The sequence below is a fragment of the Pleurodeles waltl genome, chromosome 3_1, assembly GCF_031143425.1.
Source record: "Pleurodeles waltl isolate 20211129_DDA chromosome 3_1, aPleWal1.hap1.20221129, whole genome shotgun sequence".
Classification (NCBI taxonomy): domain Eukaryota; kingdom Metazoa; phylum Chordata; class Amphibia; order Caudata; family Salamandridae; genus Pleurodeles; species Pleurodeles waltl.
In genome coordinates this window covers 604733090-604877268 of record NC_090440.1, presented here as the reverse complement: position 1 = coordinate 604877268, position 144179 = coordinate 604733090, and positions in this window count along the sequence as shown.

Sequence of the window (144179 nt, the reverse complement as noted above, 5' to 3'; positions counted from 1 at the left end):
AAGTGGCTGTCTATGTTGGCGGTTTCCGCCACGGTCGTAATTGCAAATTTTTCACCGCCGGCCTGTTGCCGGTCTTACCGCCGCTTTAACACCGTCCGCCAGGGTTGTAATGACCACCATAATCTGCACTCTTTGACCAAGGCTGTTACATGCAGTACATGATTACATAAACTACACACTGATCTAAAGAGAGTAGAGGACATTACAGTCATGATCATCCTGAGACGCATACCACACTACAGGCAACTTTGCTGGTGCAGATCTTTCAGCCTCCCAAGATGATTGTCAACCACACGACCAGCAAACCCTTGCTATTCTATCCAGGCATTGGGCTGGGGCTAATCCCTTAGGTTGGACAAGGCAGAGGGTTACAAACCCTAGACTCTTAGAGGCAGACATAGGGTAGGTAGGAACCTCTAGAACATCTAGAACCACACACAACATAGTGGGGTTGTTCATCTCCTTCACCTTAATCATAATGTTGGTTACTGTGCTTTGTTTCATCTGCCTAATTATCGCAACATATGCTTATTATATCAGACTGCGATTATTTCAATAAATGTATTGAAAACTTATTTCACATCTTGTGTCCTGCTTTGGCATCGGTGAGTAACTGAGCGAAAGGGGCACAATCTGTTTCCATGACTTCCTGGGAAGTTGTAGTTCCATGTTCAGATTGCCTTAATCACATTTTCCCTGACAGGTTTGGGGGTAAGGCACTGTGAGCTAGCCAGAAGTTAGGCCAACAGCTACTAACAGTGTGGGTTGCACTCCCACGCTGGGCGGTGCTGCTGCCCTAAACACGCAGTCCTACTACCAAAGTAGGAACTGTATAACACAGCCAATACCTCAAAGAGGATATAGTTGACACTACCAACTGCAAAGGCCACTGTAGACCCTGGACATACAACATATAAGGCAGCTTGGGTGGAGGTAGCAGCCTGAGTGAGTTGGGTAGGAATGTGTTGTTCGAATGCTGCTCAGTGGACAGGTCTATGGTGTTGAGGTATGTGGCTCTAGGCTATTAGGCTACCAGTCTCTTTAGGGCTGATGCCAGGAAGATCAGGATACCATTGAATGACTGTCCCAGCACCACTAGTTGCCCTGAAGCACTTAAGGCCTGAGTCGGAATTTTACAGGTTACTCTGTCACAAACATGATGGCCATTATGTCTAACTTATTACAAGTGCATTATCTCCTATGAGACTTGTAATAAGGCGGATGGGATATCTGTCAAATGTGTAAAGGAGTACCTGTCTGTCAAAGTCTAAATCAGGCCCTTAGTCTCTGGCGTCAGATACCAACAAGAGAAGGAAGTATTAATACAACAATCACAAGACCAACAGGCAATGGGCAGGGCCTCATCCCTATGGCACCAATGCAAGGGAGAAAGGTAAACGTTTGATTACCAATTGCAAATCACCAAGGATACCATGACAGTCTGGTCCTGCTAAGACTGATGCCAGAGAGATCAGGGAATATTTAAGTTACATTCCTACACACTTAAAGACATAATTCGTTGCAAACTGGGATTATGATTGAATTGCTGACTGCTGGGTCACTGTTCTATTCTGAGCACCTTGCCCTCCGAACTGATGCATGGCTTCAGTATTGTTTTAATGCTTGGCTTTTCAAGCCCTGCTGCAGTAGCCACAGAGATACAAGAGCCAATAGTCAGAAGGAGATTAGGGTGAAGTGAAGGGTTTTAAGAGAGTGGCTAGGAATTCACCGGTGGTAGGAGTAAAAGCTTGGAAAGCATGTAGTTGAAAAGTTAGTGCTGCCCCTCATGTCACAAGAGTCAACAATATGTGACAATATATGCATTATGTTAACCAAACTGCTAATAGTTTGAATGTAGAAGATACCATGAGAAATCATTTTAACAGTGCATTTGTTTAAACTAGCGTCTGAAACCCTGGTGGTATCGCTTATAAATCATATGTTTGCAAGATGTAATTGACATGATGTTATAATTTAGGCCTTGGACCAACAGAATGTATTGAAACAATATTGAATTTCTAACGATTAATGATTTCAATATGTGTGCAAAAAAGAGAAATACAGTTCCCTGTTATAACAATTGAAATGCATTAGCAGTCTGTCGTTTAAAAAGAATGTAAAATGCACATTATTGAAGCATTATTAAGGTTGAATTCATAATTTGCATATTAAACATGTGTTTATTAAAAAACACTTTAATTAAATGTATTGCTTGAATTCACCTGTGTGAGCCTAAGTGAGGCCTGTTTTGTATTTCGTGATTGTGCAGGAAATAATGATTAATTTTTTCATAATGTGAGCTTTCTTTCAGACTTGGTTCCCATGAGAAGACTGGCTTGGGTAATAGGCACTATTGTTTAGACATAAAGAGAAAGTGTAACTGTGCCCTTGAGATCGGAACATCCTGAATACATAGACTAAAAAATTATACAAATGTTTCGATCCCGTGTAGAGCTTTATGGATGGATGAGATTCCCACGACAGACCTGTGAATGGGAGTCGATGTTTTAACCTGGAGTCGTGTGATCAATTGTTTTTTGATGATGCACCTTCAACGTAATATGGACTGCTTTTCAGAGGAAATCAAATTGCTTTAGGAATTTTAATATACTGTTGACCAGTTGGACTTTGGTCAGATGTCATATCTCCTGTGTTCGTGAACCTTTGCTGATGAAGAATTCCTGAATGCTGAGACCCTTCGAGAGGTCTCTTCCTCACCGCTATGCCCCTTTGAGATGCCCACTGAGACTTTGAGAAACTTTCCTAACCCCTTTAGAAGACTCTTGATCAAGCTTCTGACATGCTGATGCTTTCCCTGTTTACCTACCTTTTGTCCATTATAGTCAGTACCCTGTTGCCTGAGATTTCCTTTTTCCAAATTATATTTGCCCTTTTTGTGTTCTGCCCCATACATGTTAATCCTTAATTCAGACATGGGAGGGTTTTCCCTTGCTCAATTGAAAACTATAACTATAATGATTTGAATCTGACTGATGCTTGCTAAGCCTGAGCAACGTTTACTTACTATGGGCCTTATTCCGACCCTGGTGGTCTTGGACCGCCAGGGCCGCGGGCAACGGAAGCACCAGCAACAGGCTGGCGGTGCTTCGTTGCCCATTCTGACCGCAGCGGTAAAGCCGCGGTCAGAAAAGAGGATCCGGCGGTTTCCCGCCGGATTTCCCCAGGCTGGACTGAACCTCCATGGCGGCGCTGCAAGCAGCACCGCCATGGGGATTCCGACCCTCTTCCCGCCAGCCTGTTTCTGGCGGTTTTTACCGCCAGGAACAGGATGGCGGGAACGGGTGTTGTGGGGTCCCTGGGGGCCCCTGCAATGCCCATGCCACTGGCATGGGCATTGCAGGGGCCCCCTAACAGGGCCCCAGCATGATTTTCACTGTCTGCATAGCAGACAGTGAAAATCGCGACGGGTGCTACTGCACCCGTCGCACACCTGCAACACCGCCGGCTCCATTCGGAGCCGGCTTCTGTGTTGCAGGCCCTTTTCCGCTGGGCCGGCGGGCGCTCCCTTGGCGGGTGCCCGCCGCCCGCCCGGGTCAGAATGACCCTCTATATCTCAGTTGATTCTGTTACTGTTTTGTGTATTCCTTATTTCATGTTTAGTCTTATTAATGTTAGTTCGTCTGAATCTATTTCGTCGCCTTCGGCAACCCATGGTGATACTGTATCTTTCAAACTTTGTCTTGAGAGTAATTTACATGACTTTGAGTTTGTGTTTATAATAAATCCCTTAACTTCATCCCTGATGGAGTTTTCCTTGCATGGCCAAATGAGTCATACTGTTTAATTTAATTAGCCTGTATTGAAGTGAAGTCGTATGGTTCTACCACACCCTATTGCAGGGTCCAAAGTTTTGTCGGCCTCGATGAGCATTTAGGCCCTCATTACAACCCTGGCAGTCAAAGATCGCCAGGGATGTTTTGGAGTTTGTACCGCCAAAATGCTGGTGGTACAAACTCGGGCATTACGACCGCGGCGGAAGCGCCACGGTTGCACTGCTGGGACCGGCGGTTTCTCGCCACATTGGTCCCGCCAGATTTAATCCTCAAGGGCAGCACTGCCCAGGGGATTACGAGTTCCCCTCCCGCCAGCCTTTTCATGGTGGTATGAACCGCCATGAAAAGGCTGGCGGAAAAGGGAGTTGCAGGGCCCCCTGCCACGGCCCCATGGATCTTTTCACTGGGTGTAACTGCACCCGTTGCACCGCCGCAACACCGCCGGCTCCATTTGGAGCCGGCTCCCGTGTTGCGGCCGAGATCCGGGATCTCCAAGTAGACCCTGCGGGAGTATGGCCGCATTGGCGGGCGCCTGGCGGTTTCAACTTGGCGGGCGGCGGTTTCTGCCCGCCAAAGTTAAAATGAGGGCCTTAGTCATAAGAAGGATGGAAATGCTCCAGCAGATCCAGTGGTGAAGAGCGTGGGGGGTGAGAATAGGCAGCTGCTTGGTTTGCATAATTTTTTTTAATTTCATTGGGAAAGCATCTAAGAAGTTGATTTTAGACGTTTGCAAGCAAGATAGTGAGTGAATTGGACTATGTTAATGTGAGAGCAAAAGGGAAAGGGGCAGCAATAGAAGGAACGGCAGTTGAAAGAATGGAAAGGAAACAAAAGTCAGACTAGTAAAGGTAGTACACCAATGCAGGGCAGAAGAAAAAGTGGGAAAGTAGTTGAGGTGGCAAGAAGGTAGCAATGAAGGGAAAAGAAGTGGTCAGAGAGTTGGAAGATAGGGAGAAGATAGAGTAGTGAGGTAAAGTAATGGTGAGGGAATACAGAGCAGCACAGAGGGGTGGGAGAAAAGACGGGCATTAGTGGACAGATGTAAAGCAGTTGGAAAAATAACAAAAAACACAGAAGTAGCAAGTATACGTGTACGAGAAGAGAGGACCACAGAGGAGGAGCTTTGTGGAAGCCTTGCAAAGTCTTAAATTACCTCTCAAGACGGATCTATTTTGTTTGTAAGTCTGTGAAAGCAAACATTAGCTTTTCTGCAAAGTTTGTATCAGGTTGCATGAACTCTTTCGATTTCTTTCTTTCAGAAGTTTGGCGCCAGAGGCTTGTATGACCTCTTTCTCACATTACTCTTTGGAATTTGGGGCTCCAGTATTTAATGGATTGGCTGACACCTGTGCTTTACCTTATGACATGTCAAGTTCAGGGGTGGACAGTTCTGGACTCTACTTCCAAAGAGTCACTCTGTCCAACGGACATGACAAAGGTTTTACTTTAGGTCTCAGAAATGGCACAGGGCTGGCAAATCACAAGAATGAATACCATCTGACTATTTGACAGTTCACTGGATTATGAAAGTGCACTGTGAATCCCCATTTTTTAGAATCTTTGCAGCATCGGCGGTAACCACAGTGGGAATTCTGGAAAAGGAATTATTGAAATAGGAAGGCAAAAAAGTCCCTGTGATCACATATAACCTTGACGAATGAGAGGAGTGGAGAGGGTGCTGAGGTCAGCAATGAGAAGTTTCAGGCTGCCTAGGGATGGAAAACAATGAACTCTGATAGTGACACTACTTGCCTGCCTACGACTGGCATATCAGTCCTGGCTCCTGGCTCCTGATGAGGAGACCCACTGGAAGCTCCCACTGTCAGTGAACTCCTATGCGGACAAGTAAAGGTAACAACCTGCCCACTGTAAGAAGTACGGAAAATCACTCAAAGGTAGAGAGAGAGAGAGAAACACTGGATCGGAGTTCACCCTCGGAATGGATTTGCCACCGGCTGGGAGAGGTTTGAGGTAGCCTAATTGACAGAGGAATTGTAAGTCACTGAATAGACTGTGCAGTAGTAGGGAAACTACAGAAGAATGTACTGTACAGACCGGTTAGAGAGAAGCATAGAACCTTAGAGACTCAGGCTTACCCGTTTCCTGAGTTGAGGTTGATATGTCGAGCCAGGGGGCGACCAGGATACGAGACATGAACACCAGGATGCACCAGTAAACAGACAGAGCAGGACCTGAGGGGACAAGAGATATAGGATACCTGAAGGTATCTAGCACAATAAGAAGCACAGCAATAGACAACAGTAGAGGAAATGCTGAATGTGATTGTTGGACTTTTGCTTATGCAGGGTCATCCCCAGTCTTTTTGCCTCCTGCCTCCTATTTTTTTCTGACCTGTTGCTGTTGGCTTTTCAACTCTGAGCACTTTACCACTGCTAACCAGTGCTAAAGTGCATATGCTCTCCGTGTAAATTGTATGTAATTGGTTTATCCATGATTGGCATATTTGTTTTACTGTTAAGTCCCTAGTAAAGTGCACTAGAGGTGCCCAGGGCCTGTAAATCAAATGCTACTAGTGGGCCTGCAGCACTGGTTGTGCCACCCACATAAGTAGCTCTGTAATCATGTCTCAGACCTGCCACTGCAGTGTCTGTGTGTGTATTTTTACACTGTAAATTCGACTTGGCAAGTGTACCCACTTGCCAGGCCTAAACCTTCCCTTTTCTTACATGTAAGGCACCCCTAAGGTAGGCCCTAGGTAGCCCCAAGGGCAGGGTGCAGTGTATGGATAAGGTAGGACATATAGTAATGTGGTTTATATGTCCTGACAGTGAAATACTGCCAATTTTGTTTTTCACTGTTGCAAAGCCTGTCTCTCTCATAGGATAATATGGGGGCTACCTTTAAATATGATTAAAGTGTAGATTCCCCTAGAGAGTAGATGGACATGTGGAGTTTGGGGTCCCTGAACTCACAATTTAAAAATACATCTTTTAGTAAAGTTGATTTTAAGATTGTGCGTTTGAAAATGCCACTTTTAGAAAGTGAGCATTTTCTTGCTTAAACCATTCTGTGACTCTGCCTTGTTTGTGGATTCCCTGTCTGGGTCAGTTTGACAGTTGGTTGTTTTTCACCTCACACCAGACAGTGACACAAAGGGAGCTGGGGTGTAACCTGCATTTCCTGATTAGCCATCTCTGCTAGGAGGGAGGGGTGGAGTGGTCACTCTCATCTGAAAGGACTGTGCCTGCCTCTGACAATGCCGGCTCCAACCCCCTGCTGTGTGTCTGATGACTTGCCTGGGCAAGGCAGGATTTCACAAGTAGGTGTGAGTCCCCTTTGAAGAAAGGTGACTTCAAAGACTAAAATGGGTATAAGAAGGGCACCCAAATCTACAGACTTGAGAAACACTTCTGGAACCAAGAGGAACCTCTGCCTGGAGAAGAGCTGATAGCTGAGGAAGACGTGCTGCCCTGCCTGTGACTGTGCTTTGTGGAGCTTTCCTGCAGTGCTGCTTCAGCCAGAGTAAGAGGGCAAAGACTGGACTTTGTGTGCCTTCCATCTTGTGAAGAAATCTCCAAGGGCTTGATTTAGAGCTTGCCTCCTGTTGTTTGAAGTCTCAGGGACAGCAAAGACTTCTCTCTGCCAGCACCTGGAGTCTCTGGAGAGACTCCTGCTCTGACAAGTGGTGCCCTGTCCAGTCCCTGGGCCCTTGAAAGGAAAGCTGGTGGAAATCCAAGGAAATCGACTTCGGACGACTCCGGACCGACGCCGCTGCTGAATCCGGTAACGCCGCCTGCATCTGACGCCGTGACCTTCGCTGGAACGCGACACTCTTCGCAGGCCCGTCGCCGCAGCCGCCCCGCGGAAGTCCGCAACTCCGTGGAAGTCGCCGCACCACGTCGTGACCGACGCCGCTTGAAGTGCACGGATTCAACGTTTCACACAACGCCGCGATTCCTGACTTCGTGCCTCGGCTTGTTTTCACTCTTCACCAAAGGTACTGTACTTGGGGGTCTACACGACTCTGTGTCCGGCGCCGCTGGTGTCGGCTTGTTGGGAACGACTCCGTCACGACGCTGTGTTAACATCTCATTGAAGCATTTTTGTTTCTAAGTGCTATTTTTGAGTTTAATCTTTAAAAATTCATAACTTGACTTGTGTATGTCGGATTCTTGTCGTTTTGGTCTTGTTTTGTTTAAATAAATATTTCCTATTTTTCTAAACCGGTGTTGTGTCGTTTTGTAGTGTTTTCATTGAGTTACTGTGTGTGTTGGTACAAATACTTTACACCTAGCGCTCTGAAGTTAAGCCTACTGCTCTGCCAAGCTACCAAGGGGGTAAGCAGGGGTTAGCTGAGGGTGATTCTCTTTTACCCTGACTAGAGTGAGGGTCTTTGCTTGAACAGGGGGTAACCTGACTGTCAACCAAAGACCCCATTTCTAACATTGGTGATCAGCGGAGGGGATTTGGACTTGTATTTGTACTTGACATACAGTAATTAAGTGTACACTACTGTTTGAGTTCAGACCACTACGTGACCACATACTACTTGTTAGGTGATCTTTTGCTTTTTCTCTTAAGGACTCCTTTTTGTTTTACTTCCATGATTTTGCTGATCCCTTGACTGATTCTTTTTACTTCATTGGGAACTTATTTTCTGCCTTTGGAACTTTGCACTTGTGACCATCATGTCTCAATCTGGAGATGCAACAGCTGGAGCTGTGTTTGAAATGGAGAAACTGAAGGAGTACTCAGTTGCTCAATTGAAACAGTTCCTTAAAGATCTTGACTGTCCCACTGAGAGCTCCACCAGGGAGGGGGAGCTGCAACAGGCACAGAGGGCCTGGGTGACAATCAAGAAGGCTGGAGGGCACACAGAGGAGGAGAATGTGGGTGGGGAAGTGCAGAGGATACACAGTGGTGTAGTGGAGGTACCTGTTACGCCTGGGGGGAGGGTCCCCATGAGGGGTAGCAGGGTGTCATCCAAGGGTCTGACTCTTGAAGAGTTACAGGACAGACAGGCAGAGAGGGCTCGCCGGTTCAAGGAGTTGAGGATGCAAAGGGAGAAGGATTTGGAAGAAAGGAGGAGGGACTTAGAGATCAAAAAGAGGATTTGGGCTTATGAGCTCAAAATGAAGGAGCTGGAAGTCATGAGGGCTGAATCCAGCTGGAATGGTGGCAGCAACAATTTTTTATCTAGTGCTGCTGAAGAAGTGCACATGCCCAGAGATGTGGTGCCCTACTTGAAGGAGGGAGTTAAGACACACCAGGAGGTTCAGGGGTATGAGGTAGCTCCAGTGATGCACAGGGTCCCTGAGGTGGATTGGGGAACTGGCATGTGGAGCCATAGTCCTACTGGTGAGAGGGACACTCTACTGACTCTAGGTGAGAGTGACAGGGAGAGGGGTTCCCCCCAGGTAGAAGTCCTGGTTATGGAGTGTGAAGACATCCCAGAAGAGTGTGGGTTGAGTGTCAGGGACAGTCAGGTACTGTCTCACCAGTCTCAGGAGGGTGATGTGGGGTGCTTTTTCAAAGCAGAGTCACTGGATGGTTGGGTGAAGGGTACTTTGGTTAATTTATGTAAGGGGCTGAGTGATATAATTGCTGGAGAGCATATGTCTAGTCCTTATTTTCCAGAGCTATGCCAACACCAAGTGGAGTGTGAGTTCTCTGACCCCAGGGAGCTTGCAATGGAGGCAGACTTCTGGGTGAGTACCAGAGAGTCTGAAGAGGCATTTGGGGGTGCTCCTGAGAGGAGTGGTCTAGGTAGTTCCCAACCAGGTGAGGTAGGGAAGGATTGTAGTGTCCCAGGTAGGTCCCAGTGTAGTGGGATGGGTGAGGGACCCCATGTCCAGTCTCAGAGGAGAGGGAATGGGGATGGGTTGAGGCCCAAGGTGCCCGAGATCCGGTCCCAGGTCCTGGAGGGTTCCATGAGGGAACACCAGGAGGGGAGCCTAGCCTGTACCATAGGGCCATCTGTTGAGGGAGACCCCACAGTGTCAGGAGAACTTGGGGGGGCGGCTGTAGCCAGCGTCCCACCAGTTCTGGTGTCTGGCAGTACCACTCCTAGTGAGGGGGTGCACAAGTCCAGACAGAGGGTTGAGAGGGGGTTGCGGACCCCAGTGGAGAACCTGGAGGGTCAGGGGTCAGCTCTGAGAGCAGAGCCCCCCAGGAATGACCTTGGTGAGACCATTTCTGGGTTGGGGGGAATCCAGACTCTGTCAGATGGGCAGAGGTCAGGAGACCTGCGCCAGCCAGACTCTTGTGTGGCCCTTGGGGACAGTGTGTCCCTTGAGGGGGGTAAGTGTGCCCCCCTGGAAGTCCTGGTGTGCCAGGGAGTGGTTCAACTGCAGGGTGGTGACTCTGGGTTGAATGATCAGGTTCAGGGGGTAAACTCTGACCTGATGGGGGGTAAGTGTGCTCCCAAGGAAGTCCTGGTGCGCCAGGCAGTGGTTCAACCGCAGGGTGGTGACCCTGGGTTGGATGACCAGGTTCAGAGGGTAAACTCTGACCTGGTGGGGGGTAGGTATGCCCCCCAGGAAGTCCTGGGTTGCCAGGCAGTGGTCCAGTCTGTGGGTACAGACCCTGGACTGGAGGATCAGGTGCAGGGGGTAAACCCTGATCTGAAGGGGTGGGCGGTTTGCCCAATCACCCCCCCCTGGTGTGATTTCAAGGGGTACTCTCCCTGAGGGGGGGGGTGCAGAACCCTGAGAGTAGGGACAGGGGAGAAAGAGCCTCACCCCTGGCCCCAGTGCAATCTAAGGGTACAGACCCTGGATTGGAAGGCCAGGTTCAGGGTGTCCCCCCTGACCTGGAGGAAGGGGCTACTGCTAACAGTGCCCATCCCATGTTGTCTTCTGAGGGGGCCACTCCTAGTTGGGGGGTGCAGGACCCCAGAAGGGAGGGCAGGGGGAGGGAAGCCTCACCCCTGGCCCTGGTCCAACCTGAAGGTACAGACCCCAGGTTGGCGGACCAGTTGCAGGTTAACAGTCCTGCACTGGTGGAAGAATTGTGCAGGACTGCTTCTACAAGCACCCTGACAGTTTTTGACTCTGGGGGTGCCGCTTCTGCAGGTAGGATACAGAGCCCCAGAGGGGAGGACCAGGGTCAGGTTGTCATCCCTGACCTGGTGGAGGAGAGAGTGGTCAAAGGGTGCCAGGCACCTGGGGCTACCGCCCCCCACTCTCCGCAGTCACAGTGGTTGGAGAGGCCTGAGGTCGGGCTCTCATCCCTGACAGTTGTCCGGGGCCACCGTGGCTTGCTGTCCTGGTGGACAGAGTTGCCCCTGGGGGGGGACGAGAGTCACACCCCGGGGGTGGAGTGGGCAACACCACTGTGTTGGCCCTGGTGGTACTATCTTCCCATTGCAATACATCCGTGAGCAAAGTAAAGTTAGATGCTGCACAGATGGTGTCTGTAGATGTGGAGAAGGGTTCCCCATGGGTTAGCTTAGTGGGCCCTGAGAGTATGGACAGAGGGATCCAACTGGAGTCAGGAAGGCGTAGAACTGGAACATGCCCCTGCTGTTGTGGGCCTGGGTCCTTGTTCTATCGCCCCAATCAGGGAAGTACATCAAGGTATTGATTGTTCTCCCCTGGCTTTAGGCTGGTAGGGGGTCGTGTTGGACTTTTGCTTATGCAGGGTCATCCCCAGTCTTTTTGCCTCCTGCCTCCTATTTTTTTCTGACCTGTTGCTGTTGGCTTTTCAACTCTGAGCACTTTACCACTGCTAACCAGTGCTAAAGTGCATATGCTCTCCGTGTAAATTGTATGTAATTGGTTTATCCATGATTGGCATATTTGTTTTACTGTTAAGTCCCTAGTAAAGTGCACTAGAGGTGCCCAGGGCCTGTAAATCAAATGCTACTAGTGGGCCTGCAGCACTGGTTGTGCCACCCACATAAGTAGCTCTGTAATCATGTCTCAGACCTGCCACTGCAGTGTCTGTGTGTGTATTTTTACACTGTAAATTCGACTTGGCAAGTGTACCCACTTGCCAGGCCTAAACCTTCCCTTTTCTTACATGTAAGGCACCCCTAAGGTAGGCCCTAGGTAGCCCCAAGGGCAGGGTGCAGTGTATGGATAAGGTAGGACATATAGTAATGTGGTTTATATGTCCTGACAGTGAAATACTGCCAATTTTGTTTTTCACTGTTGCAAAGCCTGTCTCTCTCATAGGATAATATGGGGGCTACCTTTAAATATGATTAAAGTGTAGATTCCCCTAGAGAGTAGATGGACATGTGGAGTTTGGGGTCCCTGAACTCACAATTTAAAAATACATCTTTTAGTAAAGTTGATTTTAAGATTGTGCGTTTGAAAATGCCACTTTTAGAAAGTGAGCATTTTCTTGCTTAAACCATTCTGTGACTCTGCCTTGTTTGTGGATTCCCTGTCTGGGTCAGTTTGACAGTTGGTTGTTTTTCACCTCATACCAGACAGTGACACAAAGGGAGCTGGGGTGTAACCTGCATTTCCTGATTAGCCATCTCTGCTAGGAGGGAGGGGTGGAGTGGTCACTCTCATCTGAAAGGACTGTGCCTGCCTCTGACAATGCCGGCTCCAACCCCCTGCTGTGTGTCTGATGACTTGCCTGGGCAAGGCAGGATTTCACAAGTAGGTGTGAGTCCCCTTTGAAGAAAGGTGACTTCAAAGACTAAAATGGGTATAAGAAGGGCACCCAAATCTACAGACTTGAGAAACACTTCTGGAACCAAGAGGAACCTCTGCCTGGAGAAGAGCTGATAGCTGAGGAAGACATGCTGCCCTGCCTGTGACTGTGCTTTGTGGAGCTTTCCTGCAGTGCTGCTTCTGCCAGAGTAAGAGGGCAAAGACTGGACTTTGTGTGCCTTCCATCTTGTGAAGAAATCTCCAAGGGCTTGATTTAGAGCTTGCCTCCTGTTGTTTGAAGTCTCAGGGACAGCAAAGACTTCTCTCTGCCAGCACCTGGAGTCTCTGGAGAGACTCCTGCTCTGACAAGTGGTGCCCTGTCCAGTCCCTGGGCCCTTGAAAGGAAAGCTGGTGGAAATCCAAGGAAATCGACTTCGGACGACTCCGGACCGACGCCGCTGCTGAATCCGGTAACGCCGCCTGCATCTGACACCGTGACCTTCGCTGGAACGCGACACTCTTCGCAGGCCCGTCGCCGCAGCCGCCCCACGGAAGTCCGCGACTCCGTGGAAGTCGCCGCACCATGTCGTGACCGACGCCGCTTGAAGTGCACGGATTCAACGTTTCGCACAACGCCGCGATTCCTGACTTCGCGCCTCGGCTTGTTTTCACTCTTCACCAAAGGAACTGTACTTGGGGGTCTACACGACTCTGTGTCCGGCGCCGCTGGTGTCGGCTTGTTGGGAACGACTCCGTCACGACGCTGTGTTAACATCTCATTGAAGCATTTTTGTTTCTAAGCGCTATTTTTGAGTTTAATCTTTAAAAATTCATAACTTGACTTGTGTATGTCGGATTCTTGTCGTTTTGGTCTTGTTTTGTTTAGATAAATATTTCCTATTTTTCTAAACCGGTGTTGTGTCATTTTGTAGTGTTTTCATTGAGTTACTGTGTGTGTTGGTACAAATACTTTACACCTAGCGCTCTGAAGTTAAGCCTACTGCTCTGCCAAGCTACCAAGGGGGTAAGCAGGGGTTAGCTGACGGTGATTCTCTTTTACCCTGACTAGAGTGAGGGTCTTTGCTTGAACAGGGGGTAACCTGACTGTCAACCAAAGACCCCATTTCTAACAGTGATGCAATCAAAAAGGAACACAACAACAACACCGTGGAGCCATAAACAGGGGCGAAGTAGTAAAGAGCAGAAAGCCACAACAACTAATGATAGCTGCCAAGCGTGATTCGAGTGTCTGATTTTAAGTACAGGCTCAAGTCGTTATGCTTTGGAGGTGTACAAAGGACTAAGACGTGAGTGTGCACAGTAAATCAAGTCTGTTGAGCAGCCTAGTGGGTGAGACGTGTCAGTTTCCAATGTCCTGTGCCCCAAAGTTTTCAGCTCAGATACCGTGCCTGTGTCGACTCTCAATCCAGAATGCAAAAAATGACATGCAATTCTGAGGGGTAACATACAAAGCATACCTACGGTGGACAAGAAAGATAGTATGAAGTGTAAGAGCAATTGGGTTGTCATTGCTGGGCAAGTAACAGTAACTGTACTCTCCCTGTAAAGCTGAATGTTAGGAGGCAGGAACTTGGGCCCATATTTATGGAAAGTTAGCATCACCTTAGTGTCATTTTTTTTTACACTAAAGCGCCGCTAACAACTCCATATTTATATTTTGACGCTAGACCCATCTTGCGTCAAAATATTGGAGTTAGCACCATTTTTAGGAAGCGCCAACCCACCTTGCATCTGATTGCGACAATGAAATGCAAGGTAGGTGTTCCCATCCAAAAAATGATGCTAGCCCTCTAGCGCCATATTTACTTCCAGATGCAAAAACGACGCATACCAAGGAAGCGGACTGCAAAAATGACGCTAAGTCGGTTTAGTGTCAAAATATAATGCCTGTTCAGACCAGGCGTTAAAAAAAGGCCCACACACTGCCACTTAAGGAAAACACACAGATAGAGCATTTGCAACCTCCAGGACACCATGGAAGTGGTACTGTTCCAGCTTGGCACACACTGCAGATGTCAGCGAAGACAGCAGGTCCCTCCTCCACCAGTGCAGCAACCCCAAATACCACCACAGCAGCCACAAAAGCAGCGCAGAAGGCCAGAGAGGATCTTTAGGCAGTGGACAACCATCCTTGGTCTCAGGGAACAAGAAGTCATCCGGATGTACTGACTGAACATTGTACGCCTGTTACACCACATTGCGCCACACATCACAGCAAGGGTGGAAATTCCTCACTGTCCTTCCTATGCTGGCTTTTGGATCTTTTCAGATAAAGGGCGTACAAGTGGCTGGTATTGTAGTGTGGTCAGTTTTACGTATATTTTGCGCATTAGCTTCAGGCCTTAGGCCTCTGTGCACTTTGCCCTAAATATATTTTATTCATTTGCTAACAGCTTAGAGCCTCTGTGCACTTTACTCTAAATGCTTTCTATTAGGCTTCGTACTGTTATTTTACAGAATAGCCAGTTCTACGGTGTTGTTTTTTATTCATATCACACTGTTTTGCCTACTTCAGCACTGGAGTTCTTCATAACATATTCACTCTGTGCTTTAGTCAAGGATACAGTCTGGTACATTGCCGATAGACGTGGTAGGAGTCTAGACTTGCCATTCCTGCGCAGGAACATTTTGTGATCACGATGACATGTTAGTTATAAAATCACTTCCTTGTCCCAATACATCAAGAGGGAGATTCCGACCAGGGAACCACAACTAGACGCTGACTGCCTCGTTGCAGATGCTGAACCAGATCACAGGCCTTTGCTCAGGTATGAGTGTGTCCGTCTCCCTAGTGATACAGAAAGGCAAGCTGAAAGCTTAACATGCTGTGCTCTAAATAGAACAAGCAGAGGGAGAGTAGAAACGGTTAGGAATTATGATAGCTTTATTTCTATGTTCCAGCCGTCCTTCTCGGTCTTCCTACGGTCCTGGACACAATCAAATGCCTCAAACCCCACCACATATGCTTTCCAAAGACCAAGCAACTGCAGCAGGACACCAAGCAAGGTTTCTACCAAATTGCAGGGTCCCGGCATGTGCTGGGTGCAATAGACTGCACCCATGTCCAACTGGTGCCAACTGCAGCAACCGAACATCTATATAGGAACCGCAAGCACACCCATTCAATCAATGTGCAGGCCATTGTGGAACACCCTGGGCTCTTCACTAACATCCTAGCAAAATATCCATGCAGCATCCATGATGCCTACATATTCCATCATTCCACTATCAACAAGCAGTTCCAGAATGGGCAATATGGCAATGGCCTACCTGTAGGTAAGCCACCATACCAATCATTACACACACAACACACTAGCCATGTAGGACAAACAAGACATACACCACACTAAATACACATGGGCAAGGTAACACAGATATAAAGGCAACAACACATATGCAACATGCCACACTACACCTCAATCATTGAACATCACAAACACATACACCCACATGTACATAACACAGCCACAACCTAACTGGCACACCACGTGTGGACAGGTGGAGCTATGTCCCCTTTGCATACAGAAGCTGCCCACAAACCACTACAAGTACCCACTGGTTGATAACTAAATACAGATCCCACACACATTACACCAAACAAAGAATAGCTCAGCTATGTCAATAGCATAAGCCATGGCCATGTAAAGAAAGTCACACACAGGCACAGCCCCACGTAAATCATGGTGTGCAAGCCTCTGGCAGCATCTATATCAAATGCCACACAAGTTGTGCCATTACCAACTACATATCATCTACACATGCCTAACATATCTGTAGTGTGCACATACATCTATCTGCTGCATTGTGACGCACACATAGGAATACAAATTAACATGCCATGAAAACCCTGGGGCAGAATCATGAGAAATGGTGCAGCGCCTACTACAGTGCCACCTCACATGATCACCTTAGCGCTCCCTAACACCACCATGTCTAGTCCGTATACTAGAAACGGTCCAGCATGGTGCAGAGTTTGTGCAAAACTGTAAAGATCATGGATGCCATAGTAGGACTCTGTAGGAGTATAGAGGACATACCTGACCATTCATGCACCATACAAAGGGACCCATGTGACAAATAGGTGTGCCCCCTCACAAAGCCTGCACTGTGCATGTGTTGAAAGTGTCTGTGATAAATCATGTATTGGATGCTAGGAAATACTACTGCACCAATTTAGATCATCCTACAAATGTGTGATTCACGCCTTGGATTCACGCCTTGATGGGTGTCACAACCAACATCTGCCCCAAAGGGTCACTAAGTGTCGCACTGCATGTGTAGTGCCACATGGTAACATGGAGGGCACAGTTTGGCTTTGTGGGGCTACCATGGTGTCTCTGCATCTGACACCACTGTGGTGCTAGAAGGTGGTAGGTTCCATCCAACAATAGGACACTGCCTCAAATATGGACTACATAACACATCTTTACAATGGTTTAACCATCAGTTTGATATCAATATTACACATCCCAGGTCCCTGAGCCACTACCCAAGATTGTCATGTCCAACAACACAGACATATGAAACCATTTCATAAAAACAGGAACCTATACTATACCACAAGCAAGTTTGAATCACCACTCCACCTACAACTAACAATTGCCATGATATATTCCAAACCACTATCAAGCTTTACCAACACATCTTCTCTCATTCCTTTGCAGCCGATTAAGGTTACGGCGTACAGCCATGGGTAGTGACTCCATTTGCCAATCTGACAACGGTGGAAGACCGTGCATATAATGAAGAGCACAGAAGAACACGCAATGTGGTTGAGAAGACATTTAGGATTCTGAAGTCAAGGCTCAGGTGAATTGGCCCTGACAGGAGGAAACCTCTTGTATGCTCCACCACTGGTATTTAAAAGTATACTGACATGGGCAATCCTCTATAACATATGTATAAGAACAAATGTTGCCTGGGATGAACAGGTTGATGTCCCCAGCGAGGAGGAGGATGATAATGGTGCATCTCATTTGGAGGGGGAACAACAGAACACTGCTGCAGGAGTTCTCAGGAGACTCCACATAGTACAGAACTTTTATACATAGTGACTGGACTATCATCGTCACATTGTAAATAGCACCAATAAAATACTTTGCACCTTAATCTCAGTCTACTCATTCTCCACTACATATACCATTAGAATGTAACTGAACCTCAGGGAGCAGATAAGAAACACAATAGTTACAAGTATGGTAGCAACATAGTTTGTGATGTAAGAGGTTCTACTGCCTCCATTTCACATATCAGTGACACGCAATTCACAGGCAAGTGAGTCCTGAAGGCCTAGATCCATGCACCACAACATATATTGTGCAGTCAAGTGGGCAAGGTGCTAATTCCTAGCCCTTTCCCCACACCATCACCACGCCTACTAGGATGAATGCATGCGGGGCACATTCAAGGTAGGGGCTGTGATCAAATGGTGTTTAAGTAATGCAGGAACGGAACACTGTCACATCTCAGGGTGATTGCTGCTTTGCTTGCACAATGCATGTGTGACAAGGAGGGGACATCATTGGTAACTATAGACCTTCAGCAATTGTACAGGGATTGTAACCAATGTTCGATGCAGAGCCTGCACTTTGTTTCCATGGGATTATAGCGGTCATTATGAACATGGCGGTAAACCCCGTTCCCCGCCATGCGACGCTGAACAGAATCCCGCCATTGGCGGTGAACAGAAACCCGCCATATGAAGATGCAAAAATCTGAATCCGTAAAAATGACCCAGCCACCAGTCACCGCCAGGACCTTTGACAGCGAAAATGGAGGACATCCTACCCTGCCACCGCCAAGCACACAAACTCTCCGCCCTCCAAATGATGATGCACGAATCACCGCGGCGGTCAGTGGCAGTCTAGCGACCATTGGCGGTACAGCCAGCAATGGGACCCAACAGTAAGAATTGCACACATTGGCAAGTTTGAAACCCACACACCTGACACACATCCACAACACTATAAAACGCTCACAGACACACCCCACAATCCTTTGCAGTGCCATTTGGACAACTGAGATTGAGAACTCCACAAGCAGACACTGAACGCCCCAACAGACGAATCACACACCCAACCACACAACAGCACCCTCACCTTGATCCACACAACATACCACTCACAACACACACCATGGCACCCCCCAAACACCCACGCTTCACAGAAAGGGAGCTAAGGACCCGAGATACTGAAGGTCGAGCCACAATTATTCGGGGCACAGGTCCAGCACACACCCGTTGCCAGGAAGATGGAGTTATGGAAGACCATTGTCAACAAGGTCAATGCACGAGGGACGACATCCGCAAGAGATGGAACGAACTGCGCGGGAAGATGAGGCCCATGGCATCCCAGCACAACGTTGCAGTCCAGAAGACTGGGAGAGGACCTCCACCAACACCACCCAACTACACTGACTGGGAGGAAAAGGTACTGGCCATCCTACACCATGAGGGCCTCACTGGACTCACTGGAGGAATGGACTCCAGTAAGTCATCTACAATTACCCCTTATCCACTACACCTGTAATGCATGCGCCACACCACCCCTCCAACATCCACCAGGACCACTACCCCACCCAGGCCGCAATCACTACATCCAGTCACCCTGCATGCCCACAAACCCACTAACAGGCCCATATCCCTCACCCTGTGCACAGCCACCCACCCCTGCAAGGAATCACAAAGGTACTACACCACCAACAATGCGCCTCCACATCCTAAGCAAAATGCAATGGCAACCTCACAAAGGCACCCCCTGCATGCCCCAACAGTGGAAAACCTGCACAAAACAGCCCAGCCCTGTGACCCCATCCGATTAAGCAACTGTAACAGACATGTCCATTCCCCCCAACAGGCACCACCACCCATGCCATCCTGACGGACAGGACAAGGAGTGGCAGTGCCTCACATGGAGACAGGCACCACCCAGGACACAGGAGAGGGAACCCTGGACAGTGAGCAATACCCTGGCCCCTGACACAGTCCTGGACTGTCACCATCCAGCAGCCCCACCCAGGACACCACTGACACCCCACCACCCAGCCACCAACATCAGGCCAGGGCAACCGGACCCACACCTGTGTATCCAGGCCACAGAGTGGTGGAACACAAGAACAGAGGCCACAGTCACCACCTACCAACAGGCAGGAAGATGATGACCCCAGTACAAGTGGTACTGCCAGACCTGTGCAGGGGACACAGGGACAGGGGGCTATGCCCAATGTGAGGGCATCTGTGGCCGAGGGGGGAGGCCAGAGGATAGATGCTGCAGCCCAGGACGTGATCTCTGCAGTCCTGGGAGCATACCACCATACCCAGGACAGATTGGCCCAGATTGTGGCTGCCCTGGAGCAGAGTCAGAGGCTGCAGAGAGCCCAACACCAAGAGACCATGGAGCAGTGGAAACTACACAATGACACCAAGGCCACCATAGCAGGTATGCTGCTGCACCTTGTCCTAACCCAGCCTGAGAACCCCACAGACCAGGAAGCCCCTACTACAGGCCAAAATACAGACTGGCCAACAACAGTAGCAGCAGCAACTGGACTTGTGCCACCATATGAGGACACATAGGAGACCTGAACCTGAACCCGTACAGGTCAACACCAGGCACCCAAACGGTACCTCAGGCCCAGATATGGCACTGGGACACCTGCCAAGACCAAGGCCCCCTCTAAGAAGTGACTCTGACAAGAACTGTCCTCCAAGTGTGCTGCTGAACCACCATCAACACGGTGCAATAACAACCCCAAAAATTGGAAATAACGGACATATCACCACTGCCAACCAATGCTGAGACCATGTAGCCAATATGGACATCCACCGGTAGCCGACTCCCATCACTGTAAAGTGCACAATAGCATTCCTGACACCACATAAAACACCTGTTCACCAATGTCAATGTCCCCTGTCATTATGCTGAATCAAATGGAAGTAAGAATGCAATTGTCTTTGAAATCATTTATTCATGTCTTAATTGCAGGAATGGCACCCCACGCATAACATGAGGTTGTGCCAACAGAATTATCAAACAAGTTGTCCATAATGTCACATGTCCCATGCAAACATGGTCACAGTGACAATGTATATAGACCCAACACCCCCATAGTGGATAAGGCATACTGACAGTATGCTGCACAGACAGCAACATCAACTAATAGTCCCACTTAGTTAATGGACGTACAGTTGGATCCGTTGGTTCCTGGAGTGTACATCTTCCCCCTCCTCATCATCACCATCACTCTCATCCCCTCTCTGAGGAAGCTGGTCTGGATATAGCCCCCTCCTCCTCTAAGAGGGAAATAGATTTCCTCACAGCCACATTGTGCAGCATGCAGCAGGCCACCACTATTCTACACACCTTTTCAGGCTCATAGGTCAGGGATCCCCCAGAGATATGGAGTCAATGGAATCTAGCCTTCAGGAGACCTATTGTGCACTCTATCACCCTCCTAGTACATCCATGGGCCTAATTGTAATTCCTCTCTGCATCTGTCCTAGGATTCCTTACTGGTGTCAGGAGCCAACGCATGTTGGGGTAGCCAGAATCACCTGCAAAAGGGGGCAAAACAGGACTTTCACTGGCAACCCTCAGTTGCAGACAGCCTGGCTGTCTTCTATGTGCCAAAAAGTGTCAGACACACTTACCTATGATCCATCCTCTGTCCCCTTGTAGTTGTACCATCATGTGTGGGACACTGCTGTTCCTCAGCACAAAGGAATCATGGACTGATCCAGGGAACATAGCATTCACATGGGAGATGTACTGATCTTCAGTACACACCAATTGAATGTTCATTGAGTGAAAGTTCTTCCTGTTTCTGTACACCTGTTCACTTACTCTTGGGGGGATGAGAGCTATGTGGGTTCCATCGATGGCACCTAACACATGGGGAATGTTGGCAAAGGCATGGAAGTTTGACTTGATGGCAGGGAGGTCAGCACTTTGTGGAAACCTCACATAGGACTGCAGGTGTCGTACAAATACATCCAGGAATCTGGACAGTATAATGCTAAACATTGGCTGTGAAAAACCTGCACCCATGCCCACTGTCACTTGAAATGAGCCTGTGGCCAGGAAATGGAGTGCAGAGAGCACCTGCACTTCATTAGGGATGGCATGCTGATTCCGATTAGCCGGTCTCAGAGCTGGATCCAGTAATGCTCAAAGTTCATGAATTGGAGCACGGTTGAGTCTGTAATTGATAATGATGTGACGCTCCACCATGGTCCCCAAATCAACAAGTGGTCTGTACACCGATGGGGCCCTCCCTCGCCACATGGGTCTGTACCTAGGAGGAGTTGAGAACACATGTGAGGAACACACATACATCTGCCCACAATGTTAAATATTCAGCACTGCTGGCATACAAGTTGATGACACATATGCATAGTAGGATGTTAAACTGGAGTGACGTCCTCAATGATACATCAGGACTGTTGTGGTGAGTAAATGTATATTTGTTCATGCCTATGGGGGTAGGGGACAATATGGCCTGCATGGGGCAAGTGAGAAATTAATGATTGCGTAGTAATGGCCAAAATGTCTGCCCCCTGTAATCTAGAAATGTAGTGGAAGTGACCTCATACTGCTAGCGGCTGTCGAAATAGCGTAAGGCGGTGTTCACCACTGTGCGACCATTCATTGGTTAACATATGGTTGTCAATGGGGATTATTAGCGTATCATGATCGCCGCCGGCGGTGACGGTGCACACCGCCGCGGACCGTACTCCATCTCATCACCCCAACTTCACTTGACTCCTGGATTATGTGCATCCAAATACTCCACTGAGTGTGCTGCTGTGTCCTGCCCCTGGTCCTGGAAATGGCACGAGTGGCAGCGGAAAGGGCCCCGGTCTTCACCACCGAGGAAGTGGACAAGCTTGTGGACGGGGTCCTGCCCCTGTATGCCAAGCTCAAAGGTCGACCAGAGGTACAGGTGAGTAGGTGGAATGGGGGGCATGGATGTGTGTAATGGTGGTAGATGACTGTAAACATGTGTGCACGTTTGACACTGTACAGTCGTGGGATTCATGACATGCTGCATGTGTGAGGTCCTGTTATGCTGTTGTGAGTATCCGTCCCATAGGGGACGTATAGCCAGCTGTATGTAATGGGCATAGTCTGACCTCTGTGTTCCTTTTTCTGTGTGTTCCATATAGGTCAGTGCCCATCAGAAGAGGGAACTCTGGCATGCCATCGCCAGGGAGGTGCAGACCCGGGGGGTCTACAACTGTCGGAGCACCTAGTGCAGGAAGCGTTTGGAGGACCTGAGGCGCTGGCGAGGAAGACCTGCGAGGCCCAGCTAGGTAAGTCCTCCCAACGAGGAAGGGGTGCCCGTCGGGCACTGACCCCCATAATGCGCCGCACCTGGCGGTGCCGTATCCGGACCTGGATGGGCACTTGAAGGCTGCACAGCAGACACAAGGGGGTGAGTACAGAAACCATTGTATGCCTCCTTGATGGATGTGTGAGTGTGCTGTGGTATGTATGCTGTCTAGTGGCAAGAACTCTGACAGATATCCTTTTACATAATGGCCCCTGTGGGGAGTTGGGTTGTAAGGGTCAGGTCTGCAATACTTCAGGTCCTTCTGTAATGTAGGAAATGGCAGGATTGTGGCCAATAGTCAGGGGCATAGCCATGTGTATAGCGGTAGGTGCTGCATGCTGGAATATTTGCCGGGTGTGTGTATGTGTGAACCAGTTATGTGTCTCCATTCAGCTATTTACAAGTGTCTCTCCTGTTTTGTCTTCCCATCCCTGCTCTCTTGTGTTGTCTGTGTACATCAGCATCATCTGGTGAGGGAGCTGAGGCACCGCCGAGTGGGAATGCAGCGGCCCACGGTTCTACGGAGGCAGAGTCGAGTGACGCCAAAGGGACCAGTGGGTTGGAGGGCGAGGGGAGAACCACGGGGAGGCAACTACCACTGGAGGTAGTGACTGTGATACCTCCTCCGATGGGAGCTCTCTGGCGGTGGCGGACCCTAGTGGGACCACCCATTCTGTGTCATCTTCCGCCACCCCCTAAAAAACGTTTCCTATCCCGTGTTGACCTATTCGAACCCACTGGCCCACCCCGTCGCATCCCTAAACGTACCCACCTCCTTGCCCTGTCCACTCTTCCCACATCACAGTCCACCCCTGTCCGCCCTTCCCTCCCCTGTCAGCAAGAGACTCCGTGCTGGACCAGGAACATCTGCTGCACCCTGGTCCAAGGCCGCTCCACCAGCTTCTAAGACCAGACCCAAGCCCCCTCCCAAACGTAAAGCCAAGCCCCCCCTCCCAGTTGTGAGTCCCCACCCCCACCATCCCCTGCCCCTGTTTCCTGAGGTGCCTGGATGCCCCATTGTTGCCCCTTTGAGGTGGAGTACTTTGCACTTGTGGGAGTCAAGTTGGGGCCATTTGGGCCCATCGGACTTTGGAATATGGACTGGCCATTGGCCTTCTGTTGGACTTCTGATGCTCATGGAGCTTCTTTAAAGTTTGCGTGGCCAGTGTTGGTTTTGGCACACTCTGGATCCGTGGTTCATTGTTTCTTTGTGTGGGGGTGTTGTGCACATGTGTGTACTCTGGGCAGGTTTAATTTGCCTTGTGTCGGGTAAGCACCTCTTGCTGTAGGGTGTATGGCTTGTGCTGTTGTGAGGGGTTGTGGATGCGTTGCGGGTGGGTGGAGTGGGTGGGTATGTAACTGTGCCCTTTCTTTTCTTGTTTAGTAGGTTACAGTACTTACCGTCGTCTTCGTCGGCGGTCTCGGTCGTGGAGGTATTTGTCAAGGAGCAGGGCTGGCATGATTTGCAACTCTCTATCCATGTCTGCTTCAGCGTGTTGTGTGAGCCTACAGTGAGTGTTTCATTTTATTTGGTTCGTTTCCACCTGGTTTTGCGTGGCGTTAGTTCCCACCCCCGAACTGACAGCGGTCTAGTGCTTCATTATTTGATGCTAGGGTAAGGCCTTTCCGTCGGCCTGTGGGCGGCCTCTGCCATTGTTGTCGGCACTCCTCTGCTGGCAGTGAGTAGTTTTCAGGCTGCCTGTTTTCCAGATGGTTCATTATTTGGCGGGCCAGACCGCCTGACTATTGCCAGTAGTTACCGCCACCGCTGGTGGAGCGGTGTTTACCGCCATATTCATAATGAGGGCCTATGTCCTGGGACGGCCATTGGGCATAACCCTGACACATGATGGGCTGTACCTCACTTATGGCACACACACGTTGGCTGTGGAGTGCTCTATGGGTTGGCAGACAAATGAAGCAGCTATGGGTGCTAAATCATTATCCAAAGATATGACCCATTGTCAGGATCAAATAATTAAATGGGACAATGCACCACCAAATAATTGTCTCGGTGGGATGTAGGCAGAGCATGTTACACTCCCTATGTACACAAGATGCACACTTTTCACACAAATCTGCTGTCTTGACACATGCCTATGCAATCTAGATAAACATGTGAAAACTGATGTACAGGTGTATGTCCTAGGTAGCAAAGAGTTTGCTAGTACCAACAATGCTTGACATGTGTCAGCATGGTTACATAGTATGCTGTGTATAACAACATCACACAGTACATAGCAATACACACAACTCATTGTCACTCACATGCCAGAACAAGTGCAAGGTAGCAACAGTTACAAATTATCCCATACCTGTTCTTGGCTCCAACATGGAAATCAATTGTGGGATGTGTAACTATGTCCAGCAATCCCTAAAAATGTCAGAGACCCATAAAAAAATGAATGGGAGTAGATGTAGCCATATACGTTGCATTTGGCTAATGAAAAAAGCAGCACCGAGATGATTTCACACCTCAACATCATTCAGTCATGTTAAGAGTTACCTAGGTTGTGGCATGCTGGAATAAATGCATACCCATATTCAATGGAGGATGTGGATGGACAGCTCAGAGATACCCAAGCATACGTGCAAATACAACATGGGAGGTCACCTGGAGACAACACAAGTGCCCTGGCATGTGTGATGTCATGTGTGTGTGGCACTCATTACATCTCACAAATACTGTCAATGGGACAGTAACTGTCATGTAGCTAGTAGTGTGACCAGACAATGTTGCTGTAAAAGATGTGTACAAAGTGCAAGCAGCCTAAAGAATGAGAGCAATGTAGGAGAAAATATATCTTACAAGTGATGCAATAAAACACAGAGAAGGAACACACATAAACCAATATTGACTGTGCAACAAATCAATGTCTATATGTGCACATCCAACATATGTAGAGAGAGGATGGCCAGGTCAGAACATAACCCAGTCATGTTTGTCACTACTATAACCTGGTAGTTGCCCATCGCATGCCAACATGACAGGAGGCAGTGACAGATAACACCATCTATCCCCTGGCACGTTCCCAAAATAGAAGTCACAACAGAGATACAACCCCTAACCAAGCTGCCCGTGGAAATTACCAATGACATCAAATGATGAGACATGTACAACAAGTGCAAGTTTCCAGTCCTCTGTACATGAGAGGGGAAGGCTGACATCAAGTACTGCAGAGGAAAATGTGGTATCCCGGTCCGTTTGATCACAATTGTGCATGTGTCTGTCTGCAGGAGAGTCTGCATTGCTGTGCTGACTAGCAATCATGAAGAGGCTAGATCCCTGCTCAAAACACCCTAACACCACTGCTCTGGTTACATAAAACTTATGACATTGTCAGGGGCCTGAAGCATGTTCACAATGGCCTAAGTAATCTGAAGCTCCATAAATCTGCCCCTTCACATATAACCATGGGTTTGTGTTGCCATACAAGCTCCCACAGTCGCGATGAAGAGTAGGCTGTCATCTGTGCCAGACTGCAAATCTTTTACACAGTGGTATGCCATTGTATGTGACAGTCATAACAAACATGATGTGGACAAATGTGAGTGCCTAGTTGGTGGCATGCACACATATACCACATATCTCAGCACACATGTATCACTGAAATGGGTCAGGCATGGTAATGTGTATATGATTCTGAACAAAAGGCAACCTACCACATATGTAAGGGCATATGTATCACAAGATCACTGACTGAAAAAAATGACCTTCACATTTATTCCGACATGCAGAAACATAGGTGGTGCTGATATGACTACACAGGCATTTGTCAAAGTCCAACATGTGTCCATGCAGGAAGATAGTTATGTGAGGTTTCACAACCCCATGAACACACCACTGTAGTCATATGTTACTGAAATGACACTACACATATCTTTACACACACACGGCATACAGCGACCTTCGTGACACGTGTGTACATACCATCTCCTGCAAGATGCATGGGGAACTGTATGTCACATGTGTAGCAGAGCATCATGAAGGCAAAACCAACAATACACCACAGAGTGGACATACATGCACACGCAAATTGCCAAGGGTACCATGATGTCAACCCAGTCCTAGTCTACTGCAACCTCTGAGTACAAATTGTCATGGCTGTCACATGTCTTACCGTGTTTTGGACATAGGCCATCATATATTTTGTGTTGTTGGTATGTGTACATTTGTATATCAGATATAACAATGTAGTACTTCCACAAATAAGTGTTCTAACACATATGTACACTAATAGTACACATGTGCTAACATGTATGTGGACACAGTGTAGCTACACAGCCACACATGCACAAGGTATGAGTAATCGCATGCTGCAGACACATAAACAAACCTAAAGGTTCAACATACCAATGTCACCGTAAAGATATGACTCGATAGTTAAACACATGTAGCCATACCATAATTACAGCATTGTTGCATAGCCCAGGTGACATGGTAAGTGAATCTGGGTGCACTCAAGGCCTACATTACAAAATTCCGCGCATTTCCATCATACGGCAAAAATTCATGACGCAAATGGCTCAGATCTACACACTGCAATGCCAGAAAAATCACGCCTGGCCCCTGAGCGTCTATCACACATCCACAGGCCTTTTCAAGCACAATGGGGAAAATTTGACGCATGACGATCATGCTTCAAAAATATAGATGCACATGCCTAAACCTCATACTTTTCTCCACAAATAAAAGACGTCTGGACCCTGAGCGTCTATCGCACGTCCACAAGCCTTTTCATGTACAATGGGGGAAAATTTGACACAAGACCGTCTTACGTCAAAAATGTATATGCATACGCACATACCATACTTTTCTCCTGAGCAAAAAGACGCCTAGCCCCTGAGCGTCTATCGTACACCCACAGGCCTTTTCACCCACAATGGGAAACAATCGACACTTGGCCTCCATGAGCCAAAAAAACAACGCATGACTGGAAACGTGACGCACAGGCACAGAAAGTGATGAAACAAGACATCCTGTCTGCATACATGGTACAGTGAGTCCACATTCACTTTCACTTCACTACACTTCTTAATGTCTGTGACTGTGTGAGGGTGTGTTGAGCTGGTGGTGTTGGTGTTTTGGAGTATTTGGATTTTTTGTGGGCTATGTCCTGTAGCTGAGTATTTTTTGTCTTTTAATCTGTCTTCTGAATTGTAATTGTTCTGTATCTGTCACTGTATTGTGGGGTGTTTGTCTGGGGTAGGATAGTTTGTTGGGTATTTGGGGCATTTTTTTTCTTTCAACTTCATTTCCAGTGCATGATGTCAAGGAAAGGGCGGATGGCCAGGATGTTGGCCTATGAGCTCGGGGAGCTTCATTTGGCTGGTACAACATTACTGCCCCCTGATGCTGGTACTAGGTGGCTGTGTTCTACAGGGCTACCCCACAGAGGCCAGGAAGCTGTGGTGGGGCAAGGTGCTTCACCACCTGACTAGAGTTTTTGCCACCGGAAGAAATGACCACCAATTGAAACACCGTTGGACTGACCTCATCGCATTGAGCAAGATCTGCTGGATCACCTGGGCATCAAGATTGGTGGAGCAGTCCCATTTCCATACCATGTGCATGACCGGTGCTGATATGGTTGAGTGCAACATGTCATGTTTAAGTTTAAGGATCTTTACATCTCAGATGCTGCCTGAATGAAGAGTCCCTGCACCACTTTAGGGCTGCCCTTCTAATGTACAATAATCAAGCCGAAGCAGGGCAGATGTGCAATCTTCCCTGCACAACCATTACAAAGTGTTGTCATGCATGCATAGGGCAACTCGGTTTTGAGCAGCACAACATGAGGCCTGTGCCAAACATCATGTTTGGGAGGTGGTCCCAACACCTATTTGTCATGCAATTTGAACAGCTGCTGAGAGCAGGTGTCAATCGGGGGCATATAAATGTATCTGATGGGCCCCTATGTACTCAGCAGAAGTCGTGATGATCTGTTTTGTTGCAATTCCTGCTGAGTACATCATTTTCCTCTATAACAATAGATGCAGTTGGACCCTACCTGCATCATGCTGTGCCTTAACTCTCATTAGGCGCACACATGGTGGAGGTAAGGGGTGCACTGAGGGCCACAAGGACTGTAGTGATACACTTGGTGCTGCACCACTGTTGTTCAATCTGCCCCTTTGTGTCATTGACCAAAGCCATGTAAGTGAGCTTGACTATGCACCGGGTTCAGACTACTAGCACTTTCCTCTTCCTGTACATTGTGTATCACATACACCCTAAACTATGTCTATTACCACACACATGTGCTGAATTAGTACCACAGGCCTGCCACATCTTACTGACAGTATGGGGCTGCCCTCCATCTGCTCTATCACTGGCACATTACTGAGAAACCTGCACCAATATACAACTATATAAACATAAGTAAACTCCCAGGGCATTATTGCTCGTGTGTGTGCCTTGTGATGGCACACACATATTAGTAACTACAAAAAAGGATGTATCACAGCATTCCTCAACACTTTGGAATACCCACACTACTCCTGGGCAGTTGTTTGTCAGTTTGCGGTGACAATGAGGTAGATGTCTTCCCCATCTGGGCAGGCTCAAATGCTATGGGTGTCACAATGGGATGGCCACTGCAACAATCATTGCATGCCCCTCAGATGCAGTATACAGTATCATGAAGTCCCACAGGGTCACAGAGGAGGAAAGCCATCAAACACCTGCATGACAATGCAATGTACATATGGTGCAGTGAAAAGAACCACAGGAGTGTCTGGGTAGGTGATGGTTTGTAGGTGCCTGGGTTTCCATTATCTCAGACTATGGCCCTCAGTATGACTTTGGCGGTCTTTTTAAAAAAACGCCGAAGCTGCTGCAGCCAGCATACTGCCAGTGCTGGCAGTATGCTGGCCGCCCTATTAGTTTTCCGCTTGGCCAGCAGGGTGAAAACAGCGTTTCTGCTCGCTGGCCCAGCGGAAAACTCACCACAACATTGACACTGGCTTATAATCGAGTCGGCGGCAATGTTGTGGTGCATCTGGTGCAACAACACCCATCGCGCATTTCACTGCCCATAATGGGGCCAAGTGCATGGGTAGTGCAGGTGCCCCCATGGGCCCCCGATATCCCCTTTCCACCAGCCTTTGCAAGGTGGTGAGACCGCCATGCAAAGGCTGGTGGAAAGGGGACTCGTAATCCGTAGGGCAGCGCTGCTTGCCCTCCTGGCTGGTACTTGGGTGATTGGGGTCTCTCTGGGGTCTCTCCTGGGCTGAAAACTCCATCTTCTCTTCAAATTGCAATTTTTCCTACTTGTGTGTTTTGTTTCGACGCTAATGTGGTAGAAAATGGTGCTAACCCGTTTTACAACATACTTACAAGCTGTAACAAAATGGTCTAACGACACTTTTGCAGCATTAGTGGCATATTTCCTTACGGCATCTCACAATGGTTAATGTCATTTTTTTTAATGCTAACCATTCCTTAGCACCATAAATATGGTGCACAGATGGCACTAAGGAATGACTTTAGCTCGTGTTAAAAAAAATGACGCACAACTCATTTCTTAAATATGGGCCTTGGTTCATGCATCTGTGCTCCCGAGGAGAATACCTCTCCCCATACCAGTGGCTGGTAGAAGGCCCTACAGAAATTTCGCCTCTATCCATTTCAACAACAAGGGTTTAGGGAAAGAGGCTGCTCTTTCCTACTAACTTGGCTGATCCACAACTGATAGTTACAGAGTGTACGCATAACTGTATGCAGAATGGTAATCTTTGATTATTCATGTACTGAGGCAGTTTGCAAAGAACATTAAATGAGAGATCCCCATATAAGGAGACATTTTATATGAGTGTGTCGAGAGGGAAAATGACAAAGGGCTTTATTTGGAGGTTAGAAGACAGGATACTCTGTCAGAACAATATTGCAATATTTAAAGCACATTGACTACAATGCACTTATAATAAGTCTCAGAGTATTGAGTGGGTAAGGATCTGCAGCCCTGGGAGAGTCCAGCTTTGATAGGGATGGCTGTCCGAACATTCTTGGTGCTCTATCACCTGTGTCACAGGATTGAACCAGTCTTCAGCCAGCAGAATCACTGACAATCAGTGGAATGGCATGTTTCACTTGCTCCTTATAGTTGGTTAAGTCCTGCTCATGTATTGTTGTGTGGCATATTGATTGATATTTGTAAAAGTCAGCACTGTAACAGGTGTGGTTACACACAGTAGTTAGAGAGGAATGAACATAAACTAGGACTAGGGTTTGAACTAAAGTGGTTCCCTGCCTGCACTGAGAACTTTATTGCCTCCCACTTGTCAGAGGTGGGACTTCATCTCCCATACTTCAGCAAGGTGGACGAGGCCAGGTGAGGGTAACACGCACAAAAGCAACATTCGTTGCCCGCAGTGTGGGTTTGAACTAAAGCGGTTCCAAGCCCGCAGTGAGACCTTTGCTGCCTCCCACTTGTCAGGGGTGGGGCTTCATCTCCCAGACTTCAGTGAGGTGGGCAGGGGGGCCGGGGAGGGTGCGACATGCACAAAAGTGCCATTGGTGTCCTGCAGCCCAGGTTTGAACTAAAGCGGTTTCCTGCCTGCAGTGAGAACTTTAATGCCTTCTACTTGTCTGGGGTGGGACTTCATCCCGCAGACTTCAGCGAGGTGGGCAGGGCCAGGAGAATGTGATGCGCACAAAAGCCCCATTGGTGTCCCGCAGCACCTGTCATCACCCGGAAGAGGCTGGGCTGAGCCACCCCATTTGTCTCCTGCTGCTCCCACCTTTATGGTGTTCAGAGAAACTGATTAAGGTACTGTGTTCACTTATACTATGTTTGATCTGGGCCCAAGTGTGGTTCTGAGTCCACCGTTAGAAGATGGGGAAACAGAAGGCTTTATTAGTGATCCCACCAGGGCCTCCTCAAGCAGAAACGCACACACCCATTGATAGTTGTTTGGTACAAGTGGTTGACATTATTGCCAAGGAGATCCAATTGGCGTAAAGAAGATTTTCCCTCACAGCTGAAAATGTGGCCTCTCAGCTCCTGCCTTCTTTATCCCCTACTAGATCATCACCGCCTTCCACAGCAGGGTGTTCAACTAATAGCCTAATGGTTGTTCATCCCCTCATTCCCCAGCTTTTCATCTCCAGCTCACCACCTTTAGGATGTGACATGTACAGGGATTAGGCCTAGCAGCCACAGTTTTCACTCTTGTGCTGCTTTGGCCATTTCCTCTCCTGATTCTGGCCCAGTTGTTAAACAAAGGAAGGGAGCATCTAAATCAGCCCACCTAAACAGCACCGGTAAAGTACCAAAAACATACGAGGCTCGATGTTTTCAGCCTGGAGTCAGGACAACTTTATCTGTTCATTTTCCACGCAGCGCGATTGCGTTGCATTTCACATAGCGCGATCATTTTTATTTTTGCTTTACAACGCTAATAGCTCTAACTTGAAAAATGCGAGACCCGTTGCATTGAAAATGCTTGTTGGTGAGTTGTGATAATCCAAGCAATAAAGAAAGATGCCTTTAAATTCTGCTTTTATCTTGTTACATGTGCTGAGCTTCACAAAGACAGAGGTCCAATGTCAAGCTAGATCATCTGACAAATGCTGCTTATTTTTTAACATGGTGATTGGTGTTTACAAATTCCTCTCACTTAGCAGTAAGAGAAAGAAAAGTGACTTGTGCAACAATGTCGCTGGCTTACAATGTGAATTGTAGATACCATTTACTTTTCTAATCTAGTGTAGTATGCTAGTCATTGTTGTGAGCAGTGTACGTTACAGGGAGGGGCCAGTCTTACAGGGCTTCACAGCACTATAATAAATACATCAATAAATGCAGTACTTGCATGTACTTCCATCCTATTGAATGTGCATGACAAATTAACAGAAATGCAAACAACAAAAGCAACTGTCACAATCAATGCATTACTAGGTCGGCAATCTATAAAGATGGGATTGCCCTCAGTAGGGCATACAAGTAATATTCCAGTGCTTGAATAATCATTACAATCTCATTTTAGCATGTCTTTTTGGGGTAATTTATATTTGAATAACAAAGAGAGCTGACGCCTTTGGAAAATCGTAGAAGGCACAGTCAAAACTAGTCTAAAAACTAGTTACACTGATACACTGTTGCAGTTAAGATACGCTAAGACATAAAACACACAGCAGGTATATTGTACTAAAACCCCATATACCAGGGATCTACAAACCGGGGGGCCTGGCCTCCCTAAGGGGCCACAAGTGATCCAAGGGAAGGTGCCAGGGTCTGGCCAAAAGAAGCATTATGCAGATAACAGGGCTTTGTTTTAAGCAGAAAAACATGTTTAAGAAGGTAACAGAACTTAACTGCAATGTTTACCTAAGTCTAGACACATTTAAACATTGCCAATTTAAAAGAATAATTGTGAAGAATTTGGAGGGCGCCCGAATATGTGTGATCCCCTGGGAGGGGGCAGGCGAGGGTTAGGGGGTAGGTAGTATTGGGGCACAACATCAAAAAGTTTGAAAACCACTGCTATACATCATGACGAAAATCATGGCAGTAACTCAAGAACAGCAAGGCATGTACATTTCAAGAAGCCATGTAAGCTGTGTGCCTCATATGTAGGCTGTTTAAGTTGACTGCATGTGGCTGACAACCAGATAACATTTCACTTAAAACTGAATTGGCTCCAGCTTTGAAGATACCTTTAGTCTCTCAATCAATGCAAGTACCGCGGTCTTTTTCGACACAGCAACCCTATAAAGAAAGAAGACAAGAGTCGCCTCAAGTAACGTGACATCAGTTTTGAAGAAATATACTTCGCTTTAGGAGGCAAGGCTTCTGCCTGAATCTCTTCCTTCTGCTCAATAAATAAAGGAAATGGGAAGCAGCTTTAGTCTATCTTTTATGGTGGTTTACAAATCACTGCCCTTTGTATTGATTTTAATTCCTAGCAGAACGCTGTTTCTCTATGCAGGCTCAATAAGCAATGAAACAAACATCTTCCATTTTGTCTGCCTCATTTATAGTTCTACAGGTAGATGGAAAAATTCAAGTAGTGCTCCTTCCTTATGTGTGCGCGAGTGCACTTCAATCATTGCTCCTTCATCCAACTTGGATAAATGCATTTTATAAAGTTTTTTAATGAAAATTCATTTGCGCTTCCCCTTGACCTTGCAACCATAGCAGGATTTTCAGACAGAAAGAATGAAAAAGACCTTATAGCAATATATTTGGCTATTTATCACTGTAGACCTAAATAATTGCATGGAGCTGTTCCTTAGAGTGAATCCACAATAATGCTTTAAAATCTTCTCTGATGTCACCAGCTGCTAGCGATTACAACTTGTAAAATTTGCAGCAGAATATTCTATATTTGGCCTATTAGTACTTACAGTCCTCTGAAGAGAATTATAAGAAATATGCAGACTCAGAATAAGGCTAGTGCCTGCATATCCATTTGGGGTTAGGATGTGGCTCAGTAATACAAAGGCTTACAGTTGATTTACACAAATTATCAAAGAATCATTTTAGGGTACATTTTCTATCATAATGCCTTGTTCAGATAAGGGGAAATCGTTCATGTGTGAACATTTTTACTTCTACAAACCACCTTAAATTAGTGTAGCATGTGTGTGGTTTTTACCCTAATAGCCTTAGCACTGTGCGTTCCCCTTCCCACCTGGGTTGTAGTATTACAACATATTTGCAGAGTACCACAGAGGAATATGCAGTACACTGTCTCATCAAAAACAGATGAGAAGATAGTTTTTCACAGAAAATGGTGTCCCTCTCATTTCTTTATCCATACTACACATAAGTTTTAATGTATGCAAAATGTTTTGTAGTCTTGAAAAAGCCCCAGGCCTGCGCACCATCAGTGGACAAAACATATGTTTGCTCTTGATCGCTGAACAACATAACAACGAATAAAAGTACAATGAACAACCCTGCTGCACCAATATTTAATTTGTTCATTACAGTAAATCTACTGGTCCTTCAGTTTCTCTTTATCAAGTCCAGTTCTGCTGAATGGCACTCCTGAGTGAAAATGTCAACATGTAATTGATACATAGGTTACCTGAGTACAATTATTTGTGTAATTGTTGAAAGGGCATTGACCTGAGTATCATGTAGAAAAGGAATCATAGGAGTCACAGAAAATGTAAAGGAAAATAAATGTGGGCAGATGATGAATTGTAGAGGACAGTGAGCCTCTCCAAATTAACATTTTGAACAATTATTGCTAAATGATGCATTTTTAAACTAAATTTGGGAATTTGATTGGCAGAAATCACATGAAGAACACATTAAAGGCCATTTGTACGAAGGAATTTTGCATTTCTTAACGGTGCAAATTGCTATATCGGGCTGCTAGGAAATGCAAATTGCCATTTTGGTATGTACAAAAGGCATTTGCGGTGGTGCAAAATAAGATTTCTAACTAACAGAAATCGCAACCTAGGAAATTCAAAATTGGGATTTCCTAATTCCTAACCGTGTATACATAGGATTTCCTAATTGCAACTAGCCGCAAAAAAGCCATTTAGAGAATACAATGGCCATTGATTCAGATCTGGTGGTAACCAAGTCCAAATTAGCGATTTCCTAATTGCAATTGCGAATTTGTAGAAATCGATATTAGTGGAATCCACTGTTACATTCATCTTATTTTGGAATTCCCTAATAGAGACTTCTATTAATTTGTTCTTTGGCAAATCGCTAAACCTTGGTTTGATACATATGGTCCTAAATGTTTTTAAAGTTTTAAAAAATGTATATATTTTTATCCTTTGATGGCTGGAGAAGAGAGCAGAGACAGAAGAAAAGATTTTCTGATGTTTAACTGCACAGCAAAGAACGTCATGATGTGGATGGTACTCCCAGAACTCCTAAAATTCAGTACAAGCTGAGATCTTACATGAGAAGGTCAAGTCAAAAGACATGTACATTTTACTTCAGGCTCTTGAAAGTAGCCAAACCGATTACTCGGCATGTACATAGTCAATTCAACCAAATAAAAAAAAATTAAAAAAAGGACAAATAAAGACTGACTCTGACTGTGAACTTGTCGAGTGTTCGGCTTGGTCAATTTCAACCATGCGGCTCAAGTAAACTTTTCTTTAGTTTCGTGGCTTGACTTGCTCATATAAGATTTCATTTTATACTACATGTTGAATGTACCACCCCCTTCATGACGTTTTTCATCACATATTTAAAAATTAGAGAGTCTTTTCCTCACTACGTGACAAAGATCCACATTGTTTGGGTAGCTTTCATGACAAATTGACCAAACTGTGTAACATTGCTCTATACTGTGGAGGTGATTTTGATGTTTTCTTTAAACCTATTGGACAGTAAATGTAATTCTTTTGCAAACAACAATGTAAAAGTGTTGTCCTTTCCAAATAAAGTTAGAGATTAGGGAATGTATACTCTTCTTAAAGATGGGTGACATTCCAAGGGCAAATTTAACTTGGGGGGACACCCTCATTTTAACAGTTTCTATACGTCCCCACCAAGTAATATATTTTTGTGACAGGGTGTCTAAAATATATTTTATTTCTGCAAAAAGAGTAGATTCAAAATGGGCTCTCATCTCTTAAGTGTCAGTTTTAAGTTTAATACCCAGAACTTTTAAACAATTCTAGATTGGATACTTGGGCCATATGAGGTAGTCATAATATATTCAGTGGGGCATGTCTGTTTTCTTTCTATTCAGGAAGTGTCCAGAGAAAGCTACACTTCAACAAGAGTATAGATTTTCTTATCTCTAACTTTATTTGGAAAGACAAATAATGTTAATAAATTCAAAGTTGGCCTGCGGACACCGAACTTTGTTTACTATCGCACAGCTTTCCTTGCCAGACAAGCTACTTATTGGTTAAACACAACGCTACCTTCCTATTTTCCAGGGGTTGACTTTGAAGCAGACCTGGTAAACCTCTCTTCCTTGTAAGCATATTCACTCTTAAACATGTGAAAGTATCTCAAGCTTACCTGATCTTAAAATACACCATCCTAGTCATAAAAACACTTGACAAATGCTTTCAAAACAAATTGAAGAGACCAGATGTTTCCTCTATCTGGTTCAATCCACAAATCAAAATAAACTCTAAAGCGGTTTTCTGGAAAGACTGGGCGAACCCTGGTATTCTGCTTGTTAAATGCCCAGGTTCGTGTAAGTGCACTTTCTCCTGCGCTATGATTGTTGAGAAAGCGGGAACCACCAATTGGCCGCTCCGCGGTCAGAAGACCGCGGGGCCATTCTGACTTTCCCGCTGGGCCGGCGGGCGCCCACCAAGGGAGCGCCCGCCGGCTCAGCGGGAAAGGGCCTGCAACACTGAAGCCGGCTCCGAATGGAGCCGGCGGTGCTGCAGGTGTGCGACGGGTGCAGTTGCACCCGTCGCGCTTTTCACTGTCTGCTAAGCAGACAGTGAAAAGCATACTGGGGCCCTGTTAGGGGGCCCCTGCACTGCCCATGCCAGTGGCATGGGCAGTGCAGGGGCCCCCAGGGGCCCCAGGACACCCGTTCCCGCCATCCTGTTTCTGGCGGGAAGGGGGTCGGAATCCCCTTGCAGCTTGCAGCGCCGCCATGGAGGATTCGCCCAGCCGGGGCTAATCCGGCGGGAAACCGCCGGACCTGGTTTTCATGGGCAATGAAGCACCGCCAGCCTGTTGGCAGTGCTTCAGTCGTTCATGGCCCTGGCGGTCAGAATGACCCCCACAGTGTTTTGGGTTTCTATAACGTTCTGAAAATTAAAGTTGCACTTAGTAAGGTAGGAGCCACACAATCCACTTACTGCATGACATTTCTCAAGTCCATATCAAACAAAGGGCATATTGCCTCTATAATGTTAAACTTTTAGAGAAGCACACTTGCTTGAACAGCTCCATATTGAGGAAAAATGGACAGAGACTTGCATAACCAATAATACTCCCCCTCGCTCACCATTGACATGGGAAACAAATCTGGGATTCTATGCCACGTTATGCCAATATTGGACCATATAACAAGCGTTCTCAACCCCTATGAAATTAAGCAAGCTGGGCTTATCTAACTCGGCCCTTTGTCGACATTGCAGCGCACCCTTGGGTGATCTAGAACACTTTGGCCCATATTTATACCTTTTTAGCGCCGCATTTGCGCCGCTTTTTGACGCAAAAACGGAGCAAACTTACAAAATACAATTGTAGTTTGCAAGTTTGCGCCGTTTTTGTCTCAAAAAATGACGCAAATGCGGCGCTAAAAAAGTATAAATATGGGCCTTTATTTTTTCCTGTTAAACAGATACACTCTTATTGGGAACAAATCGAACGTACCATAAATTAAATATCGAATACCATGCTTAGTCTCAATTATATAAGTCCATATTTATACTTTTTTAGTGCCGCATTAGCGCCGCTTTATGAACACAAAAACGGCGCAAACTTACAAAATACAATTGTATTTTGTAAGTTTGCGCCGTTTTTGTGTCAAAAAGTGGCGCAAATGCGGCGCTAAAAAAGTATAAATATGGGCCTTAGCGCTTCTGTAATTACACCAAAACCGACACTTAACATTCAGGACTTACATTTACTGGATCATTTACTCAATATTGGCCTTTATGGGTGGAAAAATTCTAATGATGTGTTGTATCACACGTGGTGGGCCTGGGTCTGCTATGTTAGGAGTGCTGACAATATTGTACATAATATCAAATTTAATACTGCCTCCTCTAGATCACTATGGAATAGTCTAGATTTATACTTGGAAAAAATCAGACCCCTGTAGATATTGATACTCTATGATGATGTCCCTTCTCAAGGGCTTTACCTTATTTTTGCTATGCTTCATCCCAACTGAGTGCTACCTTTTTTATCTCCCTTTCTTTCTGTTTCCTATACCTTACTATTCTTCCAATTAGCAGAGAAATTCATGCTGTCACTTGCACCATTTCTTTGAAGAAAGTTTTTTATCTTTAATGATGTATTCTCATACGATTGCCCTCATTACAACCTTGGCAGTCAGTGAGAAAGCAGAGGTAATACCGCCAATAGGATGGTGGTAAATAGTGCCAAATTATGACCATGGTGGAAACAGCTCAGACAGACAGCCACTTTAACGCACCGACCACCGGGACGGAATCGACAGGCACCACGGCGGTAGTCGCCTACAGTCAGGTTTAAGTCAATGTTCCACCCACCGTATTATGAAACATCAATCTGCCACCTTTTCCGGGGCTGTACCAACGACATCAAAAGCCTGGCAGAAACAATGCACAGAAGGGAAACGACTCACCTGTGGAGGCTCTGGGAAGAATCACACTGCCATGGAGCCCGAGCTGCATATCTTCCCAATGATCTTCTACGTCCTGCTCCATTACAAACATCAACGCGGTGAAGAAGACCACAGTGAGTACTGCCGCCTAGCACAAAGGTGAGGGGGGGAGGAAAAAGAGAATGACACACACGCAACACACAACACTCCCACCCCCAAAACCACACACACAAGCAGATGCAGTAACATAACATATTTACCCTGTACCCCTCAGGAATAATGCAAGGACCTCAGCAATGGATCTAAGTGAGTGTAAAAAGACAAATATAGTAGTAATACGTGCATTCAAATTCAAAACTATATACATATTTAATAATAAAGGGACACTGCCCAGGCCTCAATGTTCATGGGCCACAGGGCCACAATATAAAGTCCAAGGCCCCACTTGTCACCTGAAAAATCACAGAGAGGACACTGCAGGGGCATCAGTTCAAAAATAGGAAGGCACCTCAGGGGGCCGGGGAACGGGGCACCTCAGCCGGAAGATGGAACAACACCACTGGTACTGGAGGGGGCAACATGCCCTGTGTTTGGTCCTGGGGAGTGCAAGGCCACAGTCTCTAGAGTGGGTGTCTTTCCCACATGCTCTGGAGGGGGCAACATGTCCTGTGCTTGGTCCTGGGGAGTGCAAGGCCACAGTCTCTCGAGTGGGTGACTTGCCTACATGCTCTGGAGGGGGCAACCTGCCCTGTGCTTAGTCCTGGGGAGTGCAAGGCCACAGTCTCTCAAGTAGGTGACTTGCCCACATGTTCTTGAGGGGGCATCGTGCCCTGCGATATTCATCCTGGGGAGGATGGGGTGAGTGGATGGCATCTCCACTGGTTCTGGATGGGACATCGTGCCCTGTGATCTTCATCCTGGGTAGGATGGGGTAATTGGATGATATCTCCACTGGTTCTGGAGGGGGCATTGTGCCCTGTGATGACGGTCTTGGGGAGTGCCATGTCACGGTTTCTCAGCTGGGTGTCATACCCACAGGATTTGCAGGGGCAGGCTGCACAACAGCCCATGAATACAGGACTACACACTGTCCGCCGGCGGTGACGGCTGCTCAATGGTGGCAGTGGTGGTGGTGCTGCTGCTGCTGGTAGTGGAGCGGGGAGGCTCCAGCCCATCCCCTGCAGTCTCGGATGGCTGCCCACTGGTGCTGCTGCTGCTGGTGGTGGTGCTGGTGGCGGTGCTGCTGCTGGTGGTGGTGGGGCGAGGCGCCAGCCCATCCCCTGCAGCCTCAGACAGCTGCCCACTGGTGCTGCTGCTGCTGCTGGTGGTGGTGCTGGTGGCGGTGCTGCTGGTGGAACTGGTTTTGGGGGAGGCTCCAGCCCATCCCCTGCAGCCTCGGACATCTGCCCACTGGTGCTGCTGTTGCTGGTGGTAGTGCTGCTGGTGGAGCTGGTGGTGGGGGGAGGCTCCATCCCATCCCCTGCAGCCTTGGATGGCTGCACCACCATGGTTGGTGGTGTGGGCTCAGACTGAGTCCCAGCACCAGGCCCCTTGCCCTTTCTGCCTGCTGGTGCAGGCCCCTTGCCCTTCCTTTCAACAGCTGGAGGTGACATCTTTCCCTTCCTTTCAGCAGCTGGGGGTGGCATCTTTCCCTTCGTTTCAGCAGCTGGGGGTGGCACCTTGCCCTTCTTGGCAGCACTTGGGGCAGGCACCCTTTCTGTTTGGCTACCTAGTGCCCGGGACTCTTTCCCATCAGGAGCTGCTGTGGACACTACTGGGCCTGTGGACTGGGTGGCTGATCTGCTTGCCTGGGTTTTACACACCCTGGCCAGACATGAAGGACGGGGGAGAAGGGGTAGGGAAGAGGTCAATGGTGGAGAGGAAAAGCTTCTTAGAGATATTGGGGCTGGAAGAGGGAGAATGTTTGGGAGTGGAGGAAGAGGGAGTGGTTGTAGGAGGTCTCTGTCTGCTGTGTTTGGGTGCATGTGCATGGGCTGAATGCTGTTTTGAGGTGGATGGCTGTTGGGTGTCTGAGTGCTTGCGTTTGTGTTCCTTGGGGGGGCACTGACACAGTAGGAGAGGACACAGGGGACATGTGCATGGCTGTTGGGGTGGTGTCTGCAGGTGAGGTGTGTGTTCTGCTAGATGTGGTGGTGCTACTGGTAGTGGATGATGGAGTAGTGCATGCAGGTGTGAGTGTAGACACAACTGGGAGGGAGGTGGAGGAGGAGGGGGACACAGTGGAGGCAGTGGATGTTGGTATGTCTGCATCTGGATGGTTGTTTGTGTGTGTGCCTGTGGGATGATGTGTGGTGCTTGTGTTTGCCTGTTTCTTGTGTGTTGTCCTGTGTGCATGCACGTCTGCCTGTGTGCTTGGGATAGGTTGGGGTTGAGAGGAATGGGACTGAGTGGAAGAAGTTGGAGGGGGGAGGGTAGAAACAGAGACAATGGCTGCCATCAGAGAGGAGGCCAGACCCTGGACTGATCTCTGTTGGGCTGCCAAGCCAGTGTGAATTCCCCCAAGAAATGCATTGGTCTGTTGCATTTGGGCTGCCCGCTCCTGGATAGCATTCACAATGGTTGACTGCCCAACAAGGATAGATCGCAGGCGGTCAATAGACTCCTCACTCAGGGCAGCAGGGCTCACTGTGGCAGGGCCTGAGGTTCCTAGGGCGAAGGAGAGGACCACCCTCCTGGGTGAGCGGGCACGGGCATCTCGCTGAAAGGCTGCTGGGAGGGCGGTGCAGGTACGGGGTTTGCAGCTGTACCTGTAGCTGGGGTGGGCACATAGGTGTCTTCCACCACCAGGGAGCTTCCATCGGAGGAGGTATCTGTGTCAGAACTGTACCCTCCTGTCTCCGCCGTAGTGCTCCCCTCACCCTCTGTCCCACTGGTACCCACACCGTCGGTGGACTCTGCCTCCTGGGTCCTGTGGGATGCAGCTCCCTCTGTCGCAGGTGCCACTGCTCCTCCGCCAGATGATGCTAATGCACATAAGGACAGGGTGACAAAACAAACACAGGGGGATAGACAAAGGATACATTTGGTCAATTGCTGCACCAACACCACCGCTGGTGTACACAACACACTCACACATAGGGAACAGCCCTACACACTAGGCAATGCACTACCAGTAACAATGCTAGTCCCCAGGGCATGGGAGGGACACATACCGCCAAATGCAGCATACCTGGGACCCACATAGCCCTGCCCAGAAGTGGATGCATACTAGCTAGGTTGAAGGAAATTCACATCAGAACCCTGCCCAACATGAAACCTACACTGCAATGCCAGGACTGGCCTAGGAGCACCCATAGACACACATCCCCCACCCGGATACTACCCCACCAGGCGTAAGTAGTGAGGATGGGCACTGTACTCAACCCCCTGTGGCTGCTGTGATGCCCCCAAGTGCCCATCCAGCTCCAGATAGGTCACCGCTAGTATGCGGGCCATCAAGGGGGTCAGGGTTTGAGGGGCACCCCTTCCTCGTTGGGAGGCCATCCCCAGCTGAGCCTCCACTGTCTTCCATGCCCAGCGTCTCAGGTCCTCCCACCGTTTCCAACAGTGGGTGCTTCGCCTGCCATAGACCACCAGGGTTTGCACGTCCTTGGCAATGGCACGCCATATACTCTTCTTTTGATGGCCACTGACCTGCAGAGGAAATATGCACAGGGAAAGGTATTAGTTAGTCCTGCCTGTTACACTTATGGCCCACCATACTCCTTTCCATTCCCCTTACGCATAGACATGGCCCAGCATAAATGCTGCATGCTGCCCAGGGCCCATCCACCAACACCCCTAACATGATGCCTTCACACTCCCCACTCCATGCATTCATGCCACATGCATCGTGCCCACAGTGTACTCACCTGTTGGTCTGGAGGGCCATACAGCAGTCCGTGCTGGGGTAGGACCCCATCCATCAGTCTCTGCAACTCTGCTGAGGTGAAGACAGGGACCCTTTCCCCAGTTACACGAGCAATGGTAGGTTCCAGACACAGGTCACAGCAGCACATGCAGTGTAGGTCCTCTCCTGTTGAAGTTCAGGTAGCAAGTGAGTGTACAGATAGAAAATGGCAGTGACGTCCGTGGCGGTGTATACCGTCACCGCCGGCGTACATCATCATTGGCCACTGTACCCCATAGGGCCCAATGATAACCAATAAGGAATTGCACGGCGGTCCCCGACCGCCTCCCGCAACGGCGCACAGCGTTAGCAGAATTACCTCACTTCCACCTGTGCCTCCGTACATGACAGGCGGACACCATTTCGGGGGGGGGGCAGGCCATGGATCCTAAGTGCGTCACAGTTCACAATTGTACATTCAGGACATATGCCACTAATGAATTATTAAAATCACATCATGCATTGAACTGTGGTGGTTACAATGTACAGAAAATGACCAGCTCCTCACTCGTCTGCTCCATAGATTGCAACCCCTGTGGATGAATGGGAGATGGAGACATCCTCCCGTGTACAGACCCCTGGTGGACTTGGCAACAATGGAGGACAGGCACATAATACTCACCTATAGACTTGACAGGGGCACAATCACAGAGCTGTGTGCCCAATTGGAGCCTGACCTGATATCTGCTATCCGTCACCTAACTTGGATCCCCCCTCTTGTACAAGTCCTATCTGTGCTCCATTCCTCAGCAACTGGTTCTTTCCAAGTGACAGTGGGCTTGGCGGCAGGAATGTCACAGCCAATGTTTTCAATTGTGCTGACCAGAGTGTTGGCTGCCCAGATTAAACACATGTGCAGCTACATTGTTTTCTCCCAGGTGGAGGATTTGGCCACAGTGAAGGCTGACATTTAGGCAATGGGACATATCCCCAACATTATTGGGGCTATTGATGGAACACATATTGCATTTGTCCCCCCTGCCGAAATGAACAGGTCTTCATAAATTGAAAAGGTTTTCACTCGATGAATGTGCGGATGGTGTGTTTGGCGGACCAGTACATCTCCCATGTCAATGCTAAGTATCCTCGGTCGGTGCATGATGCCTTCATCCTGAGGAATAGCTGCATCCCAAATGTGATGGGCCAACTCCAGTGGCACAGGGTGTGGCTAAAAGGTGAGCTCTGGTTCCCACCCAGTGGATGTTGGTGTATGGGTATGGCGTGGGCCATAAGGGTTAGTGTGTGGCTAATAGTTGTTCCTAGATATTTGCAGATGACTCTAGTTACTCCAACTTCTCATGGCTACTGACCCCTGTGAGGAATGCCAGGACAAGGGCAAAGGAACGTTACAATGAGGCACATGGGCGAACAAGAAGGATAATTGAATGTACATTTGGCCTCCTAAAGGTGAGGTTTAAGTGCTTCCATCTAACCGGTGGATCCCTGTGCTACTCACCCAAGAAGGTCTGCCAGATCTTAGTGGCATGCTGTATGTTGCACAGCCTTACCTTGAGACTCCATGTGCCTTTTCTGCAGGAGGAGGAAGCTGGAGATGGCCATGTGGCAGCAGTGGACCCTGAGGACAGTGAAGATGAGGAGGCAGAGGATAAGGATGAGGACAACAGAACTGCAGTGATACGTCCATACTTCCAATGACACCCTGGTAAGACAGTCTAGCTTCACATTTCATTGACCGTTTAATGTTTGACATTGTCCCTGGCAGGCTGTGACTTCCTACTTCAATGGCCACTCATTGTATCCTTTGGCATCTCTATTTGCAGATATTGGTGCCCCACTATCTCTCCTGGTGTGTTCACTGCAGCCAACTACAGGTCTTTCCTATGTATACCTTACTTTACAGTTGAATTGCAGTGTTGAAACCTTGTTAAACGAATACATGCTTAAATCATTTGACATACTCCATACTTGTATTTTTTCAAAGGGGGTTTATTTAAGTGCTATGAAGTAGAGGGGCAGGTGCAATGGGCTGGGTTGATGATGGAGGAAAGTCTAGGGTAGAGTCCAGTCTATTTGTAACACATGTTCATTGTCCAAGGGACATAGGAAGGGAAGCAATGGCAGTTCAAGGTGGACAGGGTGACAGAGTGGGACACAAGGGTGGCATTCAGGAGAGTCTTAATTCCTGGCGGGGTCTTGGCAATAGTCTCTGGCTTCTGCCTGGATGGCAGGGAATGTTTGTGGGGTGGTTCTCCTTCTCCAAGGGGAAAGGTGCTGTTGGCCTGTTGGTCCTGTGGTGGGGCATCCTGTCCACCAGCGGCAGTGGAGGTGGAGGGCTGTTCAGTAGTCTGTCTAGTGGCAGGGGCCTGCTGGTGTGACACTGCCTCTCTCATAATGTTGGCCATGTCTGCCAGCACCCCTGCAATGGAGACCAGGGTGGTGTTAATGGACTTCAAGTCCTCCCTTATCCCCAGGTACTGTCCCTCCTGCAGCCGCATGTTCTCCTGCAACTTGTCCATGATATGGCCCAGCGTATCCTGGGAATGTTGGCATGCTCCCAGGATCACAGTGAGTGCCTCCTGGAGAGTCGGTTCCCTGTGCCTGTCCTCCCCCTGGTGCACAGCAGTCCTCCCAGCTTCCCTGTTGTACTGTGCCTCTGTCCCCTGAACCGTGTGCCCTCTGCTACTGACCCCAGGTCCCTGATTGTCCTGGGTTTGTGGGTTGCCCTGGGCTCCCTGTAGAGGTGGACACACTGCTGATTTACTTGTCCTGGGCACAGAGGTATGGGCCCACTGGGTGGGTGCTGTGGTGGTGTTTGCTGGCACCTCTTCTCCGGTGACCTTGGCAGGGATACCTGTGGGGATGTAAAAGCAGTGTTACTGTTTCTGTGTGTGACATATTGTGCATGGGTGGGTTGCCCTCTATGGTTATTATTGCCCTGGAAGCTTTGCCTTGTGTGAGTTGTTATTTGGTGGGCTAGCTGTTTCCCTCTGGTGTGCATGCGTTAGTGATAGGTGTCCATACAGGTTTGTGAGTGGTGTCCATGCATTGGTGGTGCATGCAGGGCTTGGGATGGGTGAGATGTGATGGTGGGGTGTGTGGGAGGTGGTGGAGTGATGGGAGTGAGGTTGGAGGTATATGATGGTATGCAGGTAGGGGGTGATAGAAATAGTATAAAGTTGACTTACCAGAGTCCAGTCCTCCTCCTACTTCGGCCAGGCCCTCAGGATGCATGATTGCCAAGACTTGCTCCTCCCATGTTGTTCGTTGTGGGGAGGCGCCAGTCCTCTGTACAGCTATTTAGTGTCTTGCTGCCACGGGACGTACCTTCCCTCGTGGGTTGTTCCACCTCTTCCTGATGTCATCCCTTGTTCTGGGGTACTGTCCCATGGCATTGACCCTGTCCAAGATTCTCCGCCATAGCTCCATCTTCCTCACCATGGATATCTGCTGCACCTGTGATCCAAATAGCTGAGACTCTACACCATGACCCTCAGCTACTCCTCAGAGAATCTTGGGTGTTGTTGTGTTGGCATGGGTGTTGTGTGAGTGGTGTGAGTGAGGGTGTGTAGGGTGATGTGTTGGGGTGTATGTTGTGAAGTGCGTGGGTGGTGTATTGGTGATGGTGGTATGTGGCTCTTGATGTGTGGGTGCTCTTGCTGTCTCTCTCTGTTGGCAATTAATTGTAGTCGTAAAGGGTTGTGGGTACTGTGGATGTGTGATTTATAGTGGTGTGGGGGTGGTGTATGTATGTGTGTCAGGTGTGTATAGTTTGAATTGTCCAATGTGGTGTTGTTTTGTTTGAGTGTGGGTATTTTGAGCGCGGCAGTATATAAGGCCAATGGTTTACTGCCGTTGAATGTCTGCTGTGGTGATTTGTGGATCATAATGTGATTGGCGTAGTTCTGTTGGCATAACGGTGTGGGTTTTGCTACTGCTAGTTTATCACTGACCTTTGGTGTGGCGGAGTTGTGTCTGTGGCTGTATAGTGACAGATTGGAATGTGTGTGTCAGAATATGGTAAGTGGATATCCGACGTGGCGGCTGTATGTAGGCGGCAGTCAGCATGGCGGTAAGTGGGATTTACCGCCAATATCATAATGAGGGCTTATATGTTTATTGCGCATCAAAAAGTATGTACTGCTTTCTTGAATAATAATAATAATAATAATAATAATAATAATAATGATAATAACTTTAATTAATGCGTGCTGAAATTAAATTAATCACACTAACATTTACAAATTTAAAAGTCTGCATTTTATTGTTCTTACTTCTTTATTTCTTGTCCAATGTTTGTTGTGCTTAATGTTTATTTATTCCATTCAAAACTCTTTCATTAGTGCTGTATCCCACTCTATTCCCATTCTGTACTCTTACTATGTCCAGTCTCCCAATCTTCGATGAAGCCCACCCTTTACTACACCATCCCATGCCTTCCCATCCTGTCTTTTCACGTTGTAAGTAATATGACCTTTCATCGCGTGATTTCTCATCATGTACTCTCTCTTAGTCTGTGCTCTCTAATCATGTTTTCCCTGTCACATTCACTCCTCAGATCATGGTTTCATCTTCTTATATTTTTCTACTCAGTCTTTTCACATTATGGGGGTCATTCCGACCGCCGCCCGCCAAGCGGGAACCGCCAATTGGCCGCTCCGTGGTCAGAAGACCGCGGGGGCCATTCTGACTTTCCCGCTGGGCCGGCGGGCGCCCGCCAAGGGAGCCCTCGACGGCCCAGCGGGAAAGGGCCTGCAACACTGAAGCCGGCTCCAAATGGAGCCGGCGGTGTTGCAGGTGTGCGACGGGTGCAGTTGCACCCGTCGCTCTTTTCACTGTCTGCTAGGCAGACAGTGAAAAGCATACTGGGGCCCTGTTAGGGGGCCCCTGCACTGCCCATGCCAGTGGCATGGGCAGTGCAGGGGCCCCCAGGGGCCCCAGGACACCCGTTCCCGCCATCCTGTTTCTGGCGGTGAAAACCGCCAGAAACAGGCTGGCGGGAAGGGGGTCGGAATCCCCATGGCGGCGCTGCTTGCAGGGGCTAATCCGGCGGGAAACCGCCGGACCCGGTTTTCCGACCGCGGCCGCCAGCATGTTGGCGGTGCTTCAGTCGTTCGTGGCCCTGGCGGTCGGAGACCGCCAGGATCAGAATGACCCCCTATGTGCTCTCTCACCTTCTCCAATTTACGTTCTGACTTCTCATGTCTATGTTTTAATGAAATCCTCTGTGTAATGGTCTTCTCCATCCTCATGTGGATGGCATCTAACAATACACTTTCTTCCTGTTTTCTCTATCCTGCTTGCTCCTACCCTGTATTCACCCACTCTGTGCTTTCTCACATCCTGTGTTCTTCTGCGCTCTCTTTGCTCTCATGTTTTGTTCTCTTCCCTCAAATGTGCGCCTATCCCGAGCTCTTGTATACATTAAGTTGCTTCATTCAATGCTCTCTCCCACCCTGTGTTTTCCCCACCCCAGGCTCTCTTCCAGTCAACTTTGCTACATCAACAGCTCTTCCATTTTGTGTATTACAGTCCATACAATCCAATGTGCTCTTTTCTGTTATCCTGTTCTTCTTTACAGAGCTCTCATATTTCCTATGTACATGCGTAAGTAGCTCCCACATTACACAGTAAAAAATAAACAACAACCTACTCACACATGGCCCTGGGAAAATTGAGAGCTCTGTTTTTAATTATTACTTATTTGAGTGCAGCCTCTGGTGATTTAATCAGTAACACCCCAAATGTGGCTGAGTTGCTGAATGAAGTATTGAACCCTTTTTTATCTGTAATCTTTATTTCACTCAGGATAGTCCTCATCATTATAGTTCAAACACTATGAGGCTGACCCGTCTCCCACAGAATGCTTGCAAAGCTTTCTACTATTTCTATTAATCAAAGTGCAACATGTGACTAAGAGCTTTCCTTTCTACACTGTCTCTGTTCCTTTCAAAGCTATTGTGTCCAGGAAGAGAGCAAGAGAGGGAACTAACTATAATGAGGAGGACTACAGTAAAGTGTTCATTGCTCCATGCCTGTCCCACTTGTTAAAGTTCTAACACTATGAGGACATACCAAAGCAAGAAATTGTTATACACAATTACATGATGCATGAAACCAAAGTTTTACAAAAAATATCTCGTTGTTTTTTTATGGAAAAACCAAGATTGTCTGTAGCATTTGCAAACATGTCCAATTTCTAATTAAACCTAAAAGTGTGAGAGTTTGCCTGTGTAGCAGCTCTACAATTTTCTTGAAGTGAAAAACCAGCAGCTTCTGCCCAGAAAGCTGTCACTGCTCTGGCTGACCTGACCCCAACCTTGCCCGATAAGTCCATAACCATTTAATAGCAGGCTTGCGAAAGAGCCTGTCAAAACCCACCTGCTTATATTAGAGGTTGAGTCTTTTTTTTCTTTACTGCCAATACCATATGCTACAAAGACTTGGATGATCCAAATTCTTCAGTTGTCTTAAAACAGACTAACAGTGCCCTACTCACATTGGTTGATGGATCGTTATCTGTACTCTGAAAAATTGGAAGAATAATCTCTTGGGTGGAATGGAAAATAGATTTTATTTTTGTCTTGGATTTAGGGTCGTAATCCTATGTGGGAAGAATTTAAGATACGGATCTGAAATGAGCAAGTAACTGCCACACGGAAAGCAGCTTTGGCTGATACCTAGTATATACATGTCTACTCTAAAGCCTTAAATTGTTCTCTGTAGCCAGTCCAACATGGACTAGGATGGGATTCTCTCTGTCTTTTCAGTCTAAAGCTCTGTAAAACTTTCCTAAGGAAAGAATACGTTAGGCCTGACAGCCTTAGGGTGGTATTCCTCCCAACGTTTTGCATGCCTCCCTCGTTTTTGCTGGCTTTATGATTCTGTGCACTTTACCCCGCTAACCAGTGCTAGAGTGCTTGTGTTCTCTCCCCTCAAACATTGTAACATTGGCTCATACCCAACTGGCATACTTAATTTACTTATAAGTCCCTGGTAAATTGCACTACATCTGCCCAGGGCCTGTAAATTAGATGCTAATACCGGGCATGCAGCACTGATTGTGCCACTCATTTAAGTAGCCCCTTAACCATGTCTCAGGCCTGCCATTGCAGAGCCTGTGTGGTGCAGTTTGAAACTGTGATGTCGACCTGGCAAGAGAAACCTTTTGCCAGGCCTACGCCTTCTTTTTTTACACATATGTCACCCCGATGATAGGCCCTTTGTGGCCCACAGGACAGGGTGTCATGTATTTCAAAGGCAGGACATGTACTTTTTAGTTTTACATGCCCTGTTAGTGAAAAACTCCCACATTAATTTTTCACTACCACCACCTTGTTATGGGGTGCATTTGAGGTTTAGAAATGTACTGTCTGTATGAACCACTGTGAGACATGTGAATGGACCCAAAGACCTGGTGTAGATAACTCCCCCATACTCCTTACCCCCGATTAGCACCTCAGTCCTGGCAACCACTAATAGAACCATGAGGCATGCCAGAGGCGAAACATCCATCTGGTCACATTGTCATGGTCCAACACCCAGATAAGGTATGTCTTCAGAAGTTGTGACATCTGAATGAGCAGATCTTAGTCTCAGTCTAAGGTACCTTGGGCTAGAGGCACGGGATGCGATTAGTAGAGGTTTTAAATCCACAATATATATATTCAGGCAGTCACGTACCCCACAAATGTACAATGGGTTATCTAGGATGGTTCAACACTTTTCTTGGACATTGGACCACAGCTCAACATGACTCATCTGGCAGGAAAGCATTCCCTTGCTCTGTACTGAAACATACCCCAATATATTCCTTGCATTGGCAACAGATTAAATAAAATTGTGTTGCTGTTTAGCTTTAATATTTTTCTTACTTCCAATGTGTCAGTTTCTGACATTTCTTGCATTGGCAAGAGATTAAAGAATATTGTGTTGCTGTTTAGCTTTAGTATTTTTCTTACTTACAATGTGTCAGCTTCTGTTTGTCTAACTAATGGTCTGTAGACCAGCCTTTCATGTGAGTATGGTCCACTTTAATTCCTTTTTTTTCAAATGAAGAATTCCTAATAGGTATACTAGGATGTTTGCACTGTCGGTGCCGAGTTTAGCTAATTGGTAGTGCCTTGAGCTGGCATTAACCTTCCCTTTTGCAAAATGGATAAATTGTTTATTTGCTGGCTAGATGGGGACCTGAAATATGTATAAGCAATACGTTTTCTATGATGATCATTGTAATTACGTTCTGTGAGGATTTAACATAGAAATGGACTGAGCAGATTGACATTTTCACACTCTTGAAGTTGATTACAGTCTACAAAGATATTTTTAACTAAGAACAAGATGGATCCCTAACTGGATCATCTGTTTTGTTCTGCATTTTGTGGCTATTGAGGCTTGAATACACCATAGTTCTCTGGAAATTAAGAAATTTCTAGAGGAGACTAACACCTAGACACAGCACTGCATTGGAACTGTTTTTCTAATAAAGTATGGTTTATTATGTAAACAGTGCACTGACCCAGAGAGGGCATTCCAGCCATGACTATCCTGGGACACACTGAACGACATGCAGCTTGGCTGGAGCTGATCTACCAGCCTCCTGAGAGGATTGCCATCTACATTTCCAACTAACTCCTGACACAGTTTTCAGGTATGGGTTTGGGGCTAATCCCTTAGATCGGGCCAGGCAGAAGGGCACACCTGCTATACTCTCAGCATAGGGTTAGGTAGGAACCTCTACTACATCTAGAATCACATACACCATGGCTGGATTGTTAATCTTTCTTACCATGTTCATAATGCTGATTGTTTTGTTTCATCTGCCTAATTATCGCAACTCACTCTTTAAATGCAAGATTGCAATTGTTTCAATAAACTTATTGAAAACTTATCTCACATCTTTTGTGTCTCGTCTTGACATGCATAACTATTGATACAAAAAGAATAAGATTTGTTTCTATAACTTCCCTGGGGAGTCGGAGTGTCATGTTCAGGTTGCCATCATCACCTTCCACCCTGGTTGGTTTGGGGTTTCTTGTGAGGCACTGTGAGATAGCAAGGAGTTAGGCCTACAGTTACTCATGGTGTGGATAGACTCTGTCTCTCACACTCTGCTGTTCTGCCATCCTAAACACACAGTCCTATTACTATTGTTCAAACTGCATAACAACCTGCTGTTTGCTTGGCGCTACAGATGGGCTCTTTTACAAAAAGAATTGTTGCTGGAAGACACCAATAGTAATATCAGTTTCATTGTTCTTGTTTGTGCATTACAGTTTTGTCAGTTCTGGAATCAGGAAGGTTTTCCATATAAAAGGCCAATCTAATTATGTGGCCTTGTGCTTAAATCTTGCACCAGTGCTTAATTTGTTTAATAAAAAAAATACCACTGATTGCTCCAGCCAGTGTTCCCAGTGTAGTTGATTCAGTTTTGTTTATTTTTCGAGATCTTGTGTGTACCAAGGTACCCATTCCCATCCTAACACATTAAAATGCCCTTACCATCCCAAAACCCATACCCAACTTAAACACCCTTACCACCTAAAACCTAAAAATGCCCTTACCACCAAAAAACTCATAACCACCCTAAAACCTAAGAATGCCCTTACCACCCCAAAACCCATAACGACCATAAAACCTAAAAATCAGAATCTCATGGGGTGCAATAAATAACCCTTTGACATCGGTGAAAGCCTGGATTTGAATTCAAACTCTGGATATCGGTAAAGTCATGCAACATAGTCAAAACTGGTTATTGAACTGAGCTGATGAAGAATGACCCTAAAACAAATAAGAACCATACTTGCTGCCTCTTTCTTCTTTTGTGACATAGTAGTAAAAGGATTTCTGAGACCTAGAATTACATCTTAGAGTTGGGTGCCTTTCGACAACAAAAATACACCAAAGCTTGACAACTACTGCAACTTCGCTAGCTTCATACAAAAATACTTGGCAGAGGAAGAGGGGTTCAGGAGGATGCGTATTCTGGGATGCCAATCCCACCCTGTTTCAAGTGCTCATTCATTTTTTCTGGCTGTCTTCACTCATAACAACCATCTGATCTAGGGAGTCTTGATCGTAGTGTTCAATATCATCTGCTGGGAAGTAAAGGAGGACTATAACTCCATAAAAGACAGAGTAGGGTGTGCAAGATCCTATCCTTAGGATCTACTGCACTTTCTTAAGGGAATTATCAGGCTTTTATGAACTGGGTTCACAGGTACAGCATCAAAGAAGCAAAAGCTGTAACATCCAGATTGTAAACGAGGGAACATATACTGCCTCAGGAACTTCCTCTGTAAGGTCTTTAAGATGGTAGAATTGCAACTAAAAGAGAGAAATCGACATTTTTTTCTGGTCAGTTCATTACCGTGGATTAAACAGAAAATGCTAAGAGTCAGGAATAAGCTCTATTGCATCCAAGCTGGGTGCATGCTGAAAATCAAAGAGAATAATTTTGCTCCACTGAAAAGGCCTTTCCAGGTCCTCTTTTTGAGAGTTGACAGATAGATGAGTCATTACTTTTTTCAATGAATCCTGTAACATTTATTTACCAGATGTCTTTGCCTGTTTATCTCCTAAGCCTCAACTAGTTCTCTAAATTGTTGTCAGGTTCCACCATACGATATACCAGAACTCCAGCAAGGAAAAGGTAGGGTACTACTCCACCATCTTCTCCAAGCACCACTTCTGATGACAATGATAGGGAGATGGAGTGGACCCCAACAGAGTCTGGGAGATGCCAGGAGAGGCAAGGGAAAATAAATGTTCCTGAAAGCCTTAGAATCATGGAAGGAGATGAGGATGACAATGATCAAACAGTCATTGTGGGAGCTGGAACAGAGAAGTCCGACATTACTCTCCAACCTGCTCTGAGGGATGTGGCGCAGGTAGCACTGCCTGCTTCCATATTTGTAAGGTCCCAGCTGAGACCTGCATCCACTCCTAGCTCAGTAGAATTATGCACTGCAGAGAGGCAATCAACACACCCACCTACGTCCAGTTCTTCTTCAGGCAGTGGCCCAGTTTAGGACTTTTTTATGATTAACAAACAGGACGAGAATATTGCAATATGATCCATTTGCCACATGAGTATTTGTTGAGGTAAGCCTGGTTCACATGATGGTACTAGAGGCCAGACAGTCCATATGAAAAAATATCATGCAATCCGGTGGGAGGAGCACTTTAAAAAACTGCTGAATGTAGTCATGGTGGTGAAGGTGAGGAGAGCCAGGAAACATCAGCTGCAACTAGTCAAATCGCTGTGGAAGGTGAGGCAGAAGAGGGTGACATCCTCATGCAAAGCACCCCTATCCCTAGCAGTGTGCCAGAATCACCGGCCTCACAATGGCACAACAAGACTCAGAGTCAGATGAAGACACCATGGCATACATTGACTGACCCAGCACACACCTTGAGTCTACCACCACCTACTTCTCGAAAGTCGCCTTCGTCAGCAGCCTCAGAAAAGAAGAAAATCCAGGCTAATATTAGGGGCCTATTTAGTCACGAGGGGCCCTATGACCACAACCACCCAATGGCACATTTGTACAATGGGAAGATGGCAAAAATGTTAGCGCTGGATCTACTCCCTTTTTCTTTTGTGGAAGGAGTGGGATTCTTGGAGTTCGTGGCAGCCATCTGCCTGAAATGGAAGGTTCCACATCAGACCTATTTTGCCAGAGTTGCTGTTCCAGCGCCAAATCACGATGTGCTGCAATTGGTTGGACAAGCTTTGCAGCAAAGTGTTGTCCACACTATCCTCCTGAAGACAGACAGGTGAAACAGTTGTCAGGTGACTGATTATATGTGCATCACTGCACACTGAGTCTCTTTCACGGGGTTAAAGCAAAAGCTATCTATAGGTCTTTGCCCTAAAGAAAGTTTTAAGAGCGTTTGGCGGCATGCAACAGTAGCCATGTTCGCCGTGGAGAAATCACATATAATTGCAAACTTCTTGGACGAATTTAACAGCAAATTATCTGAATGGCTGCACCGAGAGGTCTCCAAATTGGATTTGTTGCCACAGAGAAGGGGAGTAGCATAGTCAAGTCCATGGCAGGCAGTGGCTGTTTCAGAGTCCAGTGTTTGGCACAAAGCATCGACCTGGTTGTGCAAGACTGTCTCAAAAAAGGAGACATAGGCCCTCATTAGGTCATTGGTGGTAAAAACCGCCTACCGCTGCAGTGACAGCCACTAAAACGGGTCGGCTTGGGTTTCTTTTTGGAGAGCGGTAATTTCTGGGCGCTTCCAGGGGTCTGGGTGGGCGGAGGAGTTGATTATGTTGTAGAGTATGGGGGCGATGGTAGGGCTAGCTTTGTTGTAGATGCGGTGTGGACAGGGGTCGGAGGGGGAACTGGAGTGGATGGAGTTCATGTTTTTTTCCGTTTCTTCGTGTGTGGTAGGGGTCCATGTGGATAGTGTGGTGGGGGGGTGTTGAGGGGGGTTGAGTTGGGTGGGAGAGGGATATGTGTGGTGGATGTGTGTGATGTGAAGCTGTTGTGGATGTCCAGGATTTTGTGGAGGAAGTGGTTGGAAAGGGCGTCACATAGGGGCTATGTGTGTGTGGGGTCTATGTTGCTGGCTTTGGGTTTGGCAAGTTCGTTGATGATGGTGAAGTGTTCTTTGCTGTTTTGGGAGTTGTTGTCAAGGCGTGTATTGTAGTGAACTCTTTTAGCGGTGCGTATGAGTTGGTGATGGGTGCGAATGTTGGTTTTGAGTGTGGAGAAGTTGGTTGAGGAGGGTTCTAGTCTCCATATTCTCTCAGCTTGGCGGCATTTGCGCTTGGAGTCTTGGAGTTCAGGGGTGAACCATGGGGCGTTCTTGATGTTGCGGGTGGTGGTGTGTCTTCTGAGGGGTGCTAGTGTGTCTGCGCAGGTAGTGATCCATTTGGAGAGGTTGTGTGCTCCTGCGTTGGGGTCCTTGGTGTGGGGGGGGGTTATGGGCCAGTTGGGAGTTTAGTCGTTCTGTGGGGATCTTGTCCCACATGCGGTAGGGTGTGGTGTGTTGATGGTAGTGTGTGGGGGGCTTGGTGAAGGAGAAGTAGACACAGCAGTGGTCTGTCCAGAGGAGTTCGGTGGTGTGGGTGTAGGCTATGTGTTGGCTTGAGGTGAAGATTGCGTCCAGCGTGTGTCCTGCTGAGCGGGTGGGTGCAGTGACCAGTTGTTTGAGTCCGAGGTTGTTGAGGTTGTCTATGAGGGAGGTAGTGTTGTGGTCTTGTGGGTTTTCTAAGTGAAAGTTGAAATCACCGAGGATGATGCAGTCTGTGGAGGTGAGGGCGTACGGGCTGATGCTGTCTGCGATGGTGTTGCAGAAGGCGGGGCGTGGTCCGCGTGGTCTGTAGACTAGTGTACCTCTGAGGGTGGAGTTGTTGTTGATGTGGATGAGGAAGTGCATGTGTTTAGTGTTGCCGATAGTGTCTTGGGAGTTGGTGGTGACTTTGATGGTGTCTCTGTGTAGGATGGTGATGCCTCCGCCTGGCTTGTTTAGGCAGTCTTTGCGTTGGAGCTTGTATACCTTGGGGGTGGCTATGGCTATGTTGGGTTCTGAGGAGAGGTTGGTCCAGGTTTCCGTGAGGAAGGCGATGTCAGGTGAGTGTGTAGTGATGAGGTCCCAGAGTTCTATGGCATGTTTGTAAAGGGAGCGGATGTTGAGTAGCAGGCAGTTCAGGTGGTTTTGGTGGGTGGCGTTGGTGTGGTGCGTGAGGGTGTTGTTGCGGGGTGTGTTCTGGTTGTGGGCTGGTGTGCTGCGGGGTTGGTTGGTGGGGGCAGGGTGGGTGAGTTTTGTGTTGGGGTGTTGTGTTTGTTGAGGGTGGGGTCGCTATGGTTGGTTTGTGGTGTGAGGGATAACGAGCAGGAGAAGTGGCAGGTGTAGCAGGTGAAGGGGCCATGAGTGTGTGTGGGGCTAGATGTGGTGCATGTGGGGTGGGGGCCTGGGTTGAGAGAGTGGAGGGTGAGGGGGGAGTAGGTGTGTCTGAGAGGGCCGGGGGACTGGCGCTGGGTGCGGTCCAGGCGTGGACGTGCGCAGACGGGCTTGCCATTGGTGCGCCTTTGGGGCGCCAGCTGCACGGCCTTGCCGCGGCTGCCATATGAGGAGGGGAGGGTGGGAGTGGCAGCTGGGAGGCGGGAGGGCCTGTCCAATGAGAGGGCTGGGGGGTGAGGCCGCAGGGGACGCAGCGGCGGGAAAAGGCAAAGAGGAAACTGTGAGAAAAGGAGGGGGGAGGCGGGAGGGGCCACAGGGGATGCAGCGGTGGGAAAAGGCAAAGAGGAAACAGTGAGAAAAGGAGGGGGGAGGCGGGAGGGGCTGCAGGGGACGCAGCGGCGGGGAAAAAAGCAAAAGGGAGCGGGAAAGGAGGTGGCGCGGAAGGCAGAGGGGGGGAGCGACCTGCCTGCAAGCAGGGTCAAAGGTTGCTACACACAGAAACAATAACACAGCATTTACATCCCCAAAGGTATCCCAGCCAATATCAGTGGCGAAGAGGTGCCAGCAATATCCAGTCCCCCAACTGACGAGGCCCACAGTGATGACAGCAACTCTGGTAGCCTGGATCTGGATGCCCAACCTGGCCCATCAGGGACCTCTGGACAGTCGGTTACCCAGGAACAGTCACACACCACCACAGAGCCTCCCCCATCAGGAAACACCACCACAGCACCCACCCACCCAGCGTACCGATACCTCTGTACCCAGGACAAGTCAATCAGCAGTGTGTCCACACTACAGGGACCCCAGGGCACACCTCATACCCAAGACAATCAGAGACCTGGGGTCAGTGGGCACACAGTTCAGAGAACAGAGGCACAGGACAACAGGGAAACTGGGAGGAGTGCTGTGGGCCAGGGGGAGGACCGGCACAGGGAACCGACTCTCCAAGAGGCACTTGCAGAGATCCTGGGAGTATACCAACATTCCCAGGATACGCTGGGCCAGATCCTGGACAACGTGCAGGAGAACAGGCGGCTGCAGGCGGGACAGTACCAGGGGATCAGGGAGGACTTTCAGGCCATCAACACCACCCTGGTCTCCATAGCAGGGGTGCGGGCAGACATGGCCAACACTATGAGGGAGGCAGCCTCACAACAGCGGGCCCCTGCCACTAGCCAGACATCTGCCTTCCACCTCTGCTGCCGCTGGTGGACAGGAGGCTCTGCCACAGGACCAACAGGCCACCAGCACCCCTCCCCCTGCAAAAGGTGAGCCACCCCGCAAACATTCCCTGCGATCCAGGCAAAAGCCAGTGACTATTGCCAAGACCCCCACCAGGAAATGAGACTCTCCTGATTTTCACCCTTGTGTCCCACTCAATCACCCTGTCCACCTTGAACTGCCATTGCTCCCTTTCCTATGTCCCCATGGTCAATGCACCTGTGCTACAAATAGACTGGAACAATACCCTGGACTTTCCTCCATCATCACCCCATCCCAATGCACTTGCCGCTCTACTTCTTAGCACTTAAATAAACACCCTTTGAAAAAATACAAGTATGGAGTATGCCAAACGTATTTTAGTATGTATTAGTTAAACCAGGTTCAAATATTACAATCCAAATATACAATAATGTTCAAATAGGAAAGACCTGTAGTTGGCTGCAATGACCACATCTGGAGCAATAGTGGGGCACCAACATCTGCAAAACGAGCTGCCAAACGGTACAGTGAGTGGGCATAGAAGTGGGAAATAACAGCATGTAAGTGCCAAAGATAATCTAAATAATGACAATGAAATGTGAAGTAACACTGTCTTACCTGTGTGTCATTGGAAGTATTGTAGAATCACTGCAGTTTTGTTGTCCTCATCCTCTGCCTCCCCATCCTCCCTGTTCACAGGGTTCACTGCTGCCACACGGCCATCTCCAGCCTCCTCCACCTGCAGAGTAGGCACATGGCGTCTCAAGGCAAGGTTGTGCAACATGCAGCATGCCACGAATATCTGGCAGACTTTCTAGGGTGAGTAGCACAGGGATCCCCCAGTTAGATTAGGGCACCTGAACCTGGCCTTCAGGAGGCCAAAGGTCCGTTCAATTATCCTTCTTGCTCGCCCATGTGCCTCATTGTAACGTTCTTCTGCCCTTGTCCTGGCATTCCTCACAGGGGTAAGTAGGCATGATAGGTTGGGGTAACCTGAGTCACCTACAAATATCGAGGGACAACATTTAGCCACAGACTACCCTATATAGCCCACACCACACCCATACAGCAACATCTACTGGGTGGGAACCAGGGCTCACCTATTAGCCACACACGGTGCCTCTGTAGTTGAGCCATCACATTTGGGATGCTGCTATTCCTCAGGATAAAGGCGTCATGCACCGACCCAGGATACTTAGAATTGACGTGGGTGATGTACTGGTCCACCAAGCACATCATCTGGACATTTATGGAGTGGAAACTCTTTTGATTTCTGTACACCTGTTCATTTTGCCGGGGGGACACAAATGCAATGTGTGTTCCATCAATTGCCCCAATTATGTTGGGGATATGTCCCATTGCATAGAAGTCAGCCTTCACTGTGGCCAAATCCTCCACCTGTGGGAAAACGATGTAGCTGCACATGTGTTTAATCAGGGCAGACAACACTCTTGTCAGCACTATTGAAAACATTGGCTGTGACATTCCTGCTGCCAAGCCCACTGTCACTTGGAAAGAACCAGTTGCCAAGAAATGGAGTACAGATAGGACTTGCACAAGAGGGGGGATCCCAGTGGGGTGACGGATAGCAGATATCAGGTCATGCTCCAGTTGGGCACATAGCTTTATGATTGTGGCCCTGTCCAGTCTATAGGTGAGGATAATGTGCCTGTCCTCCATTGTTGCCAAGTCCGCCAGGGGTCTGTACACAGGGTATGTCTCTATCTCCTATTCATCCACAGCGGTTGCAGTCTAAGGGACAAAAGAGTGAGGAGCCAGTCACAAACTGAACATTGGAGCCACAAAAGTATAATGTATGATGTTAATTTGTGACGAGTAAGTGTTTTTTTCCTGAATGTCCAATTTTTTACTGTGACACAGTTATTATCCAGGCCCTGCCCCCCCCTTGAAATGGCATCCACCTGTCCTGTGTGGAGAGACAGGTGGAAGTGAGGTAATTCCTCTGATGTGTGCAGTTGCGGTAGGCGGTCAGGAACAGCTGTGCAACTCCTCATTGGTTAACATTGGGCCCTATGGAGTACAGTGGCCAATGGTTATGTACACAGGCGGTGACGGTATGCACCGCCGTGGACATGACCACCATTTTCTATCAGATCACTCACTTGCTACCTGGCCTTCCATAGGAGAGGACCTACACTGAATATGCTGCTGTGACCTGTGTCTGGAACCTACCATGGCTCATGTGGCTGGGGAAAGGGCCCTGGCTTTCACCATGGCAGAGTAGGAGCGACTGGTGGATGGGGTTCTACCCCAGTACGGACTGCTGTATGGGCCTCCAGACCAACAGGTGAGTACACTTTGAGCACGATGCATGTGGCATAAATGCATGGAGTGGTGTCTGTGAAGGCCTCGTGTGGGGGGGGTGAATGTCCCATGGGCGGCGTACAGCTTGTGTGCTGGGCCATGTGTGTGTAAATGGCGATGTGAAGGGGCATGGTGGGCCATAAGTGTAACAGGCAGGACGGTCTGACTGATACCATTTCCTGTGTGTATTTCTCTACAGGTCAGCGCCCATCAAAAGAAGGGTATATGGCGTGCCATCGCCAAGGACGTGCGGACCCTGGGGGTCTGTGGCAGGCGGAGCACCCACTGTTGGAAACGGTGGGAGGACCTGAGACGCTGGGCATGGAAGAAGGCGGAGGCCCAGCTGGGGATGGCCTCCCAATGAGGAAGGGGTGCCCGTCGCATCCTGACCCCCATGATGGCCTGCATACTGGCGGTGGCCTATCCGGAGCTGGATGGGCGCTTGAGACATCATATCAGCTACAAGGGGGTGAGTACAGTGCCCATCATTACAACTTACCCATGGTAGGGTGGTATCCGGGTGGGGGTTGTATGTCAGTGGGTGCTCCTGGGCCAGGGCTGACATTGCAGAGTAGGTCCCATGTTGGCCAGGGTTCTGAAGTGATAATCCTGCTACCTAGCTCATAGCCATCCACAACTGGTCTGGGCTGTGTGGGTCCCAGGTGTGCTGCATTTAGCGGTATGCGCCCCTCCCCATGCCTTGGTGGGTAGCATTATAACTGGTAGTGCAATGCATAGTGCATAGGGCTGTTCCCTGTGTGTGAGTGTGCTGTGTACACCAACGGTGGTGTTTGTGCAGCCATTAAACCAGTGTATGCTTTGTCTCTCCCCCCCTTTTTGTTTGGTCAGCCTGTCCTTATGTGCATTAGCATCACCTGGCGGAGGAGCAGAGGAACCAGTGACGGAGGGAGCTGCATCCCACGGGACCCACGAGGCACAGTTCACCGACGCTGAGGGCACCAGTGGGACAGAGGGCGAGGGGAGCACTGCAGCGAAGACTGGAGGGGACAGTTCAGACTGTGATACTTCCTCCGATGGAAGCTCCCTGGTGGTGGTGGACACCTCTGTGACCACCCCTGTTACAGGTACATCCACCACCCCATACCAGCACCACATCCCAGCAGCCCCTCATCGAGTTGCCCGTGCCTGCTCACCCAGGAGGGTGGGCATCTCCTTCGCCCCAGGCACCTCATGGCAGGAAATGCCCAGTGAGCCCTCCTGCCCTGAGTGAGGAGGCTATTGACCTTCTGAGATCCATCTCTGTAGGGCAATCAACCATTATGAATGCCATCCAGGGGCTGGCAGTCCAAATGCAACAAACTAATGCATTTCTGGAGGGCATTCACACTGGCTTGGCGGCCCAACAGAGATCGATCCAGGCTCTGGCCTCCTCTCTGATGGCAGCCATTGTCCCTGTTTCCACCCACCCCCCTCCAACTTCCTCTTCCCAATCCCATTCCCCTCAACCCCGATCTATCCAAAGCAGACAGGGTGGCAAGCATGCCCCCAAGAGCACACACAAGAGTGGCACAGGCAAATACAAGCACCACACATCATCCCACAGGCACTCACACAAACGCCATCCAGAAACAGATATACCAACATCCACAATTTCCACTGTCTCCCCCTCCTCCTCCTCCACCTCCCTCCCAGTTACGTCTACACTCACACCTCCATGCACTACATCCTCATCCACTACCAGCATCACCACCACACCTAGCAGAACACACACCTCACTGGCAGACACCTCCACAACAGCCATGCACACGTCCCCTGTGTCCTCTCCCACTGTGTCTGTCCCTCCCCCTCCTAACGTACACAAACGCAAGCATTCAGACACCCAACAGCCATCCGCCTCACAACAGCATCCAGCCCATGCACTTGCACCCAAACACAGCAGACAGACACCTCCTACAACCACTCCCTCTTCCTCCACTCCCAAACCTTCTTCCTCTTCCCGCCCCAGTGTCCCTAAGAAGCTTTTCCTCACCACCATTGACCTCTCCCCTACCCCTGCCCCCCTGTCCTTCTCGTCTGGCCAGGGTGGCAAAAACCCAGGCAAGCACCTCAGCCACCCATGTCCACTGACCCAGTAGTCTCCACACCCACTTGTGGTGAGAAAGGACCCAGGGTACCAGGCAGCCTCAAGGAAGGGGTGCCTGCCCCAGCTTCTGTGCGGCAGGGCAAGGAGCCATCCCCAGCTGCTGCCCGGAAGGGCCAGGAGCCAACCCAACTGCTGCAAGGAAGAGCAAGGAGCCATCCCCAGCTGCTGCCAGGAAGGGCAAGGAGCCATCCCCAGCTGCTGCCCGGAAGGGCAAGGTGCCTGCCACAGCTGCTGCCAGGAAAGACAAGGAGCCAGCACCAGCAGGCAGGAAGGACAAGGGGCCTGGTGCAGTGACGCAGACGGAGCACCCACACCAACCATTGTTGTGCAGCCATCTGAGGCTGCAGGGGATGGGCTGGAGCCTCCCCCACCAGAAGCAGCATCAGCATTACCACCACCAGTGGGCAACTGTCCGAGCCTGCCGGGGATGGGCTGGAGCCTCCCCCACCACCACCAGCAGCAGCACCACCAGTGGGAAGCCGTCCGAGGCTGCAGGGGATAGGCTGGAGCCTCCCCCCACCAGCAGCAGCAGCACCACCACCACCACTAGTGGGTAGCCATCCGAGGCTGCAGGGGATGGGCTGGAGCTTCCCCCCACCAGCGGCAGCAGCACCAACACCACTGAGCAGCCATCACTGGAGGTGGATGGTATGTAGTCCTGCCTCAATGGGCTGCTGTGCGGCCTGCACCCTGCAAATCCTGTGGGTATGACACCCAGCTGAGAGACTGTGACTTTGCACTCCCCAGGATCAAAAGCACAGGACATGATGACCCCTCCAGAACCAGTGGGTAAGACACCCACCCACCCCAGCCTCCCCAGGATCAGAAGCATAGGGCACGATGCCCCCTCGCAAACCAGTGGGTAAGACACCCACCAACCCCAGCCTCCCCAGGATCAGAAGCACAGGCCAGGATGCCCCCTCCAGAGCCAATGGGCAAGTCACCCACTTGAGAGACTATGGCCTTGCACTTCCCAGGACCAAGCACAGGGCATGTTGTCCCCTCCAGAGCCAGTGGGCAATTCACCCACTTCAGACACTGTGGCCTTGCACTCCCCAGGACGAAGCACAGGGCATGTAAACCCCTCCAGAACCAGTGGTCTTGTTCCATCTGCCGGCTGAGGTGCCCCCTGTTCCCCGCCCTCCTGAGGTGCCTGCCTATTTTACAACTGATGCCCCTGCAGTGTTCTCTTCGTGTTGCTGCACGTGACAAGTGGGGCCTTGGACTTTGGCCTGTGGCCCTGTGGCCCGTGGACAAGATGGATTGGGCAATGTCCCTTGAACTGTACATATGTATGTACCATTACATTGCATTTTTGGATTTCTACTGTGTTATTATTACACTCACTGTTGCACAATCCTGTTGTCCTTGCATTATTCCTCAGGGGTACGGGGTAAATATGTTTTAGTAATGCCGCTGATTGTGTGTATGGTGTTGGGGGTAAGATGTGTGTTGTGTGTGTGTCACTCTCTTTTTCCTCCCTCCCTCCCCTGTGTGTCAGGTGGCTGTACTCACCGTGGTTGTCTTCGCCATCATTGGTGTTCGTGGTGGAGCAGGACATAGAAAATCATCAGGAATATATGAAGTTCAGGCTCCATGGCGGTGTGGTTCTTCCCTGTGTCTCCAAAGGTGGGTCCTTTGCCTTCTGTGCAGTATTTCCGCCAGGCTTTTGCTGTAGCTGGTACCGCCACGAAAAACATGGCGGTTTTCAGGGACTTAATATGGTGGGCGGAACATTGACTTCCACCTGGCTGTAGGCGGCTACTTCCGTGGTGGCTGTTGTATCTGCCCTGGTGGTCGGTGTGGTAAAGTGGCTGTCTATCTGAGTTCTAACCGCCATGGTCATAATTTGGCAGTAATTACCGTGGCCTGTTGGCGGTATTACCGCCACTTTATCACCGACAGCCAGGGTTGTAATGAAGGCCTAAATATATATACTGGTTACCAGAAACAGGCATAGAAAGTGATAGAAAACAGTGCAAATGCAATTAGACAATAGTGACCCATAGGAGAGCATAAACCATATATTAAAAAAATGGAATACGAAGACAGGACCCCCACCTAGGTAAGTGGAATGTGTTGAGGAGAGCTGGGGGTAGTAGAAAACCCCAAAGGTAAGTACCACAGTGTCCCCTAGCGACCAGGAGGAAAGGAGTAAATTACTAGATTTTCCCTAAAGCACCCAGAAGGAAAGAAAAGAAAAAAATGCAACACCCAGACAATACTGCAAAAAACAGCAGTGGATTCCTGAAGAGGAAGACCTGTGGAAGAAGGGGACCAATTCCAGAAGTCATAGATGAGTACAGGAGGAGTAGGAGCTACTACCCACGCAAATGTGGATGCAGGAGTTGGTCGACGGTGATGTGAAGAAGGTCAGCACTGCAGCCCTGGAGTTTGTGAAGAGTTCCTGAGGGATGCAGACGATGTCCCATGCTGGAAGAAGAATTGCAGTTGGATGTTGGTGCAGGAATTCCACCAACAAGCTGTGGCAAAAACAAATGTTGCAGTTGGTGGAAAGTGGAACTGCTGAGTACCAGCAAGGCCCAGGAGGATTCAACCCAGGAGGTGGATCCAGAGAAGACCCTTAACAACACAGAGAGCCCATAGGAGCAGAGGTAGTACCCACAGGAGTCCCACAGGATAGGGACACAGGGGTTGTAGAAGAGCTCATGCAGCACATTTGGAGAAGGGTCCATGCTGCAGGAGAACCACTCACAGGGCTGTGCATCACAGAAAGGAGTATTGGGGACTGGAGCTGTACATAGCCTGAAGATCCCTTGGAGGAGATGCAAACAAGTCTTGGAAGCTTCAAGAGATCCAGTGCATGGGGGTACTGTCCTGCGTGGGAACGCAATGGCTATCCTCCACCAGAGTTGGGCAGCTGCCAGAGAGGACCAAGAAGACTACTCCAGACCATCACTCTTGATGCAGGATCCACGCAGCTCAGGATGAGAGGTGATCCATGCAGTCAGTCATCATTGCAGTAGGTGGCTGCGGATGCAGGGGAGTGACTCCTTCACTCCAAGGGAGACTCCCTCTTCCTTCTCGTGCTGACTGAAGACTTCCCACCCTCACTGGATGCACAGCTGGGGAAACATTGCATAAGTTGGAAGGAGCCGTGGAAACAATTTTGTAAGAAGGATCTTCTTTGTGGACACAGATTGTCAGTTCCTGGAGAGTCTAGTCACAGTTCCAGTGCCTAGAAATCAACGTAAGGTTGCAGAGAAGTCCTGCTGGAATCTTGCAAGCTGAATCTGAGGACCCACAAAAGAGACAGACCCTAAATAGCCCTAAAAGGGGGATTGGTCACCTAGCCAGGTGACCACCTGTCAGGAGGGAGCTCTAACGGCACCTGCCTGGCCTGACCAATCAGATGCTCCCAGAGTTCCTTGCCAACCTTGAATTCAAGTTGGCAGAACCCATGGACCTTCTGGAGGAACTTTGGGCACCACCCCTGGGGCGGTGATGGACAGGGGAGCGGTCACTCCCCTTTCCATTGTCCAGTTTTGTGCCAGAGCGGGGTCTGGAGGTCCCTGAACCGGTGTAGACTGGTTTATGCACAAAGGGCACCAAATCGCCCTTCAAAGTATACCAGTGGCTTGAGGAGGCTACCCCTTCCAAGCCACGTAACACCCCTTTCTAAAGGGAGAGGGTGCTACCCCCTTCTCCTGAAGGACATCCTTTGTTCTGCCTTTCCGGGCTTGAGCTATTCAAGCAGCAGGAGGGCAGAAACCGGTCTGAGGGGTGGCAGCAGCTTTGGCTGTCTGGAAAACCCTAGAAGGCTGGTAGGAGCAACGCCAAGGGTCATCTTGTGCATGGAATAATACTTTCAATACAGGCAACAGTATTGAGGTATGGTTCTGACGTGTTTGATACCAAACATGCCTAGGTTCAAAGTTACCAATATGTAGCTGAACATAGGTAGTGACCTATGTCCAGTACACGAATAAAATGGTGTCCCCGCACTCACGAAGTCCATGAGAATGGCACTGATGTTCGTGAGAGCACCTCTGCTAGTGCATGGGTGCCCTCACACACAGGTAGTTGCACCCTTCCCTCTGGACTAGTAGGGCCTGCCATAGTGGTGACTTATAGTGACCTGGTGCAGTGACTGATAGTGAAAAAGAGTGCATGCACCCTTTCGCACAGGCTGCAATGGCAGGCCTGCAGAACATTTTGCATGGGCTCCCAATGGATGGCATAATACATGCTGCATCCCATGGAGATCCCCTGGTACCCCAAAGCCCTGGGTACCTGTGTACCATATTAGGGACTTACATAGGGGTACCAGTATGCCAAAGTTACCAAGTTGGAAGGGAGAGAGCATAATCACTGGGGTCTTGGTTAGCAGGATTCTAGTGAACACAGTCAAACACACTGACAACAGGCATAAAATGGGGGTAACCATGCCAAGAAAGAGGGTACTTTCCTACACTTGGCAAATATGATGGGCATGAGCATGGAAAAGAAAACCTTCACAAACATGTGTAGAAATGCTGACTTTGGTATGCAATCCCGACGGTAGAGTACCTGTCCTATAAATCTGCCCTCTTAGTATTACAGTACCAGTCTGCAAGATATATAAGGGGAGAAGGGAAAGCTAAGCTTAGTAACAAAGCAGAAGAAAGCTACATACCAGTACAGACAGGAGAAAGTCAGGTACAGAAACGTAAAAAATAGAAAAATGCAGGGATAACCACAATTTAACAAGGCCTAGATAGAACAATAATAAGTACAAAAAAAGGTTTAAACAGGCACAGTAAAAATAAAAGAAACATTATTCAAAATGAGGAAAGTTGAAAGTTAGTGAAATAATAATAATATAACCGGAAGAATTACTGGGGCCAGCAGATCAGCCAGCTGCCACACTGGAGGTGGCACTGGCTCCCTCGTCTCCTGAACCCACTGCAGATGTTCTTCTTCCCCTTGGGTGCTGAGGCAAGAAATAAAAAAAATAACAAAATTGATTAGTGGTACAGTTAATCTCCCAAAAACTATTTTGTCAGGCAGAAACAAACACAGTAACATTGTACATTTCTAAATCAGATCACCTATATCACAATATCGACTCAAGTTGACCTATTTTCTACACCGAAGTCCTACTCCAAATTTCTTAAACTTAAACTACATTTGCAAATATGTACCATTACTAATGCATTCAGGGTGCAACAAATGATCTTTGCTTCTCAACCACCTTTGATCGGCTAATTAAGTCTCTCTCTTTTTCAATTCATAGATGCATGCTACAATACTACAGATCACCAGGAGATTGCAATTGGGAGGGGATGCATGAGCTACATAAAGAAAGGCACAGAGAAGGGAATGCTAACTCACTGATATTACTTACTACTAATACCACTATCTTATACTTGGTGACAACAGGAGTCTCAGCCTGCATGGCTTCTTAAATAATCAGCTCAAACGTGCGATGACTAATACAGTTAGTAAGTGCTAACTGAGTACCTGGCTAGCTCAAAGTGTATCATATAATATTTGTTGTAATATAAACTTAACTTACCTCTGATAGTCAGCAGCACTGCTATTAGAAAATAAATTAGCATTGTGGAACACACACAACACCGGTGTGCAGATGCACTAAATGGCGCACCATCCCGCAAAGCAGTCGATGCTTCCGAAGGGTGTAACTGCTCCCAGGCCCGCCATCTGCTCCTAGCATGGAGGGTAGGTGGCGCTGTACAAAAAACACAAGTGCTGCCACCTCCGCCTTGGTAAAAATGGGGCGAGGATGCATCCCTTGGCATCGCTGACGTCCTCAAGATAAGCAGCTAGCAGCCGCACCAGCACCGCCATTTCTTCTGCTGTCCTGCTCTGCCATGGCACTGGGTGGAAAAAGAAAAGGGGAAGAAATAGAATGAAGAAAGACAAAAATAAAGTAAAGGGAAAAGCAAAAACAAAAATAAAGTATTCAAAAAGTCACAAAAAGCACACAAAAAAATAACATAAATGTAAAATACACAAACACAAAGACACACACTGATGAAATAAAGGAAAATCAAGGGTGGATAATGTAGAAAAGAGTGGGATTGCAAAGATTTAGGGTGAATTAAATGTAGGCCTAGCACCATGCACAGAGAAACAAAGAAGACAAAATGGCCACGGCCACGCAAACCGCGTGGTGCCGTTCACGCAATATTTTCAATGTGAGAATGCACATCATGCCCCTGAATGTGAAAAATGTAGCACAAATGGGCACGCTGAGCAGTTCCACCCACTGGCGGAATTCCACAGAGCTCACAGAGCTTTTTAACCACTTCGCGGAATTTCACGTAGTGGAACTCCGCAAGCTCTGCCCACCACTAATAAAAGTACACAAGTCACTCTTCCCCATTGCACCGACCATGATTCAAATCTGTGGCTCCCTGGTTACACACGCAGACATCAGTAGGAAGCACATTGACAGGTTTCATTATGTAAAATGTGCAGTTCCCACTTGTAAGTTTACTTTGTATTATTTTTCATTTAAGTTGTGCGTTATTGTACGTTAATTTAACTAAAAAGGAAAGACCAACAAAATAGTTCCAGAAATGTTGTTCTTTTTAGTTTTAACAACATCTTTGACTCTGCCTGCCTCCACACTCACTGACTCCGCCCGATTGCACACAGGATCACAGTACCATGCTTTTTTTTAATGCACTTCTGCCACTTTCTATAGGACTATATTGAGAACCCCCAAAGATTTAACATGTAGCTCATAATGCCCACAATAATCAAAGTATTGACTTCCCCATACCATTACTGATTTTATTTTAATCCTCCTGTGATTCACAATATTGAGCACTGTCAGGTTTTGGTTACCTTTTTGCGGGAGTGTAATGGATACAACACAATTCCTAACTTCCCTGCAACCCAAACGGACCAATGAATGATCACGTCTGACCCACCAGGATGAAGGGACGAAGTTTGACCTGGTCTAACACCTGATGACGTCTGGTAGGTATCTCAGCTTCGAAAACACATAGGGGGTCATTCCAACCCTGGCGGTCGGTGTTAAACCTGCGGCCAAACCGCAAACAGGCTGGCGGGGCAAAAAATTGAACTCCGACCCTGGCGGAAACCGCCAACAGAGACCCCCACATTACCACATTGCCCGCCACGGCGGCACAAACAAACAGCGCAGCGGTCACCACCAACAGACAGGCGGGAGACAATGTACCGCCCACTGTATCACAAGCTACCAATCCGCCACCTTTTCCGGGGCGGTAGCCCAGCCGATAAAAAAACGGCGGAAACAGCCATTTCGAAGGGAAAACGCCCACTTCCATATACCCCACGAGGAATCAGGACAGCATGGAACCCGAACTCCACATACTCCCAGCGATAGTGTTCCTACTCCTCTACCAGGAGCATGAACGCCGGCGCAGAAGACAACGGTGAGTACTGCACCTACGACACAGGGGATGGGGGAGAAGAACATAATATGGGTACACACATACGCGACACACCCACCCTCACCCACTACAACACACACATCAATGCATAGCAACACATCAGAGTGACACCCCCCAACCCCCCCGGAAGAATGCAAATACAAAAGGAAATGATTCTAAACATTGGAATATATTGTATAACTGGCTTAAAAATATATCTACACATCAAAAAATCTTATATACATAAATGTACAAGTCCGAGCATTGTAGCATGCATTGTCCGTGGACCACTGGGCCCAAATCACATGGGCAAAGCCCACACAAGATACCTGACTCCAACGGAGCGAACACTGCAGGGGCATCAGATAGCAGAACTACAGGCACCTCAGGGGGAAGGGAAGGGGGGACACCTCAGCCAGATGAGTGAACGACGCCAGATCCACGAGGGGCCTCCATGGCCACTGTTCAATCCTGGGAAGTGCAAAGCCACAGTCTCACAAGTCTCTGCAGTGGGTGGTTTGCCCACTGGACCATCCTGGGGAGTGCAAAGCCACAGTCTCACAAGTCTCTGCAGTGGGTGGTTTGCCCACTGGACCATCCTGGGGAGTGCAAAGCCACAGTCTCACAAGTGGATAACAGTCTCCACTGGTTCTGGAGGGGGCTTTGTGCCCAGAGTGCTTCGTGCAGCCCTGCCCAACACAGATGCGGGCCAGCCCCTGCCGCTCATGGGCCAGCGGTGCTTGAGACGGCGGTGCCCAGTTCAGCGGTGCTTGAGATGAAGGGCCCAGTTCAGCTGTGCTTGAGACGGTGGTGCCCAGTTCAGCGGTGCTTGAGACGGCGGTGCCCAGTTCAGCGGTGCTTGAGATGAAGGGCCCAGTGCAGCGGTGCTTGAGATGAAGGGCCCAGTTCAGCGGTGCTTGAGATGAAGGGCCCAGTTCAGCAGTGCTTGAGATGAAGGGCCCAGTTCAGCGGTGCTTGAGACGGCGGTGCCCAGTGCAGCGGTGATTGAGATGAAGGGCCCAGTGCAGCGGTGCTTGAGTTGAAGGTCCCAGTTCAGCGGTGCTTGAGACGGCGGTGCCCAGTTCAGAGGTGCTTGAGATAAAGGGCCCAGTTCAGCGGTGCTTGAGATTAAGGGCCCAGTGCAGTGGTACTTGAGACGGCGGTGCCCAGTTCAGCGGTGCTTGAGACGGCGGTGCCCAGTTCAGCGGTGCTTGAGATGAAGAGCCCAGTGCAGCGGTACTTGAGACGGCGGTGCCCAGTTCAGCGGTGCTTGAGATGAAGGGCCCAGTGCAGCAGTGCTTGAGATGAAGGGCCCAGTTCAGCGGTGCTTGAGACAGTGGTGCCCAGTTCAGCGGTGCTTGAGATGAAGGGCCCAGTGCAGCGGTGCTTGAGATGAAGGGCCCAGTGCAGCGGTGCTTGAGATGAAGGGCCCAGTTCAGCGGTGCTTGAGATGGCGGTGCCCAGTGCAGCGGTGCTTGAGATGAAGGGCCCAGTGCAGCGGTGCTTGAGATGAAGGGCCCAGTTCAGCGGTGCTTGAGACGGCGGTGCCCAGTTCAGCGGTGCTTGAGATGAAGGGCCCAGTTCAGCGGTGCTTGAGATGAAGGGCCCAGTGCAGCGGTACTTGAGACAGCGGTGCCCAGTTCAGCGGTGCTTGAGACAGCAGTGCCCAGTTCAGCGTTGCTTGAGATGAAGGGCCCAGTGCAGCGGTACTTGAGACGGCGGTGCCCAGTTCAGCGGTGCTTGAGACGAAGGGCCCAGTGCAGCGGTGCTTGAGATGAAGGGCCCAGTTCAGCGGTGCTTGAGATGAAGGGCCCAGTGCAGCGGTACTTGAGACGGCGGTGCCCAGTTCAGCGGTGCTTGAGACGGCGGTGCCCAGTTCAGCGGTGCTTGAGATGAAGGGCCCAGTGCAGCGGTACTTGAGACGGCGGTGCCCAGTTCAGCGGTGCTTGAGACGGCGGTGCCCAGTTCAGCGGTGCTTGAGGTGAAGGGCCCAGTTCAGCGGTGCTTGAGACGGCGGTGCCCAGTGCAGCGGATCTGGCCATGGCGTGGAGGTCATTTGCCACCTGTCCTGTGGCTGGCGGAGCCTTCCTGCCCATCTGTCCTGTGGCTAGCGGGGCCCTCCTGGGCTGCAGTGCCGGGCCTGTTGGTGGCCTCCTGCCCACCTGGGATGGGGCTGGTGGGGCCCTCCTGCCCACCTGGGATGGGGCTGGCGGGGCCCTCCTGGCCAGCTGGGCTGATGGCGGTGTTGTCGGGCGTGCTGCCCTTCCCAGCCTTCCCTGATCGCCTGTGTCCCTTCCCCACCTTGGGCGGTGTGCCAGCTGTCTCCACACTTCCTGCCGGAGCCATGGTAGGAGTTTTAGTCCCTGCTGTTTTCACCCTCTCGTGCCGGCCACTGCCTATCTTTGGATGTTTCTCCGGGGGTGGGCTGCCTGTGCCTTGGCTCCGTACTGAACTTGCTGCCCTGGAGGGTGGGGGACTCCACAGTCCATGGCAGACTGTCATGACAGGGCCCGGTTTTGTCGTGGCTGAGGTGCTGACTATAGTCCTATAACATGGACGGGATGGGGGAGTTGGTGGAAAGAGGTTGAGTTTGGACAGGAAAAACTTGTTAGGAGCAGTGGGACGGGTAGGTGTAGTGGGTATGGGAGTGGGGGAAGAGGTTGTGGTTGTAGGAGTATGAAGTCTGGTGTCTTTGGGTGCAGGTGCTTGGGCTGGAGGCTGTCGTGAGGTGGATGGCTGTTGGGCGGGTGGCTGCCTGCGTTTGTGTAGATTGGAAGAGGGGGTCACAGACACACTGGGAGAGGACACAGGGGACGTGTAAATGGTAGTGAGGGTGGTGACTGCACGTGTGCGGGGGTTCTGGTGTGTGTGCTGGTGATGGACGTAGTGGCTGAAGATGTTGTGCATGCAGGTGTAAGTGGAGACGTGACAGGGAGGGAGGAGGGAGACGAGGAGGAGGGGGACACAGTGGAGGCAGTGGGTGTTGGTATGTCTGTATGTGGATATTGCTTGTGTGAATGCCTGTGTGATGTGTGGTGCTTATGTATACCTGAGCTTCCCTTGGGTGTTGAGGTGTGTGCAGGGTGGTCTGATGGTGTGTCAGGGATAGGCAGAGGTACAGGTGATAGGGTCTGGGTGGAGGAAGTTGGAGGGGGGAGGCTAGAGACAGGAACAATGGCTGCCATCAGTGCTGAGGCCAGAGTGTTGAACGATCGCTGTAGGGCAGCCTGACCAGAATGAATGCCCTCCAGGTATGCATGACTCTGGTGCACCTCTCTTTCTTCACCCTGGATGGCATTCAAAATGGTAGACTGCCCAACAGTGAGCGTCCTCAGGAGGTCAATGACCTCCTCACTGAGGGCAACAGGGGTGGCTGGGGCAGGGCCTGAGGTGCCTGGGGCGAAGGAGATGCCCACCTTCCTGGGTGAGCGGGCACGGGGCAAACGCTGAGGGGCTGCTGGGAGGGCGGTGCTGGTGCGGTGGGTGGCGGCTGTACCTGTTGATGCGGGGGGCACAGATGTTGCCGCCACCACAAGGGAGCTCCCTTCAGAGGACGAGTCCGTGTTGCTGATGTCTGCCCGAGTCCCCGCTGTGGAGCTCCCCTCGCCCTCCGTCCCACTGGTGAATTCGGAGTCCGTTGCATGGCCCTCCATGGCCATGTGGGATGCAGCTCCCTCGTGCTCCGATGCCACTTCTCCTCCGCTTGATGATGCTAATGCACACATGAACAGGAAGACCACAAAAAAGGGGGGGGGGAGAAGATAAAGACATGTTGAGTGCATGCATTGGCGACACCGTTGGCGGACAGGACAGACACAGAAGCCCCCTGCACTACGCCGCGCACTTGGGGTCGACTAATCAATCCGTGGAACATGGCCTGCAAGCCTATGGACGACATCTGCACACATAGATGACACAGGGCCTTGATTAGCTGTACTTGGCACCCTACAGAGGTGGGGGGCGGGGGCACAGGGCCATGCCTTACGGAGGGGCCTAGCCTACAGAAATCGCCCTGGCCTAGGGATACCCACAGCCATCCTCCCCCACCCAGACACCTCCACTGCGCGCGAAGTCAACAGAATGATAGCGTACTCACCCCCTTGTGTCTGCTGTGATGTCCTCATGCGCCCATCCAAATCGGGGTAGGCCACCGCCAGGATCCGGGACATCAGGGGGGTCAAAGTCTGACTGGCACCCCTCCCACGTTGGGAGGCCATCCCCAGCTGAGCCTCCGCCGTCTTCCTGCTCCAGCGTCGGATGTCCTCCCATCTCTTCCGGCAGTGGGTGCCCCGTCTCTGGTGGACCCCCAGGGTCCGGACGTCCTTGGCGATGGCACGCCAAATATTGATCTTCTGGTGGGCGCTGACCTATGTGAAATGTACAGGGGGGAAAAATAGTCATCACCATCTGCATGCTCAATGTGAGTGGCCCCCCATCCCTACCCTTGCCATGTGGCACATGCTCTCACCGTCGTTTGATGCATGCCTCAATCGCTCCCCTCCCCACCATCATTCATCCACCCCACTCAACACAGGCATTGCCCACAAAGCATGGTCCCAGTGTACTTAACTGTTGGTCTGGAGGACCGTAGAGTAGCGCATACTGGGGGAGGACCCCATCCACAAGTTTCTCCAATTCCTGAGCAGTGAAGGCAGGGGCCCTTTCCCCAGTCGCATGAGCCATTGTCTCTTCCAGACCGAGGTCACAGCAGCACTTGCAGTGTAGGTCCTCTCCTGTCGAAGATCAGGTATCGAGTGATTAAGCTGATAGAAAATGGCGGTCACGCCTGCGGCGGTGCGTACCCCAACGGCCGGCGCACATCTTCATTGGCTCCTGAGACCCATAGGGTTCAATGTTAACCAATGGTGCTTAGCGCCGCGGTCTTCGACCGCCTACCGCCACGGTGTGCCACGCCAGAGCATTTACCTCACATCCCATTGTCGCACTTCACAGGTCAGGCAGCTGCCATTTCAGGGGCCCTAATGGCTTTCTTTCTACTGCGTCACACATACCTAGGCCTTGCATCAACACTCATACAAGCCATTCAATGCATTGGGAATCGTGTTATGTGCAAGCTGTGGTTACGTACCTGTGGGTTGATTGACTCTGTGCTCGTTGTTGTCCTTCATAGGCACCATCCGCTGGGATATGCAAGGAGATGGAGGAATCTTCCTGTGTACGGACCGCTGGTGGACCTGTCGACAATGGAGGAAAGACATGTCATACTGACATACAGGCTTGACCGAGCCACTATCCATGAACTGTGTGCCCAGCTGGAGCCAGACCTGATGTCACCAATCCGCCAACCCACAGGGATCCCCCCTCTAGTGCAGGTGCTGTCAGTGCTCCATTTCTTTGCAAGTGCGTCATTTCAAACAACAGTGGCCATATCATCAGGGATGTCTCAGCCTATGTTTCCCAAGGTGTTGTCCAGAGTGTTGTCTGCCCTGCTGAAACACATGCGCAGCTACATCGTTTTCCCTGAGGTGGGTGATTTGCCTACAGTGAAAGGTGACTTCTATGCCCTTGGACATATCCCCAACATCATAGGTGCCATTGATGGGACACATGTGGCTTTGGTACCCCCCAGCAGGAGTGAACAGGTGTACAGAAACAGGAAGAGTTATCATTCGATGAATGTACAGATGGTGTGTTTGGCAGACCAGTACATCTCCCATGTGAATGCCAAGTTCCCTGGCTCAGTGCATGACGCGTACATCATGCGGAATAGCAGCATCCCTTACGTGATGGGTCAACTCCAGAGGCACCGTGTGTGGCTAATTGGTGACTCTGGTTACCCCAACCTGTGATGGCTACTGACCCCAGTGAGGAATCCCAGGACAAGGGCAGAGGAACGCTACAATGAGGCCCATGGGCGAACTAGGAGGGTGATCGAGCGGACCTTCGGCCTCCTGAAGGCCAGGTTCCGGTGCCTCCATATGACAGGTGGTTCTCTCTACTACTCACCAAAGAAGGTGTGCCAGATCATCGTGGCCTGCTGTATGCTTCACAACCTGGATTTGCGACGCCAGGTGCCTTTTCTGCAGGAGGATGGTCCAGATGGTGGTATTGTAGCAGCTGTGGAGCCTGTGGAGAGTGAAGACGAGGAAGCCGAAGGGGAAGACATAGACAACAGGAACACAGTAATACAGCAGTATTTTCAGTGACACACAGGTAAGAATCCACACCGGCATATTACATATACTTAACCACTACTACGTCTCTACTGTCTGTCCTTTTCCCCCAGTGTATGGTAACTGAGTTGTGACTTTCCCTTCCGATTTCAGAGATTTGGGCCCCACTGCATGACATCTGCTTTGTTTCCCCATGGACTACAGCTGTGTGACAGTGGTATGTTGGCATCACAATGTAAATATGCATTTTGGCACAGTAATCTCTAAAACATTTGTACTAAATCACAGCCAGACTCCAGAATGTTTTGTGCAATAACTGTGTTTATTTCTGTGCTCTATATTGGTGGGTGGTTGCAAATCCGTGAGGGGTGATGGTGGAGGATTGTCCATGGCAGAGTCCAGACTAGTATTATCATAGGTGCATTGTGCAAATGGCTGTGGGAAGTGGAGCAGGGGCAGTTTAAGGATGGACAGGGTGACAATGTGGGTCAGCTGGATGACAATCAGGGAGGTATCCTTTGCTGGCGGGGGTCTTGGCATCTTACTCTGTCTTCTTCCTGGATCTCAGGGCCCGCTTGCGGGGTGGTTCTCCTTCTGCAGGGGGTGGGGTGCTGGTGGCCTGTTGGTCCTGTGGCGGGGCCTCCTGTCCACTAGCGCCGGCAGAGGTGATAGGCAGTTCTTGGTCCATGCTAGTGTCAGGGGCCCTTTGTGGTGCCACAGTGTCCCGCAATGTGGTGACTACCTGATTCAGAGCCCCTACAATGGTGCCCAGGGCGGAACTGATGGTTCGTAGTTCCTTCCTGAACCCCAAATACTGTTCCTCCTGCAGGAGCTGGATCTCCTGAAACCTGGCCAGTACCGTCGCCATCGTCTCCTGGGAATTATGGTAGGCTCCCATGATGGAGGACAGGGCCTCGTGGAGAGTGGGTTCCCTGGGCCTGTCCCCCCCCTGTCGCACAGCAGCCCTCCCAGTTCCCCTGTTTCCCTGGGCCTCTGTCCCCTGGACCGTGTGCCCACTACCACTGCCCCCAGGTCCCTGTTGTTGTTGGGGTGGTGGGTTAACCTGGGTGCACTGTAGTGGTGGACACAACGCTGATTGACGTGTCCTGGGGACAGAGGTATGGGCCCGCTGGGTGGGTGCTGTGCTGGTGTTCCCAGAGGGGGGAAGGTCTGCTGTGGCCTGTGGCTGTCTGAGGGGAACCGACTGTCCCGAGGTCCCCGATGGGCCGGGCTGGTCATCTAGATCCGGGTCGACAGAGGTGCTGTCATCACTGTGGGCCTCTTCTGGGGGTGGGGTGGACATTTGTGGACCCTCCTGCGCGGTGACGTGGCGTTCGGGTCCTGCAGGGGTATAAATGGATGGTTATTGCATCTGTGTGTGCCATAGCGTGCAATGGGTGGGTGCCCGTGTACCCCAGTGCTGGCATTCCTGTGTGGGGGCTTTTGTGACGGTGGTTTGGGGGGGGATGGGGATGTGCAGTGGGCATGCTCTGGTGATGGGTGTCCATGCTTTGTGGTCGCATGCAGGGCTTGGGGTTGGGATGGGTGGGTTGTGATGGTGAGACATTTGCAAGGAGTAGGTGTGATGGGGGTGAGGGTGAGGGTAGGGGTATGAGTTGGCATGCTGGTGGGGTGGGGGGGATGAAGTTGTGAAGATGAGACTTACCAGAGTCCATTCCTCCAGATACTCCTGCGAGGCCCTCAGGATGCAGGATCGCCAAGACCTGCTCCTCCCATGCTGTAAATTCTGGGGGAGGAGGTGGGGGTCCGCCGCCAGTCCGCTGCACCGCGATGTTGTGCCTGGATACCATTGAACGCACCTTCCCCCGTAGGTCGTTCCACCGCTTCCTGATGTCGTCCCTATTTCTTGGGTGCTGTCCCACTGCATTTACCCTGTCGACTATTCTGCTCCATAGCTCCATCTTCCTGGCAATGGAGGTGTGCTGCACCTGTGTTCCGAAGAGCTGTGGCTCTACCTGTGCGATTTCCTCCACCATGACCCTGAGTTCATCCTCAGAAAACCTGGGATGTCTTTGCCGTGCCATGGAGTGGTGTGGGTGATGTGTGGGGTGGATTGTGTGGTGCTAAGTGTGGTGATGTGTATTGGTGTGTTGTGTGAAGTGCGTGGTAATATTGCTGGGTGCTCGGATCTCTATTTCTCTGTGCGTGGTCCCGATTCTGGAGAAGTGGGGGTTTGTGGTGTGTGTTTTATATTGTCTTGGGTGTGTGGGAGTGGTGTTTGTATGTGTATCAGGTGTGTGTATTTTGATTTGTCCAATGTGGTTGTATTTTGTAAGTGTGTGTGTATTTTGAGCGCGGCGGTGTGTACCGCCAATAGAATACCGCGTTTGAAAGACCGCCGCGTGGATTCGTGTGTCGTGATAGTGTGGGCGTATTTCTGTTGGCGTGACGGTGGAGGTTTGGTCATCGCCAGTTTCTCACTGCCCTTTGGTGTGGCGGACTTTTGTGAATGTCTGTATTTTGGCGGTTTGCCTGTTGTGGGTCAGAATGACCGTGGCGGTTTGCCGCGGCCGCGGCGGTATGTTGCCGGTCTTCTGACAGCAGTAAGCTGATTTTACCGCCAAGGTTGGAATGACCACCATAGTGACACTACTTAGTTTTAGGAAACTTTGCATGAACTGTATATCAAGGAATTCCATTTCCCCTTATATTCACCTACCTAATCCCCTTCATCCCTTTTTGTGATGAAACACACAATTTTCTAGCCTTCTGTCAAGGATGTGTACTAGTTCTACAAAGCAAACTAGACATTAATGAAACAATACATCATATTTATTTATACTTATATATGTAGCCAATGGTTATTCTTTTCCCACACATACCTGCAAGTTTTTTTTCAGGAGCCAAAATTTAAATAAGAAAACACAAAATAAATAGAGCAGGTACTAACTCAAAGGTTCAACTTTTCCCATATCAGCAGGTTCAGTGACTCACAAGGGTTCAAACACCTCATAAGAGGTACAAGGCACACCCTGAACTGTTATTCAGATAAGTTAAACAATCGGTCTGATTTCTATAAAGAAAGTAGCTCCTTGGTAAACAATAAGGTTCAAAATAACATGCATGTCTATCATATTGTTTCTTTCTTTATCCTTTGCGTGCATAAATCAAATAAGTCACAGTTAACTAATGCCAAAAGATAGATATCAGTTCTATTGTATCACAGATGCACAGTGCTTGAAATGTAAACATTTAAGTGCGGGTACTCTCCAATTAAAAGTATTATGTTTTTCTTGAGATATGCGGGTACTCTCCCTCTCAATATAAAAAAGTGCTAGTACTCAGTGCCGGCCCATTTAAACCACTGCAGATGCAGCCTTTCATTAGACTCCAGAATAAATGCAGCCATTTACACTCTTCTTTTATCTCTTTGGCAGCAATGTTTGTAGCAGCTCCAGGATCTTAAGGCAATATCAAGAAGCCCTTGACAAGCACAACGCTAATCAAAAACGGAGGTGACTTCAAGGGTGTGGACTTCAGGCTAGAAAGACGGAGAAGCGAAGGGAATCGCGAGGTACGTGATGGAACCAGGAAGACGCCACCACCGACTCCACAGGAAAACCAAAGGAGAGTGCAGGGGGAGGAGACGGGGAAACTGACAATGAGTGGTCGTCTGGGTGCAACACGCAGCCTTAAAGACTACGTGCTTTGCCTCAATCTGCACGCCGCCTAAACCATGGGGTGGGGGGCCTCACAAGCGCTTACGCGCTGGTGGGGGGTAGCAGTTGACGACAATCACTTTTATTCACAATTGCAGCGATGTACTTTTCTGTGTTTCAAGGCAACTATTGCTTTCTGTTAAAAGGCATTCAGCGGTCCAGCGAATGTACATGTGATTGTGCTGACTAAATAACAGCAGCGCATAATAAAGCAAACTAAAATTTGTTTTTTAAAAATGTACACAAGTGACTCAGCATAATTTATTTTATGTAGTAGTTCTACTTTTTTGATGCATTAGAAACATAATTCTTACCTTTCAAAGAGTGGTGAATACCAACTTCAAACCGGTCTATAAGTGTAACAGGAGTGCAGGGCCGGCTCTAGGGCAGGGCGACTGGTGCCTCCACACTTGGCACTGACTATGGATTGGGGCAGCGTGTTTGTGAATACAAATATATAATGGTTTTAAAAGAATCTGCTGCCACGTTTCTTGCCTTTAGCAATTGTAAGGCAACAATAAAAATGTCAAGATAACTCCCAGTGATTAATGTTCTTAATGGAGAGAGCTAGGAGTTTTGTCTAGTGGAGGTTTTAACTTATTTTAAGCTAGCAGGCACAGTTAATATGCCTGCTGCAAAGAACGTGCACCATGCAGATAACAAAATTCCTATAATGTAAATAGGTCACTGTTTTTTTGCTTTTGTCATGGAGAGCCTTTTGTTACATGCACTTTGTAAGTTAAAATCTTAATACAGATCACTGAGCTAATAACTGTCTTCAAAGAGCTGCATGCAAACTGCAAAGTACGATTTTTCCCAGTTTTTTCGATATCCTAATGTTGCAAAATGGGTTAGTTTGGGTAGAAATCAATTCTTACTATTAAAGAGAACCTACAACCGTGGTGTCAATTTTATATTCTGAGTCTGTGCTTCTCGAGACCAAACACTATACTGCCTACCAATATGGATGACATGACTCCTACACCTTGTAGTGCTCTGTCTAATGTAACATTTCCTGTACACTGATTTACACATATATAATTAATTTGATCTTTGTAATGTGTGTGTGTGATATAAAGTGGTATTACACTCTACACTGATGTGATTGGTGCTATAAAACGAATTAAATTCATTTGAGAGACTGTCTTTATGGAGACGTAAGGGGCACTATTAAAAGGTAGTAAAGAAGTAATGCGTAGCGGAGGTGGTCACTGAGGTGCACCAACAAACATTGTTGCACCGGGCGCCACCAAAGCTAAAGCCGGCCCTGCAGGAGTGGATGTCACTCTCGCTGTTTGCTTAGACTCTGGGACATAGTTTTGTTAGTAAGATTTGGGCGGGTGTGAGCTTCAGATTTTCCAACAATCACACGGTCATGTAATGTTATAATAGCAGGGCACATAGGAGGCGATAAAGGGCCTTGGAAAGTCAGATGAATGTGGATTGGCAGGGGAAGTAAGAGAGAGAAAACACAATGGGGGTCATTACAACCTCGACCGCCGAGGTACCACCGCGCGGAAGTCAGCCAGTGGTGGCGGTTTTCCGCACAACCTATTATGACCGTTGGCAGCTCTCCATCCTTTTACCGAAGGTGAGCCGCCAACAGCCATACTGGTGGGTGGCGGGGAAGTGGAGGTTGCTCCACCTCCACCGCCACGCCAACAGAACACCGCCCAGCGAATCACATCCTGTGATTCGCCGTGGCGGTGTTCTGTTGGCGGTGTGGTGTCGGCGGAGCTGCCCCCATGGCTCCCGTCCCCTCCCGGAGGATCGACGGACCAGGTAAGTCGATGGTCCATTAGGGGAGGGGGGCAGGGGGTGTTGTGTGTTGTGTGGGTGCATGGGGGTGTGCGTGTGTGTATGTAGAGGGAGTGTGTGAGTGCGTGCATGCTTGCGGGGGTGTTGTGTGTATGGGAATGAGTGCGTGTATGTCTGTGGGTATGTCTGTATGGATGTGTGCGTGTATGTTTGTACGTGGGTGTGCGTGTCTGACTGTGTGGGTGGATGTTGGCATGTATGTCGGCGTGTGTGCGTGTAAGGGTGTAGGTGGTGCCTGCGTGCGTGTCGTGTGGGTATGAGTGATGTGATGTTGGGGTCGGGGTGGGGAGGGGGGCCCTGACACCTTTGGGGGGTGGCAGGGGTGGTGGGGGGTATAGGGGAGGGAGTCAGGGTGGGGGTGGGGGGTGGGAGAGACCCCTATCAATGCCAGGGAAACAATTCCCTGGCACTGATAGTGCTTACTGCCGTGGATTTCATGGCGGTTCAAACCGCATGAAATCCACGGCTGTAAGCCGGGTCCAAATACCGCCGGCGGTATAGTGACGGCCGCCGGGCTGGAGACCCAGGTCTCCAGCCCAGCGGTCATCTCCGCCCTGGGGGGCGGAACGGAAAACCGGCAGATGACCATGGCGGTAACCGCCATGGTCATAATTCCCCACAGTAAGACTGCCAGCCTGTTGGCGGTCTTACCGCCGGTTTAACACAGACCGCCAGGGTTGTAATGATCCCCAATATTTTGAAAAATAACCTACTTTTTTAAGCCAGAGACGATGAGAGTGTGTGCATTTTTGTTTGTGTTTAGGTAAAAATCCTGGTGAAATCAGATGGATATCTCACCATACCCTAGTGAAAGCACTTGTACTCAACCATTTGCCAGAAAATACATTTATGAGAGGGGCGTAATACCCCAAACAGGCCCCCTGAAGCCACGCACCCGCAAGTTTAAGTCGACCTCACCCCTTTCGGCTTTTAGATCCTAGGAGTGCTACTGTACTTACGTACCATGGGTAATAAATACATTTTTGCCTAGTGCCTCTACTCTGCTTTGGAAGCACTTCAATCAACTGCCTGCTTCTTAATCACAGGTTTCACCATGAGCAAGTCCAAGAAACACTGGTGATGACCATCATTTTGAGTGGGAAGCATTCTATAGTTATTGAAATGGATCAAATATATGTACACCTAAATGCAATTCCAGGGCATAATTCCAGACCCCTTAATTCCAGTTTCAGAGACAACCCACATCCAGCCTGCGAATCCCCAATGTATTAAACCACAGATAACTCCAAGCAGGGGATGGAGGCAAAGAACCAACCAGCCCTTGGCCACCCTGTTAATGCACCACAGAGGAGTAAGTAATGCTTCCCAGGACTGCCAGGGCCGGCACTAGGGCGGTGCTACCGGTGCCATTGCACCAGGAACTGACTTGGGGTGGGGCACCTTGTTGCAAATATATTATGGTTTTAAAAGCACTTGCTGCAAGTACCTCATCTGCAGCATTATTCAGGCAACAATACAAATATCAAGATAACTCCCGTGATTAATGTTCTCCCTGAAGAGAGATGGAGTTTTGTCTAGTGAAAGTCTTAATTCATCCCACGGTAGCACAAAGGGTTAGTATGCTTGCTGCAAAGAACGTGTACCATGCTGATCACAAAGTACATATAATGTAAGTAGGTCAGTGAGTTACTGCTTTTGTGAGAGATATCCTTTTGTTACTTGCAGTTTATAAGTTACAATCTTAATATAAACAGTGAGCTATTAACTGGCTCCAAAGAGCTGCATGCAAACTGCAAGGTAAAGATTAGTGTTATAATTTTTCCCCAGTCTTTCATTGTCCTAATGTTGCACAAAGGGTTCATTTTGGTAGAAACCAATTCTTATTATTAAAAAGAACCCTCAACCATAGTGTTATATTTTAAATTCTGAGTTTTGGCTTCTCCAGACCAAGCGCTCTTAAACTATTCTGCCTACCTGTATGGATGACGTGACTGGTACACCTTTTAGTCCTCTGTTTTATGTAACATTTCCTATACACTGATTTACACATGTATGATGGATTGTCTCTGTGTAATGGGTGTGTGATGCAAAGTGCTGTGGGACCCCCACACTGGTATGAATGGCACCATAACACTAATTAACTGCATCTGAGAGAGAGTGGTTATGGAGTCTTGAGGGGTATTGTTTAAGGATGGTAGTGAGGGAATCAGTGGCGGACGTGGTCATTAGGGGGGTGTCAACAAACATTGCGTTGAAGCCGGCCCTGGTCACTTCCTGTTATTGTCCTTAGGAGCCAAAGACTCGCAGTACTCCGGCACTTCCTTTAACCGCCTGCAGAAAAAAGCTAGCATGGTCGGACTGGCCTATAGGTCAATCGGGCAGTGTCCAATGGGCTGGTCTCACAGATCAGTCTGTAGGGCTGTTTTTTTAAGCAGTCTGTTTTAAGGCTGGTGGCCTGATTTTAGAACATACATTCACTGCAGCACGTCTTCCATACCTTGCAAAATACTCATACAACCTGAGTTTACAAGTTCAAAACTTGCCTGATTTGCAAATGTGGGTCACATTTTTAGCTATGTGGGCCACTTTTATTTTGGTGCCTAGGCCTATTTTCTGTCCCAGTCCCACCCTGGCAACATGTAAATGGCAGCAGTAAAAGACCCATTATTGGAACTCGAATGTAATAAGGCATGTGAAAAAGGCTATCAGAAATGCTGGTTTTGCATGTTATGTTCCATTCCAATGTTGCGTTGCAATGTCTTTTATTCGTTGTGAGATTTCCAGGCCTGAATAAGTGAATTGAGGTTCCCAGTATTCTGCACCAAATTAACGGTTCCTCGTAAGGCCAGGGCATACAGACAAATCCGTTTTCTAAATGTCTTCTCTGCAGTACTAGGCCATTGGAAGCCATACCTAAATACTCCAAGCAAGGTGTCTTATTCCGCACAAAGGCTTGTCATTTCTCCTTTTAATAAAATTAATAACCTCGTCATAGCAGGCTACGAGTGGATCTAAGGAGACCTGGCTATCTCTGAAGGAATAACACCTCAAAACGAGGTAAATCCGACAGTGTCCTCATTTACAATTTTCTGAAAGGCTAATTTCTTGTGGTCCTCTGCCTTGCAACCTCTGAAATCACAAGTCCAGATGCACTGAAAATATAAGCTGTAAAGGAAATCTATTAACATACCTTTTTGGTAATATATCTTATTGCTCGATTAACAGATTTAAGGCCTTATTTGGAGTATGGGTGCTGCCATGGCAGCAGAGGATTGTACTCGTTGGCTTAGCTGAAGACAGAGCGTCACCACGGCTCTGCTGAAGGCATTCAACATTTGAAAAGCTGGGGCAATGTTTAATATGCCTGCTCAGGAATATTTCTTGGGATTCAAGAACAAAGTCCCAAAGAGGGAGTTTGCAGTGAACACAAAAAGAAATGTTCCTGACATGCTCATTTATTTCTATTGGGTGGGTGTCATTATTTCTGTTTTCTGTTCGGGCCCTCTAGGCTTTAATTGATAGTCCTGAACGGGATAAAAGTACATTGAAATGTCCACCCTGAGTCGGGCGGATGGTCTAAGGTACTTTACCCAAACATCCAATATCTGATTGGCCCCTACTCAAAGGTATCTGCCAGTGTAGCCATTGTAATTTTAACCTTCAGGACCATGATGCTATCCCCGATCCCAGACTCTAAATAGATTGGAGGAACTGCAAGTTTAGTTTATGGGACACCTGCCAAGTTCTTTAGAGTGCTGTGTCTGCCAAACTCCAAATAAGACCTTCAGCTATTTGCCCAAATTGAACAGCAATCCTCCCATTAAGTATTAACTTTCATTCAACCTTTTCTGAATCAGATATCTGTTAGACCTATCAGCCTTAGGGTGGCGTTCTCCCCAACTTTTTGCCTTCCGCCTCCATTTTTCTGACCTAAGTTTAGCCATTAGTAAGACTCTGTGCTCTTTAACTGTTAACCAGTGCTAAAGTGCTTGTTCTCTCTCCTCTAAAACATGGTAATATTGGCTTATCCCCAGTTGGCATGTTTCATTTACTTATAAATCCCTAGTAAAGTGCACTGTATGTGCCCAGGGTCTGTACATTAAATACTACTAGTGGTCCTGCAGCACTGATTGTGCCACCTGCTTAAGTAGCCCTTTAAACATGTTTCAGGCCTGCCATTGCAGAGCCTGTGTGTGCAGCTTTTGGACCTTGCAAAATGAACCTTTTGGCTGGCCCAAGCCCTCTTTTTTAATGCATAAAAGTCACTCCTAGGTGTACTGCCATTTGATAAAGTTTGTTTTGACCAATGACTTTGTGTTTCACCACTGCGCATATTAGTTGCTCAATGTTCACCAGTAGCACATGGTATGTTTTGTTCAGTTTAGCCGCCTATGGGCTTTGACATGGCATTAGCCATTACTTTCTGTATTCAGTTGAGCCGCCTATGGGCTTTGACATTGCATTAGCCATTACATTCTGTATTCTGCCTATTGGCTTTGACATGCTGTATCCAGTCTAGCCGCCTATTGGCTTTGACATTGCATGCCTATTGACTTTGACATGATGTATTCAATTTAGCTGCCTATTGACTTTGACATGCTATTAGATATTCTGCCTATGGGCTTTGACATGATATTATATATTGCATTTTGTATTCAGCTTAACTGCCTATTGGCTTTGACATGATATTATACATTACATTTTGTATTCAGCTCAGCTGCCTATTGGCTTTGACATGATATTATACATTGCATTTTGTATTCAGCTCAGCTGCCTATGGGCTTTGACATGATATAAGACATTGCATTTTTTATTCAGCTTAGATGCTTATTGGCTTTGACATGACACTAGACATTGCATTTGATATTTAGGTTAGCTGCCTATTGCCTTTAACATGACATTGCATTTGATATCTAGGTTAGCTGCCTATTGCCTTTAACGTGGAGTTAGACATTGCAGTTGAGAATCCAAGCTGTATTTTTCCAAGCTGTGTTTTTGCACCAGAGAACCAAGATGTTTTTCTCACAGTAGACTAGACATGATAAGAGAGAGTACATGGGTGTTGTTTTTTCTTCGCTTGAGCTTGGGAACAGGAGTAGTCTTGGAGACCTGGCCAGTCTCCAAAAGGCTTGCTCAGTTTCCCAGGTCTGAGAGGAGGGGGCACACCTTTGTAATGAATGTAACAGGCTGCAGAGAGTCAGATTCGAATCTGCCGGACCTCGTGCTGGAGCTTGGCGCCAGCTGCCAGCAATCCCGTGTGGGTAGATGAATCTCTCTTTCTCGCGGCTGACAGGGGTCATCAGCTTGCAGACCTTAGAAAGATGAAGCTGTAGATAGTTCCCACACGGTGAAGTATTTGTTTTGCTTTGCATTCAATATCTTATAAATATAACCTGCTGTGTATATTGCAAACTGATATATTTTGTTTGATTAACGCGGACTTGAAAGCTACTAATTCGTCATTCATAAATATTGTGGTTGGGGAAGAATTAACAACAATAAAAGTCTTCTTTGACCTCAGAAGTGCATTTCTGTTGTGTTATGTTAGTGATTAGAAACTAGATAAGAGGAAAGCACTACAATTGGTACCAGAAGTGGGGTCGGTCATTAAGAGGTGATTAAGAGGGTGTTGACGAGTTGGTAGATTTCTAAGTGCACACTTTAAAAGTGTAATTGTTTTTTTGTTGTTTGGAGAATTACAGAAATTGTTTTCTGTTTGGGGAATTACAGAAGCACTGCAGACCATGTCTGAAAATGCATGTGTAGCTAAAAGGCCTGATATTGCTTTGAGAAATAATTTTGGTTGTACATATGTAGAAAACGTGTCTTTTGGAAGTAATGATGACAGAAAGGTCTGGATACCTTTATCTGCTTACAGAGAAATGCAGGAGAAATGTAGGAAGTTGGAACATGAAAATAGGAATTTACGTGAGCAAATTAGCCCGACTGAAAGTTATAAAAAGGCTGTTTTTGAAGAATCTTTCTTGTCCCATTCCAGTAATGAGGGGGTTAAGACAGCTCCGAGCTGCTTTGAGTTTCCGTGTGAGCCAGGGTTTTTGGCAGACAAAGTGCATTCCTTAACTGATAACAGGGACGAGAGAGACCAGAATGTGATTTACGAGTTACCGTTGCAAAATGCACAAGTAAAGGATTTTAGAGCAAGACACCCCGAGTTTCATTAGCTTGTTTGATTTTTGGAAAAAGAATAGCTCTCATTTGAGTGAAATCCTAACACTTTTGTATATGGTCACTGTGAAAAATTATATGCAGCTGCGCGCTTGTGATTTGGCAAATGAAATAATGCAGACTTTAGGTTTCTGCGCAGTGCAAGAAGGAAATACTTATGTACATGTAAATCATGAACAAGGAAAGAAAATAGTGCCCCTAGCTAGAATCATACAATGGATCTGGGACTTGCAAGACAGGGCTAGAGTACCACAGGTAAAAGAGTTATCAATGAAGTTGTGTGCACCATTTGAATTCGTGTCCACTGAAGATAAAAAGCATGTTTGTTTTACTAATGATTCATTGACTGAAATGTTGCTTTCTGGCACAGTAGAAGGAACAGCGTTGTATAATGTGTGTCAGATTTTAAAGCAAGAGCTACGTGAGATGTGTCATTTTTACGCTGATTTTTGGTCCATTGCTAATGTTTTAGCACCTAACTGGTTCAATTACCTTGCAGATGTTAACGAGAAAAATTCAGAGAGAGAAGTGTACACCCAGAATTCTGCCTTAGGGGGGATGGCTAAGTGGGTGCCCCAGAAATGTGAACAGCTGAGAGAAAAGGCCACTTACAGGTGGGCAGAGATGAGAGAGATGCACATTCCCCTAGATTTGAAAAAAACTGTGCAGCACGCACAAAAGCAATCTGTCATACAAGCAGTCACAGAGCAGTTGGGGAGAGGAAAGTTACCAGGACAGAAATGGCAAATTGATCAGGTTTTAGGGAAAGTGATTGCTGCAAATTACCAAGGAAAAATCGAAATTATGCTGATACCTAGAAAAGAATCTGATTCATTCAAACAAATTGGAGACAGAATGGCCCAAATTGGCAAAAATGCAGTGAATGGAGGTTTGGTAAAGAATGAGTCTGCCCCAGCCCTTCTGACAGTGCAAGAAAAGGGAAGCTGTGGTGCAGCAGATAAAAACCTCAGTGCTGATGTGTGGGCTGAAGCCCCAAGTGATCCTCCAGAACCTGCAGAAAATATAACAAAGGGCCCCAAAAACGTCCTGCTGATTATAAAACAGGGAAAGAAAGAGGAAGGGTGCAGTTTAAATGAAAAATTTTATTTGCAAGAAAAGTCATACTTGTTTCTTTTGCAGATCCTACCACGTTTCGCCACTGTCCCTGAGTGTGCTGTGTGGTCCCCCTTCCGGTGTGTGCGTGTGGGGTCGGGGAAGGGACCGAATCCCCAACCTGAACCTGGCTGAGTAAAGTGCCAGCACCATGGATCCATTTTGCGCAAACTGCGCCTTCAGTTCAAGTTCAACTTGTTTGATTGTATTCTTCCACTGGAACTAAGCTGTGTTTTTTTTTTTTTTCCCTCTCGTATGGAACTCTGACTTTTGCTTATCTTCCAGAAAACCTTTCAGGTGGACCGTGCATCTTTACATGAGTAGAACTCATGCCACATCAAATTGCTAACACTGTTGAATTAGAGACTCACTCAGAGTATAAAAATTGCCCAGTCTTCTCTATGTAGATGTATCTGATGTGAAAGGTTATGAGATCAATGTGTTAATTCACTTCTATTGCTTTACAGGGATTGCTTTGATCATTCTGATAATGTTTTTTTGTTTGTGCTGATGTTTTTTTGTTTTTGTTTGAAACAAGAGATATGTGAAACAAAAATTCATTGGTCAAAGGGCGGAATGTACTGCCATTTGATAAAGTTTGTTTTGACCAATGACTTTGTGTTTCACCACTGCGCATATTAGTTGCTCAATGTTCACCAGTAGCACATGGTATGTTTTGTTCAGTTTAGCCACCTATGGGCTTTGACATGGCATTAGCCATTACTTTCTGTATTCAGTTGAGCCGCCTATGGGCTTTGACATTGCATTAGCCATTACATTCTGTATTCTGCCTATTGGCTTTGACATGCTGTATCCAGTCTAGCCGCCTATTGGCTTTGACATTGCATGCCTATTGACTTTGACATGATGTATTCAATTTAGCTGCCTATTGACTTTGACATGCTATTAGATATTCTGCCTATGGGCTTTGACATGATATTATATATTGCATTTTGTATTCAGCTTAACTGCCTATTGGCTTTGACATGATATTATACATTACATTTTGTATTCAGCTCAGCTGCCTATTGGCTTTGACATGATATTATACATTGCATTTTGTATTCAGCTCAGCTGCCTATTGGCTTTGACATGATATAAGACATTGCATTTTGTATTTAGCTTAGATGCTTATTGGCTTTGACATGACACTAGACATTGCATTTGATATTTAGGTTAGCTGCCTATTGCCTTTAACGTGGAGTTAGACATTGCAGTTGAGAATCCAAGCTGTATTTTTCCAAGCTGTGTTTTTGCACCAGAGAACGAAGATGTTTTTCTCACAGTAGACTAGACATGATAAGAGAGAGTACATGGGTGTTGTTTTTTCTTCGCTTGAGCTTGGGAACAGGAGTAGTCTTGGAGACCTGGCCAGTCTCCAAAAGGCTTGCTCAGTTTCCCAGGTCTGAGAGGAGGGGGCACACCTTTGTAACGAATGTAACAGGCTGCAGAGAGTCAGATTCGAATCTGCCGGACCTCGTGCTGGAGCTTGGCGCCAGCTGCCAGCAATCCCGTGTGGGTAGATGAATCTCTCTTTCTCGCGGCTGACAGGGGTCATCAGCTTGCAGACCTTAGAAAGATGAAGCTGTAGATAGTTCCCACACGGTGAAGTATTTGTTTTGCTTTGCATTCAATATCTTATAAATATAACCTGCTGTGTATATTGCAAACTGATATATTTTGTTTGATTAACGCGGACTTGAAAGCTACTAATTCGTCATTCATAAATATTGTGGTTGGGGAAGAATTAACAACAATAAAAGTCTTCTTTGACCTCGGAAGTGCATTTCTGTTGTGTTATGTTAGTGCTTAGAAACTAGATAAGAGGAAAGCACTACACTAGGGTAGGCCCTAGACAGCTCAGAGGGTAGGGTGCAATGTATTTAAAAATTAGGACATAAACATTTTAATTTTGCATGTTCTGGTGATCAAAAACTCTTACATTCCCTTTTCACTAGTGCAAGGCCTGTCTCTCCCAAAGGATGACATTGGAGTTGCGTTATTACATTTAATAAGTGTAATTTCCAAATTGAAAGAGATAACTTCTTCAAGTTTGGTGTCTCTGGAATAAGTCTTAATTTATGGTGAAGTTGTATTTTAAATTGCGAATCTGAAAATGCCACTTTCAGAAAGTTGGCATCTTCTTGCCTTAGCCTTTTGGTGCCTGTAGCCTGTCTCTGGTCACATGACTGGATGTAGTTGGCAGGTGGGCTTTCTGTATTCCCCTCAGACAGACCCACACAATGGGAGCTTAGGTGTAACCTGATGGGCCATGCTGGGTAGAATGGGAAAGAGATGGACCCAGCTTCATTTGCATCTGAATATGGTGCATCCTGTCCCCACAAAATGGCTGCATATCCCCTGTGGTTAGTCTGGAGCCATTGCAGGGAAGGAAGGACATCTGTCTACTTCAAAGGCTTGTCTTTGAAATCTCCCACACTTCTAAGGCACCACTGGGTATAAGAAGTGTACCTCAGACATCACAACTTTCATACACTTCTGGACCTGTGGATACTCTGCCAGCAAGAAGAGCTGTTGTGCTGCTGAAGAATTGCCACTCTGCTGGACTCTTGCTTTGCTACACTGACCTGCTGCCTGCTGACCTCTTGTCTGGGTGAGAAGGAGTGGACCTGCGTCTCCCATGAACCCAGAAACCAGACAGACTCCAAGGGCTAGCTGGCTGGTCTCCTGTTATGAAGTCTGAGGAACACAGAAGACTTCCAAACACCCTGCTCCTGCACCTGAACTCTGCCATCTGTGAGTCTACCCTCGCAAGTGGGGCCACCCCCAGTCCTTGGACATAGGGCTAAGGTGCTTGCCAGTGGAAATGACGCATCCACTCTGTTCCGCATCGCATCTTCAGAGCTCATCGAAAACAACACATTGCTCAAATGTCCAATGCATTCCCGACACTGGCCTTTGCATCACAAGCTTCATCAATGGGATTCTCAACAACGAAGTAATAGGGCCGTGCATTGCAGCCCTACCACATCTCGGAACCAACGCTTTGCCTCAGCTGCGTGAGGCATCTTCGACGCAGTTCAAAGCAGTGATCTTCAACCAGGATTTAAGGTACTTTGTTCAGCAGGCCTAACTGGGTCCCTGTAGATGACCCACACTCCATTGTGGTCATCCTGACCTTGTGACTTTTGTCCTGGTCCGGCTCCACCAGATATCAACAATAGTACTTTGTGTTTTTTGGGGCTATTTTAGTTAAAACTTTAAAATTCAAAATCACAAGTTCTACTGATTGGAGTTTTGTCATTTTCATCTTGGTTTGTTTATTAAAATCTTCTTTATTTGTCTAACTCTGTGGTGGGTCTTTTTGTGGTGTGTTTTCACTGTGTTACTGTTTGAAGTGTTGTACAAATACTTTAAACATTGCCTCTAAGATAAGCCTGACCACTCTGTGCTAAGCTACTGGGGTTGAGCACCTTAATTTGGAGTTTGCTTCTGTCTTATCCTGACAAGAATTGCGGTTGCTGCTTGACCAGGGCTCACACCCTAGTCAACCAGCAACCCAATTTCTTAAACTATCCCCAGTTTAACACCATGTATCCTCTGGGAAAGAGTTACATTACCCAGCCATAATTACTCCTGGTTTAGGTCCTGGCGGAGGGGATTACTCTGTCACAAAAGTGACAGATATCCCGTCCACCATATTACGGTCCCATAACTTCCTATGGAGATTGTAATACGGCAGACAGGATATCCGTCACGTTTGTGGCAGGGTAATCCCTCTGCCAGGATCTAAATCAGTCCCAAAATCTGTTAAGGAAAGGAACTACTTTGCCACATCACCAACATCGAAATGTAAAGTCAATGGCATGGTGTATAACGATCTGTGAAGTGCCCTATTCCAGTACTGATCACCGGAACTCATGCAACCAACAGCTACAGCAGTCTGTAACAGGACATTGCACCACCTAAGCTGCATCCATCAGAATGCACAGTGCCTCAAGAATAGTGTCAAGACTGATTTGCATATGGCCGGGACCAAACTGGAATGACAAGGGTACCAAAAAAACGATGTATTTTGTCCCAGATCTCTGTACTGGGGATGAATGTTTGACATTGTTCAGCATCCCGTCCATCACTTGTTCTTTTTACAGTACATACAAGCACAGTAGGAAAAGCTAACCCCGTATTGCCCTTGAAATCCATGCCTACCTCTTCTTAAGTTATCATATGAGACAATCCATTCATTCTCACTGTTTCACCCATAGTTGTTCTCCCCTAGCCTCCACTGTGGGTCTTAAATCTAAAATCTTCCAGTCTTCACCATGAAGACTGACAACAAACTAGATATGCAGAAGTTTCTTCAACAACTGAGTTGACTAAAAATAAACATCTGTTTTTCAGCACCATTTTCATTTACAAATACATATGCTAACAAGTTGGAGTTCTTAGCTGGCAATAATTGGTGGAAAATACACTGATTGTCTTCTGTGTTTCCATAGCGTGGCTACGTTCACTTTGGGACCACAACTCCCGAAGTCTTGAAAACCATAACTTCGACATATCCCTAAATCCCTCACTGTTCTAGAAGCTCAGAATATCTATCTATGTAATTACGAAAACGGTACTATTTTCTCAACATTTTCATTAGGGTACCAGCACAAACTTTTGTTTCTTCTGATGAATTAGTAATTAGACTCCAGGCCCTATTTCTAAAAAACAAAGTAGAAATATTAAGTGTAAATACTTACCTTACCTGTCAAGACCATTCCGTGGCCAAAAAGTGGCAGGTTAAGAAGTCTGTTCTCTTGTGCACCCAAGGTAGAAAAATATTTCTGGAGATATGTGATACCCCCTTTAATATCTCCTCCTCTGTATGGGCTGGGGGAGCTTAATAAAAGGAAGAAGGGATTATACATTCTTAGGATTCTTTCTTTATATATACATTTTTAATACAGAGCTTGCCTCTAGTGGTAACATTTCCTCATGTGGTTAGGAGAGGTACGAGGCATGAAGGAGTAATGCCACAGATAAATTAACTCAACTAACGTGATGTTCCTTACAAAGATGCTACTGTGCAGAAGACAGCAAACATCTGCACCTGCCACACTATGCTCAATTAAACCCTTGTGCGCCTGGAATATTTTACTCCCATATTTGCTATAAAAAGAACGTGATCAGAATCCATCGTTAAAGTTCACATTCACACAAACTTTCAAATATACTGAGCTGAATATCCAGCGTGACAAGTTGAATTTATCAATTATCAAAGCTGTGGTATTGACTGTACACAGTTATTACCTTACCTGAACTGCTGTTTCAGGCAAGGGATATTATCAGTGTTGACATAATAGCTCTGTGTGAATGCCAAGTTTGTTCATCATTAACTTTTGTATTACACAATACAAAAATACAACTGCTGCTCATAACACGAGCAATCTGTGTCACAAACATTAGGAAGCTCAGTGTGTTTGTTGGTTTTAGAAGCCCACACAACTTGACTTGTCCTGAGGTTTTTAGCCAGCAGTCAGACCCAAACCTCTGCCAACTTGAGTGGAAGGAATAATCTTTTTCTGTGGCACTTAAAAGGCCAGGACATATGACCACAACAAGGACTCTTGGCATCAAAGATACATTCAAAAGTCAAAAAGTCAAATGTGGGGATGAAATGTAACTACGATTTAAAAAAAAATGGAGAAACAGGTCGCATTCCTCCCTAATTTGTGTATATGTGATCAGTCTGTTTTGTTTACTAGCTGCCAGGGAGCAAGCAGTCAGGGCAGGGAGAAAGGCTTGACTGCACTCTGTCTGACTGACTGGCTGGTGAAAGGAACTGACGACGGTGTTCTGTTGAGGAAGATGTAGTAATTTACCTTTAATAGTTTAGAAAAAACAGTATAATCTTGGCTGTGACAGTGAAGAGTTGTCCAGAGGAGCTTGCATTCCCTAGGAAGAGCTGCACTGAGGTTCCATCAGGAGTGCATGAGCATTTTTTGGACCATGTTGCACTAGCACTTTCAGTTCTCCCGTTTATAGGAGGATATAGCATTGTTGTAGGCATTATGGACGATGTATGCAGTCTTAAATTGGGTTTTGCTTCCATACTCAATAGCAATTTGGTGTTTTCCACAATGGAAAGTTTGCGATGCCCTACGCAAGATCCAGGCCATTCTTGGACAGGAAGGCTGGATTTGCTTGTGAGATTAGTAGAAATTCAGTTTTTGTGAGGTTAGGTTTTAGATAGAGGTTAGGCCAACCGTTTTTATCCTTGTCCAAAGTGGTGGAGAGAGGGAGGATGTCGTTAGCGGAGGAAATCCTCGGGTAGCATCCACACCTTGAGGTTGAAGAATTCCAGAGTTACTTCGAATCTCTCCAGGTGGTTCTAGATATAGGTTTAACAAGGTTGTGCATAGTATCAAGCCTTGTAGAACCCCTTGTTTTAGGATAACTTTGCTAGATACAGAGCTCCCTATTTTAACTATTTGAAATTGGTTAAACAAATACAAATCAAACCATTTCAGGACTGCACCATTGATACCTATTCGTTCTTTCAGAACACAGTGGTTGCCTGTATTAAAAGCAGCCGAGAGGTCCAGAAATCACAGAAACCAGGAGTTACCCTAAGCAAGGAGAGTGTTTAAGTTTTTCCTCTTGATTTCCAGTGGTGATTATTCATTGATCAGGTGCTCCATGCACTAATTCTATTAGTCAGTTGTAGTACTGATGTCGTGATGGGAAGACGGAGTTAAGAGTTTTCGGAAGCTATTCTAACAACAGTGTTAATATCAATGTTCTTAGTGGCATGGAACCATGTCTTTTTTTCTTTGAAATTGGCATGATATGTTATGGTGAACAAAGGGAAGAATGCAAAGAATTTGGAAGTGGTCAAATCAGTCTATTGGAATGGGAACCACTGCGGGCATAAATTAATCTTTGGAGATGATCAAGGTCAGAATGGAGCCTTTGCAGTGGGTGGCTTTCTGGCAGCGCTGTAGTACGTCAATGTCTTGAAGCAAAGATGAGAACAGAGTAGCAGGTTTAATATTTTCTTCACCCCAGTGCAGGTTATACTCGCCAAGGAAGACAAGGAAATCAGATGTTGTTTCTTCTGGCAACATAAATTCCATGCTTTTTTCAACAAATATACCGGAAGGCAATACATTACATTCAATTTGAGATATGGGATCTTTGGAGTGGATATTTCAAGAAACAGACTTTGAAAAGATTAAAGGAATTCTGAGCAAAGTGAATTGTAGTTTAGTGTGTTCAGGTGAATTACCAGTATTTCACCACCAACTCTGACTTTATGGTATGGAGTACTGGTGGGGAGAGAAGAAGGTAAAGAACATTGTTTGAAGAGTCATTAAGCCAAGTTGCTGTCACAACCACGATATCCAGGTTGAACTCCACAATGGTCTCAGAAAGCTCCAGGCATGTGTTTAACAGCAGATCTCCAATAGGAAGGCCTGAAGAGATACTTCAGTTTGCAATGTTGATTCATCACTTGTGGTGCCTCCCAAGAGCTATTTTGATGGATTTCAACAGGACTCCCTTCTTGAAGACAACTTAACATTCTTTAAGATATAGCTATTTAGTTCAGGTTAGGGACATATTGTGGGTATTTGTGTAACTTAAGAAACACTTTTAAATTGCAATTAGAATGTCCCAATTGCCTACTTAGGGGCTGCGCCCCTAGTACCTCCTTGTGCTACATTAGTGTCATTTTTTTTATGCTAATGTGGCCCAACAAGGCCAAAATTGCTGCACCAGATTTATAAAGTGGCGAAATGCATGCATTCTTGCCACTTTGTAACCATTTGCGCTACATTATACCTGCGCCAGGAATTACGTATGCAAAGAGGACGTTCTCCCATTGGGGGGATGAAAAATGGACACAAAGAGAACTAAGAGATTTCTTTGCGTCATTTTGTTCGCCACTTTTAATACCTGCTCAGAGGCACACTATTGTTTTCAATGAGATTTGCAGGATTAGGGCCATAATTATTTACGCTAGTCCTGCAAAGCTGTGGAACTAGCCTCAAATTTGTTTTAGGCTAGCTTCCCTAACTACCGCCATGGTGCACCGTATCTTAGATGCCACACACCCATGGTGGTGTTAGGAGGCCCTAAGGGGCACACGAAAAGTGGTGTTGCACTGGGTCCAGTGCCACTTTCCTTAAATCAGGCCTTTAGTGTCTTGGATTCTCAGCTTTATTACTTAATGAACTAATTGTAGAATTGTTGTGAGTGGCTTACTGGCTGTCATTTGACCAATCCAAAGAGACTCATACTATTCAATATGATTTTTGGCCAGCAATAGCCATAAAGCCACTGCTGAATGACAGAGCAAGGCATTATCCTTGCCCCATGCTGGTGTCAACAACTCATTCTTGTAGAGAATGATGTCTTTGGCAAACGGGCACGTTGGTGTCTTACGCACCAGGAATACCTCTTTGGTGCTATCATTTTTGTGAAATTGCTAAGAAAATGAACACTGAAACCAGGTCCACTGCACTCAAAGATAGGTGACATTTACAACACCAGGCCATTAAACACAATCAGAAGCATGCGCAAAATACAAAGATTTCAAGAACAAATGCCATAAGTGTGGAGAAGAGAATTTCAATTATTTTTGCATGTTGTGAGAATGTACAACATTAAGGGGTTTCTAAATGGAAGTGACAGGAATAGTTTTGTTTCTCACTGGAAAATAGGCCTAATGCGTAGGTTAAACAAGCATTGCCAGAGCCAGTAGATCTTGCATTGGACCTATTGGCTTTGCCATTGCGTTTCGTGATGGTGAAAAGAGTTAGCAAAAAAAGGCACAATGACGCAACACTGTTGCTGGTTGCATCATTCTGCAGGTACACACATGCATCACAACACATATATGTTTTTACAAAATGATGTGGATAAAATGTATTCCTTTTTCTATTTACCTATCCAAGAAAGCAGGCACCATCCACAGGGCTGTGGAGGGGCTACAGAGGGTCAGCTGAGGGGAAAGCAACACAGGGGGTGGGAAGGGAAACAAAACGTGCAGAATGGAGGAGGAGAAAGAGAGAGAGAGAGAAAGCAGCAAATGGTAGAAAGAGGAACATGGGAGCAGGGGAGAAGCACACAAGGGAGATAGCAGCAACAGAGAGCATGGGAGAGTTTGGGGAGAAGCATACAAGACAGAACAAATAGCACACAAGGGAGAAAGCACCAAAGAGCGCAAGGTAAGTATTTCGTGGTGGAGAAAAATACAAGAAAGAGAGCTGGAAACATATGTATGGTTACGGAGAGCACAACCAAAAGGAAAAAAGAGATTGCCTAAAAGTGAGCTGTGGAAAGATTGGTCAAAACACTCAGAGTCTTATGAAGGTTTATAATTCTAGTTTGAACTCCATTTAGCCTCTGTTATATAATGCAGTCTATGTGTGTTTCAATAATTGAAGCATGAGGTAATGCATTGCATCTACATATATGTAGTTGTTGTTTCTTTGTTATATGTTTTGTAATGGCATGTCTAGTGAATACTCCATGAAGCAGACTATACAATAGAATAGGTACGCTACTCTTGAGGTCTTTGTATACTTACCTTAGTGATCATTGTTGCGTATTTAGAAAGTTAAAATTACAAGTATATTGTGTTTTAGATAGGAAAGCCACATTGCTGTACATCCCTACACTGCTCATTAGACGGAGGAGGGTATTAGCAGGTACAGTCACTGTATTTGGGTTTCACATAGTCCTATGCTTAAAAGGAGGTTGTTTGTTCTTACTAACACCTTACAACAACAGGCTTTAGAATGGTGCCACACACAAATCATCCGGATGAAAAGAAAACATTAGGCTGTTTGTGGGGTACTGCAAATCATTGTCCGTCTGTCCACTGGTTTTCACCCACAAACTGACGGACAGACGAAAGGAGTAAATCAGTGTTTAGAGCAATACACAAGGTGTCAAGTGTTAAACAGCACAGCGGACTGGGACTATTTTATCTGGGCAGGAGAATTTGCCTTTAACAATGCTGTGCATAGCTATACTAAAACCTCATCTTTCTATAATTATGGTTTACATCCTCGTTTTGTGAGGTTTCCATCTTTTCCTGCTTCTGGGATGCCGGCAGTGCAGAACTATATTGAAAAGATTAAGGAATTACAACAGACAACACAAAACAATTTAAAACAGGTCAAAACCATATACAAAAGGAATGCTGACTGGCATTGAAGACCTAGTCCAGATGATCAAATAGGTGAAAAGGTGTGGTTGTCCATACGACATATTGACTTGAAGGGACTTCACAAATTTTAAGCACAACATATTGGCCCATACAAAATTGTGAAAAGGATTACTGATTTAGCAATAAAACTGGGTCCACCTCCTAACATGCAAATGCATCCAGTATTCCACATGTCCTTGCTGAAGCCAGTTGTTCCAGGAACTGTTCTTCTGTCAAAACCCCTAGCCCTTAGGATCAACAATGAACCTTAATTTCAAATAGAGGTGATTTTAGATTCAAAACTAATACGACGCAGACTGTACTACCTCATTCACTGGAAGGGATACAGACTGGAGGATCGCACCTGGGAACTCGCAGGCAATGTACTCGCTCCTCCTGTTTCATCGTAGATACCCTGACAAGCCTAAACCTACGGGGAGGTGCTATTGGACGGGTGTACTGTCAGGTCTGCCTGATTGCTGGCTCCTTTCAGGGGTGGAGCGCATAGCCTATAAATCTATGTGCTGCACTTTAGGCACAGTATTACAGCTCCGAATTGTTGCTGGTGCTGCAGCTGCTCTCCACCTAAGCTTGGGAACTACCCAGAGTTCTCTCTTCTTCTATGCATAATTTATGCATCAATCTCACCCTGAAAGGGTTTTGTGTGACTAATACTAGGTGCTCCCCAGGGTTTTGTTTGACTTATACTAGGTGCTCCCCTGTGTCTGGACAAAGCTAAACCTCTCTGATGAGCTATATTGATAGCAAAACACATGTCAGGGGTTGCTTTTGTTCATTCCAGGAAGACCTGGATGGTATTTTTCGAATTCTGTGCTGTAATACTGTGCCTGGAATGGTGAAGGACTTTATCATTTTACAGCTCAGCGAGTATGGCGCTGTACTAGTCCCATGCTTAAAGATTTTGCTGTACAAATGGCAAAAGACTTTGGGGGTCATTCTAACTCTGGCGGGCGGCGGAGGCCGCCCGCCAGAGTTCCCCCGCCAGAACTCCGCTCCGCGGTCTGAAGACCGCCGCAGTGATTCTGTGTTTCCCGCTGGGCTGGCGGGCGACCGCCAGAAGGCCGCCCGCCAGCCCAGCGGGAAACCCCTTCCCACGAGGAAGCCGGCTCCGAATGGAGCCGGCGGAGTGGGAAAGGTGCGACGGGTGCAGTTGCACCCGTCGCGAATTTCAGTGTCTGCTAAGCAGACACTGAAATTCCTTGTGGGGCCCTCTTACGGGGGCCCCTGCAGTGCCCATGCCATTGGCATGGGCACTGCAGGGGCCCCCAGGGGCCCCACAACACCCCATACCGCCATCCTGTTCCTGGCGGGCCAACCGCCAGGAACAGGATGGCGGTATGGGGTGTCGGAATCCCCATGGCGGCGCAGCAAGCTGCGCCGCCATGGAGGTTCCTGAGGGCAGCGGAAAACCGGCGGGAGACCGCCGGTTTTCCCTTTCTGACTGCGGCCAAACCGCCGCGGTCAGAATGCCCTGCGGAGCACCGCCAGCCTGTTGGCGGTGCTCCCGCCGACCCTGGCCCCGGCGGTCAAGGACCGCCGGGGTCAGAATGACCCCCTTTGTCCCTTTTCCTTTCCTTTCTAGCTCAGCGTCGATGGCACTGTTCTTATCCTATGCTTAAAAACTTTGTTTATACATATATATATGAAGAGATAACTCTGGGTTGTTCCAAGTGTAAGTGGAGATCAGCTTCAGTAAGGAGCACCAAGCAACACCAGCATATATATATGAAGAGATAACTCTGGGTTGTTCCAAGTGTAAGTGGAGAGCAGCTTCAGTAAGGAGCACCAAGCAACGCCAGCAACACTCTAGATTTGCTCAACCCAAATGTCTGTTTTTTATACATATATATATATGTCACAACTTAGTAAATATTGTCTATCTTTGATTACAGGAGGAGATTGAGAGGAACTTGGGTGACCCAGATATAGGACTTGCTGAACCTTGTTAGACGACTTCCATTTCTCTTCCTTCCCCTTCTCCTAGTTGGGCAGGGTAGACTTTGACTTCATTTGGGTCTTCTTGTCCGACAGGGAGGTAGGGACTTGTCCTCGTGGCCGTATTTAACTCCTATGACAAATACCAGCTGATAACCAGACACCAGCCTGTGACACCCTCTCAAATACTCCTGGAGATGTCCAGACTCACCCTTATCATGTGGGGGATGAACATTTTCCAGGGCCGATTACAACTCCCAGACCAGTATTGTTCCAAATCCATCCCAAAGAGAAAACACATCATCTTTGACATTCCTACCGCAGCTATTGCAAGCAAGGGTGTGGAAATAAGGTCCTATTTTCGCCTTAATGCCCTATATTGTTTGTTGCATTGCCACTGTTGTATACATTTCCATAAAGTATTACATTACCTAGAAAAAAATCTACGTAAAGCAACCCATCCACCCAGAGGCCATCTTCTCTCTATGGAATGAGATATAAGAATGACATGAAGTAGATTCTTCCTTTGCCTTCAGATGCATGTAATGTAGAATTAAAAAATCAATAAATAACATTTTCCTGTGCAACCTAAAAGGTTTGGAAAATTCTTCCTCCTCCTGTTTCATTCAAAATAAAGCTAAAACGTTTTTGTTCACAAGCAGATTTAAAGAGTGACTCGCCCTTTGCGGTCTCTGATAAAGGAGAGGTTTAAAGGTTTTGGGCTCCAGGACCTGAAAGACCCAGGGTACTACATGTTTCGATAAGGCCCAATATCTCTAAACATGTCACTCAATTATACTGTCACATAATTAGATACTGACCAAATGTGGGTCAAGAAAGCGATACAGGAATTATACAAAATACTATTGTATAGAACAGGGAATTGTACAAAATACTATTGTATTATATAGAGACCTCTAATCTCTGGAACAGCAATGTTAGGAGCTGGGCTAGGTCAGGTCAGCACAGGGAGAGAGCATAAGGACATTTTAAAATGAGCTTCCTGCACTGCCATAAGCCCTTCTTCAAAACAGACATTTAGGAAACTCACCTCTATTGGTACCATACTGCAGCAAAGCCTGGCCAAAGGGACAGCTGCAGATAGATCTAAAGGCAGCTGGAGATGCTGCGGTGGGAGCCTTGGGGTTACCTCGACTCATATCCTATGGGAATTCCCATTAGTATATAGCTTTTGGGCTGATGCCCTCAACACAATTGATGATATGTTACATATAACCACATTTTCTGACATACAGCCTGCTAGGCTATCTGAACCAACTAATGTTTCCAGTGCACACATGGAAAGGCAGATGTCTTTAGCACTCTTTTGCTAGACAGGTACTAACTGCTATACAGGGCAAATCAGATATACACAGCTCAAATGATATATCGTTTGGAATATTCTGTGAGTGGTACAGCTAACAATGACCATTAAATAAAGGGGGGAGGGACCTTGCAGCACATAGGGCACCATTACTGAAACAGTCATCATTTGACTTTACGAAGATCACCTGCCGCAAACGTAAGGATCAAAATCATTGCACAATAGTGTTAAAAACTACTCTGAACAAACTGAGGAAGTAAGACGAAACTCCTAACCTCAATTACATTTTTCCTAATTCTTCTGTATTAGCAGAATATTATTCACTATATACCATCTGATACTGATGGAAGTGGTTTGGGGAATCGGGAGTTAAGGAGTTCAATTTTAAATACTGTAGTTGATACTAAACTTGTTTTTTATATTTTATCCTAACTCCTGCCGGTCAGTGGATGTAGATGAGTTTATGTTGTATGCATAAGTCTTCTCAGTATAAATAGTTAATTCATAAAACTGAGGCATTCCTTCTATAATGTAACCTTTTTGAGATATACTGTGATTACATATTGCAACATTTCTCTCCTGTTGTACTTACTTATTACTCAAGTTAAATTACCTATTAACTTGACAGGATGAAGGTGTCTGTGATGATGAAGCTGTTCAATGAGAAGTAACTTTATCTAATGAGGATGAGTATGTTTATTTATTTTACGTTTTATGACAGAGAACGTCAGAACTCTTTACAACATTAAGAAGTAACATAAGGGCTAATTAGAAATCTGGGAAAAAGGAAGCTAGGTATTTAGGCAATGTTAGTATTTACTTTCAGCGAGGGTTCAAGCAAGTACAGCCAACACGCAATTCTTAGAGGCCTGCATCTGGAAATTCAAACACAGAACCAGGCACATAAACCAAGATGGATTACTAAGTAGGCAGATATCAGAAGCAAGTCCTGAATAAAGGACCAGAAAGCAAAAGCTGAAAATGACTAGGAAAAATCATGTTAAACGAAAATATCTAAAAATATGACAATTGCAGTGGGAGGGAATAGTAAAGCGAGATACATTAACCAATTCTAAAAGATCTGGGCCCATATTTATAACTTTCTTTGCGCCGCATTTCCGTCACTTTTTGACGCAAAAGCAGCGCAAACTTACAAAATACAATTATGGGGCATATTTATACTCCGTCTGCGCCGAATGTGCGTCAATAATTTTGACACACATTCAGCGCAAACCTTGCCCCATATTTAAACTTTGACGCCCGAGACCTTGGACATCAAAATTCCGCTGTGTGCGTAATTTTTTGGGATGCGGCAACCCACCTTGCGTTAATCATATTCAAGGTAGGCGTTCCCGGCCAAAAAATGACTTAAACGGCCGTGCGTCGTATTTATGCTTTCGGGCAAAAATGACGCACGGCCGGAAGGCGGAGCCGGAAAATGACGCACAGCCCGATTTGAGTAAAAAATTAACGCCTGGGTCAGGGCAGGCGTTAAAATGGGGCAAACACACCTGTATTTAATCAGAACACACAGAAGCAACAGCAGAGCAGCAGAGCAGCAAAAGGGAGACATGGAGGTGCTTCTCATCCAGCGTGCACGCAGACTCAGAGCCCAGCAACAACAACAGCAGCTACCACAACACCAGCAGGGACCCCAAAGGCAGCACAGAAGGCAGGAGAGGATATTCCGCACCATAACAACCATTCATGGCCTCAGGGAACATGACATCATCCAGAGGTACAGGTTGAACTGGCAGGCCATTTAGCAGCTGCTGCGCAACATTGAGCCACAGTTGGCACCCACCTTGCTGACACCCCGCACCATCTCAACAGAAACCAAGCTGCTTGCTGTACTTCACATGCTGGCAAGTGGCTCTTTTCAAACAACTGGTGCCCTGGTTGCCGGAATATCACAGCCATCATTCTCTGCCTTTTTGCCCAAAGTACTGGATGCCATCATTGGACTCACAACCCGCCACATCTGCTTCCATAACACACTGCAGAAGCAGCAGGAGACAAAACAGGGGTTCTACCTCATTAGTGGCTTCCCACACGTCCTTGGTGCAATAGATTGCACACATGTACGCCTTGTGCCACCTGCTGCAATTGAACACCTCTACCGCAACAGGAAGCACACACATTCCATCAATGTGCAGCCCATTGACGATCACCAAGGATTGATCACCAACATCGTGGCAAAATATCCTGGGAGTGTCCATGACTCATTCATCTTCCGTCACAGCACCATCAATCAACACTTCTAGGATGGACGGTATGGCAATGGACTACTTGTTGGTAAGCACAAAAACCTACTTATATACACACTGCACAGCAACCCTCTAGGACACACAGCACATACACCACAACAGCAACATGTCGACAGGAACACACTGAGGTTGTGACATCGCTAGCCATGTTTCATAGGTCACCATTGAACCTGTCACACATCTGAAATTACTGTACAGCCTAATGTTAAGACGTCAATGATCACAACGTTTGGAGTGTGTTGCCTAAATGTCACCTTGCACATTGTAGGCGTCTCAATTATGTTTACATTAATCCATTGGATAAATCTAAAGGTATGTGAAGTCCAGGGTACATTGATATGAACGTGTTAACAACACTGTCAAATTTAACCTGTGTATGGAACTATCATCTCACCCCCAGTGAAGACACAGTGACACCTGTATCACAAGTCACAATGCTAGGGAGGGCACACTGTACTGCAAATCCGAAAACATACTGCTGACAACCGGTCAGCAGCCAAACACTTGTTCTGCCAAGGAAACAACACAATTCAGATGGTACATCCTACAAGCCTAGGATGCAACACAATAAAACAAAAGAGTCACAGACAACACAAGACAGTTACTGCCATGCAAGGTGATTTCAATGGGGCAAGCTACATCAACATGATCCCATTCATTTTCTCTTTCAGCTGATCAGGGGTATGGGATCCAGCCATGGATTATGACACCTATTGGCAACCCAAGTACTGCAGCAGAGCATGCCTACAATTTAGCACATAGGAGGACACGCAGCATATTCAAGAGGACCTTCTGCATCCTCAAGTCGAGATTCAGGAGCCTCAACATCACTGGTGGTAGCCTCCTATATTTCCCTAAAATGGTCTGCAAGATCATTCTAACATGTGCCATCCTGCACAACATTTGCATAAGAAGGAACATTCCCCTCCTGGAACCAGAGCCACACATGCCTGAAGAGGAGGAAGAGGAGGATGGTTGCCTGAAACATGAGGGGGAACAACAAAACACGGCTGCTGGAGTGCATAGGCGCCAACATATCGTGAACAATTTATTTTAAATATAATCACCATCACCACTTTATTAACTAATGTAAATAAACACTGATAATAATCACCATATCATGGTCTGGCTAATCATTTGTGCTCACCTTTATCTCTAACTATCAGAATAAGAGTGTTGCCTTATGGAGCATTGCTGATATACCGATCATGACACAGAAAATCCCAGAGCAATTGTGATGCGTATCATACAACGGTCACATACACACACACTGCAAATTACATATATCCTGTACATTTCACCTTTGAAGGGCAATAGCAGAGGACCACACCTATTTCACACATACATGTTGGAAACATGGTTCATCGCAGCATATGGCACACAACTAAGACACCATTACCAATAAGGGAAAAACAAGCCTCATACATGAGGCAGTTGATGTGCTATTGCATCGGTAACAGGAATGTATGACCAGACCCTTGACAGCATCCAATCTTTGCAAGGACTATCTGTGACTAGAGTTCCATATAAGCCGAACATCGACAGCACAAGTGCCACATATATGACAAGCATTGCGCACATGACATTCCATGTACATGTCAGCCCATTTCCTAACTCCTGACACACCCATGCACCTGGTCACAACCCAACTGTCTGAAGATGTCCCTGGAATAGTAAAATGTGTACCCTCCTCTACACACACAGACTAACAATAGTAATCCAGTGTGCTACACCGTTTCCTATGGTATACCATTGTCATAGTAGATCTGACTGCATGGACGTCAGGTCAATTAATACACTGGCTTGTAGTTTCTAAGCCCTGTTATCACCTGTAGATTTCTTCCCGTGTGAAAGGTACTGTTGGCCATTTGAATGCAAATCTCACCTACAGGACTTGTGAGAAACTGATGCAGCCCACACCTGTGATCACCTCCATGCACACCACCCATTTCAACATGCACTGCCCCTGCTGTTGCCTGGAACAGCATAGAAGTTGCCATTTCGTCAAATACACCGTTATGCATTGCTGGTAATTAAGCCGTGTAACACAGCCCTTGGGTTCATGTGTCACCTTCAAAAACACAGGACGTACACAGTTTTACATGTCAACTGTCTTGTTCCTCCTCCAAACAGTCTTAGTCAGACCACTGATTATGTAAATTGTGAAATTGCTGGATCCTGATTGACCCTGCATCCTGTCAGCCTGACTGGCACCTGTCTGTGCGTTACCCTAAAGATTCCCTGTGGCTACATATGTACCACACTTGCTTTACCAAACCTCTCATTCCTCAGAGGGTATTTTGTCATGTGCTTCATCAATGCATACCCAAATACAATGTATAGCATCATCTGCCTTTTAATTGTACCATATTTGTTAAATTGTCTTTGAATACCAAAATCATGGCCTATCCCTTGTCTGGGTCTCATGTATGCATGAACAACAAAGCATGACAGTGTCCCAGGGCCATATGCAGGGATTGGGCATGGTGCCTCCAGCAGAACCAGCAACCTCTGATAATGTCCATGAAAAGTCCGCACATGTTAGGACCCTGACAGTTCACACGCTGAATTACATTGCTCACAACATATTGATGGGCTGTGCGTGGTGAATAGCTGCGAGAATAATCAGCACAGAGGCTATGATGTTCCCAGATGCAGTGGGAATTTCAGAGGCCAACCTGTGTACAAATGTTGTAATGACACCTGCCGGAACATGACACCTGAGACATTATCTCACTCAGCACACCAAGGTTGCCCTGTTGACAGTCTCATTACACGTCTTCAGTGACAGGGTGGGACCATCCCCATGTAGGTTCTCATGTACTCATTGACTTTACTCTCATTGATCTCCGAAGGATACTCAGTAGACACAGGAATAGCTGCCACTGACTCATGATGAGACCTGGACGTAACTGTGACAACATACAGCCCTAAAAATATACAGGATCAACATTGGACCACACACATGAACAAGACACCTCTGTGCAATTGATCACTGGAAAAATGTGGAAACATGCTGCCTCGTCTGCTGGTCCACCACAACCACTGGAGAGTTGTGGCTCAGTTATATGACCTCAACTGTGGCGTCATAATACATTTGTGGTTCACATTTGGCTGACTGGGCCAATTACATGGTAGCCACTTCGTCTATGCATGTGCCTGACTCACTGTGGGATTCACCAACAAGTGCCTAGGAAGCAGTTACCAAAAATCTAGGGCATGGGATGAAGAAATTGTGGACCATTGACATGAACAAGCGTCTGCCATCTATCTGGTGCATGCTTTTCCATTTGTGGTGTCTACGTTACCCAAAATCTTGGAAGTGCACACAATGAATGATGCTACATGTATGACTAACACATGTCCTCTCTCATTTCCACAATGACTTACATCTAAGGTTTGGATACATTGACTTCACATTCATACAAGCATATTTGCAATAATACATATTGTGATGCACACACACTGGGTCAACAACTACATTAGTAGCCACTGCACACACATTGAGCCATTGAGGCATTGAGGTATTGTACTTATGTACGTCACCCTGATATCCTCTCCTGATGCCAAACATGCCCAAATTGTGCAATACATATATGTAGGCCACACATATGGCCATCTAGTGCGTCAGCCAAGCGTCAAAATCCTGTTAAGGAAGTAGCGGGTCATGGTCCGCTGCAGTATGATGTCTCACATGTGAACATACACCATCAACACCAAAGTGGGTGCAATCAGCCTATCTCAGTTGTGTCCCAAATGTAACATAACATTAAAATTGAAATAATCCCCAAAACCAGTTCATGCACTGAAATTTTTATGTTTTTAGCATTATGCGTCATATTTTTTTTCACCAATACAGATTGGCCGCATCCAAATAATTGTAAAGACTATGAGGGTCATTCTGACCCTGGCGGCCGGTGGCCGCCAGGGCCACCGACCACGGGAGCACCGCCAACAGGCTGGCGGTGCTCCAACGAGCATTCTGACCGCGGCGGTTCAGCCGCGGTCAGAAGCGGAAAGTCAGCGGTCTCCCGCTGACTTTCCGCTGCTCGTTTGAATCCTCCATGGCTGCGGAGCGCGCTCCGCAGCCATGAGGATTCTGACCCCCCCTACCGCCATCCTGTTCATGGCGGGAAAGCCGCCATGAACAGGATGGCGGTAGGGGGGTCGCGGGGCCCCTGGGGGCCCCTGCCGTGCCCATGCCAATGGCATGGGCACGGCAGGGGCCCCCGTAAGAGGGCCCCGCAAAGTATTTCAGTGTCTGCCTTGCAGACACTGAAATACGCGACGGGTGCCACTGCACCCGTCGCACCTTCCCACTCCGCCGGCTCGATTACGAGCCGGCATCCTCGTGGGAAGGTCGTTTTCCCCTGGGCTGGCGGGCGGTTTTTCAGCAACCACCCGCCAGCCCAGGGGAAAACTCGTAATACCCGCCGCGGTCTTTTGACCGCGGCGCGGTATTTTGGAGGGCGGCATCCTGGCGGGCGGCCTCCGCCGCCCGCCAGGGTCATAATGAGGCCCTATATACTATTATTTGGATGCGGCCTAATTTTCACTCCTGTGCGTCGAAAAACATGACGCACAATCTGTATGCGTGAATGTTTTTTACGCATAACGATAAAAACGGCGGCCATTTTATGCAGGAAGTGATGTAATAGGATATCCTGTTTACAGATTATGTACAGTGGATGTACTTTCACTTTCACTTTGCAGTCTGTGAATCTTCTAGAATGTGTGGCTGTGTTCAGAGTGTTGTCCAGTGATTTTGTGCTTTTGTGTCCTGTGTGCTATCTTGTTACTTTGTGAAATAAATATTGTTGTTGTATACTGTCTGAGTGTGTTTTGTTTACAATTGTCTGGTATTGTAGTGTATTTGTTGGTTGTGGGAGTCAGTTGTGGGGAGTGCTAGTTTGGGGATAGTTGTGCTCTTTTAGTTGTCAAGTTTACTTATTTTTTTGTACTTCTTCTTTCCCCCTTTTCTCCTTTCTTCTTCTTTATCCCCTATTCCCCTTTTCAGTGCTGTGATGTTGGGTAATCCACATCTTGGCAGGATGGGTGAGGAGAATCTGGGGGGTTTATATGGCTGGTGTGCCATTTCCTCCCACTCATGATCGAGGCAGGGTGATACAGGGGTATCACACTGAGGCGCGAAGAATCCAGTGGGGAAAGGTGCTGCATCACTTGCAGCGCGTGTATGGGAGCCAGAGGAATGACCACAAGCTGAAGCACCGCTGGCTGACCTCATCACCAGGGAGCAAGATCTGCTGGACCACCTGGGAATAGTTATTGGTGGCTCTGTTGGTGAGTACAAATCATGTAAATGTGCACATTTAAAAGCTCTGTAGTGACATCAGATGATTTGTACAAAATCTGCCGGCTAAGTTGCTGACTGTATGGAATGCTGTGGAAACATACAGGGACATTGATGCACTATGTGAAGGACCACAATTGCTAGCTGTCAGGAAGCACATGCTCTGCAAACTTACAGGATACTTTTGCTTAATGTAATTTGGTGCCGCCTTTGTGTCAGACAGCAGCACAAAATAGGAGCCAATCATGTCTATATAGGTCACATTTGCCAGTGAAGTATAGATGTACTAAAATATCGGCAAACTTTGTTGACGCAATAGCTAGACTGACTTTAGAAACACTACATGATGCAGAGAATTAGTGCTGGCTTCACGTCAATTGATGAAAGCAATGTGGCCCAGACATATGTCTCATGTGTGTCTGGTGAGTGTGTAAGGAAAGCGTTTTTGGAAGTTCTATGAATGTTAGGGATTATTGTGGTCCTTCATCATTTTGGATACATGTCAGATCTAGATTTGAAAACATCAGGAAAAGGTGTAAGGTGCCCTCAGCTAACATCTTAGACTGATATTTGGAGTTTGTTGTGCAACATTCCAATTAGGGATGGCAGTCCAAAGGTATGCACATGGGTTTATATCTCTATGTTTGGTGCAATCACCATTGCTGGGCCACATCAAATGAAGAAACTGTAACAACATGAGGGCTTACAAAAGTCCCTGTCCCTCTGTACATTGTACCGATGTGTCATAAATGTGTCATGGCCACATAGGCTGTTTGACTGGCAATGCAGTCCTCAAGAAACCAGGCTTTGGATGTCTCTCTTGGATGCACATGATGAGACGATTACACACCATTATTATTTCTGCTCATTAATGAAGGAGCATGTTTGCCACCACATGATAGTTAGGGCCACTGCATGTGTGTAGATATGTGTGTAATTGTCACAGGAGACCCATGCTATGTACATGTTGGCAGTGATATATCAGATGCAGTATCATCATGTCTGAATGGCTTTCATTACTTATGTCAGCTTACACATTGTTTTTGTCTTTGAAATTGTTGGTCAGTGCACAGATTCTGAGCACATTTCTTCCTTCCATGCCTTACAGGTGGACCGGCACCCTGCACTGTTGGAGAGGTGGCTACATTTGAGGACCCCGACCACTCCAGTAAGTGTTGATATGTCTGTTATGTGTTGTGTTTGGTGGTGATGTGTGATGGACTCCTGTGTGTTGAACACGTAGCAAGGTGTGATGCGCTGGCCAATCATTTGTCTTGTTCCATGAGTGGGATTTCAGTTTCTCAAAATTTTTGAGTTGGCCAATGCTTATCCTATTGTATTATCTAGGAATTGTAGGTCATTCCTGTAGGCCCCGCAATGAGAACTGGGGTGAGTCATGTGGATAGCACTTGTATCAACAAGAGTCGCACTGGAACTCATCTCAGATTTAGGGGGTCATTCCGACCCCGGCGGGTGGCAGGCGCCGCCCGTTGGGCGGAAACCGCCCAAACACCGCACCGCGGTCAAATGACCGCCGCGGTGATTCTCAAGAAGATCGCCCGCCGGCCCAGCGGGAAAGCCCCTGCAAAGAGGAAGCCGGCTCTGAATGGAGCCGGCGGATTTGCAGGGGTGCGACGGGTGCAGTTGCACCCGTCGCGATTTTCAGTGTCTGCAAAGCAGACACTGAAAATCATTATGGGGCCCTGTTAGGGGGCCCCTGCACTGCCCATACCAGTGGCATGGGCAGTGCAGGGGCCCCCAGGGGCCCCAGGACACCCGTTCTCGCCAGCCTCTTCCTGGCGGTGTAAACCGCCAGGAACAGGCTGGCGGGAAGGGGGTCGGATTCCCCATGGCGGCGCTGCAAGCAGCGCCGCCATGGAGGATTCCCTGGGCCAGGGGTAAACCGGCGGGAAACCGCCGGTTGTCCTTTTCTGACCGCGGCTTTACCGCCGCGGTCAGAATTGCCCATGAAGCACCGCCAGCCTGTTGGCGGTGCTTCCGCGGCCCTCTGCCTTGGCGGTTTGAAACCGCCAGGGTCAGAATGAGGGCCTTAGTCTGCCTGTCAGACCCACATTCTCCCAGATTGGTACTGCAAATCGCTTTCCAAAAGACTTCTGCTTCCCTATTCACCAAAGTACTTAGTAAACTGTAGGTTAAACTTCCTAGCAGCATGTACATCCACATGTAGTGCTACAAGTATGTGGAACTTGAGTGCAATGGCCTAGGTGTGCATGCAAATCATGATCATGGGTGTTCTTGCAACTCTGTGTCTGTTGTAAGTCATGCCTTACTGGAAGTATATGAAGTGGACCAAGGTCTGCATGTCCTGACATGTGTGGCGCTAGGGTTGGTCAAGGGTTTGCTGACTCCTAATTGTTGATAGACCTTTCCTGTGGTGTGTGTGTGTAGAGCCAAACATGTGTAGAGCTTTCTATACACTCCTGGGTGTCCATGTTGTTTGGAATTGTTTGTTGTTTCTCCACCCCTCCCCCCCCCCATGGGTTTGTGAATAGGGTCCCTAGGACTGATGCTACCAGTATGTTACACATACATGTAAATAAGTGAATGTTTGGTCGGAACCTAATATACACACTCAGGTATGGCACATGAGTACTATACTAGCAAGTCCAATTACAACTTGCAGACCATGTGGCTTTAGATTTCCATCCCGTACAGTGACATCTGTAGCCCAGGCATTGGTGGAGGATGTGCAGCATGATTGTTAGCTGACAACTGGCAGAACTCAGATGTCAAGTTAATGCCAGTTGTTAACCATCTTGTAAGTTTTGGATGTGCTATGTTTGATATGACCTTTGTAGGCTGGCCTGCCATGTACTTCCTCAGGGACATTCAATGATCTGTATGGTGATATGGGCTGTTACAAGCACAGTAGACTTACACCTGTGGTTTGCGCCGCCGTGCGTCAAAGTATAAATTTGATGCCCGCATGGCTCACCAAAATGGCGTTAGCCAGCTGTAATATTTTTGACGCAAAACCGCGCCAGGGCAGTTTTGCGTCAAAAAGTATAAATATGGGCCTATATATTGTAAGTTTGCGCCGCTTATGCGTCAAAAAGTGTTGCAAATGCGGCACAAATAAATATATAAATATGGGCCATGGTTCTAGCGATTTCACAACATCTATCCCCCTATTCTTTTTGTGTGCTAAATATGCAACTCTTCGCATTGTGTTCATTTGATAATATGACAGAGATGCAGCCCAAGTGATCCATGCACTGCAGATCAGTACTTCCCTCCTCCGCCTTTTCCTCCCTGTGCCTACGGTTTGCTGGAGGCTACAGTAGAAGAGCCCAGCTCCCTGAGTTGTTGGAGGGGCAGCATGGTAAGGCCTGGGCGTGGAGATGGTAGGAAGCGGGCAAGCGGGATTGATGCACAGCACATACAACGCTCCACTGTGCCAGGATGGTTCTCTCGAACCATGCAATTGCAGCAAAGCTGGGAGGGGGAGCTTGTACATCCAGAACAGATCAAAACCAATGACGTTATCAGTCCAGATTTGCGATGCAAGTTCCTCACAGTTGGAATCAAGAGCATCCAACTGAGTCTATGTCAATTAATACATTTTCCTGTACAGCGCACCCTGATGTATTTTATTTCGACAATATTCCTTTTAATATTCAAATCCTGTAAATCGCATGGCAGTTCCAGAAGCTCCAAAAACCTCTCCTTGTTTCAGCAGCTAATATGAACCTAACATGATGTGTTTTCTATTGTGCATCTAGTTAATGTTTCTTAATCTGTAATCTATTAACTGAAACGCCGACAACTGGAAGAGAGCGGATGATATTTTTAGATCAGGTTTTACATTACATGCCTTCAATTAAGCAACGCACTTTTTTGTCCGGTGGGAATTACCCTTATTAACAATCGTTTTCGCCAACGCTTTCAACAGATGATATCATAAATAAATAAAACATCTAAGTAAACTGTCTTTTCAGAAAAGTGGAACTTTGGAAAAGCAGAACAATCTCCTAACTTAATTGTTGCTCAGTTCAAGGGATGTGTGTCCTGTACCTATAAATGTGAAAAGCCACAGCGTAGGATGTATAAGTGAACTTAGCACTTCCGGCTCTCTGGGCTGTACTGCATTTTCTGGTTACCTCTACCCCCTCCCCTCCTCTCCACTCCTCACCACTCCATCTTCCACCACTTTTCTCTTTGTAGTTGACTGGCATTGTGATGTTCTTTCTTTCAGTTGTGGGCTCCCTAGAGACCCTGCCGTAGGAGCCATGCTGAAGTGTTAGAGTTTCCTCATGCAGTCTGCAGTCAGTACAGGACTCTAAGAGACTATGGGGGTTATTCTAACTTTGGAGGAGGTGTTAATCCGTCCCTAAAGTGACGGAAAAGTGACGGATTTACCACCAGCCGTATTACGAGTCCATTATATCCTATGGAACTCGTAATACGGCTGGTGGTATATCCGTCACTTTACCGTCACTTTTGGGACGGATTAACACTCCTCCAAAGTTAGAATAACCCCCTATGTGACTGCAGAAGTTCTATACTGGGAAAAAACGTGAGGCAGACAATTTGCGGATCTTCGCGCACATTTCAAAACCTGGGGTGGTTGCCTGCAACGATAGGCTTCAGATCACATTTGCCTCCCTCCAATTATGTTACCTTGAATCTATCTTCTACGGCACTCTTGGGTTTAGTTTCTGGGTAAGAGATTGCCTCCTGTCTGTCACCTACCTATTGTATTGTATTGTAATCGTATTTATATAGCGCTTACTACCACTGACGAGGCGTCAAAGCACTTTTCGGTGAGTAGCACGCTACTCTGGAACCCAACAAGAATTAGTGATGGATTAGTATCGGGAAATAATGAGTACAGTTTTAGTATTATTGTGAGTTAATTTGAGCCGTGGATGGCTATGTTCGCTTTTTCTCTCTCTTGAGAGCTGTCATTTTGCAATGGCAGTTTTGGTTTTCGAACCGAATTTGGATAGCCCCTTGGTTTTTATTATTAGCCTAGGATCTCCCCTTCTCCTGCCTCCTAAGTATTCCTACCCCTCTTGATTGTTCCTGTTTCCAGCATCCTTTTACTCTTATCCATTTACTCGACAGACTGAACCCTTGAATTAGTCTCATCCACTGGTTTCAAACTGGGCTAGTTCCTAGGTCACTGTGCCACACTAGACAGAGACCAGTCATGTACAAATTAGTCTTGGTCCTGCTCCTACAAGATCAGTCCATCCTGCACTGTCAGGCCAGGTCCCTTCCAGACAGGAAGACATGCAACCTGACTGTGGTTTCAACCAGCTTGCATTCCATGGAGCACAGAACCCACGTCTGGGCATTTATTTGTGATCAAGGCAATGACTGCAACAAAAAGAAGGGAAGAATGCTATAATTATTTTTGTCAACTCTCTGTATTGGCAGTAATATAAGCAACACATACATAGCTTGATATGTACTGACAATACAGTAGGAGAGATCCACATGCTGTGCCCCAACAACTCCAATCGTAATTCCAACGTATACATTTATCAATCAACAATCATGACGGGCCTGTGAGAACCAGGTCATGCCCCTGAGGGCCCCATAAAAGTAAAGGCATTACAGATGCCACCTCTGTAGATGTTCCAAGACCCCCAAATCTTTGTCCATTTTCCTGCCCATTTTCTGGCCCCATGACCGTTTTCTGACCCTCGTAGACCACCCTTTTAGGCAGCATAATCCAATTCATGTCATGTAGCCAGTCCCTTAACCTGCTCTGTCCCCCACATTCTTGCAGTGTTACATTTTTGCCACCATCAGACCCAGTGACCACCATATCTGTACCATGAGAGTCACCTCGGCCTCATCCAAGATGTTTAGGAGAAACCACTTCACATAGGCTGTAAGGGAACTCCTGGTTACTTCACCGATACACTCCACCACCTCAGTCCCAAAATTTTGGATTATAGGGCAGGCCCACATAGTATGGTAGAACGTGCCAGGATGCCCACATCCACGCGGGCAACTTTCTATTGTCACTCGACCCATTTTAAACAGTAAGTATTGGGTGTAGTACGTTCTGTGCAGTATTTTTAACTGTACCAGCCTGAACCCAGCCTGTATGGCCACCCCTTGTGGAGACCCCAGGGCCTTCGCCCACTCATCGTCTTCCAATTCCCCAAGGTCCTGTATCCACTGCTCTCTCACGTCTTGTAGTTTATTAGGGGTGTTGTTGAGTAGTTTCTTGTACATTAGGAAGGTGAGTACTGTAGCCATAGGGCCAGAAGTACTGGAGTGCTCCTGGGGGCTATATAGGGCATTAAGATAACCCGAAGGTTACATAATGACTCTGTCCAGGCAAAACAGGGGTTCATGAGGAGAGAGGTGAATCCAGTAGTTTATGGTGGTAAGCTGAGATGCCCAGTAATATTTTTGGATGTCCAGAAGGTCTATTCCCCTGCCATACTACCCCTTGGTGAGTTTGTGCAACACAATCCTGGCCTGGCCCCTGTTCCAGAGCAGTAATCTAAGTTCTTTGTTGATTGCTTTAAAATATGAGTCATGTATTGTATTGTTCTACAGGATATATAAAATAAGTGGAAGGGACATAATTTTAAAAAGTGATGCTGGGTCCAAAAAAGACGGGGGCAAAAAACTCCAGTATTGTACATCATCCCTTAGCCTATACAGCAGAGTTAGGAGACTTTTGGTGTAGAACAAGTCAGAGTCTTTGGTAAAATATATTCCCAATAATGGAACCCTTCTGTCGCTGTTGTCACCTCACAATACTGTGGTAAGCACGGCTCTCGGCCCCTCAGGAGGTACACCAGAGACTTCCTCCAATTAATAACATAGCTTAAATAACAGCCGAGAGTTGTGATAATTTGTGTCTGTTGAGTGTGTTGTCAGGGTCTGTGATGTATAGAAGAATGTTGTCCACATATAGTGATATTCTATTGTCCCAGCCGTCTTGCCAGTAAAGACCTCTGACCAGAGGGTCTTGCGTAACCCAATCTGCTAAGGGTTCCAGTGTGAGGGTAAAGATCTGTGGCGATAGGGGGCAACCCTGTTGAGTGCCACGCTGAAGGCAAAACACCCGGGACAGTACCCCATTGTTAGACCTGACAGCTTTAGGGTGGTCACCCCTAACTTTTTGCCTGCCTCCCTCCACTTTTTGTACAATGTTTTTGCTGGTTTTTAGACTCTACACACTTTACCAGTGCTAAAGTGCATATGCTCTCTCCCTTTAAACATGGTAACATTGGATCATACCCAACTGGACTAGTTAATTTACTTATAAGTCCCTAGTAGTGTGCACAATATGTGCCCAGGGCCTGTAGATTAAATGCTACTAGTGAGCCTGCAGCACTGAGTATGTCACCCACTTAAGTAGCCCCTTAACCTTGTCTCAGGCCTGCGATTGCAAGGCCTGTGTGTGCAGTTTCATTGCCAATTCGACTTGGCATTTCAAAGTACTTGCCAAGCCTAAAACTCCCCTTTTTCTACATATAAGACACCCCTAAGGTATGCCCTAGGTAACCCATAGGGAAGGGTGCTGTGAAGGCAAAAGGCAGGACGTGTACCTATGTAGTTTGCATGTCCTGGTAGTGTAAAACTCCTAAACTCGTTTTTACACTACTGTGAGGTCTGCTCCCTTCATAGGCTAGCATTGGGGCTGCCCTCATACATTGTTTGAGTGGTAACTGCTGATCTGAAAGGAGTAGGAAGGTCATATTTAGTATGGCGAGAATGGTGATATAAAATCCTGCTGACTGGTGAAGTTGGATTTAATATTACTATTTTAGAAATTCCACTTTTAGAAAGTGAGCAGTTCTCTGCACTTAAATCATTCTGTGCCTTACAATCCACATCTGGCTGGGTTTAGTTGACAGCTCCTTGTGCATTCACCCAGACACATCCCAAACACAGGATACTCAGCCTCACTTGCATACATCTGCATTTTGAATGGGTCTTCCTGGGCTGGGTGGGTGTAGGGCCTGCTCTCACACAAAGGACTGCCACACCTCCTACTGGGACCCTGGCAGACAGGATTGAACTGAAAGGGGACCTGGTGCACTTCTAAGCCACTCTTTGAAGTCTCCCCCACTTCAAAGGCACATTTGGGTATATAAACAGGGCCTCTGCCCCTTCCCACTCAGACACTTCCTGGAGAAGATAACTGGAACCAGAACCTGCATCTTGCCAAGAAGAACTCCCTGGCTGCCCAAAGGACTCATCTGACTGCTTTCTTTGAAGGACTGCTGCCTTGCTGCTCTCTGGCTGTGGTGAAGAAGTGCTCTCCAAGGGCTTGAATAGAGCTTGTCTCCTGTTCCCTGAGGTCTCAGGACCAAAAAGACTTCTCTCTTGCAACCGGACTCCTTGTGAGGTGAAAAATCGACGAACAGCTTGCGAAAACAGACGCACAGCCTCCGCCACGGTGAAAAATTCACCGCACGCCGAACCGGAACGACGCAGCATGACTTCGCAAGGAGAAGATCGACGCAGCACCTGCGTTGCGACAAGAAATTCGATGCACAGCCCACTGGATCGACACACAGCCGACCTGGGATGACGCAGCCCGACTTCCAGAGGGGAAATCATTGCAGTGCCTGCCGTGCGGAAGAAACTTCCACACAATTCCCACCGGAACAATGCAGCACTTGTGACTTCTCTCCGCAAGCCCAGGATTCCACGCACATACCCCGGGGCGTCTGAAAACCCTGCAACCCAAAGAGGATCCATGACGAGCACCGGAAATCGACGCACAGCCGTCCCTGCGTGGAAACTAAACGATGCATCGCAGTGTGCGGCCTGAGAAATCAACGCACACCCTTTTGTTTCCACACTTCTCCTCCTCTGCAACCCTTTGCGCAGATTTTTCACACAAACCAGGTACTTTGTGCTTGAAAGAGACTTTGTTTGCTTTAAAAAGACTTAAGACACTTTTTATCACTTTTCAGTGATATCTCTACATTTACTTATTGCATCTTTGATCGTTTTGACTTGCAAATATCCAGATAAATATTATTTATTTTTCTAAACACTGTGTGGTGTATTTTTGTGGTGCTATATGGTGTTAATATATGATTTATTGCACAAATACTTTACACATTGCCTTCTAAGTTAAGCCTGACTGCTCAGTGCCAAGCTACCAGATGGTGGGCACAGGATGATTTGGATTGTGTGTGACTTACCCTGACTTGAGTGAGGGTGCTTGCTTGGACAGGGGGTAACATGACTCCCAACCAAAGACCCCATTTCTAACACCCATTCACTCTTACTTGGGCCAGTGGGTGTGTATAAAGGAGCCTCACCCAGACAACAAAGTGGGGACAGGATCTCAAACATATAGGGCCATTCTACAGTGTTTAACACCATTCCGGTGTTAGAAACAATACCCCATGAAGACGTGCAGGTAAAGCATAGTGCTGTGGGCAGACATAAAGCTCAATTCATCTAGGTGGACCAGGGTGGTGACTACCTTGAGCAAGTGGGATACCAACACCTTGGCCACGATCTTAACCTCAACTCTGAGGAGGGAGATAGGCTGGTATGAGGCACACTTGTCCACGGACTTCCCCTCCTCAGGTATAACCAGGATGGTGGTCAGGCGCTGGTCTCTGAGTAGAGAGCCAAGCTGTCTATAGTCCTGCAACATATGTAGTAAGTAGGGGGCAAATTTTGGGGGCCATCAATTTGTAGAGTTCTACTGGCACACTGTTTGAGCCAATGGCTTTGTGGGAGTAAGATCTCGTATTGCCTGTATGATCTCAGCCTCTGTTAACGCCTCTTCTAGGAGAGCCCTGTCAGTTAAGTCAGTGGTCAGGAGGTGTATGTCTGCCAGGAGATCTCTGGCCTCTTCCCAATGGTAGTAACCACCAGGGCGTATATTTGAATGTAATTAGCAGGAAAAATCTCTGCCACTTCTTGTGGCTTGGCTACAAGCGTGCTGGTGTGCGACCGTATTGTTGACACCCAACGATTTGCCTGTTCCCTCATATCTAACCAAGCCAAATGTTTTCATCCCTTATCACCGACTTCATAGAGACAGTGTTGCGTTGCTCTGTTAGTCCCTTGGCTGCATCACTGGCTTCATCCTGGTATCCTTTCTGATTTAACTACAGTGGGTTCCTGGCATCAGTAGAGTCTTGGGATGCAAGATCTCGCTTGAGGTCTCAAAATTCTCCTTCGAGGGTTATGAGTTTAGCTCATTTGTCTTTTTTTGTGTCCTACTATCAAGGAGAGGCACTGTTATTTGATGACTGTTTAATAAGCCTCCACTCCAGAGGGTTTGTGGGGAGATGTCTGAGGATTCATTTATGGTGAAGTAGTCTGTTGCTTCTCTAAGGCCTTCTCTGACAAGTGGGGTTTTAAAGTACTTGGGGTTGATTAGGATTCACGCCTATCAAGGCGTGTAAAAAGGTCCTGGAGTCACACAGGTTATGAATGGTCTAAGATACCCATAGCTAAGTGTTTGACCTCCAGGTAATAGTGGGGTTGGTGCCTAAGGGTAAGGAGATGGTTTATCCGGGAGAGGCTGCCATGTGCCCAGAAGTGGAACGTGAAGTGTTGTGAAGTAGGGTTGTGAGAGCACCAAAGATATATCAGGCCGAAACCCGTAAGAAAGTCCAAAAGTTGGTGGAGCGAGGCCGACTTTTGTCTCGGTGGTAAACTGACACGCTCTTCGCAGAGCACCAAATTGAAATCACTTCCCGGTAATAATGTACCATCCGGCAATTGGAGCAATGGAGATCCTAGGAAGGGGGGGACAAAGACTGAGCACACGTTGACCTTTCCACCCCCACAGCTACCAGAAAAAGCAACATAACGCTCCTGGGTGTTTGACCATGTGTAATGGATAGTGAGTGGAGGTGATTTGTGGACTAGAATCCTCACTCCCCTTGAGTAAGCAGGATATCCCAGGTGTACAGCCATTTTGTAGCCTCATCTATTGAGAGCACAACAAGCATTGCTCAACATGTGCGTCTCCTGAAGGAGAACATTGTCAGTTGCATCACGTTTAATATATTGCACAACAACTTTACATTTAATATTGTCTCCCAGGCCGTTTACGTTCCAGGAAAGGAATTTTATTTTGAACTTAATTACTGGGTTGTCCCTGTGTGTGTAATAGTGAAGAGCCAAGCCCCTTAGCGGATCGTCTCTCTGTCTTAGTATGCAAGGCATCGCATAGGACCACGCACAGATCTCACCCGTCAGTGCAGATGCACCACTGGAGTCTCTGACTATCAGTAGTAAAGCCAAAACACAAACAAAACCCCATAAACAGTACCTTCCTCCCGACTCATGGCTGCATTGCAGTCCATCTGGACATGACCTGTCAGTTAGGGTTGGACTCAATGTTCCCTCTAATTATTTGTGTCTGTGTGTGACAGCAATGTTTGTGTGCACCCTTTTCTCAACTTTGTGTGCAATCGAGGTTAATGATGTGTGAATTAATGTGGTTGAGAGGGTCGTTCAAAAGCCTTTGCTCTGGTTCTATAGAAATAATGACAAGGCAGCCATTTATAGGACAAATGACATGAGAGAGCGGGAATGACCATATTGTTGTTCACGTCATTGCAAATAAATGAATGTGTAGTGGAGCATAGCTGTGCAGGTGAGCCGTCATGTGGTAAATGTTAGACTTTTCATCCTTGGCGTGGTCTCCCTTAACTTTTTGCCTCTGTTCCCCAGGTTGTTGATGTGTGCTGGACTCTGATTTTGCTGTTTTTGTTACTCTGGGCACTTTACCGTTGCTAACCAGTGCTAAAGTTTAAGTGCTCCTTTACAAAATGTGTATGTAATTGGCTTATCCATGATTGGCATATTTGGTTTACTAGTAAGACCCTAGTAAAGTGCACCAGAGGTGCCAGGGCCTGTAAATCAAATGCCACTAGTGGGCCTGCAGCACCGGTTGTGCCACCCACACAAGTAGCTCTGTAATCATGTCTCAGACCTGCCATTGCAGTGTCTGTGTGTGCAGTTTTAACTGTAAATTCAACTTGGCAAGTGTACCCACTTGCCAGGCCTAAACCTTCCCTTTTCCTACATGTCAGACACCCCTAAGGTAGGCCCTAGGTAGCCCCAAGGGCAGGGTGCAGTGTATGGTTAAGGTAGGACATAGAGTAATGTGTTTTATATGCCCTGACAGTGAAATATTGCAAAACAAATGTATCACTGTTGCAAGGCCTGTTCCTCTCATAGGTTAACATGGGGGCTACCTTTAAATCTGATTAAAGTGTAGATTCCCTTTGGGAGCGGATGGACATGTGGAGTTTGGGGTCTCTGAGCTCACAATTTAAAAATACATCTTTTAGTAAAGTTGATTTTGAGATTGTGTGTTTGAAAATGCCACTTTTAGAAAGTGAGCATTTTCTTACTTATACCATTTCTGTGACTCTACCTGTTTGTGGATTCCCTGTCTGGGTCAGTTTGATAGTTGGGCTGGTTGCACCTCACACTAGATCACTTCTGGACATCAAGAGGAACCTCTTCCTGGAGAAGAGCTGAAGAGCTGAGAAGTGCAGCCCTGCCTGTGACTGTGCTTTGTGGAGCTATCCTGCAGTTGCTGCTTCTGCCAGAGAAAGAGGGAAAAGACTGGACGTTGTGTGCCTTCCATCTTGTGAAGAAATCTCCAAGGGCATGATTTAGAGCTTGCCTCCTGTTGTTTGAAGTTTCAGGGACAGCTCTCTGCCAGCACCTGGAGTCTCTGGAGAGACTCCTGCTCTGACAAGTGGTGCCCTATCCAGTCCCTGGGCCCTTGAAAGGAAAGCTAATGGAAATCCAAGGAAATCGACTTCGGACGACTTTGGACCGCCGCCGCTGCTGAATCTGGTGATGCCGCCTGCAACCGACTCGGTGATCTTCACTGGAATGCGACGACCTTCGCAGGCCCGACGCCGCTGCAGCCCCCCCGTGGAAGTTGCCACACCACGTCATGACCGACGCCACTCGAAGTGTGTAGATGCAATGTTTCGCGCAGACACCGCGATCCCCGACTTTGCGCATCGACTTGTTTTCACTCTTCACCAAAGGTACTGTACTTGGGGGTCTACGCGACTCCATGTACCGCGCCACTGGTGTCGGCTTGTTGGGAACGACTCTGTCACAACGCCGTGTTAACATCTCATCGAAGCATTTTATGTTTCTAAGCGCTGTTTTTGAGTTTAATCTTTAAAAATTCATAACTTGACTTGTGTATGTCGGATTATTGTCGTTTTGGTCTTGTTATGTTTAGATAAATATTCCCTATTTTTCTGAACTGGTGTTGTGTCATTTTGTAGTGTTTTCATTAAGTTACTGTGTGTGTTGGTACAAATACTTTACTCCTGGCACTCTGAAGTTAAGCCTACTGCTCTGCCATGCTACCAAAGGGGTAAGCAGGGGTTAGCTGAGGGTGATTCTCTTTTACCCTGACTAGAGTGAGGGTCCTTTCTTGAACGGGGGTAACCTGACTGTCAACCAAAGACCCCATTTCTAACAGTAAAGAAATCCATAGCCCCAGAACATGTGGGCAATTATGAGTGAAAGATCCCACACTGTATCGGCTGCAGGTACCTGGACCTCCATAACTTCCTTTTCTGCTGCCTGTGTGAGAACCTTAGCATGGTGGGCGGAGTACGTGATCTCATCCAACAAGTTGGAGGTCTCACTTGCGCCTGCCGCATTTTGTCGGTCGAGAACATTAATGAAGTGAGCCGAGCTATGGGTTTGGTTTGGCCCTTAAGAAAAATAATGAGCCATCAAAAGATTTAGAATGTGATAAAGATTCTTTAACATTCAGGGAAAGTATTTCTTCAACACTTTTTAAATGCATCAACTTAAACCATTAGATGATACCACTGTATAGAAGGACATCATTTCTAAACATTAACTTAGAACTATTTAAGAATATTTCTGCACCCTGCAGTGTTGTCATATGTCAAATATGAAAGATTTTGGTTTGTCATCTGCACCATATAAATGACCAAATGACCAATGTTATTGCTAAATGTAAAGCAATACTATTCCCTATTAAACATTGTTTGCTTGATCTTTTTGTGTAGCACACATCTTGAGGTATGGTAAAATTTTGTTCATATTTGTCACACAAGGAAAATGAGGCACTGTGAAGTACAGTGATTTGCCCAGGAGCACACAATTTGGTAAATTAAGAAAACTGACATTTGAGCACATGTTTCCTGATGACACATTGTGAAATTCAGCCTGTGGATGGATGTCTCCACCAGTTAACAACAGAAAATGTTTTGTGTTCAGCTTAGTTGTGAGATAAAGTACACTATTTCATGTTAAAACACATCACGTTAAATCAAGCTGATACCAAATATTGAAGAAACATGCTGGTAAGTAAAAAGTAAAGCAGGCACTATGTTTGCATTCATATCACAGGCCTCCACTGACTTAACATGTCGTTTTTAACACATTGTTATGGAAGAAATGGACTAATGCCCAGGGCAGAGGATGGTGTTGTGCGATTTGCATTTCTCATTGTTTGTGAACAGGTGGAAGCGTTGTAATGAAGGATATCACAGCCTTAAAACTATCAACATGGGGTGTGTGTCTTTTGAACAGCCAACGTTTGTTTACAAGGGAGTCTGGGGTAGGAGCAACAACGGAAACAAGCTATTACTGGCAGCTCTTAAACAATATATAAACGTTTTTGCCAGTTCTGATAGATTGTTGGTCTTCAGAATACTACTGCTCTCAACATCCAGAGAGCCCATCGTGTTGGTCCCTCTTCTCCATCAAAACCGAGAGGAATTATCACCTACTTCCTACAGTACTCAGATTTAATGACTATTTTGACTGCCGCCAAACAACGTAAACAACTGTTGTGGTCGGGCCAAAAGATTTTCTTTAGCCAGGATGTGGCCACAGCGACCGCCAAGCGAAGGAAGGAATTTCTGGATCTCCGACCAGCCTTAAGATCTATGAATGCTAGACTTGGCCTAATTCACCCTTGCTTTTTTAGGGTCACCTTCAAGGACAGAACAACTACTTTTGAAAATCCCTATGATCTGAAACAGTTTATATATACTCACAAAGGGGAGGCAATGGAACTCAGCAAGACTTGATCGGTTAATGTGAAATTCTTAAATTATTTATTTCTTCTTTACAGATATTGGAACCATTGAAATCTCAGGTTGAGAAAGTCCCCTTTCCAATTGTGTCTATATTCCTGTATATCTCAACATCATAGTGTTCTTTCCCTTGTTGGTAAGTCACGTCGTCAGTTCAAATTGTAATGTATTTATTTTGTTTCCTCGTCTCTCCTCTCTCTTGTTATACAATCATTGTAGTTCCTCGGGGGTACTTTTGCTGATTGGCCTCTATTTCTTTTCTTGCTCCTCCCTTTCTCCCATGCAAAGTATTTTTCTTCTTTTTAAGACAATTATGACTGAAGTTTCTTGGCTTCTTGTCATCTTTTCTTTCTTTTATCAATGGGGTGCTTTTGCTACCTTTCTCTTTTTCTCTCTTTCTGTTTTTTCTCTTTCTCCTTTTCTTTCTACCTTTATTATTTCCTACGTCCTACAATGCAAGATTGGCATCAACATGCAATCTTATTTAGATATATGTTCATATGTTTCCTTTCCACCTTCTTCTATGATTCACATGTTGTTTGTCTCTTAGGTTTTGGTAAGGCTTTGTTGTCTAAATGTCTTCTACTAGTTAAATGACCAGTCTTCAAATCATCTCATGGAATGTTAAAGGTTTACATAATCCAGTTAAGAAACAAAGAGTGCTCCAGCATCTCTCTAAATTGAATTGTCAAGTTGCTCTTGTACAAGAGACCCATCTTAAAGAGCAGGATTGTAAAAGTTTGAATAAAAATTGGGTTGGTCATGTTTTTGGCTCCTCTGCAGCTCATAATAAGAATGGGGTAATGATATTGTTTTATAGATCTTTACAAGTACAAGTTGTAGAGGAGACTAAAGATGATATGGGAAGATGGATTTTATTGACAGTTAAGATTTATGGTTTGCTGTTTTCCATTTGCAATGTTTATGGTCCAACTGGAGTAGAGCCTCAATTTTGGGTGAATTGTTCTTCTTTATTATTATCTTGCAACTCTGAAAATCTTGTGGTAGGAGGTGATTGCAATCAACTTATAGATCCTTTTATAGATCGTCGCTCCCAAACTCGTTATATCCCTAATAAAATGCAAAAAACATGTTATCAAGCAATCTCCTCCAGAGGTCTACGTGATGTTTGGAGAATTGCTCACCCAGATGTACTAGAAATCACGTTTTATTCTCCAGTACATCACTCATTCTAGAATAGATTATATATTTGCTACACAAAATGTTATATAAACAATTTCACATGCTGATATTGGGTCTATTCTCTTATCAGATTACGCCCCAATAATAATTGATATGAGCCTTCCAGGAAATTCCTCCTTTTCTAATCGCTGGAGGTTTAATAACACCTTATTGCAAGATCATTTATTAATTGAACAATTTACAATGTTTTCTAAATAATTTTTTATGCACAATTTACCTTGAGAAACTCAGATGAATTTTATATGGGATGCATTTAAAGCTACTGCTCGAGGCTTTCTTATAGATTATGTTGCCATTAAAAAGAAAGAAAAATCTAAAGTTTCCTCTCAACTGCTCACACAAATAAAATGTCTTGAGCATGAATATTTCTCATCTAACAAACCAGACACCTTATCCAAGTTGATTGATGCTAAACTACAATACAATAAGCATTCCTTGGAAAGTGCATGTGGAACTCTACTCAAAATAAATTCAAAATTTTACGGGGGAAAAAAAGGCGGGTAAACAATTGGCAAAATATTTAAAGATCAAAAAACAAAAGTCTAAAATTACTGTTACCACAGACACATTTGGAAATAGACACACTAAAGATTCAGAAATCCTGGAATACTTTATTGACTACTATACCACATTATATACTCCCGAAAATACTCCTACTATGACTGAAGTAGATGCGTTCTTCCACTCTATTCCTTCGAAACAAAAAGTAGATTTGTCACCATTAGACTCTGACCTATCTGAAGCAGAAATTAACAATGCCATTACCAAGCTTCCTAAAGATAAGGCTCCTGGCCCAGATGGCTTTTCAACAGAATTTTACTCAACCTTTGCATCTATTTCAGTTCCTAAGCTATTAACACTTATACAATATTTCATATCAAAAGATCAAGCAAAGGGCACTTTTTCTGAAGTTATGTTGTGTTTGATTCCTAAAAAAGATAAGGATGTATCCAAATGTGGTAATTACAGACCTATATCCCTTATTAATGTCGATTGTAAAATCTTTGCAAAAGTCCTCGCCTTACGCATTAATCATTTTATCCCAGACCTAATAGACATTCATCAGTGAGGTTGTGTTAAGGGGCGATACATATCAGATAATTCTAGAACTTTTCTCAATATTATCCATCTTGCCTCTAAGTCCAGGGATCATATAGCTGCCATAACTCTAGATGCTGAAAAAGCCTTTGATCGATTTTATGTTTGGAGCATTAAAATGGCATGGTTTTAGTCCTCATATTATTAAAATTATTAGACGTTTATATTCTTCACCCTCTACATCAATTTTAGTCAATGGAAAACAATCTCTTTACTTCCCTCTACACAGAGGTATTAGACAAGGTTGTCCTCTATCACCTCTGTTATTTATATTAGCCCTTGAGCCCCTTCTAGAGAAAATACGTAGGTCATCTGATTTTTATGGTTTTAAGCACAAAGATACTGAGATTAAATTCACAGTTTATGCTGATGATATTTTACTTTTGATCTCTAATCCTCACAAGACTATTCCGGATTTTTTTTAATTATTACAAGAATACTCAAGTGTCTCAGGTTATAAGCTTAATGTAGATAAATCAGAGGTTTTGCCATTAAATGCTTACTGTCTACCAGACATGTTTAACGATACTGGGTTTAAGTGGAACTCTAAGCATATCTAATGCCTGGGTATTTCCTATTCCAACTCTCTTAAAGACACTATTCGAACTAATCTCAAAGAGGTAGAGTCAAGGATTGTGAAATTACTTGATAGATGGTATCCTCTTTATTTAACTTGGTGGGGATGACTGGCCACGATTAAAATGACGTTGTTGCCCATTGTAAATTTTTATTTATCTATGCTTCCCGTTAAACTTCCTTCTAGTTTTTTAAAAATTATAAATGCATTATTTATGAAATTTGTATGGAACAAACATAAATCTCATATATCTCTAGTCACATTGCAGGAACCTAGAGACAATGGAGGTGTAAATTGTCCATGCCTTAGAAGATATCACTCTGCATTTGTTTTAAAACAAATATGGTTTTCCCTCTCTCCCACTTTTCATAAAGGGACCTCTCTATGGAGTCAATTGGAACACTCACAAATTACACCATTTACATTTAGAGATGCAGTTCGGCTTTCAAAACCCCCTAAATCTCTTTTCTCTCTGATAATAACTCAGTCTATTTCTATTGCCAGGCCATTACTTCTTGCCTCTCACTCCTCATATGAGAACCTTAGGCAAACTCCTATATGGTACAATAATGATATTAAAGTTCATAATAGAACTTTGGTATGGAAAGAGTGGATGCACAAAGGCATTATAACTTTAGATCAGTTAATTCTAGATAATGCTGTACTTGAATTTCAAGATATTCAACGGACATTTCATATCTCTACTTATCACGCTGTGAAATATCAATCTCTCTATGCTATCCTCTATAACTTATTGTCTCACTCTTTGGAAGCTCCCTCTTCTACACAGCCTAATTCCCAACCTTATAATTTTTCCTCACAAGTCCCGGCGTCTTTTATATACAGAACCCTTACACATACCACTCTTGTGAGACCAAAATCTAAAATAGAATTAGCATGGGAGCAGGATTTCAATCAAAGCATTCCTATATCTACATGGAAAAAAATATGGTCAAAACTCCATACAACATGCAGTTCAGCATCTACAACCCAAACGTTATTTTATTTTTACAATAGGTTGTGCTATACTCCTGTAGGCCTTTATAAATTTAAACTTACTACAGATAGCAAGTGTTGGTCGTGTTCTAAAGAAAACAGTCATGATATGCACATGTTTTTTGAGTGCCCTGCAGTTCATACTTTTTGGGAAAAAGTTTGGGATAAAGTTAATCAGATTTTCTCCATCAATGTACCTTTCAATGTATTACATGTTTTTTTGGGTAGTACTTCATCTATTTGGTATTCCCAACCACTGCTTGGTAAGTTGGCTGATTTGCTCATTGCTGGTGCACTGCAAATTATAACTTCTAATTGGAAACATACTACTAAAATATCTGTTGTAACTTGGTGGAATCTGATCTGTTATAATCACAGAATGGATCGAGCAAATTATATTACTGCTCAACTGTTAATTAAAAGGGACATGCTTTGGTTTCCCCTCCCTTCTTTCCTTTCGCAACACAAGACTTTACATACTACTTAATACTTAATGGTTGCTTTATTGTAACTATGTGATTTTTAACTTGCATTGTTTTACTTTTTCTTTCTTTCCTTTCTCTCTTCTCTTTCTTTCTTTACTAAAACATAACAAAAAATGCTATTATTCTACGGTACAATATTACAGTCTGGTTGTGTATACAAATTGTTTCCTATAGATATAATTATCTTTATGATTATGATTAATCCTTTTTTTTAATTGTTTTTTCTTCTGGTTGCAAATGTATTTATTCTACTGTACCAGTGTATGCTAACTTATTCAATAAAGCATAATTAAACTAAAAAAAATAGTGAAGAATTTAAATGGTGCTAGTCAGTAAACTAGCATTGTTTAGAAATGTTACAATGGGAATAGAAACACCACAAAAAGACATCAACTCTAACATCAACACTGTTACTAGTGAAAGGCCCATCATCACCACTGAAATATCAATGAAACAGGAGAGGCACCAAGAATTCAATTATTAACTCAAAAGGGTCCGTAAGTGAACAATTGGTGCCAAAGCGAACTTTTGATGTATTACCAAGATAAACCTCCACCATCTACACCAATTAGAAATTGATCAGCTGATAGTTCCAACAAGCCTATCCTACAGATTTGACCTGCTAATGCTATCAAAAGGTTCATGAAGAGACAAATAAGCAGTAGTCGCTGCCTCTAAATAATGTTCCACATGATTTTCATACAATTAGACATTAAAATCCTAATCCACAACCCTAGATATGCTGCAACGTAACATAGTATGTGCTACATAACAAAATATGAAATCACAGCAGGACACACCAGTGTCAGACCTAGAGAAGCCTTAAGTCCAACTAAAGATTAATGTAAAACAGCAAACAGCAAAAGATGAGAGAAAATTGCTATTATAAATGACTAGGGCTATCACTAGAAAACGGTCAGTTGCAGCGAAAAGCTAAAAATCAGACAAAAACAACACCAAACAAGGAATAATAATAATCGTGACAGAAACTTGTGACTCTCAGCAAAAACGTATCTAATGTTCAGGTAGAAGGATTTGCCCTTCAATGAAGCTCAAAATGGCCTTGAGGCAGAGATATGATTCATGTAAGTAACACACAGCTATTTATTCTTACAAAATCCCACATCCCTTGCCAGGTATTAAAACAAGGTTATGATGTTTGGAGATGTGCGCTATAATACTTGTGTTAGCGAGTCAGACCTTATGAAGTAAACTTACAAGGGAGATGCTAATAGGCCGATGGACCTTTTTCCCACCATATGTCCCTTACCAATACAAATCAATAACCATAACAACCAATAACATCAATAGGAGTCAGTAATTTCCACACCCCATGAACTTGCAGTCATGAATAACCACATCTTTTATGTAAAAGTTAGAATGTTTATTTCCCTATATTAACAATGCTGATGTCACGTAACTTAGTCTCAAAATCAAGTGATAAATATTCAGAAACAATACTGGCTGACCCATGCGGCAAAGAATCGTAATCTAATCAAAACTTGAGCTACCACACATTCTAAGGTTACAGTACAAATTAATAGCAAAAATTACTGCGCAAATGAAATAACATACATTTAGAATTCAGCAAAGGAGAGACATCAATTGTTGTTATATGTAGCGAACTTCATCAGCGAGAACCCTAAGTAACATCAGATCAGAATATCATTTTTGGACTCCTGCAAAACAATTTAGTCACACAAATTTTGAAAAAATCTAACTATGGCTCTGTCAAAATAGCGGTTGGTACCTAGAAACAAAAGCAAATAGACATAGCAATCAGTAACAATGTTAGTATACCTGTCCTCAATATGGTTCAGCAGGCTGTGACAGTCTTCGTCAATAGGACATCAGTTCGGTCAGCAAGATATCAGGATTCAGCATCAAAGTTCAGAAAAAGCAAAGTCTCTCTAGGCAGCAAAGTTGAGCACGTCTCATCTCAAGACGGTCAGAAAATAATGGCGGAATGTCTCTCTCCTCTCTGCGCAGTCTGGCTAAGTTAGATTTCTTAAAACTACTTCCCACATCCTAATTGGTCAGGGGATCGCATGTCCACAGTTAGTCCAATGAAACTAATCCTTAAAACCTACAATTTTACTACTACATGGTTCACATATCGACGATTGGCTCCTCTTCTCCCGCTCTCGTCACTCAACTCGTCACCTGTCAATATTGTTGCAGCTTATACTCCAGTCAGTGCATCCATTGTCTTCTCCTGGGAAGGTCAGTCCTACACACACTACAATATTTATTGTTTCAGTAGCAAGTACAGCATTTTCTAGCAAGCAGTTTCTCATGAGAACTAACTTCAGCTACGAGAACATGGTCAGTACAGTGGAAAATCACAATTTAAATCTCAAAGCATCCATTTTTATAAAACGCCTAAGAGATGCAGCTTGACATGAGGCTTGACATGAGGCTATGCAACTAGGCCAAGAACTCACTAAGTTAAGGCCTACAATTAATAAAGCTAATACATAATTTACAACCCTTAATATGTCCAATTAATACATTAATCAAACATAAGCTCAACATTTCACATTAATAGGCCATTAATAAGTACACTTTGTGAACATTGGCGGACACTCTGGTGGGTGCACCTTCAAATGTGTGCATTATTTTATCTACATTAATACATTTTCTACACGAATCCAACACTCAAAATACATGAATATTCATTATTAAACTCAGCGTTAACACTTGGAGCCCTTTGGTTTCCGACCCTAGCAGAACTATCATCGTTTGCAGACATATTCAGTATCACAGGAAGCTGCAGTGTAGTCTCCATGGGGCTGTGAGGGCTAGCTAGCTAGTAAGGCTGCAATTAATTTTTTTGTGTGAAATGAAGTACACAGACCCCAATGGATGTAGTTTACCAGCTCACTTTGCCTTCCACCTTGTGATTGGGGCTGTCCACTGGATGGCCGTGTAAATGGAGTCAATATTTTGAGAAACCCACTACGACTGTGTGACAATACTCCATCATGTCACTATGCAACTATGCATGCCACGTTTGCTAACAGTCTCGTGAATCTGCACAGGCTAATGTCCAGAACCAACTTCGATGCAAACAGAATCTGCCACAAAAGTCAAGGCATCCGTGCAGACAAACAGCGACAATCACTTGGAACCGTGCAGTGCTCATTCTCCACACAACAGTACCATGCTGCCTTTAGTTTCATCAAGGTGTAGCATATATGGCTGCTGCATATATATTATGGTTATTATTATGGTCATTGATTGGAAGCATGAGACGACCTCTGTGAACTCACCTTTTTAATATTATTTTCCTTCAGCATCCTTCATTACCATCCATTTCTTATTTGCATCTCTTGTCCTGCGACCCTTCCTGTCATATTGTTATGGCCTGGCTCTTCACCAACTAGCACCCCATCACCCCTGTACTGTACTTCACCCTCTTTTTCGCTTTGTTCCCACGCTCTATTGTTGTGTCTCACTTCTCCAGTTTTCTGCCCCTTCCTCCAGTCAAAACTCATCCCTGCTGTGGCCTACCCCTCACACCCTGTTGCCACAGGTTAATAATTGTTTTTGTGGCATCAGTTTGATTGCATCCAAACTAACACCATCAAACCAAACTTATCAGGCGAGACAGTGCTATAGAAAGAACCACACCATCTTATTGTGAAAACGGCTGCTTTAATAAAAGAGGTGTATATCACAAAAATAATTCCTGGCAAATGCATCACTAAGAACCTCAATTTACATCAGGTTAATCCTGTCCAAAATCCCCACACACTCCTTGACCAAAGTGAAGCTTTGAGACAGTCACACACTCACAATCGTCCTTCTATATATCACGTCCATTAGCCTTTTCCAAACCAATTGTGCTTCAACTCATAACAACATCATAACTCCCTCGCCTCCAACTTCAGAATCTTTTACCTCCCTCGAGCTTGACCGTAGGACCAGTAGCAAGATCAACCCATGATTATAGCCTGCGACTAGCCCCTATCAACCTGCCACTGAGAAAAACCCATATGGATGAGTTTTTCTGCCATCCCCTTACATCCAACACTTCTCACCCAACATCGCCACCAATCCAGTAATTTCATCAAATTGAGATCCAGGCCCTTGAAGGGCAAGAGTACTTAATATATAAATAATGTCTGTCCTCAAAACATCACACTCTGCCGAACCTGTGATTGCTATGAAATTCCTCATTTTGCTGTTCACCTTCCAACGTGCTCCATCTTTCGCTTACTCTTTCACAGCGTCCCTCCACACTCTCCTGGGCATCAACTTGGTCCATAATGTTGACGTCTCTGACCACAAACGCTTAATCAACAAAAAACTCCTCTTCATGTTCTTCAGGAATGCCAAACCTTCCAGCTGAACCAAATAATGTTTCCTCATATGCAATCAACCGTAGCAACAACTGTCCCTGGCTCAGTCCTCCGATACCCCACCATGCAATTTGCACCCTATGGATATCAAAACCAAGCTGTCAACCATATGCCTTGCCTGTGCTTGCCTCGTTTCATATTTGATGAAGGAGTGAAAACAGATCCAAATTGTCAAAGCCGCCGCAGAGGGACCAGCAACACAACCTAAAGAAGAACAAAAAACGTGTTACAACAACATGCCAAAATTATAACAAAAACCAATCTGGCCGTGCATACCCCCTCTTGGAACGAGATTTCCATGTCCCCACTTCTCTGGTAACTCCCTCTGCCAGCCTCTGTTGCTACCCACATCGAAAAGTGTGGGCCCCAAATTCACATATCAGTAACCTCAATAAAGCCATCTACAATACTTGCAATCACTGTTCCTTCTAATTATTTTTTTGCTGTGCAGCAAGCAGTATATATATGCAGCTGTGTGCACAACTGAATCCTAACTAAAGTCACTATTTGAGGGAGCATGCTCCCTCTCAATAGGGTAATTGAAAGGCAACACCTGCTCTTTCATTTTTGGATGAAATGGACTCAAATGTACATTCTAAATGGTATTCAAATTATATTGGCTAAATATATTTGAGAAAGTTCTGCATAAGGTTAGGCGGGGGTGGGTTCTTAAAATAATCCTGCACTTCAAGAGCTGCCACCACCACACCCAGAAGTATTATTGCTCCGAGGCAAGATACAACTGTATCTACTCTTTATGAATTTTTTCAGAAACCACACCAAGTACTTCTCTGGCACAGCAAGGCATAGAGATCGTCTTACCAGTCCTGAGGAAACAGTAAGGATTGAGTATTTTTTCAAAAACCTTCTGGAAAGAAATTCCCCATCAACAGTCTACACAATTAGGGTGGTAACAAGTGCATTAGTCTTTGATGAGGAGTGACGTTTATTCAGTGTATATGCTTTAAGGGCGAAAGGGGTCACTTGTTACTCCCCGCGTATGGTCTTGTAACAAGTGAGAAAATGATGACTAGCAGCACAGACAGAGCACAGACAGAGCATTCATGTTGGATTTTACAGGCCAAATCCATACAGCAATTTTGAGTATTGTAAGAGTTGCAGGAATTGTCCAGGCTTTTATGCCCTTTGACACGCTTTAGCCCGTACCAGCCTTAAAAAAAGTGCCTAACTTCTAATACTCACTTATACATGGTTGAATATGTCTGAAAACATGTCTACTACTTTTAACTGATTAGCAACCTGAATCAATGTTGGTTAGTAGTGAAATTCAAATACACATCACGTGGCATTAAAGACTGAAACACGTGTATGCACTTTAAAATACGAACCACACTTCTACTGGAACTCTCCAAATATTTTAATCATGTGGATCACTTACTCCTACATTAAAGACTACATAGTACAGCATTGCCCGATTATACCCAGATTGTGACCTTATCTCCTTAATTATCAGCACCATTCTTTCAAACAAGAGGTGCGCTCCAAACCATAAGGATCATCCCTTTCTTATTTAACATACACTTGACTTCACTCTCTCAGCTTATAAACTCTTTAAACATACCTTTTGCAAGAATGCTAAGATCATCCTTAAACTGGAAGAACCATTAATCCTTGAGATGTCTCGACTTACTAAGGCACTGATTTATACTTTTTTGTGCAAAACTGCACCAACTCAGTTTTGCACCAAAAGGTTTAGCACCAACTTGCACCATTTCTGTGCACCAGCCAGGCACCATATTTATGGAATGGTGCAAGCTGGTGAAAAGGGTAGGCTAGAGGCAAAAAAAATTACTTTATATGGGTTGGGCTGGCAGTATGGAAGAAGGGGTTTTTACACCAAAAAATTACGATAGGCAGGTTAGAGTAAAAAAAAATGACTCTAACCTGCCTAGAGTCATTTTCTGATGCAGAACCATCCATACCACATGACTCCTGTCTTAGAAAAGACATGAGTCATGCCCACCACCCCAATTGCCAGCACAAAGGACCAGGGTCCCCTGGGCATGGCCAATGCACCCAGTGCCATGTTGGGGGGCCCATTTCAGGGCCCCCAATGGCTCTTTAAAAAACAATATAAAATACTTACCTGTACTTACCTGGGATAGGGTCCCCCATCCTCTGCTGTCCCTCTGGTGTGGGTGTCCCTGGGGCCTGCTGAGGGCACCTGTGGGCTTATTCCATGGTGTTCCACCATGGAAATAGGCCCACAGGTCCCCTAACACCTGCCCTGGCCCAGGCGTTAAAAAGTGGGGCAAAGCAAGCTTTGCACCATTTTTTGACCCTTCCTCCCTCCCGTGCACCATTTTTGCACGGAAGTATAAATATGGCGTTAAGGCCATAGAAAATCACAAGTAAGAGTACGGGGTTCTTGTAGCGAAGGTAGGTCAGTAGTGTACCAATTGTGACACTAGACCACCCGTGACGCTCAACTAGAGGTGAAATGTGGGTGCGCTGTGGTGTGGTGTGTGGTCTGGGACGGGTGATTTCCTTTAAGGACTAGGTGGTCTCACACACTATATAGTGTCATGCTTCATCATATGACCACCTAGCCCCACCCAGGTAGGACAGTGCCACCTGGGCGGACTCAACCTCACTGTTAAAGGAACAGGAGGGAGTGCGTAAATTAATTTTATTTCTGGAAAAGGGATCCAGCTATGCTGGGGAATTAAAAACACCTACTCAGATACCCGGGTGAATTTTTAATGGAGGGTTCTGTGTGGTGTGATTAAAAAGAACTGGGGAACCGATGTGAGAGCAATGACTCACAAGGTCACCTATCTAAAAAAAAGTAGCCGACATGTTTCTGCCCTTGAAATTGAGCTATGGAGGGTCTCTGGGCATTCATCAGGGCATTGGATCCCTGTTGCATATGCTTTTTGAGCGCTGCATAAATAATCACATTAGAAAAGGGGTGAAGGAAGGGCCTACCTTTACCAAGGGAATACCTGGGGAGGACCTACAGTAAATGGGATAAAAACTGACCAACAAAGGTGATAAGGTAATACACAGCAAACCACAGCACACATGACATAATTCATGCAAGACGCAGGAGTACTGGTTGCATTTTATGAATAACAATCGCATCAATACTAGCTATGCGCGCAGATATGTGGGGGACAATAGGCAGGGGAAGGAAATTTCTTACCCTAACATTCGAGGCTAGTGGCCTCTGGTATCCTGGAGAGGGAGCGTCCCCTTATAGTCAGACTCTAAGGTTCGAGGGAAAAGGCAGAAGGGAAGAACCCAAATGAAGGTAGATGGAGAAATACAAAACGGGGGAAAAAAGAAGTCTCGAGTGAGTAGAGTGAAAAAAGGAGGGGAAGACAAGAGGGAGAAGAAAGGAGCGTCTGTCAGAGTCCAGGAAAGGAATGGCCAGAATGACCTATTCGAGAGAGAAGGTAATGGGAGACTGAAACACGCAGCCCAGACTGATAAGGTGTTTATAGGGGAGGCTGAAACAAAAGAACCAGAAAGGATAGAGCAAGAGAGGGAAAGACGTGAGGACAATAGAGGGTAATCCATAATGGAAGCAGGGAAAAGTGGAAGGCAAAGGAGGAAAAAGGGTAAGATGGAAAGGATAAGAACAGAAGGAGAAGAAAAGCCAAGGGAGAAAGGGAAGAAATTGGGAAAAGAAGAAAAGAAGAAAGAAAGGAATTAGAGAAAGAAAGAAATGAGGAAAACGGAGAGAGATCTCTTATCTGTGAATCCAACGCTGGCCGACTCATTGCATCAAAGGTGGGCGCTCTCTGTGCGCCTGTACCGACCTCTCATCAGGACCGCTTGAATGAAGTGGCCTGGTAGTGGTTGGTAGATATAGTGGTCCTAATTAGGTGGGATGGGATCCAGCTGCTGGCAATCACCGTCGCGACCCGGGTGCGGGCGGAAACCGGAAGTGCTGATGATGTTCCTTCGTTGTGGGTATTGGTAAAATGTGGACCGGTCGGACCCGGTGATCCCGGGGACCGGAAGTGGCCAAGCGCGAAAAGGGAGCGCCTTGAAATGACGCTGCCCTCGCTCATGAAGGTAGAACAACGAGGTATCCAAGCTCGGCAAAAGCGCCGCACTGGGCGGCCGAGGCTTGGGGATACCCTGCGTGCGGGGACGGCGCTGGGGAGACGCCCCTCCCGCACGTGCCTCCGGGAAATGTAGTTTCCCGGCGGCATGGTAGGGTGAGCCCGAGGCTCAAGAGAAAGCCGTCTGTCTGTTGCTCGGCGGGGTGTGGGGGGGAAAAAAGGGGTGAGGAAGAAAGAGAGAGCGAAGGGAGTTGGAGGGGGGTTGTGGGGGGAAGAAAGAGTGAGGAGGAAAGTATGAAAAAATGAAAATAACAAGGGAAAATGCAAAGAGGTGAAAAGGGGAAGAGGGAAAAAAAGAAAAAATGAGAATAAAAAGAGGAGGAGAGAAAAGAACAAATGAGGGAAAGAAAGAGAAAAAAAACGAGGACACAACCAAAGCCCAATTGTGAAACCAAAAGACGGAGAGACAAAAACACAACACAACACCAACAAACCACGGCAACAACCCACACATGGCAGAAGTATAACGGAAAGGAAAAATTAATAAATAAAAATAAAAATAGAAGAGAAAATTGAACGAAAGAGAAAGTTACAGTGGGAAACTAATGGGGTGGGGCGAGGGGAGTGTGGAGAACAAGGGGGAACAAAAGGGAAAGAAGGAAATAGGAGGGATGGGGGAGGGACACCACAGGAGAGTGAGAATGCATAGAGGCGAAAGTTAGGGGGAGAAAAAAGGGAGAGAGGGGGCCCAACCAAAGCGGAGAGAAGTGGAAAAAACAGAACTAGACAGGCAGAGAGAGAAGGAAGGGGAGCTAGAAAGGGCATGTAGAGAAGGAAAGTGCGAAAGGAGACGAAGGGAGTATGGGGGGTTAAGTTTGAAGAGAAAACCAAGGTATCTCATCATTTAGTCCAGCCGTGTCGGTGTGTAACCTCCATATCCAGCGTTGCTCAGCCCTAAACAGTTTTTCTGACATGTTAGGGGTCGAAGGAAGAAAATGTTCCAGGACCGTCCACGACGTGTCATCCGGGGAGTGATTTTTTAGCAGGAAGTGACTAGTAAGTTTTGTTGCATCACGTTTGCACCTAATCGTGCTTCTGTGCTCACAGATTCTGGTGCTGACCTTTCTCGTAGTCATCCCCACATATTTGAGTAGGCAGGGGCATTTGATTAGATAGACTACGTTCTTGCTGTTACAATTCGTAAGTGATTTCTGCACCCATGGGGTTTTAAGGTCAAGATTGATGGTGGTAGATCTGTGGGTGAAGCGGCAAACGCTACAGTTGCCGCACGGATAGTGACCAGCGGGGGGGGGGGGCCATCTGCCAAAGTGTAGTCTGTGTGGGACGAAGCTTCTCTTTAGGTCTTGTGTGGACCACCATGTCGCGTATATTGCTTGCTCTCTTATACACGTGTAATGGTGGTTCAAAGGGTAAACCGCCTGATGTTAGGATTTTCCAATTGTCTCTTATAATCTTCTGGATTTCATTGGATAGGGGATTGAACGTGGAAACACATACGATCTTCTCCAAACTTGGTTTCAGTGCTCAGGGTTGTAACAACTGGTCCCTATTATTATTGTGTGCTCTTTTTCGTGCCCTACTGACCAGATGTGGGGGATAGTCCTTGGTGTGTAACTTGGTAGTTAACTTGTCTGCATGCTTGCGGTAATCGGTCATGGAAGAGAAGTTTCGTCTTAACCGTAGGAACTGCCCGACCGGGAGGTTATCTCTTAGGGCTCGTGGGTGGAAGCTCTGGTATTGTAACAAGTTGTTGCAGTCCGTCGGTTTATAATACACTTCTGTGGCCAGGCCGCCGTCTTGTTCATAGATGAGTAGATCGAGAAAAGGTAGCTTGTTGTCACCTATGTTCATTGTGAAAGTTAAGAAGGGGTTGGCTCCGTTAAGCCAAGCAGAGAACGCCAGGGCCTCTTCCTTGTTACCAGTCCATATCAGTAGTACATCATCGATGTATCGCTTCCAGAGTTTAATCTGGTCTCGGTAGGGATTGTCCTCATGCAAGACCGCATGTCTTTCGAAGTGGTCGACGTATAGACATGCTAAACTTGGGGCGAATGTGCTACCCATCGATGTGCTTTGTATCTGCAAAAAGAAACTATCTTCAAATTTGAAGTAGTTTCTGGTGAGATCGAGATGTGCTAGGTCCAGTATGAAGCCAGGGGGGGTTTGGGATTCACCCATATGTAGTTCCAGCAGATTGCTTATCACTTCCAGAGTGGCCTCTTGGGGGATGTTTGTGTAAAGTGATTCCACATCGAGGGTGATCAGGAGCTCCTTAGATTTGTCAAAGGCTATAGATTCCAATAAAAGGAGGACATTGGTGGTGTCCTTAAGATAGGTCGGGATTCTTTTGACTAACGGTTGTAGGAAGAAATCCACGAACTTTGATAAGGGCTCTAGTGCTGAGCCTATCCCGGAAACTATGGGTCTTCCGGGGGGAGGAATCTTTTCTTTATGTACTTTTGGTAACATATAAAAGTACGGGATTTTTGGATTGGTCTGTATCAGGAAAGTTGCCTCGTGATCTGTGATCCAGTTGTTCTCCTTCCCGTTTGATACTAGGAAAGCGATTTCTTCTTGGATATCAGTAGTCGGATCACGTGCCAGACGCTTGTAGTGTCTGGTATTCCCCAGAAGACGCTCACACTCGTCTCTATAAATTTTTTGTGGAAGAATCACCGTGGCCCCGCCTTTATCTGCTGGTTTTATGATGATATTTGGGTCGGCTGTAAGGCTCTTCAGTGACTCTATTTAGATTTTGCTCATATTGTGGAATATTTTGTTGGGTACCTAATTAAGCCCATTGATCTTAAGGGATACTGACTTCTCGAAAGCCAGTACCTCAGGGGGCATTTGCCCTGCTGAGGGATGAGGTACTGTTTTTTTCAGAACTGGTACTGATCCGGTAACCCAGCGGTGCCAGGGTACACCCAAAGACCTCGGGTACTTTCCTGATTCAGACCACAGAAACTCAGAGTCTTCTAGGTGAAGTCAAAGATCGAATTTATTGGCTGCAGCCAAGTAACAAGCGTCCTAGAAGTACAACAGCACGGTTTGTATGTTCTCAGGAGACTGTGTTTCAATGCAAAGTCAGGTTTCCTTATATACAGTTTTTTAAGCTTCAGGCAAACATTCTTGACATTTTGGTTGGTCATTCACATGTTTTCACTACAAAGGAAAAAACAGTGTCATGATGAAACCTCATATTTCATGTCATCCAACCCATAATAAATTACCCGGCAAGGCCTAGTATTTTACATCAGATAAGTGTGGACCCCCAATAAAAACGGGCACCTCCCCCTCGTAAAGTAAGAAGAAGAAAAGAGCAGGTGCAGGTGTGAGCAAGATTAGGCAGGGTGTGTGAGCGATAATAAGGGTTTTATGGCATGGTGTGCCTTGATGCTATCTGATTCGGCCACTGGGAGAGGGACTGACCAAACAGGTTTGGCCTGAGGCAATGGTTCCAGCTTGCCCAGGTCAGAGAAAAGTCAATCAAGGTGTACGTTTCCTTGGAATCAAATCTGACTGTATTATAAGCCTATGTGAGGGCAACTTTTAAAATTGGCTGCCGTGTATAAAATGGGAGCCACGAGTGCAGGACGAAAATGGCGATTTCGAGGTGAAAACGCTGCTGGAATTGAGCGAAAATCCTCATGCTTAGTGTACTAGTCATTATCGGTCTTTTGATACTAAAATCGTACTGCTGTGGCAAAGTAAATTACATGGGTCCAGAATTTTTAGAACCACAAACCCTCCTTTTGCCCTTACATAGGCAATAAACCTATTCTCATGCTAATCTGAGTCCAGGTCTATGTTTATAAGGCCATGGAGATGTTGCTGGAGCAAAATTCTAGTACTTGGTAACTCTCTCTGGACAGGTCTCCTCGAACATGAAGTAGCACAAAAGGCCACATATGGCAGGACAAAATAAGGAATACCTCTATCTGCAGTAGGTGGCATAAGATCACACACCCAACAATTAGTGATGTTCACTACTAACTAGTGTTGATGCAGAAGCTGTACAAAAGAATTGCTTACGAATTCTGATCTTCTAACCTGCTCATGTTCAGGAAAAGGGTGAAAAGAGTGCAAAGAAACAATAGTAGGAAAAGACATAGGTTGGAAAGTGGGTGCAGAAGTCAATTGAGTAGAGAAAAACAATCCCACCCATAAATGACAACGTCATGTTTAAAAGACACTAGAAAACACGTTATTAAGAACATATAGACAACGGGAGAAAGTAGTGACCACTATTACAAATGAAATAATCATTTTTCACAACCCTAACCAAAAAGCAAATCCTAAAATTATCTAGTAACATTTTTAGGGCTCCTCTGCATTTCAGTAATTTTTGTATGTTCAGGTGGAACAGTGGTGACTCTCATCAATGCTCTAAGGTGAAAAGGGGGTACTCTTTCCACAGAAAATGGACTTTATTCTGCTTTTACTAAACAGAATAGTACTTTAAAACAATGCCAGCAAAACAATCAGTCTCCTAACACCTAGTCTGTCCAATCACACGGAAACCTCTTGTGAAACCAACTATGCCCAGAGTCCGTTCAAAAAGCCTCTCTGGCAGACTTCTATTGTCCATCAAATTTTCTTTTGTTGTTTTCTTTCGCATGGGCCTCTCAATTCAGGCCTCTTCGTGAGAAAAGTACTGCTTAGTTGGAGTGCCCTCCTGGCAAACACCCACAGCTCACTCGAAAGTCTCAATGTCTTAAAGCAATGCACCAGTATCTCTCCTCTGTGGCAGACACTACAAACAATGTGCTCTTCATTGATCAAGGGCACAAATCATCTCGTGCAGACCCAAGCACCATTAATTGGGAAATAGCTCAAGCTCAGCAGCACTTTCAGACTCCAATACTCATTATTTAGTGTCAGAGGACGCTCAAGCTGCTCTTTCATGGGCACCACAATATAGTGCCTTTTTCCAAACTTGAAATCTCCGGTGCACTGCCCTTCTTCCGTTGGAGCAAAGAGAAGGGGGTGTGTGGCCAAAACTCAGGCCAAGGGGCTCAAGGGATTGCACACTGTCAGAGGTTACCAGCACATGACAGGTAGAGAAATGAAACCTCAAAACAGCTCTGCCATCAACAACAGGAATCCTTCTCTTTAGCTCTTTTACACTGAAACTTTGGTTTTGTGATGTCCAACGCCGTCTGATGGAGCAAGTACGATACCATGCGCTGGCGATCGCTGTCCAGCTTTGCTACTTTCTGGGTGCGGAGACTGTAGGGCCAAGACGTCCGTCTTTCATCTGTAGCTGTCACTGATGGGAATTAGGCTTAAATCAATGTCCTGCAGGTTATTATGACTTGATACCCGCAGAATCTAGTGACGTAGGAAATGTGCCACAGTTGTTAGTTTCCTTCAATTTAGTAAAAAAAACAGTTCATGGTTTTTAACAAGGGGACTGCAAGCAGGTGGTCTGCAATCTTCAAAGGAGTAGCCATACACCATGGGCATAAAATACAAAGACAAAGGCAGAAGGGCAAAACAGGGTCTCTAGAATCTTTAATTGGGTTCTCTCCATTATTCTCTGCCATCTATAGCTACATGAGAATTTTATCTGAATGGATTTCCTCACACAGTGGCATTGTCTAATGGGGTAAACACATATTTTCCTCAATGATTAAGTCTAGGTGTTCCTCCTTACCTTAGAACATCTCAATAGAGAAATCACATGATACCGATTATCAGGGACATGTAGAAACCTTCCTTTAAAAACTGTGCATCAGGTGCACTATGCAATACACAGGCTAATAGTCAAATGTGCAAACAAAAAGACAAGAACTAGAGGGTCCTGATATTTGCATGATTAGGACACATCTGATCCCACCAAAAATTAAAGTAGCAGGAACAGAAGGGAACCGAAAACCAAATTAAAATAGACATTGAAAATTCGTCATGTTCAAAAAGGTAAACATAAGATATCTCCTATTGAGATGGAAAACTTGTCTTACTATAATATTGAGTCAGTTAACCAGTCTATCGCTACTCTGACAGTCAGGCTGGAAAACATTGAAGCAGGCCTAAGGCAAATTCTTGAAAACCAGTCTGGTCATACCAAAGGGAATTATACATAACATGGGGGTCCCTGGTACATCACTGCAGTCTGGAAATGTGAACCTGAACAATACATCAATAATAATAAAAGGTCTGACTGGTGAAAGGAATTTGAAAAAGAGAAATGGGACTAGGACATAGCTAAAATCTCAATAACTAAGCATGATGCGACATTGGTCAGGGGAAGTAACAAAAGAAAAAAATCTATAGGAAGAACAAAAAAATTATTTGGGTGATAGTCAGGCATGTGACACAACACCGAGAGTACGGGTGATACACAAAGGCCAAAGTTACACAAATTTTAACTCTACCGTTGGTGACTACACCATATACGGTACTCCTAGCTAATGTTTCAGTTCCTTCTTCAGGAAAAAATGAAAACCTGGTTTTCTTTTAAGGAACAAAAGCCATATGCTACTTAGGAAACAGAACATCATTAACTAATGTAATATAGAAATTAGGCCACCTTGAGTCACAGATCTATAATTTCTTCCTTAGGTCCAATCAAGCCTACATAAATGTAGGGCTGCCTGTTCCTTTAAGGGAAGGGGCAGTAACGTGACTAACTGCAGGTGACACACTTTGATCCTGTATATCTCTTTTTATTTTCCTTCAATACCATTATAGCCAAAT